At 38.4% G+C, this 129296-nt stretch overlaps 2 protein-coding genes across 9 annotated transcripts; both read right to left on the reverse strand.

Annotated features, from left to right (window-relative positions):
• Positions 1-1503: 1503 nt before the first annotated feature.
• Positions 1504-100343, reverse strand: LOC135584214 (inositol hexakisphosphate and diphosphoinositol-pentakisphosphate kinase VIP2-like). 8 transcript variants are annotated; one of them, XM_065148672.1, is made up of 32 exons: positions 100326-100343; positions 100071-100224; positions 99720-99892; positions 98741-98800; positions 96721-96767; positions 95874-95957; positions 91457-91520; positions 87011-87164; positions 64840-64910; positions 62814-62918; positions 57688-57780; positions 54775-54849; positions 46821-46906; positions 46495-46701; positions 46312-46411; positions 46154-46224; positions 36163-36244; positions 27272-27430; positions 26951-26993; positions 17803-17885; positions 17540-17602; positions 17385-17459; positions 15872-15997; positions 13017-13255; positions 12818-12862; positions 12554-12620; positions 8487-8558; positions 5613-5869; positions 5476-5533; positions 3256-3423; positions 2066-2140; positions 1504-1943 (listed from the first exon to the last, which is right to left on the reverse strand). In XM_065148672.1, exons 3-32 carry the CDS (start codon positions 99765-99767, stop codon positions 1677-1679), a joined length of 3144 nt encoding a protein of 1047 aa, XP_065004744.1. In that variant the 5' UTR covers positions 99768-99892; positions 100071-100224; positions 100326-100343; the 3' UTR covers positions 1504-1676. The 8 variants fall into 8 exon arrangements, with proteins under 8 accessions (XP_065004744.1, XP_065004745.1, XP_065004743.1 ...); XM_065148673.1 differs by lacking the exons at positions 100071-100224; positions 100326-100343 and adding exons at positions 99213-99449; positions 99577-99633 and having other exon boundaries at positions 99720-99860; XM_065148671.1 differs by lacking the exon at positions 100326-100343 and having other exon boundaries at positions 100071-100287.
• A 1389-nt stretch (positions 100344-101732) lies between these two features.
• On the reverse strand, positions 101733-112784 carry LOC135637090 (uncharacterized). The gene is made up of 4 exons (XM_065149475.1): positions 111884-112784; positions 111604-111815; positions 102280-102351; positions 101733-102185 (listed from the first exon to the last, which is right to left on the reverse strand). Exons 1-4 carry the CDS (start codon positions 112557-112559, stop codon positions 101892-101894), a joined length of 1254 nt encoding a protein of 417 aa, XP_065005547.1. The 5' UTR covers positions 112560-112784; the 3' UTR covers positions 101733-101891.
• Between the last annotated feature and the right edge of the window lie 16512 nt (positions 112785-129296).

Genomic DNA, 129296 nt, shown 5'->3' on the forward strand with positions numbered 1-129296 from the left:
GTGGAAGAACATAAAAACAAAATCACCAATTTCCCAAAAGATATGTTCGTCGTCGTGCGACGATTAGTACACAAAAATCGTGAAACTTAAAACTACATATATGAAAGATTATGTTATATAGGGATATCATATATCTATGAATCATTGTAGATCTCTAGGAGAGGGTGAAGGAGGTCAAGCGTCCTCCTCTCTAGCGGTGATCCATATAGTAGGGTTGCGACGATGCTCCTCAAAACTCTAAGCCTGTTATATGAGGAGGAGAAAGGGAGGAGAATAGGAGAGGCAACCCAAAAAAGATCTAGCCTATGAACCATTGGTTTTCTCCTACTTATAGAGGTCCCTTGGTAACTTAACTATAATGAATCTTACTATATTGGGTATTGGATCTCCATCCAACTATCCAAGCCTCTTAGATTAGTGGATCTCTATCTAATAATCTTTTATTAGCTCTTATTAGATCTCATCTATATGATCCAATAATTCAGGCATTTATTGGTTACCCAACAAGATATGGGCTACAGCGGATATCTCATATCCAAACTTCTACTTGTCGCAATGCCTACCATATGTGTGTGATCCTCTAAGCCCAATATCGAGCTAGCTATGAGTCATAGATGTCAGAATTTCTTCTGGCTTAATGAATTATTATTTTCATAATAATTCACTTAACTCATCGACTGCGGACGTACTAAGCCACTACGCTGTAGTCTCATACGATACAGAAGAATCCAATCCTCGTAGGGTTGACTACCACTCATGATGACCGACTGTACTAGATTTGGAACCTCCATACCTATAGTCTGGTATCAACGAGTAAAGAACTCATACAAGACATCCTTGGTGTCTCAAGTCTAAGTAATGATATTCATATACGATTGTAATGACATAAATATCATATATTTTATCCTATAATATCCAAATAATAAAAATATAATTAATTTTATTTTATTTTTTATGTTTATGTCATTGCCCATTAGGTAGATTGTTGCTGCTAACGTTGTTTTGATCGTGACCGCATTACCCGAGGACATGGTGAAGCTTGGATTTATCTTGACGGTCATAGTGACTGACTCGACACTCTGCACACTATGGTTCAGTCACTATGGCAGTGTGCACCCTCGACTTGACATAGGTTACCCCTCCCACTCCAATTTTGGCATCCTGGATTTGTTGCACCTCACTCGTAGCACTCTTAACAGGAATAACTATCCTCTCTTGGTGCCACAGAAATCTTTATGTGGACTATTTCTATCGTGTCCGGGCAGTTGGTATCACTTGTTGGAGCCACATATCATAGTTTTGCAGTATCTCGTGGGGTATCAAACTTTCTGTTTGATGTACCATCTGTATGAACAATAGGTGTTGGAAAAAAGAGAAAAAAAAAAGATAAGTGGAGTAATAAATTCATTGCTACAAGCAAGAAAAGTAAAACAATAGGATTGACCTAAGCATAATGAAGTACAGAGTAATAATTGCGCCTAAGAAAAAGAACCGTACAAACAGTTGGGACAAACAGTACACATCTACAATTAAGAAAAATAATCGTATAAACAGTACACATCCACACAGCTGGGTACAAACAGTTCACATCTACTACCGAGAGACAAAAAAATACGCTGATGAAAACTTAAAAGAAGTAATAATGCTATGTTGATGACCTACAATATATGGAAGGATTATTGTTTTACATTATTGTTGGTGCCCTTATGGAAAGGCCACAGATTAACCAAGCGTTCAAAGACTCCTGCACTCTTGGAGAAATAACCTGGAAAGGCCTGGGGAGTCGCGGGGGGTGGGAAGTCCTCTGCGGGCATTGCAAATGCGTGGATCATTTTCTCAAACTGGTCGAGTGTCAGGTAGGACCCTGCTTCCTGCAGCCTCTCAGGTCCCATTATGGGGAGAGTGTGCTCTTGATGAAGCAACGCGGCATCCCCATCACGACTCTGCATTATAGAAGAGGGGAACTTCAATGAGTTAGCAATTTTTTCATACATGAGAAGCTCAACTACATCCTTGAATAATTAGTATTGCTTCCTGGATACACCAAAGGAGATTAGCAGATTACCTCTAGAGGACTTAGATCTGCACCTCGACTGAATGTCATCTCCATCCGAAACCGTTTTGGATCTTCTAATGCCACCTGAGATTGAATGATCATAATTAATGCAAAAATATCACATTGATAATCGTACACACGCTCTGAGATTCAATGAAGCATGTCATGGGCATTAAGGATGAATGAATATACACACACTTCTGTAAAGTTATTCTGCCATCCCGACTGACATATTGAAAAGTGATGACTGGAGTCCCCCTGGGTGAATATAGATCCTTCTATAAATACCTGAGAATTGTATAAGTTTCATATATTTTTACAGGGAGGTTAACCAGTTGGCTGACTGGCAATTCTTGGCCATCACAGGCATGGCTTGGCTCAAACACTGCATTAGTTAAAATTTTGGACTTTCGCCCTCATATATTCTTTGTATGCGGCATTTTGCTAGAAAACCTTTTTCAGAAAATCATCCTAAGAACAAATACATAATCCTAATAGTAACAGATTCTAATCAATATTAGACTTTCTAACAGCTCTGTGTGATAAAGAGTTTAAACAAATGCTGATATTTCATGGGATATCCATTATCTTGTTCCAATTGCTATGGATGCCAGACACGGAAGTAGAACCAAGAGACATGTTGCCATGTCTGTTATCTGCCAGGAGTTCCAAGAAAAGTCTTAATACACTCAAAATACCTACTGTTGAACTCAACACAAGGAGTAACAGACATCAGAATGAAAGTTCCTACTGCATAAATATTGAGCTTTTAGTTTTGCCTATATAAAAGTTTATTATTTAGAAAATTCCAGAAAGTAAAATGTAGCATGTGCTAAAGTCATTACTTTGGTAGCATCTATTGATTCCTGTCAATAAAATTAAATCAAATAGGATTTCATCCTATACCTTTACTAATGTTTCCAAGGTCTACAGGTGATTTATTCGAAGAATAAAACAAGAAAAGGATTCAAGTACTTGTTTTGTACTCCACCAAATAACAAAGGTCATCATTTTTGCTAATCTTTAATTTTTAAGCCTTATCAACAGATTCTGAAGGACCTATGACATCTCAAACTAGAAGAACCCAACATGAGAAAAAAAGGACACAAGAAATCCCAATGCGATGGAAAGGCTATCCTATTCCATTAAATCAAGTAGGTACACAAAAGCATATCAATTTTGACAAAGAACTTATATACCTCAGTATTCTCAAACATTCTCAGGACTATGTAACTCATGTAGTCAAGTTCCTTAGTTTTGAATACACGCTCTAGCGCGCTAGTGCAAACAAGGCTATCCTCTCCTTGAAGGGTCTCATCCAGATTGCAGTAGCGAAGTACATTCATTAGAGAATGTATATGAGATTCCTGTCATAAAATTAATGTAATAATTAGATGACATATATGACATCAAAGGTGACAATGGATGACCATGAATAAAAACAGAGCACACACCAGGAATACCTGAACTAAGTTGTCTAATGTCTACCACTTCACTGATATTGAGATTTCTTAAACATTATAAATATCAAAAAGCAAAATGGTAATCTCATGGCAACATTGCAGTACCGACTTGTTTTTGATATTACAATACTGATACAGAACTCGAATATAAGCAAGTCCTTGTATGGTACAACTAGGTCAAGAAGCTAAAAGGTGCAATGACTGGTATATGACATCAGTAGTACAGTACAATTAAATCTGACAAGGTTAGGTTAAAACTTGAGATAGAAAAGGGGGAAAAAAAGATCACAGTTGCCAAGGTGCTAACCCATGACAACAGGCACATATACAAGGGCCTGCCAACATGATATTGCAAAACTAGGTCACAACTATTTGGAGTCAGTTACATGAAGTTTTTTATGCCTTTTTAATCCAGATTTATTTCCAAAAGTTCAATCCAATTTCAGTCCATTCTAGACCTTATTGGTGGATTTGCCAGAAATTAGCCAGAAACATCCAATGGACAGGAATGAGATTTTGATGAATTGGAAAACAAAAAAAATATTAAAAAATGGTGAAGTGTTTGACTTCCCATATTCATTTCTTTTACCTTAGTGTGTTCCATATATCATCAACTAAAAAAAAAAAAATCTGTACATGGTAGATCATCATCTTTACTGCAGAATGATAAAAAGATTTCAACTCAGTATTCTAATCCATTATTTAACATAAAGAATAAACAAAAACCTTTGTAACTCATTTTATTAAGATAATGAGAATGCACAAAAAAAAAGAGAAGTAAAAAATAGTAAACAAAGTAAAACTTTAGTTTGCTTCTTGGGAATAGAGCCCATTAAAAAGAAATAAGATCAAGAAAAAAAAATTCATTTGCTTCTTGTGATTGTTGATCCACCTGGAGAACTACCACTAGGTAGTCCTAGGAAGCTCCTCAGCATCAGGATTGATATCAATGATTTAACATTGGTTAGAAAGTTGGAGAGCCAAGGCCTAATAAAAAGCCAAAGTTGACTCCTCCTAAACTGTTATCCAAAGGCAGTACACAAAGGTAACTCCTTTCCCCAACCAATGTGGGAATAAATGTGATCCAATCAGTATAATAATACAAAGGTGACATACCAATTACCAACTTGTATTGCCCAATACCATATAATATAATGCAAAATAACATTACCTAGACCTAACTGCCTATGTCCTTTGATGAGTTTAGAAAATGTCTATCATCATGGTAGCACTAACCCTCTACTCCTAGCACTGTAGTAGAACCCTAGATCCAATACAAGGGCATACCTAGTGCACAAGGTTCTTGCCAAGTCTAAGGAGGATCAATATATGCAGCCTTACCTTTAAATATTTAAAGAAACTATTTCCATGATTGCCATCGTCTCCCAAGTGGCAAGGAAGCAACCTTATCATTGTACCAAAGCCCACCCTCAGAACCCTAGATCCAAGCTAACCAAAATTTCTTTGTCCAAAGTGAAGTAATACCCTAGTTCTTATGATATTAAAATATTTATACACTGAGAAGAGTGAACTTGAGTCTCTAGAGCCAAAAAAGAGAAAAAGAGGAAAAAGAGGTGCAGCTAGCGCATGAGAAAGGTCAATGCACACAACTTTACCATTGTAAGTTGTGACTTAAACCGTTGCCATTATGAGGTGCATGAGGTTTTTGTGACTCAATCCTCTAGTCATCCAGGTTGCAAAGGAGCAGTCTTACAATAGTAGCTCACCCTTTATTAGCACCACAGAACGAGAAGAATTAATCAGTCTGAAGCTAGCAGTCAATAGAGACCTCACCTTGGTGAAACCTGTGTTGGCAATGACTCTTAACTACCATAAACTAAATTAGATATTGAACAAATTAAAATGGATGATGCACAAGCTAATATTAACTTGACACAGTCCAAGAAAATATTAGCATATATAACTGAAGTAAATTGGAAAAAGGCATGTACCCACCGATGTGAAATAAAGTCTTGTACGAACATGTCGTTCAGGTGTTTTCACATTGGCATACCTGAAATGGAATGGAAAATTGAGAATGCTAAAATAATTCAAAAGATACTATGATACTGAAAAGAGTTTAGGATAGAAACTTTGGATCTAAGCGATATTTGGTCTCTCTATCATCATCATCATCTTGGTCTAGTGACTTTTCACTTGTTGTGCTTGATCTTCTTGGATCTTCATTCTTGTTCAGAGACCTAACTTGGTATTCTGTCTCGTCCTTCCTTGTCTTGGCAAACGTTGATGTTGGTGGCTCCTGACTGCCTTTTAGTTCCGCAACACTAATTGCTTCTTCTCGAGTATTACGCAGATCAATTAAGATTTTACCCAACAAACGACGAGCAATCTGAACTAAGAAAATATTAGGTAATCACACATATAAGAATTTGTAGCATTTGAAGGAAATGGCACAGCAAACCAGATTTTTCAAACTAGCAGAATTCATCTATAACATGCATATGCTGGTCAGGATTTTGCTAAACAGTGATTGCTTCCTCTGCGATGTATCTTTTTAAAAGTTTTGATTTTTGTATTTATTTTGTTCTCGAATCACCAGGCCAGATAGCTCGCTGTCACCTCAAAATAAAAAGAAAAATCATGCTGATCCATGTAAGTTGACCAGCAACAATTAGACCCAAAGCAATACCACCATGAATTGTGCCGGTGAATTATCAATGCCACTCTTGCAAATCCACTTTGGTAAGGATAAGCACTTATTTTCCCTTTCTTTCCCTCAATAAAAGTGTGCCTTGGCATGTGGCCAGGAATATTGTTCACATAGATTTCCTAGCAGATTATACATTGCTTCAACAAAGTTTCTCTTTCTATCAAAACTCGATATCTTTCTAGTCTTCATTTTAATGTTTGCTACAAGTTATTACCGATTTGCATGTACAGGAATATAATGTCCTTTCTTTTTCTTACCATCTAATTGTTGATTGTTTCCAACATGTGAAGCTACTTTCATCAGCAGGCTTTTTTTGGTGAATAGAGAAATAGAAAAAGAGCAAAAAAGGACTTTCAAAAAGTAACTAGCAGACTTAGCAGAATTGCTTTGACACAAGGAGTAACTCCTAGGAATGAAGGTATTGCACCTTTGTATGCGCACGTGGACAATGGATTGGTACCATCAAAAGAATAAATGTGGGCTCATACTATTCACACATAATGTGAGAAAAGGACTCATTCATGAGCCACGGGAAGTTCGTCGCTCCACTTCTGACTTCATATGGTTCAATTGACTGGGAACAACGGTAACTTCTTTCCTTCAGCTCTATCTCCCCATCTGTGAAACCTTCATCTATGATCTTAAGTACAACTCCTTTCTCTCATTTTATAGATACCAAGTACAAAAAATTGAAAACTACAAAATTAGAGAAAGATTACAGTTATATTAAAGCAAATCAATCAGCTACTCTTTCCTTCTCCAAAAAAGATTAGCTTTCACATTCAGTTTGAAGAAGAATGTTCCTTTCTAATGATACATTGGATAGAATTTAAACCTCTCAAAATCAACTCTATATCTAAGATTTAATAGTATTCCAACAGCTTAAGCTAGATTACTGTTGTCGTTAATCACGTTTATAATTTATACTGGTAGGAAAATAGTTATAATTGATACTTAGGTTAAAGTACAGATAGGATTGGTAGGAAAATAGGTATAATTGATACTTAGGAATTTGTGGCATTATCATTCATATCAATTTCTAATCAGCTTCTAATGTAGGGTTGGTAGATAGAAGCCGAGGGAGGTACACAACTTTGGCCCATTTAGGATGAATCTCGTAGAATGATAATCCAACTATTTTTTTAACCAGATGAAATTTTGCACATCTAGAAAGAAATCTGACTTGCTTGACCTTGTGTGTAATGATTCCAAATCATTTATTATTATAATGATCAAGTGATATTTCCATCAAGAAGAAACTTTCTTACAGATGAAATCTTTAATCAATTTCAAGGTTTATCTCCTTCCTTTTTTAGAATCTTCAATCAAATATATGATTATCTCCTTCCTTTTATGTGACTTTATTGTTCTTTTCCACAATCTTGATAACCAATATAGGAATTGTAGTAGATTTTGCCATATGACAACTTATGAAATTTACAAAAAAACACCCTAACCTAATTACAATGATCCAAAAGAAAAATAGATAAAGAATGGTTCCACATCATATGTACTAGTCCACTAAAATTCTAATAGGCATAGTTATAAAAACCAAATGGACCGATATGTATCCTTTCATATTTATCAGTTCAACTAAGAACCAATACTGGCACACAGTTTGGTACCATTCAATATTAGTTTTATCATCTTTTTAGTGATACTTGTGGTATAGTCTGCAGACTCTGCACGATATACTAGTAAATTACTGATCCAACAAATTGTCAGAATTGTATCAGACCAATATTAAAACCAGTTTCTGGACACTGATCATCCAAACCATGAATATGAAACAAATTTCTGTTATGATATACCTACTTTATTATTTTGTTATTTCATTCTTTACAAAATTATAGTCATTGAGAAAAAACTAAAGGATCAGTAGTTCCATGGCTATGAAGATTAAGCACAAAATAGTTCCTTGCAGAAACATTACTCGTACGAGTAAATTGTCCATTATAGTTTAAAATAGCCAAGAGCACACTGTGCTCTAGTATGTGAAGCACTTTCTATATCATGATTAATTGACATCTCATGGACTTCATTAGTGATGTTTTTCCAATATGATATTCTTTGCATTACCTCTATTGGTATTCAAAGAATATCATATTGGAAAACATCCAAAAAGGTTCAGTTTATCATAGGATAAACTAATCTAAAAAAGAAGCTTCAAAATCATCCTTTCACAGTTCTGGTATTTCTTTCAAATAGAGTTGTTGAATACCAATAGAATTATGTAAAACTTAAGAAGCAACATTAACACAATAATGTCTTTACTGAAGAACTGAGAGGAATATACCTTTGAGCCAATTTTCAATTTTTGACTTGGATTTATCCCATACTCATTAGGGATAACACCATCTGCAAGCAACTGTAAAGAAAATATTTAAACCACAACTTTGTACATTGTAGGATATAGCAAGGCATAGAGCAAGAATGGTCATCAAAGCAACTAATAAATGTTGCATTCTTTTTTAAAATGAATATCAAATGCATTTAAACATTATATAAACAAGCTTTATGGATATTTCATGTACACCATAGCGTCGCTTATGCCAAAATGGCATGACATGCAAACCATTCTGTTCTGAAGGTAGACGTGGATGATGCTAGCAACACTTATGTCGAAAATGCATCATCAGATTTGAGAGTCAACTAGCAACTCTTTTTGTTTGTCTATATGATTTACCGATATCATAAACAATAACATACCTCTTGATCCACATCTTTTGAGGCTCAACTCAATTCTCAGAATTGAACTTGTAGAATGGTTCTACAGTAGCAGGGGAGGGTTGAAAGAGAGTGAGTGAGAGTCACAGTGGGAGAGAGGAGGCAACCAAGAGGCACTTAAATAAGCCCAAATAGGCAGCCAACGTCAATTGGAAGCTTGTAACAGTCAAATTTTGACCGCTAGCAACCAGTACCACCCAGTACGCTTTATATTGGGTTGATTTCAGCCAAAATGACCAAGACCATGAACCAGGAAGCAGTAGGACAAGTAAATACTGGTCTTACTGCACCAATTCAGTTGAAATTACATTCCTTTGTTCTAGCCTTTACCATGTCACCCCATCCTAGGTTCAAAGTTATATTAATCAGAAGCTAATCTAATCAATATAGTCGAGCACTCTCAAAACCAAGATGACCCATTGTTAACAGCCATATCAATTGTTACTTTGCTACCTATATTAAACAGTATCATCTAAACCTCTTTTACTTGATTCCTTGACCTTCCCTTAATCGATCTTTTATATTTTAAGCTTCATTTTTCTCCACTTTGATCTTGGTAAGGGACACCATTACATCTCATTCTTGGCTTTCAATGCATCAAGCTCCTGCCTTGCTTCCACTCATTAATGCCTGTTCTTAATTGCTTCCTTGGTGATGTTATATTGCCATTTTAGCAAGATGCAATGTCATAGTCGATGCTAGTGCTAACATGGACCGGAGGTTGCTAAATGGACAGCTTAGGTGATTCACCCACTTACTCTTACATTGACTGATATATCATCAATATGCATAAGACAAATAACCCAGAAAGCAGGGCATCTTTTCGTCTTGATTTTTTTTATAGATATTCTAATAGTTCTCATTCGTTTTGCATTTGATGAGCTTGGACCAGATGTTGCTAAATGGACAACTCAGGTGATTCACCCACTTCCTCTTATTTTGACTGAAATTACATCAGTATGCATAAGATAAAATAACCCAGGAAGCAGCACATCTTTTTGTCCCAACTTTTATTATGGCCATTCTAATAGTTCTCCCTTGTTATTCATGACAGTTCATAACCATTTCATATATGTTCCCTCCCCTCCCGTAATGAAGCCTTCGTGGCCAATGATTCTAGTGTCAATCTGACCCATGAGCAACAAGTGGACCATACCATACAGCTTGGTATTAGTGCTTGTTTTTAAACAAAATAACGAGCTATTCAGTGCAGTCTAGGAAATGTTCTTAGCCTTCTATTATAACCCATCTAATTGAGTTTATTGATTCAGTCCAAACTTCCCTGATTTAAAGAACCAAACCGGGGAAGAATCCTTGAGGGCAAACCATTCACTCCTTTTCATCTAAGAAATGATGAAAAACTAAGTACTCTTTCCTTTTTAAGGCTTGACATATTTGCATTTCATGATTCTAAACTTAATCCTTCAACTTCGTATTTTGTTTTCCTTGAAAACTTTTGCCAAAATAAGGTGAAACTTATTATGAAACCTAATATTAACAGTGGAAATGACAAACTAAACTATTTGGTTTGTCTTGACATGATAGTTGGTCTCAAATGGAATGATTTGTTCAATTTTAATTAAAGGGAGCATGAGGGTTCATTTCATCCAATTGAGTTGTCATGGAAAGTGAAGCAGACAAGGGGTTAATGTTAATTTTGAGCTTTATAGCACTCCACATTCAATTGCACTTGCTGCCAAAGGAGGCGGGACAAGAAAAGCATATATAATTTAAGAGGAGAGAAAAGTGGAATGCATGTAAGCTTTTCCCTCTCTGCTGGCACAAAATCAGGTTTTGTTTGTTTGCGAGTGCTTTTGACATTTCATGCTGTTCTAAGACTTTGCATGAAACATAACATAGTATCTGCTGTCACAATGACCGGTCATTGGATGGTACCAGGATGTTGACAATTGTATTAAGCCTAATTGGCACTCAGCTATTGCTTATTGACCAATATGTTGAATAATGTGGACCATTTCAATTTATTTCTCATTTTTAAAAAATATTTTGGGGGTCTTTTGCAAATGTCACAAGTTGTCATGTGGTAACATATTTTATAATCCTACATTAGTTATCCAAATTGCCCAAAGAGAAGAAAAATGAAAACCAAATGAGGAAAGGAAAGGAGGAAAACCTTAGTCCTGATTGGAGATTCCAAGGAAAAATGGAGATAAACCTCATGTATATACATGTATTTCATCATAGATCCTCCCCTAAAAGGAAATTCTTTTCTTATTATAGTAGTTTTCATTTTTCTGACATTTGGTATATGATGAACATGTATATAGGGAGCGCAACTGGGTGGCCAACTAGTTGGTTAATCATGCTAGGATTCTCAAATCCTCTTACTGTTTCTTGCTTATCTGGTCGAACATCCAGGTGTCCTTTTGTATTAGACTTCTTTAGTTTAAATTGAATTTTACTTTCAGCAATAAAGAAAGTTAAAGAAAGTTTTTTTCTTTACTTCTTTAACTTGGGGCTCTATAACAAGGGATTGCAACCTGGAGGATCATAGAATGATTAAATGAATGAACAAGCTCCCATAATCACGGTTTGAATTGCATGATGCCACAATTTAATCTGCTATGATTCCATTGTTCACATACAACACACAAAGGTGTGAAGCCTTCATTCCTATGAATTTAATCTTGAGTCAAAATGAGTGAAATAGTTATCTTTTTTTAATATTATTCTATCTAAATTTTTAGTTCTCTATTTCACAATCAAATACTATAAAATGACAATTTTTTAGCCACCCATCCTTCCGTTCTACATCATATCTAATATCAAGGCATTTGTCCTATATCAATGTTCATTTGCAGCATATATAAAACTTCATTAATTCCTAAACCTAATCTCCCATTTCATTCATTTGGTTATCAATCGCTATTAGGCTCATACTTCCTGCCTGCCTCAAAAGGCTCACATCTATGGATGTCTCAATCAGAGGTGGCAGGGTCCCTACATGCCTCAAAGGCTTACACTCACAGAAGGTGGCATTTTTAGGAATCATGTCCATCAGAATTCCTCCTTCCTACATTATTGGACCTCAATGATAGGTTGCAACATCCTTAGGATGCTGAGCACCCTCTCTCCATACATTGAGCTTGGCGACGTGAGATTCCCAGCCACCTCATGCACCAATTTCTTTGATAAAGCCATTATTTCCTTGTCCTCTCCCTTCATTGCACAATCCTCTGTAATTGGTTGCATCACCAGCTACTGGACAACAACCACCTACTGTTTCACTCCCACTTGGATTAGATTAGAACTCCAAATTTCAACTGGATAATATATGGATTGGTATTTTAATCCGAACAATCTGATTTGACAGTTCAATTGGCAGTCGGATTATTCAGATCAAGGGCAGACCAGTGCTGATCTGATCCGGGTCAGATTCATTTATAGCCTAACATGTGTATTGCCAAAACAAAAGAAAATTGTAATAAGTTTATGACAAACGCTATGTGGAACATTAGCTTTTCTTTTAGGTATATCCCCATGAACACATCTAATTTGACATTAACTCCACCATGGCTCATGTAGAATATGAATGTATACGTATGCACAATGGCATTATGTGCAACATAAATTTATTTAATCAAAGTATTTGATGCAGAAGAACATATATGTCACCTGAGCGACTTTGAAGAGCTCAGCCAAACCTTCAAGATTAAGATGTGCATTATGAAGGAGATCATATCTGTCATGGTATAGAACTCACACATCAATAATGCCAAGAAAAAAGTGAACCTCAAATTCAATTTTCCTAATAAATGTTGATTATAAGATGTATAATTATAAGCACTACCTAAGGACATAACCAAGAAGCTTATTAGGACATCATCCCTGTGACTGAAAGATTCCTCACTTATAATTTGAATGAATTTGAAGACTTACTTGCAAGAGTCATAGACATCCGGAATTTGTGTGACATCATACCGGCTGCAAAATAAATAGAAATATATTTAGTTCCTTCTAAGTTTAGTCAATCTCAGAATTTATATTCATGATTTTGCCAAAGTAAGAAAAATACATAGCAAATTACATTTCTGCTTGATCATGTACAGGTTGCTACTCATTTTAAAAATCTACGTACTTTTTTCTTTCATTATATAAGTCTCTCTCAAGCTTCTTCCAACGTGCAAACATCAAGAGGAAGCTTTCACTACCACAAGGAAATCCAGCAGCTATTCGAGTTACATCAATTGTTGTTTTACCAAGGGCCTTTGCTTGGTCATAGTGAGGGAGCACAGTGTATGAACTTGTCACAAGCTTCTCATCTTCATCCTCAGCTAGTAGCTTCACTTGTGTGGTTATCTTCTTTGTCAAGTTAACCTATTAAGAAACTCATATAAATCTTTATAAATTTTCCTATTCAGGAAGCACATTCTGTAACAACATAAAAAATATTAAACAATGAAAAACAGATTAGTTCATACCATTTTACCATAACAGTTAAACATGACTCATATTAAAACAATCTAAAGTTTTCCTAACCTAAAAGCTTGCAGAATCAAAAATTAGTATTATAAATTCCAAGGCTCCACAGGAAAAGACAAATAAATATTTCCATACTACTGACACCAGCAAGGGCATGAGTAACACAATGATGTGCGGACATACTGTCCACTGCCACTCCAAATGTGTTGGTACTCTTGCCAGCACAGGAAAACAATCACTGCAGGCCTGCAAGTCCAGCTTGTACAATCCCTTGTTGAATTTAGGTTAGAGGGAAGCCAATTAGAATAATGATTGTTATCTTATATGCAATCTCCTAAATCATGCAACCTCACCTGCAGAGTGCCTCTACAAAAGAGTATCCTACTTTTCATCAACTTGTTCCTCAAAAATAACATCTTCTTCCTTTCTTTCCACCAGCACTTTTATTCCATCTTATTTTTCAATTTTGATAATCCTGCTTACAGAGGTTTTTCTATCACCTCTAATTCAGTTTTTTAAGAAAAAGAGGACAGAAAGTGGACTTTCCATCTTGCCCATAATTGGGAAAATGCAATATCCACTTGAGGAGCATCCAACTTAGACTGAATAAACATGTCTATTCAATGGGTTTAACAGAGTCATACATTGTTTCCCACGTACAATTGTAAGTCATTACAATTGTAGATTAATAAATAAACAAAACAAGTGGAACAAAAATTTTGCTCTTAGAGCAAAATACATCATTACTGTTCATCACTGTTCATCACTGTTCATCACTGTTCATATATGAGAATTCCTTGTCTGAAAAGTGCTATCTTGCCAAAGATATCTTGCTCTTAGAGCATTGTGCTAGTGGCTGTACAATTTGTATGAATGAAGCCAAAGTCCAAAACATTATGGAACAGAAATTTCTGACAAAGGTTATGGAGTTACGGGAAATTGGCACATAATAGTGGGTTACAGTAAGCCATCCTGCTGATGGAAAAGGCTGGCCTTCGAAGTGGTCTGGGAAGTACCAGGCAACAGGATTGAGGAAATCATGTTACGTCATCTGGTTATACACTTTATCACTCAAAGTTCAGGTTGATGCTTCAGACTATGCTCTTGGAAAGGTCTTGATGCAGGAGGATACAATAGTTGCTTATGAAAAGCAGATGGCAATACAAACGGATTCTATTCTCTGCATGATGATATGACTATAGTCATGCATTGCTCGCGAACATGGTAACACTATCTCTTTGGATCATGATTTGTGGTATGGAACAAACATCAGATTACTTGCAAACACAAAAGAAATCTCTAAATTAGGCTCATTAAAAAGATATTCTCATCGAGTTTGTTATGGTGTAGAAGTATGCCTTAAAGTGAAGAGGGGCACCATGGTTAACAAAGAGAAGTCAGCAACATGCATAAAGTTACATGCATGTTAATTTAAGTTCACGAAATCAGCAAGTGCACAATGCCACATACATGAAAACCATGCAAGGCTGCATCACATGAACAGAGAAAGGAAAGGTCAAGAACCTAGAGGGTCACATTAGACTGACAGGTTTTCTAAACATCAGATTGAAAGAAGTGAAACTTGGGTTTGTTCATACGAGAAGATCCATTTGTTATTCCATTTTAACTGTCCGAGTCCATGTGGTTAGCTGAACAGACCAATAGTTTACAGTATTATCACTGATGAACCAACCAACTTTCTAACCAAGTAATTTATGCAGACTAGAAGTCCTAATGGCCCATAATGCTTATGTTCACATATTAGAAATTGGTTGCTCAAATATGTAAATGCAAAAGCCCACTGACACCATCGAGGTCATCTGCAAGTGATACAGATGCAGCGAGCTTAATTTGTTCACAATGCCACAGCCACTGTCTTTAATGTCTATTCCTAATTGACTGGGGTTGCATGGAATGCACCATATGTCACTTTTTGGTCCACATGCTTGAATAAAGAATGTAACCTAGCAACCTACTTGCCTAGTTAACTATGTGAAGCGGGTTAAAATATAGTCCAAAATGGAAAGCTCAAGTTGTTCATATTAACCACTCATCTCCATATGTAGGAAAACAAACTGAATCCCTGCTATTCATGCAAGTAACGTAGGATTCTAAGTATTATGAGGCGATCTAGTAAACACCATTATGCTCAAAACTGTCCCTAGGACAGGATTCACCCCGATGGACTGAAATTTCCAATTCCAATTTCAATTTCCAATAAATCCTGCCCAACAAGCAAGAATGCTCCAACGCAAAACAGGTTCCCACCGAGGAGTGCCATTTCACATACCAGATCCATATTGGTCTTTGTCGGTACAGACCCATTGGTACCAGTGTATCAACACAACAGGCGACAAGACGAGGAGAAACTAAGGCATCTTTTATGGGCATGCCCATAAAAAGAATGATAAAAAATGTAGGCACAACCAAAATTGGAGATTCCATAGAGAAAAGCCTACAATATAGTTGAGAAAAAAATTAAAAGCACAATATTGAGTCAAAACAAGGTACCAAAGGCCGAAGAAGTTGAGAAGCCTTATCAGGCAGACCAGCACCATCAAACATCCATGGAAATTCTGAACCACCATTTTTGTCTATAGCTTTCCCTTCAGAAGTTATAATTTCATGTAACCGGGCCTGCACGGTTCAAAGGGAAGAAAAAAGGAAAAACAAGCCTCAAAAGCTTATGATAACTTTCTTATGAAACATAGTGATCTATATTGCATGGTTGAAATTTAAAAGATATGCAGAAGAGTTAATTTTTGGTCATATATGGTTGTATACTATATCAAATTTTAGAACAGAACAATGGTATGCCTGTCCAGCAATTTATAATCTTGAACTAGTTTCAGTGGAGTAAGGAAACAAATTTATAATCTAGAACCAATTTATAAATGCCTCCAACCAGGATTATGCCTGTTCAGCATCCATGAATGATTAGGAAACGTGGAAAACATAGACCCTCTGGGATTGATCATGGATCATTCCTGATGTGTGGTGGGGCTTATCAATTGACCAATTGTATTGCTTGTGGGCTCAATGAAAGGGGTCGATCAAGGATTTTCAACCTTTCTATTGCCAAGAAATTGTGAGGATTTGAAGAGGAGAGTTGATTCCGAGACTTGCATTGTCATGTGTTCAATTCCTCACAGGAAGCATAGAAGAAAGTTTTAGCTTATAAAGGAACCACAACACTGAAAATAATCCATGATTTGATCATTTCCAGCAATAAACAGGGTCATTTCATCAACAATCATATCATATTAATATACATACGTAACACATAACTTATACCTACTAGGGTATGCTTACTGTTTTTTTCTTTTATTTTCTATATTACCAAATGACCAGCTGAACTGTAGACTCTCCTTTTGACAGCTCACTTAGACCAAAACTAGAAATATTGTATTGTAATCTATTCTTTAATCCAACTTCTAAAATAAGTGCTAACACTAATTTATGCGGTGGTGGAATAATAAATTAGTTTAATTCAAAGACACCAGGGAATGAAAGCCATTCTTGGGCAATTAAGATATCACACATCAGTTAACCTATATGGCTAGGTGTTGTAGCTTATAAGTTTTCATCTTCATGGACTTGTTCTTTTATATCCTTTTAATGATCTTCATGTTAAATAACGTTAGAAGCATTCTTTGACAAGTGCATGTAATAAGGTTGAACTTTTGTGGCAATCACCGCTAGAATGTTTTCTCTTGAATGTTTATAGCCAGATGCAACACATTAGCTCTGTTGGTACAACCCATACATATCATGTGAATAGTTATAAATTCAATCATGGTAACTAAAAGTACTTTAGAGAAGAATAATGAACATTGCTAATGTTAAATCTCAAGGAATGGCCAAAATAATCAGGCTAATACTATTAAGCACAGATTTCCTAGTTTCGTGGTACTATAATAACTAAAAGCCAATACCGATAAGTTCTCTTCTTTATCATTAACTTATCATAAAAGTGTAATATAATCTGACAAAAATAAACATTGTTAGACATAACAAAACCAACCTTAGCTTCGTCCATCTCAACACTAGCATCTTCTAGTCCATCCAACATGGAAGAGTCTTTACTAACAAGCGAAACCTAAGAACAAAAGACATTCTTAATGTAAAATAGGACAAATATATAATGGCAGACAATAAACAGAAATGCTGGATACTAACCAAAATTGGTGTTAGCTGCCCCTCCAGATCAAGAAGGCCTTTTGCAAATGCAGCTGCTGACATCTGCAACAAATTTGGTGTAAATTCTAATCATAATGTGGTATATATATGATTAGTAGAAAGCCACTAATCACTTTCTTAAGAATGCAACAATCATAAAGAAATATCAAGTACAAGGAAAGTATAAAACTATATAGAAGAGTTACACAAATATTGACAAAGTTAAGAAGAATAGCAAAGGCATTCAGACACATAAAAAGTACCTGAACACGGCCCTCATCTGAACTGTATATCTTTAGATCATGCCGGTAAGTGCTATGCAGGCGAAGTAAGCCAGTGCCTTCACCTAAATGTTACAGGCAAACAGAGATTGAGGTGTCAGTCATCGATGATTTTAGCACATAACTCAACAAAACTATGTCACATATTAATTTAAGAATATTGACTATGAAGAACTTTTACCGAAGGAAATCTATCCGATAGGAATTGCACACAATAATTTATTTCTGTTCAAGATAACATTCAGAGAAATTGTACACTTCTTCAGAATCATACTGTGACTCCACAGTATACAATATCAACTGATCTGATATGATACACATTATACACAACCCATATCAGTACAGTCCAAGGCCGACTTGGTTTTGTTTGCTTTTAGCATTAATACAAGAAATGAATAGGAAATGATGCAAAGTCTTCAATTTTGGTTGTTCCTCAAGGATTTATCAATCTCTAAAAAAGAAAACAAAAAGGAAGGAGGAAGGAGGAATGAGAGATGAGGTAGATAGTTGCCATAAGTGACAACAATAGGCACAGGAAGAGAAGAGGAGAAAGCAGAGAAGGAAAGACAATACACCTGTGAAATTATTATTCTATAATAGAGATTTGAAAGGCTCACTGTACTGTGGTGTGTCGCTCGGTACAGATGGTATGTATTGGTCCGATAGGGGACTGATATAGGTGGTACATCGATACACCGCTCATGTACTATGTGTAAACATGCTCGATATGGCTCGGTACAGTTTGATAAGTACCATATCAACAATTGGTTGGTACATTGGTATAGACCAGTAAGGCGAACCATGATTTTTTTTAAATCCCAACCTTGAATATCTGATTTAAAAGAGCCCCACTAATTCTGACCATATCACTGAAGCTGGTATTGTGAGCCTTGGTGGAACCTGAATAATATAACATGATTTTCACAAAAGTAGGTTATATTCACATGCTAACCTGAAAAACTGCATCTTGAATTTTTGAACTTAAGATGCTTGAATAGTATAACCAAAGGCAGTATACAGTCATGGACTAGAAATAAATCAGATGTCTTCTACCCTATAAGCACCATCTTAAAGCTCTATGTTCTTGGATTTAATCCAGTACATAAAAGCTCTCTCATGCAGGATTTTAAATTTAATGACCAAGGTGCATACCAATGATTGTTAAAATGCTTTGGCCAAATGGTATACTTTAACATGGCATCCGTAATGGCTAGAATAGGTTCTTCCCGAGACAACAAAATTTTGTCTCATGCTTATGGCATGAATTACTATGCTTACACAATCCCAATATCATACACCTTTAGCAAGGACTGAAACTGAAGCCCATGCTTTCATGATTACTTGCTTTCTTTCCACAAGGAAATAAGAAGCACGCCAGGGTGTGAAGCTATATGAAAGCAAACAATGAGAAAGTCTCTCTTGTTTACAGGAATAAGATAGATCCAACCTTTGTCATTAAGTTAATCATGGTCCTATAAAAGTCTGCTGCCACATGAAAAAATCATGACTCATAGACAGTACTAATTGCAAAGAAGATTTAAGTCCCAGATCTAAGGGACTAGTTGTTTAAGTAGAAGATATAAATCCCAAATCTGATCTGATCCTAATCTAAATCTCTTTCATTTAGACCTCATTTAGGGCTTGATTTACAAAGATCAATCCTTGATTCTTGTATATCTAAGCTAGATCCATTTGGACCTAGGCAATAACTTCGTTCAACGAACCATTCATCGCTTTTGCATGCTTGTACCGAGACATGACAGCATGTTTTGCCTTAGTTTTTTGTGTTTTGCTTGTAAAAATGTATGTTCGAACAGGTTGCAGCGCTGCAATGCGACCGCTAGCTGCGCCAGGCCGAACTACCCAAAACAGCTCCGTTTTTGCGTGTCATGGCTTGTTTTCTGCAAGCCGCAGCTGCAAGCAAAACGTCAGCCATCTCAGCACCCTGGAACCCCCTGGGTGGCACAAGGCTGTATGGGGCTTCGGTATATTGTTGGACGTTGAAAAATCTCCACAAGTTCGCATGTTAACTTGACGAGAACTTGCCTTTGCGCCCGACACCCGGTGAGTAGTTGTTTGTGGACTTGCAACTGTTCGTTCTACCTTCTAAAGACCTTGTTTTCCTCCTTCCTCTCTTTTCTCCTGTGCACACAATGTGCTTGCTGAATTGCTTGTAAAGCTTCCCCTTTTGCGAGACGTCGAGACTTGTCCGTCGCTCGTTCTTCGAACTAATCAACTTTCTCTTTTACATGTCCTTCGGGACCTGAGTGAGGTTACAAATTGGCTGACCCTTTGCGGATGTATATCGCAAGGGTGCGTCCCGACTTAGGCAATATCAGCTAAGTCCGAAGAGTTTGCGCAAGGGTGCTTCGCGACTTAGGCAACTCAAGCTAAGTTCGCGTCTTGGCCGCAAGGGTGTCTCACGACTTAGGCAATTCTAGCTAAGTCTGTGACACTTTGTCATTAAGTTAATCATGGTCCTATAAAAGTCTGCTGCCACATGAAAAAATCATGACTCATAGATAGTACTAGCTGTAAAGAAGATTTAAGTCCCAGATCTAAGGGACTAGTTGTTTAAGTAGAAGATATAAATCCCAAATCTGATCTGATCCTAATCTAAATCTCTTTCATTTAGACCTCATTTAGGGCTTGATTTACAAAGATCAAACCTTGATTCTTGTATATCTAAGCTAGATCCATTTGGACCTAGGCAACAACTTCGTTCAACGAACCGTTCATCGCTTTTGCATGCTTGTACCGAGACATGACAGCATGTTTTGCCTTAGTTTTTTGTGTTTTGCTTGTAAAAATGTATGTTCAAACAGGTTGCAACGCTGCAATGCGACCGCTAGCTGCGCCAGGCCGATCTACCCAAAACAGCTCCGTTTTTGCATGTTATGGCTTGTTTTCTGCAAGCCGCAGCTGCAAGCAAAACGTCAGCCATCTCAGCACCCTGGAACCCCCTGGATGGCACAAGGCTGTATGGGGCTTCGGTATATTGTTGGACGTTGAAAAATCTCCACAAGTTCGCACGTTAACTTGACGAGAACTTGCCTTTGCGCCCGACACCCGATGAGTAGTTGTTTGTGGACTTGCAACTGTTCGTTCTACCTTCTAAAGTCCTTGTTTTCCTCCTTCCTCTCTTTTCTCTTGTGCACACAATGTGCTTGCTGAATTGCTTGTAAAGCTTCCCCTTTTGCGAGACGTCGAGACTTGTCCGTCGCTCGTTCTTCGAACTAATCAACTTTCTCTTTTACATGTCCTTCGGGACCTGAGTGAGGTTACAAATTGGCTGACCCTTTGCGGATGCATATCGCAAGGGTGCGTCCCGACTTAGGCAATATCAGCTAAGTCCGAAGAGTTTGCGCAAGGGTGCTTCGCGACTTAGGCAACTCAAGCTAAGTTCGCGTCTTGGCCGCAAGGGTGTCTCACGACTTAGGCAATTCTAGCTAAGTCCGTGACACTTTGTCATTAAGTTAATCATGGTCCTATAAAAGTCTGCTGTCACATGAAAAAATCATGACTCATAGATAGTACTAACTGTAAAGAAGATTTAAGTCCCAGATCTAAGGGACTAGTTGTTTAAGTAGAAGATATAAATCCCAAATCTGATCTGATCCTAATCTAAATCTCTTTCATTTAGACCTCATTTAGGGCTTGATTTACAAAGATCAAACCTTGATTCTTGTATATCTAAGTTAGATCCATTTGGACCTAGGCGACAACTTCGTTCAACGAACCATTCATCGCTTTTGCATGCTTGTACCGAGACATGACAGCATGTTTTGCCTTAGTTTTTATGTGTTTTGCTTGTAAAAATGCATGTTCGAACAGGTTGCAGCGCTGTAGTGCGACCGCTCGCTGCGCCGGGCCGAACTACCCAAAACAACTTCGTTTTTGCGTGCCACGACTTGTTTTCTACAAGCCGCAACTGCAAGCAAAACGTCAGCCATCTTAGCACCCTGGAACCCCTCGGGTGGCATAGGGCTGGATGGGGCTTCGGTATATTGTCGGGCGTTGAAAAATCTCGACAAGTTCGCACGTTAAGTTGACAGGAACTTGCCTTTGCACCCGACACCCGGTGAGCAGTTGTTTATGGACTTGCAACTGTTCGTTCGACCTTCTAAAGTCTTTGTTTTGCTCCTTCCTCTCTTTTCTCCTGTGCACACAAGGTGCTTGCTGAATTGCTTGTAAAGCTTCCCCTTTTGCGAGACGTCAGGACTTGTCCGTCACTCGTTCTTCGAACTAATCAACTTTCTCTTTTATAAGTCCTTAGGGACCTGAGTGAGGTTACAAATTGGCTGACCCTTTGCAGACGCATATCGCAAGGGTGCGTCACTACTTACGCAATCACAGCTAAGTCCAAAGAGTTGGCGCAAGGGTGCTTCGCGACTTAGGCAACTCAAGCTAAGTTCGCGTCTTGGCCGCAAGAGTGCCTCACAACTTAGGCAATTCTAGCCAAGTCCGTGACACTTTGTCATTAAGTTAATTATGGTCCTATAAAAGTCTACTGCCACATGAAAAAATCATGACTCATAGATAGTAATAATTGCAAAGAAGATTTAAGTCCCAGATCTAAGGGACTAGTTGTTTAAGTAGAAGATATAAATCCCAAATCTGATCTGATCCTAATCTAAATCTCTTTCATTTAGACCTCATTTAGGGCTTGATTTACAAAGATCAAACCTTCATTCTTGTATATCTAAGCTAGATCCATTTGGACCTAGGCAACCATTGCGATCACGTTATTGCATCAGTGTCACACTCTTAACCAATATCAGATGCCACGAGAGTAGTTTTATACATGGGTCCTGTAGGCATTTTTTATCTATCAACAGATACATTATATGGAGGATCCCAATCGACTGTAGATTCACATCAATCATTTTGGTGATAGGAGAAGGTGTATGCATTAATTTTACATCTAATAATAATAGAACTTCTTTCTATGTACATGTATTTTCTTGTGATTCTTATCTGAATATATATTTCAATTTGTATTTGTCAAGAAAAATCGAGAAAGAATCCTAGCTTAGAGTTTGTACAGGTCCCGTTTTCGAATTTTAATTTCTTACATCAAAATACCAAACTAGGATTTGAGAACTTTCTGCTCAGTCTTGTCAAGGCATAGAAAGATTGATTTTATTAGAGATTTAACTGCACCTTTATAACATAAACAAGGGACAAGAGAACAGACAACATAACATGGATTAGCTGATACAAGAATTCATGGCAAGAGTCAAACAGTTAAGGAAACATATATTAGTAAATAATATGATAGCAGATTTATATGTGGACAAAGTAATTCCACTAAATCTGTCGGCAGAAAGCAAAGATTAATTACACAAGTATATGGGAATTCCCATATCATTCAAAAGAAAGAAAGCTTTTGCACAATAAAATGATCAAAGCATATACCACATTCCAAATGAAGTTAGAACTATGAGAAGTATTACCATCAAAATCAATGGGCCATTGTTGAATGCTCTACAAATAACACTAAAATGACCAAGAAATATGGGAAAATATGAGTCATTCATCAGTTGTAGGTTAATGTTTATAAAGAAAAGCTCTTTTATAAATATATGTCATATAAACCAACCATGTTCGTAATGCACAATCAACAATGATTGTATAGCATGGGAAAATAGATGTATTCATCCAGGGAAGGAAAGGAAAATGGAACCAATAGAAGCAAAAAAATAATGCTTATGCCTTGAAGATGTGCATTACATGTGAATAAGAGCTTCATGCACAAGGAAAAATGAGAATCCAAGGAATAGTAATTTGATGTGATGACTACAGATAATTAGCAAAATTTAACACTGGCAGAAAGGAATGTGATTTCTTCCAAGACGGTATAATACGGGTGATACGTATCGGTCCATCCAATGATCAATAGAAACTGATCCATTGCACTTATATGGGAGGACACCATATCAGAGGCCATTGCACTTAATAGCAAAAGACAGTAGAGTATTAATAGTATAAAATGAACAAATAAGGAAAAAGGGGATATGACATTCAAGAGAGATAGATGAATGATATAATATGCTAATTGATATACATAGAGAAAGTTAAGAAATCAAAATAATCCCATGCTGATTACCATTATATTAAATAATTAAAATAATCATATGATCGAAGGTTCATCATACCTTGGCATACTGCCCGGTAATGTTAGTATGTGTCGGTCCGATAGGAGACTGATATAGGCGATGCATATCGATTTGTCAGTATGCCCACCGTACCCATGTGTCAGTATATCGATATGGTTCGGTATGTACTATACCGATGGCCGATTGGTACACCGGTATGGACCAATAAGGCGAACCATAATATGATCTACATATGGGTCTCTTTTTCTTTTTTACATACGATCTCATATTTTAAATATCCAGTAATTCTATTCCTAGCAATGGTAACATAACATGACTCCTTGAAGCTATTAACTAATTATATAAGTAATTTTCAAGTTCCTCATGGGGATATCAAAACTAAGAAGATGAAACAAAAATCAAAAGCACTGAAGAATGGTTAAGAAAAGGGAAAAAGGAAGGGTAGGGGGCCAAAGTTAACAAGGTGGGCCCAAGAATGTCAGTGTGAAAGTAGGGCTCACCATATAACAAACAGCAGATGACAAGATATTAGGTCTACAGCTCATCATACAAGGGATAAAAAGCCTTGAAGTCAAATTATGGATGCTGGACCCTTCATGAACCAGGCCAGAGAAGGTTTAAATCACAAAAAAGCCACTCGACATAAAAGGGTATAACCACATTCTTTTGACCTATCCAAGGCTTCTAGTAGGAGAATACCTACACAATAGGTTGCAAGGACTCATACCAAGATGTGCTAAGGGTGCCATGCCAAGTTAGTTGAGGAACTAAAACAGGGTCTTTTGCCATGCCAAGGGTATGCCAATATGCCCTTGGAAATAAGGGCACCATGCCAATATGCTCCATCAGCACAGGATATGAATAACCCTACCACTATATCCAAGTACTCAAATGATTTCAGCACAAGAACAATGATACATATTGGGACAACTTTCTCGGTGCGTGATGTATTTTGAGATCAGAGAGGTGTCAATGATGACTAAATGATTAACCATATTCCATAATCCTTATGCTTCAATGAATAGTACCAGCAACATGCTAATGCATAAATTGATATCATTTCTATGGATATCATTGAGACCAAGGTTCGTTGTACTGCAACATATAGCTCGGTACAAGTGGTATATACCGGTCCAATAGGGGATTGTTACAGGTGGTATATCGATATGCCCTCATGTAGCATATAGTACGGCTTGGTGCAGCTCAGTACGTACCGTACCGATAATTGGTCGGTACACTGGTACGGACCAATAAGACGAGCCATGATTGAGAGTTTGAGACACTTATATTTAAAGTGGTTCTATGGTTTGCTTGGACCTGATGGTCTATTAGGTCAACAGCACGAGCCATGACGTGTCTTCCAACACTGTGCTTACTTAATACTTTAAAGAAGTTCCACTACATGTGACGGTGTACTGTCATAGACTATTCGCACAGGCCACAACTTGTGAAATATTGTCCATGCCGTTGTCTACCTTAATGGTTCGTTCATGCCTTAGGAGCATGTATAGGACTTATATGTATAGTGTGGGTTTTTAGACTATTTAAGGCTTGGAGGGTTCACGAGCGATCATAACATGAAGGCAAAACTATCCAAAGGAAAGGAGCCTCTAGCCCATAAATTGTAGGGTTTTTTACTCATGCAGAGAAGAGACACAAAAAGGCCAATCACATCAACATCCTGGAACCTCCCAAGTCGTACAGAGCTAGATGGGTTTTCATATTAGTTCCCAATCACACGAGCACTTGAGCGCAAGGACTTTAAACCAAGGATTGAAATTTTATACCATACCAGAGTTTCGAGCCTGCTCGGTATGGTACAATATTGTGTACTGAGCGGTACGCCAAGGCATACCGAACGGTACACCTAATTTAGGCATAAAATCCTTCGAAAATACCTGAAAATAAAAAAAAGGTTAGAATAGGGTTTTTAAGTTACAAATAAATATAGTAACAGTATAAGTTTAACAAAACCAATGTAAATTAGGTAAGAATAGTATCACATATCTTTTTCAGACTTTGAGGAATAGCCTTGTACAAGGTTCGTATTTCAGTCCATTACGGATTACTCTTATGTAAATATTGAAATATTTACAGAAAAATCATTTGAATTGTCAATTCACAAATCGTTGCTTTATAGAGTTTAAAAGAGTGTAAATATGATAAAAAAATGAGTTTGAGGTAGTTTAAGAGAGTGTGATAGTGAAATGGAGTGAAATAGGTTAGAAGATGAGTTTAAAAACCTAAGAGAAAAGGCTCCAATAATCATTTTGACTGCTAGAGCACTATTACAGATCGGTAATGATCAAAATCAACCTTTACCGAGCTGTGTTGAGCGGTAACGATCGAAATCGACTGTTATTGAGCTGTCGGGCGGTAATGGTCAAAATTTCGACTGTTATCATCAAATATACCCCCGTATCATTCGATACAAGGCGATATTGAGCGTTCCGCGTACCGATATGCTGTCGAATTGGTATGTACCGCTCGTACTGGGCGGTATTATTCGAAATTAAAAACCCTGCTTTATGCATCACTGACTAACCTTGCATCCTTTGTTACGTAACATTTTCAAACGAGCAAAGTGTCTCAATTTCAGTTATTAAATAAAACATTTTGTTGAGTTATACTTGTGTGATCCCAAGCTAATGCTTTGGTAGAGCAACAATGCATATATTCAATTGTTCACTGACCTCTTTTGCTCTTGCATGTCCCTAAGGAACCAGAGGCTTCAAGAAAACACTTTGCAAACAAATATCACAAGAGTGGTGCCCGACTTTGGCAAAATCAACCAAATCTGTTACAACACATTATGCCGAAAGATGCTCGACCCATATTGATCTAGTCGAGGATCGACTTGGGTCTAGTACCCGAAACATCAAACCATTTTAAACCAACAAAAATGTCCATTCAGCATCACAAACCTTTGATTAAAAGTATTTGACATTCTTTCAGTTCAAACAAGGAATAAAATGTCAGTAATCACAATAAATTTTCAGTTAGAATATAACCTGGATATATATTGTTCCGGAAGTACCTTCCTAGCTCTTCTGCCTGGGAAAAGAAAATAGTAATAATCAGCATGAAAGTGATAACTGTATTAAGCAATATTGAATATTACTGAAATGGAAAGAATGTTTTGTTAGCTTTCAAGTGTTCTTGCAAAGACAATTAAAAGCACTAAGATCGCAGCAACACCACTCATCAACCTTTACGTACTGCAGCCAGTAAGACTGCAGATCATTCATTTGAACAATTCCAAACAGGCTAACTGATGAGGTGACTTAAAAAACAATAGGAAATTTCGGGGAAAAGAATGTGACACAAGTAACCTGCTTTCTTCCAGCATGTGTAAGAACACCACCATACTTGAGAACCATGAGAGCTTCAACAGGATGTTCATCTTCACCAACACCATCAGATTTTGAAAGTTTAACCCATTTTGATGGCTTTAGTTGAACTTTCCGGTAAATACCTGAAAAATGGCCACCCTGACACCATAACAGTAATATCAAAGTATGAAACATATTTTTCAGATGATAGGAAAGAGAAATGAAGCTCATAATTACACTGTCAATAAAAGTGCATCAATCTTTTTTAAATGTAACCAGTAAATATTATCTCATAGGAAAATGATCAAGCACACAAGAGGCAAGCAGCAGCAGCAGAAGCAACAACAACATTAACAACAAAGCTATAAAGTTCCAATTATTTGGGGTTGACTACATGCATCTTTTATTGCCATTGAGATATGTAAAGAGTCATATCTTTGGTTAAGAGTATTTACGTCTTTATTTATAATTTTTATTAAAGTCTTTTTAGCTCTCCCTCTATCTTTCGCCATGATCTCCAATCAGATGCTGATCAAACCAAACCAAGACAAACCCCAATCTCGAGCTCAAAGACTAGATTCAAGTCAGCTCAATCCTAGTACTAGTAGAACTAGATTCAAGGCAGCCCCTACCCAACTAGGCCAGCCTCCAACAAAAGACTCCTGCGGCTACAAGGAATTGAGGAGAAGTCCTACTCAGTTAAGACTTAAGGTGCCCTCTAATCTTATAAAGCTAAGGGGTTGCAACCCCTTCGAAGCATCCCAAGTCGTATCCCCTTTTGAGTGCCCAACCAACCCTAGGCTGTGAAGAGAGGACAAAAGAGAGGGACTTTGCAAGTTCAACAGCTTTTCTTCCTGCTTGCAGCCACCTTACTGCAAAGATCTTTTTCCAACTTGCTACCAAGCTCAATAGCTTCCAAAGAGTCCTTTGGCAGTAGCAAGAAGAAGAACGAAAAGACAACCAAAAAGCCACTCCAGATGGCCCTAGTTCCAGCTTGCATTGAGAGCTAATGGAAGGGGAGTTCAGAAAAGGGATATGCCCTCTAGCTACAACCCCTTCTTTCTCGATTTCCAACAGCCAAAGTCCTTCATCCAAACTTCGTCTAGCTACTATGAGAAGTCTCAAAACCCTACTGCCTATCCAAACCTCAGGAGGAGGTTCTAGTAGCAAGAAAAGGAGACCGAAAATGGCAGTGATCCTTAATATGTCGAGAGCACCCAGGTGTTGTCTAAAGACAACCTGCATTCTTACGCACCTATCAGTCTCTATTCATGTTTTTGTTGCTTTAGCCTTTGCAATTGGCACATTAACTTGTTTTCTTTTAGTTTTACACTTATTTTCTAATGATATTTCTCTCCTCCATTAGAACTTCCATCCAAGAGGTGGTATCGGATCGATGGATTGTCGAACCTGAACCTTATAAAGATCACCTTAGACCCTCATACCACTAATAGTAATTATTTCACATCTTCTAACTACTGCATCTTCTAACCCTATATTCATACCATCTAAAACGATTCTCCCTTAGTTTATCCTCTAATAATGTGATACCTAATTATTCATAAATGAAAATATTTCTTTAGCTATCTCAATAGCTCCACATATGCAACTCAACATTCTCATCTCAACAACACAAACATTTTTTATATATTGTTACCTACTTGCCAAACACTATTAATGCCACTCGTCATTTTAATTATCCTATTTTTACTTTATAAATAATATTTCCATTAGTCTCTCTATATTGTTGAGTAATTAATCTAAAATACTTAAAACTTTTACTTAAATTACTAAAATTACTTTTACTTAATGAAACTTTTAACCCATCCAACTTTACTATATCAACGTGTTTATTACTCTTATTTCTAAAATTACTATATCAGCATGTTTCTAAAGATTGCCTTACAACTTTAGAATTAATTCCATTTAAACTTTTATCAACTAATACAATACCATCAACAAATACCATACTATCTTGTAAATGACTACTAAGTTTGTCCATTATCAATATGAAATGATAGAGACTTAATGTGGGTGCCTGGTGTAGTCTTATAAATTTATAATAATAAAGAACTCATTAAATAAACTTTCTATATTTCTAACACAAGTGACTACATTATCATACATATTCTTTATAACATCAATATCATAAATCTTTAGGAACTCTCTATCTTGGAACTTCTCTAAATCTGGTTTAATTCAGTGGAATGTTTATTGATGGTCTAATCGAACATTAGGTTTAATTGTATCCAGTTTAATTCTATCAAATGTGCAAGCTTAAGCCAAATAACATTGGGTTTAATCCTAGTTCGATTGAAACAAATCAGCTTGAGCCTAATTCCACCTTGCTCACCCCAAGGCCCCATGCAAGACTTGCTTCTTACCTGGAAAACTAAAACTTAATTTAAACAAATGAGAACATCTTCATGCCTGCTATGCATGGCACAAATGACGATATGGCACATGCAAAGGTGGCCTCCAACAACTGACGAGCAGCTTACGTGCATAAGGCAAACCTCTGGCGATGTCACCTCTTGCCTTCTCCCTGGAAGCTCCTCTCTCCCTTATGCTGCCTTCTCCCTAGGTGCTATCCTTGCCTTGTCCTCCTCTATTACACCCCTCGTTGACTCTACTAACAACCCTCTCTATCCTCCAACTCCTCGAACCCCGATAGCCCCCCTCTCCATCGTCCTCCGTCATTGATAGCCCCCCTCACCCTCCTCCCTAATAACTATACCCTTTTCTTCTCTATGCTTCTTCCCCTCCCCCTCCCTCCTTGATTATTGCCTACTACCTAATCTGTATGGGGTTCAAGTTCAACAATCCATCAATCCAATACCACCTCACAGATGGAAGTTTTAACGGAGGAGAGTGATATCACTAAGGAGCAAACACAAAACCGAAAGAAAATCTCTATCTCTCATAAAATTAAAGTGTTAACTATAAGGCTAAGCAATGGAATAAAGCATAATAAAAGACTTGAACGAAAGCATTAAAATGGAGGTTGTCTTTGGATAGCACTTGGGCGCTCTTAATAAAAAGGTCTTACTATCAGTTTTGGTCTCTACCTTTCTTGTTGTTGGAACCTCCTCCTAAGGTTTAGACAATGAGCAACGGGGCTTCTCATAGCAATTGGAAGAAGCATTGATGAAGGACTTCCAGTGTTGGAACTCAGGAAGTGGTTGAAGATTTAGGCATCACCTTATAGAATTCCTCCTCTCTCTTTGGCTCTCTCATCTCTCTTGGCAAAAGCTGGAAGGCTAGGGTTAATTCTTGGCTACTCTTCAAGGAGCTCTCCTCCTTTTGTAGCTAAGGTAGAGTAGGAGTCCTAATTCTTTTAGAACTTGGAAAGTCATAATACATTTAGGACTTGGAGATTCCTAATGCAATTAGGACTTGGAGCTTGACTTAATCTGGCTGGACCTAACCTCTTTGGATTTGATGGACCTCAAGTTAAGTCCAGCCACATTGGACTTGAATCGAAGTTTGAGTCAAAGTAAGGTAGGGCTAAATTGGACTTCGACCGGAACTCGATTTAAGCCGACTTTGAGTGAGGCTTAAACTGACTTAAATATGATCTTTAAGCTCAAACTCTGGCTTGATCTTAGTTTAGTTTCATCAGGATCAAATTAAAGTCCAATTGGAACTCTAGTTGGGCCGAATTGGAGTTTAACTATAACTCTTCTAGATCGTCCTTGATCATGACTTCCCCTAATTAGATGATTCAACTACCGGTGAATCTTTCTTGGAGGCTTCCTCTTTCTCCATTTTAGGTTGGAGGTTTTGCTTTGGTCTGTCGATGTCGTTGGCGTCATCATACCCGATTGTATCGACTACATGCGTCGTTTTGATGGGGTTCTCCTTGTTGTTGATCGCCGTCAACTCGAGGGCTTTCTTTCTCTTCTCAGGGCTTCAAGGTTGCTAATGCCCCTTTTGATTTCTCTTTTCTCATGTTAAAGATAGACCTTGTTCTTTGCATGCCGAATTTATAGCCACAAGCTTTCGATAAGCACTCACTATCCTTTTTTCTTGGTTGATGGAAGTCAAGTCTTTTGTCAAACCAATCGATTCTTGAGTGATGAGGAACTTTCTTTCATCCTTTAGAGTTGAGACTTTTGGACTCAACAAACATACATGACATCTCGATCCCATAAGTAGGGGCTCCCTAGGATGACTTGGCATATGTCAAGTGGAACCACCTCATACGTCACCTCGTCGATGAATTCCGTTGAGATGACAAAGTGTATCTTGCATTGTTATCGATCATCTCCACATCATCATGAAACTATCCAAGAGGATATGAGAATGGATGTAGCATCATCACTAGGCCAAGCTTTTTGACCAAGCTGACAGAGATGAGGTTCTCTTGGCACTCGATGTCAAAAATCACTCTGACTTCTTGCTTCACTTAAATCTTTATAGTGAAGAGCTTTTCTTGAACCTTTAAATCGAGGGTCGGACTCAAGTCTATAACCTTTGATGTAGCCATCAACGATAAACATGTATCCGAGTGTGAGACCGATGAAAGTTCAATGGAGTAGTCGCTCGTGGTCATGGCTACGATTTGCCAATATTAATTATTCTTCGACCACTTCTTTGAGAAGAGTTTTGGGTGAATCTTGCAACACTTTTCGTTTGAGTGACCTATAATTTTACAATGTTCACAAAAATTATCCCTTTGTTACAAGGAAGAAGTTTTACCATCCTCGAAATTCTCTTAAATCTTCAGGTTGCTCCCTTTAACCTTTCTACTAGTTTCTCATTGTGGGTGCGATTCTCTCTCGATTGACATCACCATGTTGCTCACGATCGAAATATCATTATCGTCAAGTAATCATCGAGAGAGATTCTGAGTGCCATCACTTGTCACTGGAACACAGTGTACTCTTACACAGTTTGGTTCCTTGCCATAAATAGTATAATTTTCTCTTTCTTCAAGATACCCCATAAGTCGTTCTTGGTGCAGGGGTGCAAGTGAGGGTCGCTCACCTCCTAGGGAGGGGGTTGCTATGATAAAGAAAGGAGAAGGGCCAAAAAAAAGAAAATGATCGAGTAGCGGTGGGAGAGGGCAATAAGAGCGAGAAGGGGGAGAAATTACACCATTGAAGAGAGGGAAAGAGAGAGAGAGAGAGAGAGAGTGGGGTGAGCGGAAGATAAAGTATTGAAGTCACCAAGCGCTCGCCTAGGCGAGGCAAGGCTTGAGCGTTAGGTAATTGGCCTAGGCAAGTGCCTTTAACCGAGCACAACCTAGGTGCTCAACAGACAAGGCGCATACCTGACACAAATGAGGTTGGATCAAACTTGGGTCAAGTTCAATATTTGATTCTAGTTTGATTAAACCAGATGAAATAAATAAGGGGCGTGCTTTAAGCATATGATTAAAGCAATCAGTAAATATGGTCCTAAATTGAAGCCTCTAAGTCACCATGAGTTAAGAGTTCTAAATTTGAGAAATGAGTTTGATTACACAAACAAATTAATGAAGGGCCATAAGGATGCACGGGCAAAATATGATTTGTTCCATTATGTTTGATGCATGGACTGATAGAAGACAAATAAGTATAATTAATTTTTTGATCAATTGTTCATTAGAAACTATGTTTGTTAAGTCAATTGATAAATCTCCTATATAAAATATGGAGAAAAAATATTTAAATTACCTGACATGTTTATTGGCGAACTTCGAAAGCAAAATGTGATTCAAGTGATAACAGACAATGGAAGAAACTAATGATTTTTCCTTTGAATGTTTTAATTATGTTAATTTTATAATTTCAAACAATTATCAATTTTATTTTTCTCTATTTTAGGTAAATTACTATAAGAAAAAAGGCTATACTTGTATTCGACTCGATATACACATTGTATTGATATAATATTAAAGGATATTGGAAAGATTATAGACATGAAGACCTTAGAAAAGGCGATCTTTAATGTTGAATTTATATATAATCATATTGGGGCTTTGAGCATGATGAGAGAATTTACAAGCAACAAGGATTTGGTGAGATACAATACCATTGATTTGCTACTCATTCCTATCATTGCAAAGAGCTCACATGCAAAAACATAACCATAGAAATATGTTTACCATATATAAATGAGTGACATGTAAATGAGCAAAAAAGGTAAAAGGCAAGAGGGCAAGTGATATTATCCCGATGTCATAATTTTGGAAACATATAATCTACGCATTAAAAGTAAAAGGCTCTGTTGTTCGAGTTCTTTAGTTCATAGATAACGAGAAAAAACCAACAATGAAATATATTTATAAGACTATTGATAGAGCCAAAAAAATAATTCAAAAATCTTTTGATGGAAATAAAAAAAGTATCAACATATTTTTGCAATCATCGATAAAAGATGAGAATATCAACTTCACCATCCACTATATGCAACAGAACATTATTAGCAGCAAGGTCTGCAATTTCGTACCGTACCGAAGTTTCGACGTTCGCTCGGTACGATACGAAACTGTATATATATATATATATATATATATAATTTTATTTTATTATTATTTTTTGTTCCGCTCGGTAACGGGCGATCCATATACCGGTATGCCGTCGGACCAGTTTGTATCGTCCGTACCGAGCGATATCATTCGGTATTGCCTACCTTGATTAGTAGCACTATTTATAACGGGACACTATTTAAATCCATAATTCTTTTATAAGAACTCTTCCATTAAGTTTGATATAGAGTTTGCTTCCAAGCATTGTAGTTCAAAACAAGATCACAAATGAATTATCTTTATATCAGAATATTGATGATCTTTTTGAAATACCTATAGCAATTCGATCGAGGACTAAGTCTCAGGTATATGAACTTCATACAATTCATATCAAGTAAATTTTTAAAATATATTAGTTAATGGGGCTTATTTGGAAATTCTTCATTGAACTTACAATAATTAAATATAAAAATTTTGAGTTTGACTTTAGTGTCACAGGTTCTAAGCAAAATTAGAGTGACCTCAAGAATGTAAGTATATAAGAATATTTTAGTTTCAACTAATTTTATTTTTTTTAAATATTGATACAACTAAATTGATCTTTAATTTATATGTCATGACAGATTAATAAAATTTGGAAATGCAATTTGGTCTTAAAGGATCTACGAGTTTTGGTGTTACCAAAATGATTGCTATATTTCTCTATATTTTAGGAAATGTAATAAGTAATAGGTTAGCACAAGAGCAATTTCAACATTCTGGGGAGACCATAAGCAGGTAATTTGGAAATGCAATTTGTTTTTTGATTACATTGGTGCAATAGACGGTACTCACATTCTTGCTACAGAACCTGTGCATGATCAAATTTGGGTTAGTTTGGAGGGCACTGCTCATGATACTCACATTGTATATGAAGCTTTTGGAAGACATGATTTGTGTTTTCCTCATCCTCCTCCAGGTTCGTTACTAATAGTTTGGCACAATAATGTTAAATGTATTTTATATATTGATTAAATTTATATTATTCTTGTAGGTAAATATTATTTGCTAGATGGCTGGATATCCTAATCCAACAGGTTATCTGGGCCTTAGACCTACAAGTTATAAAGAAGTGTTCAATCATGCTCATTCCTCACTATGTTCAGAAATTGAGTAAGCATTCAGTGTACTGAAAAGGAAATGAAAAATATTGAAGAATATGTCAAGCTATCTATAAGACAAGGAAGTGCAAATTGTGGTTCGAACTTGCGACAATGACTTTACACAACTACAGAAGATGATGCCATTAATCATAGTTCACCTTACCAATCCTGTATCGGTGTACTGATTAGTTGTCGGTATATTTCATACCAAGTCATACAGAGCGTACCGACACATGATACATGGAGACATACCTATGTACCACCCACACTAGTCCCCTATCAAACCGGCCCATACTACCCACACCGAGCAGTATACCATGGCATGACAAACCTTACCATTAATAATACTCATTTTGCTAAAGCAAATTTAGAACCTAATTATGGTATTGTAAATTGATGATTGTAATGACATAAATGAGGGTGGTACGAACTCTAATAGCAATGTATCTTATGACATAGCTAATTTTCATGATCAAATAGCCGCCAGCTTAACAAGCAATTTCTCTTAATGTAGCAACATGATTTAATGAGAAACCAATATGATTTGACTATTATATAATGAAATTTTATTTCTTTATTTCCAAATATTATTTTAATTCATTTATTAAGAATTAAATTATTTATTTATTATATATCTGGACCATATAAATTTTTTTATAAGATTTTATTTTAATGCACATTTGAATGCTATTTTCATCATTTGTTTACCAAATACTCAAAACATTCTACAACTGCACATCCACTCAAATCTCTTTCTCCAAATGCATATTTGAGATGCAAATGTACTCCCAAATGCAGCCAAAAAGATTCTTAAGTAAGACTTTATGACTTGTTTTAATAAAACAGAGTTGCCCACTTGAAAATTAACCCAGAAGAGTTCTTTTACTCTGGGCTGAAAAAGCTTGTGGTCATTTAAGCCATTTGCAACTGAAAAATAAATGTCAAACATTGTTTGTCTCACAATAACCTCCCACAAAGAAATTTTGCTACCACAAGAATCAAGATTGATATACATCATATCAAGTAAAGCAGATATTGTTCACGTTTAATGTGAATATCCTTAAGACAATGTTCCACCTATATACTACATTAGAAGGGGATACACTTTACTTAATTCAATGCAAGTCAACTGGCATATACCTTTTACCAAATGAGATAATTTTCACTTTCATGGTAGGCAGAATAGTCTAAATTTCATTACATATTGGCATATTGCATATAAAACACTGATGTTTTTCTACATTAGCAAGGACATGATGCAAAGCAATATATGCTACAACAAATAAGAATAATACCTCCTCAAGTACTGCTTTCACTTGACGAAGTTTTTCAGAATGTTCAGTGTCTTCAGTTTCACTATCACTTTCACGGCCAGACCTAGTGCATAAAGAACTTATTATTTACATATAAACCATAACAAAGAGATCACTGACTCCAAAAGCTTTTGAGAAGCAATAAAGATACTTAGCACATTGAAAATTTGTAACAACTTTTAACTTTAATTGACTTCTAGTAAGATAGAAAGTCTTACTTAACTAGATAATTCAAGATATATTCCAACTAATTAGTGGAAGCACATAGCGAATCAGTATGTATGACAATACTGATTAAATAAACAAGTTTAATGTAAGACCATCACAGTTGACCAGAATGCATCTCAATCTTAAGCCCAAAGACTAAAAGCAAATTTCCAATCATGACTGGTGATGAAGCAAATTTCCAAAATTTTGTTAAGTATCCAAAGCTCATCAGCCTTCTCTGAGTTTGCCCTATCACTAGTGAACCTTGTACATGTACAGTAGGCATCCAAGAAATGCATCGAGGTACCCTTCCTCTTGCAGTATATGTGGATCTTAATGATACTCATATTGATTTGTCATGTCTATGTAAGAAATATCAGACCGAGCGGTACACCCTGGTATACCGAATAATTTTATACTTTTTCATACTGTAGCAGTGCTACAGTATAATACTGTAGCACTGTAGCGGTACCGGACGATCAGCATACCGGTAATCTGGCGGATCGGTACGTATCGCCCGGTACGGGCGATACGCTTCAGTATGGCAGACCTTGGGTAGAATGGCATACCTGAACCTGAACTCTTATTTAGGTGTTTCTTCATGTTGCTTCAAAAGAAATTGATGAGAATATTCCCACAAGAGATAATGATCAACAGAAGCCAAGCAAACCCTTAAAATATTAAAAAAATGAGCCAATGGGTTCCTTCGATGGAATGAACCATTTTCTTTTAGCCAACTTCATCCAAGCCGAATCAAATGAAAGATTTAACACAAAGTAACCAATGGACCCAGACTTTTTAAATCACCATCCACACCCATATCCCTACTGTGGGCATCACTAGCTAGCCAATCAATTCAAGATGCAGGCAAAAGATGTCAGGTGCACATAAACTACTTCACCTCTACCTAGGATTGACAACTAACAATATAAAAAAGTTTGTTGTCTCGCACCAACCATGCACATCGGTCCCAAAGATACATAACCATCAATATCAGTGTACCAACACACATTACATTGGTACATCTCAAAGACTCAAAGTGGAAGGAACAATTGTCGGTGGAGGAAGAGGAGAAGGAAGAAGGAAGACTAAGAAGTGGAGTTGATGGAGAAAGAGGAGGAACAAGGAAGAAGAGGAGTTGGTAGAGAAAGAGGAAGGAAGAAAGGAGGTGGTGGAGGAAGGGAAGGGAAGGGAAGAGGAAACGGTGGAGGAAGAGGAGTAATAGGAGGAGGCCTATCCAAAATCAAGGATGCGCAACGAGCGCCAGATGTGCACCGACATTAGCAAACGAAGCTCGTGGGATGTGCAACAAAGAGGGTTTGCATTTCGTGAAATAGTTTTTTTTCCTTTTTTAACGGGTCGAATCAGATAACTAGAAATGAGGGTGGTCCATGTACCACTTCATGCTCGAACCGGTACATACCATCCATTTTGTATCAGTCTAGGCGAAACAACAATCTATGATGAATGATTAGTTAAGGGAGAGCAAAAGAGTTATGATCCTAACCATCAATTAAAATCATAGTCCAATAGCGATATCGATCCTTAAATGGATAATGTGGTACCAATACGCACTCATAGTATAAGGCGGTACAGATAGGACCAATCTATAACTGTCACTGATGGGACCAATCTTCATTGGTCAGTCCCATTCAAAAATTAATAAAAAACCCTAAAATTTAACTAAATACCTAAAAAAACCTAAATTTTGGCTAAGGATAGACAATAATTAATTGAAACATGTTTTTTCATGTACTACAAAGCAAGGTATGCAATACCGTACCGTATCGGTGTTTCAAGGTTGACTTGGTACGATACGGTACCAACGAACCGAGCGGTACACCAGGGTTTACGGAGTGATTTTAAATATTTCTTCCCTTTACTATAGCACTGTAGCACTGCTACAATGTATACTATAGCACGGTCCGTCCGGTAGCGGGCGATCCGTGTACCGGTATACCATTGGACCGGTACGTACCGCCCGTACCGGGCGGTACCATTCAAAATTGTATACCATGCTACAAAGTACACACCTTAATGAATTGTGTCCTAAGCATACCACGCTAGGTATGTATTAGAAACACATGACCAAAATAATTGTAAATGAATACATACACAAGGCATGCATTATGTAATTCCATACCGTATAATTGGCCTACTACCACCAAAATGATTGTCATGTCCCAATAAGACGAGAAGTTATGTCCTTAATGTGATTGAGATACAGATCAAGCTTAAATTTAAAATAGCCTGAAAATGCTCTCATGAAATCTGATACCAATATATACTGCAGAACGAATGAAATAATGTAGTAACAGTTGTGCTCTCATCATCATTAATCACTTATGTGATAGTAGGATGCTGGAGCAAGTATGATTGTACAAGTATGGCTGCTCAGACTGTGGTGCAGTAGCACTACAATTGTTATCACTATACTAATGTCGTGAGCGATATGAATATAAGAATTTGAGAAAACCTATCATCATGATAATACTACGGTATTACCCATGAGATCAGTGCTAGTCGAAAGGTTATGACCACAAGGAACTCTCGTCTGATTCAAATATTCTGTAGGAGCTCTTTCAACTCCCCATCCCTTTGTGCTTGTCTTTCTGGTCCTAAACCAATTGGGTGGATCTGTTCCTAGTTTTGTGCTTTACTTTTTCGAGTCTGCAAAGTGGGACATTAAGACCCTAATGCCTGACCACCATCATCAGTAGACAAACTACAATCCACCTCACTGTCATCTCTGCAGACTTGACAAAGTGCAAGATTTGATGAAGATATCTCATTGTCTTAACTCTTAACCAACTTGTTGCACATCAATGGCATTCAATGGTTTGTTGACTAAAATGAGTGACCTTTCCTCTTACCTTGGTAATCAGGCAACTAAACTGATGAGCTATGCCACGGCCTATGGATGCAACATGACGGCCCCGACTTGTCCTAGCATCAAGTGATGATAAAATCCCAAAAAAACAATCACTTCAGATTGTACATATGATTTGGGTGATAAAACAATACACTGTATTTGTGAATTATGCTCAGGATCCATGTCATCGACACAAAACGATAGTTTTCTTGTTTAATGTGTCATAAGTCTCTTGAAATAAATTTTCCTAAACTAACAACCCTCAATGAATAACTCTGCATATCTTATTAAGAATAATAACATAATCAATTCATAACTTACCTCATCGGTTGAGTTTGAGGCATTTGGTGCCAAATCTTATAATGATATTATGAAGAACCAGTAAGAGGTCATGATCAGTGGCAAGGATGTGCCACAGCTAGTACATGAGATTTCAATAGTAAATCTAATTCAGTGTAATCCAACTGTAGAAAGTTTATAAACAATAACTTTAAAGTATATTCTTGCTTGTCATAAAAATATGTCTGGAGATTTGAGTATCCCACCACCAAGAAATGCTACAAAGTAGGGCCCAAATCTCTCGACATCAGGGAGTGCCTTCCTATTCCCCTACCTAAAGTCTTTTCTACCAAGGTTCAGCGTACCATGATGTACCGCTCTGTAACGGACAAACTTCTAAACAAGATGTTGGATGTAATGCTTATGTCTGTCCGTTGTCTTTTGGCATGTTCATGCCATGTACAGCAGGTAGAGGGGCGGCCGAAGGCTAAATAGTCCCATGTTAGTTGGGTCGGTGGCCTCTTTAGGCTTGTAAATAAAGGTTGTGTCATGTGGACACGTGCGAGAGCTTTTCGGTCTGTAATGGACCATTTTACCCTTTGTTGTGCAACTATTCAGAGCTTGTAAAGTCTGTTTGTAATTTGCATTGTCTATGAAGTGTTTTTCGGACATGTATGCTTGTGGATCCCGATTGAGGCGTTCTCTTTAACCCGTTCTCTCTTTTGTTGGTCCTAAGGGACAATGGGAGGCTTCGGGGAGGCTGACCTTTGCGGACGGACACGTGAGGGTGCCGCACGCCTTAGGCAAAACCAGCTAAGGTCGTGACATTATGGTATCAGAGCGGGACAAGCACTCATAGAAACACTTGACATGCAAACGTGGGGGACTTAGGGGGGCTGCGTTGAGGGCAGTCAGCACGCACGACCGTTTGAGGGAAAACGGGCATGGAGATGTAGGGAAAAGAGTCGCTTAGAGGAGCGAGCATCTAACATTGGCATTCAGAGGAATGGCCAACCCTTTGCGAAAAAGACACCACGAGAACAGGCAAGCTTGGAAGAATGCGGAGCGCACAAAGGTTGGGATGGCTGAGTTTGAGCTACGGCTCAACGTTGACAACTATACTTGATGGTGCTCTTGGCAAGCGAGGCGCTTGGCAAGAATGAGACCATCCAAGGTGGAATGAGTTGCTCAGCGACCGAAAGAGTTGTGCAAAGCTCACAGAGGTGAGGGGAATTGCTAACTCGAAGAATTCGGCACTCATGCATGGGCTTGTATGCGGACGATGGAATGTTCGTGGCCATCCCAAGGCGACTGAGACTCGGCGTCATGAAGCATTGAAACTTTCTCTTCGGCATGTGAAGGATACGTCCGTAGGAGGCTGAAGTGTGCAATGAGTTCAGCATGTTGCTAGGCCTTGAGGGGTGCAGCGGGGGCTGTATGGACGTGGAGTCGCAATCTAGCAAGTGCGTTTGCAGGAGGCAGAACAATGCACAGTTTGTTCAGCAGATCGGAGTAGTCCAAGGGGATGGTGGTCTCCGAAATGAAGAGAGATGTTGCTCCAACGGGGTAGTTATCCAGGAGGGATAAGTCCCGGCTCTCCAGAGGGAGAATCATGTGAGATGGACCTCACATGTGTACCTCAACAAACAACAACTCCACGAAGCTCGGTGGACTGAGCAGGCGGCGAGGAGTTGTCGCATGATCTCATTGAGAGAATGCATTGGTAGATGCATTGCGAGATCAAGTGGGGGAGCGACCTAAAGCAACTTATGAAGGTACACTTGGAGTCGATGTGGAGATCGGACTCAAGGGAGGGCTGACCCGTGGAATGGTGGGCGCGAGGGCCACCATCGACTCAATGCAAAAACGAGGAGCGGAACAACTTGGGTGTAACTTGGCGAAGTACCCAAGCCGCATGAAGGGAGCCAGCATAGAAGTTGGAACATGGAGCAAAGGCACAGTGCTTTCCTTAGACAGAGGTCAAGGACATGAACTCTTGCAGAGGCAAGAGTAGGATCATGTTGTTCCATGGGTCCTTCTTTCTGACGGAGCGGACTCATCTTGCATGGTGCCAAAGACGAAGGGAGCTTCGCGGCACATGCACCTTAACTCGGAGAAGCATTTGATGGAGGAACTAAGGCGACTCAATTTGCGGAGGCGAAGTTGGGTTCAGAAGGGCCTTAGCACGGGGCAAGAGGACGCAGAGGCGGGTACTCTTGAAGAATATGCCACAGTGTTGCCATTTGAGTTGCTATGAAGGAAGCAGTGCGCAGCGGAGATTGTGCTGGTAGGGGCAGAGGCCCAGGATCCTGTCAATGGTGCACAGATTACAGTGAAGTCGGTGGACTTCGAGAGCTACTAGGCGACGGACTGTCCTAGAGCGGTACTTCATCTAGGTGTGACCCAGGAGTGGGTGGATGAAGGTCGATTGCCAGAGGAGCGAACAAAATCGAAGGTGGAAGGGACCCTGCGATGTATTGGCAGAGGCCACACATGGAGGGTTCACAATTCGAGTTTATTCCACAAGGATCAGAATGCAATGGAGATGTCACCAGGAGGCGACATGGTGCAGCGGATCGTGGTGGAACAGTTCGTGGCAATGCGATACACACAATCTGTCCCGTGAGGGATGAGATCATATGGAGGTATGATCGGGAGCTACTGGGAGCTCTGCTTTGGTGAATAACACGACGACAGGAAGGGCTATGGATTCAAGGAGTGAAGGCCATGGTACCGCAGAGGCGGGTCTTCCGGGCGTGCACCGAATTTTGCATCGGATGAAAACCTTGGTCATCAGCATATGGGGGCTGGGTTCCACCAAGGGAAAAGTTCGAATGCAAGTACCAGTGAGTTCCATGGGAGGGACTTGATCATGCAGAGGTATGATCGAAGCAACTGGAGAGTTGGACTGCTCCAAAGCTCATATTCGCTTAAGGGAGCCCGACAAGTCAGAGGACAAGGTCGAGTAAGCGAACGTTGCTACTAGGGAAGCTAAGGAGAATAGAATCGGTGCAAACTCTACAACGTGATGGCAGAGGCCATGCATGGGAATTGCAGTCTGTCTTTCCATCGACCAAACGGACTGCTTGGAGAACACAGATGTGTTGAAGCATGGGGGTCGAAAGGGGCGAGGAAGCGACGATGAGTCCAGAGGGACTTAGCTACCCAAAATCAAGCATCAGTTAGAATGGAGGTGGACTCAGAGGAGTGCCACGGAGACATCTCTACTGATTGTGAAGAAAAGGGATACAGATGCGAGGCGACGGATAGTAGGGCCATGGGCATGGCAGCGCCATGGTACCGCAGAGGCGGGACTTCCGTGCAAGTCATTGATCCCTTGCTCTAATGGAGGGAGAGCGCTTCGTCGTGAAAGGGGCCGAGGAGGTGGAGCATGCAGAGGCAATCTCCAAGTACCGAGACAAGGCTGAAGGGCAGAGGCCAAGAAACTTCGTAAGACCGGTGTCAACAAGTTTCTCATCAAGATAGTCGTAAGTGAAGGACTTCGGGTCATGCAAGAGTGCACGACCAAGGAACGAAGCAGGCAGTACGCGGTGCTGTACCTTTGCTACTCAGTGGAGTAGGCGGCAGGGTTGATGGAGAAGACGGTACAATCCCAGAGGCGACCTCATCTATCAGAGAATTACTCCAAGTTGGGGTGAAAACTTCTTGCATTCCAGAAGTTCGATGGCATTGAGAAGGTGAATCACAGTAGCTAACTCAACGCAAGGAGTGCAAACACTTCAAGTGCTTCAGAAGTGTGAGCAAAGAGCAGGCGAAGGCCAGTAACCAGCTCGATGCATGAAGTACAACCTCGAGGAGGCGGGCGAAGTCAAGTAACTTTTGCCTTCTAAACTCTTAAGAGAATGGGCGAAACTGAGTACCCCAATTCTCTTATCTATCCAGCAGAGGAGCGCTGCACAAGTTCAAAGACCCTTCGAAGATAATGGAAGACAATAGTTGTCAAATCCTCACCAACGGTGATCAGTGCTACTGAGAGTAGATTGTCCGCCTCATTTCCCAACGAAATGCCAATCGAAAGCGAAAGTGATGCGAACCTACTTGGATGTGACAACTAACTGAAAGAAGAGTCAATGAGCAGATTTTGTGGAGGAAGGACCCAAAACTTCAGAAGTTTACGAGGCGATGCTCGTTAAAGCTCCAACAAGCATCCACCCAGTTCAAGCAGCATGTGGAAATTTTGAGAGACTGGCGCAGTAAGGATGGTCTTTTCCTTCATTTGGTGGATCCGCAGGAATCAACGAGGATCAATACAACTCAGCCAACCCCACACCAGAGTCAGAGTCATTGGCGAGTTGAAGCAGCATGGCGGATCAAAGGTTCGACTACTCAGAAACAGCAGCGGAGAGCAGCTGGGAGCCAGGAGGCGCATTGCAGCTAGAGCAGAATATTGAAGACTCAGCAAAGGCGAAGAGTTGCAGTGTTCACAAAGGCTTCGACGAGGACGTCGAAGGGATAAGTGGGGGAGAATGTAACGGACAAACTTCTAAACAAGATGCTTATGTCTGTCCGTTGTCTTTTGGCATGTTCATGCCTTGTACAGCAGGTAGAGGGGCGGCCGAAGGCTAAATAGTCCCATGTTAGTTGGGTTGGTGGCCTCTTTAGGCTTGTAAATAAAGGTTGTGTCATGTGGACACGTGCGAGAGCTTTTCGGTCTGTAATGGACCATTTCACCCTTTGTTGTGCAACTATTCAGAGCTTGTAAAGTCTGTTTGTAATTTGCATTGTCTATGAAGTGTTTTTCGGACATGTATGCTTGTGGATCCCGATTGAGGCGTTCTCTTTAACCCGTTCTCTCTTTTGTTGGTCCTAAGGGACAATGGGAGACTTCGGGGAGGCTGACCTTTGCGGACGGACACGCGAGGGTGCCGCACGCCTTAGGCAAAACTAGCTAAGGTCGTGACAGCTCGATACGAGCAATACATACCAATCCGACAAGGGACCAGTATGGGCAGTACATCGGTACACCCCCATGTACCATGTGTCAGTATGCTCAATACAGCTTGGTACACACCATACCATACCAACAGCTTGTCATGAAGGGTCGTCGCGCACCCGCAACAACTTCGTTCAACGAACTGTTCGTCGCTTTTTTATGCTTGTACCAAAACATAGCAACATGTTTTTTCTTAGTTTTGTGTGTTTTTTCTTGTAAAAATGCATGTTCAAACAGGTTGCAGCGCTGCAGTGCGATTGCTCGTCGTGCCAGGCCGAACTGCCCAAAACAGCTCTGTTTTTGCGTGTCACGACTTGTTTTCTACAAGCCATAGCTGCTCGTGAAACATCAACCATCTCAGCACCCTGGAACCCCCCGGGTGGCACAGGCTGGATGGGACTTTGGTACATTGCCGGGCATTGAAAAACTCTTCACAAGTTCGCACGTTAACTTGACAGGAACTTGCTTTCGCACTCGGCACCCAGTGAGCAGTTGTTTGTGGACTTACTATTCGTTCTACCTTCTAAAGTCTTTGTATTCCTCCTATGCACACAAGGTGCTTGCTGAATTGCTTGTAAAGCTTCCCTCTTTACGAGACGTTGGGACGTGTCTGTCGCCCGTTTTCAATCTAATCAACTTTCTGTTTTACAGGTCCTTTGGGACCTATACGAGGTTGCAACTAGGTTGACACTTTGCGGACGCATATGTCGCAAGGGCGCCTCATGACTTAGACAATCCCAGCTAAGTCCGAGAAGTTGGCGCAAGGGTGCTTCGCGACTTAGGCAACTCAAGCTAAGTTCGCGTCTTGGCCGCAATGGTGCCTCACGATTTAGGCAAATCCAGCTAAGTCTGTGACATGCTGGTCAATACACCAGTACGGACCGATAGAGCAAACCATGTTTTCTACAAACCAATCCAATGAAAAAGAACGTGCAATCGCTTCACTACAAAAATGATTAAACCATTGCAACAAAAAATCCACATGATAATATGTGTCTCCACAATTTTCTCCTCTAATGAAATAGCATAACATTAATAAATACAAACACCACCTTGAGACCAGTCTTTCTCTAGTTTACCGGAGCAATTTCAAGGATATTAAGTTCATGGCAAATCAAGTGACACCTAGCTAAAGGAGCTCCCCTATGAATCTTTACGTCAATGATGATTATAAACGAAATGAATTATACTCTATGCCTTTGCTATAGGCCTCTTCACGAGTGCAATATACCCAATATCTATTAAGCCAATACAATAAGCCAGACATAATGTGCTAAAATATATCCTTCGCTATTCATTAACTATACACTAGCCCACTTAAAGTTAGCACTACCATCAGTAATTATTTGTACAGTAAACTACTCTCCAGTCTTACATAAATGTACCACACATCATGAATTAGATCTATGCATCAACTTACTAGTGGAAGAATATCCTTTTGCTGCAAAGTACTAGCAAGTTCATGATACTCAACCAGTAAAATCTAATCAGTTGTTAAACATGAAAGTCGCCTTTCCCAGGGTTAATGGTTTCAGTGACATAATTTGCATTCCAAGAACAATTTTCAGCACAGGATATCTTTTGCACCAGGTGCAGAAATGCTGATTATTAGCATTGAAAATTGTAGAGATCAACATAAGCAATTGATTTTGATTCTATACCTTGTGGGTGGAACAAGGAGTCGTGTAGCATCCAACAGATCTTGCAGTTGTACAGCACTTTTGAGCTTTGTCTGCAATAAGATTATTGACAAATAAGTACTATATAAAGGTAGATGTTCCAATAAATGTGAAAATTGTAACTCAATGTCAAAGAACACCTCAGCTCTTGCCCTTCCACCATTGTACTTCAACATTAAATTTAGTAGCTTCTCTTCTGTCACCTTTAATTTTACCTTCTGCTTTGGAGTCCGATCACCACTAGGATGAAATTGTGATAATAAAAATTAGAAAATGAGGCCATAAAAGAACATACATCCTAAAGCAGTAAAACCTGTCCTTACTGACGGATAACAGCTATAACACAACGAAGCTCCTCTGACTGCCCAAATGTTCCAATAAGTCCACTTCCTTGGTGTGTTAGTCCCTCAGAAGATTGGGTCAATTCGTTAACTTTCCATGGAAGGTTAGGAGGAATTGTAGTTGAAAGATGGGGAGCTTTGGCATCAAGAAACATTTTCCTTAAAACGCATGCAGCATCATCATAATACCTAAACAGTAAAGGTGATTCTTAAAATATACATACTAGATTTGTGAAACTATAAAAAGTATAACCATCCATATTTAAAATTCAACCAACGGAGTATAGACCACAAAGACACAGGATTACTTGTAAGAGTTCTTCACAAAACTCCATCCATTTACATCACATACATAAGACCTTCCTTCGCACCTTAAGAGATCAAAGCCACAAACCTGTCAGAACACCACAGATACAAAAAGTGAGCATGAAGCAAAGAAACCACTTAGTCAGGACTCTATACAAATAAAATGCATGACACCAAAATTATGCAATAAGCTAGGTTCCAATTGTTATTTCTTTTTACTAATCCACCAGAAAGGAAAGAAGAGGATTTTTAAGGGAGATGCATGGATCACATGGGCCTATTACTTCTGCATTTAGATAACTCTCTTATAAAGGATTCTTATCCCAAAAAGAGTTGCCACACCAAGATGGCTGCGCAAACTTTTCTTCTCTTATTGTAGTAGAGAGCATGAATTTCTTTATTTTTTTGTTCTCTCCTCTTTTCTCTCTAGCTCACAAGTAGGCCTTATGAACTATTGGTAGCTCTGGACTACTGCTGCTGGGGTTTGTGGATGGTCGACAATAGCCATGGGATGATGGTGGAATGGAAAAGGAAAATATTTTGGTAGAACTTTTCCAGTTTCTTTAGCCATATCAATAGCACTAATGCTAAAATATTGTAAATCTCATGCAACTGCACCTTCAGTTCTGAACTTCCAATTGCAATGTTTGTGGGTACAATGTTAGAGAGGATCTCAACCTCGTTTCTGTTAGAAAAAGGAGTAGGATTGTTAACACTCTCCAGTTAAAGTTGCAACTTTCAATACAAACAATTGAATTCACATTGAAATACAATCTCTGTGATAGACTCCTCTTGTAGAAACTAGTGACCATCTTAGAAATCACACCTAGATTTACAAAATTGAAAAGGAACAAAAGAGTAAATGAGAGAGTTATTAAAAGAAGCAATTAAATATTGAAAATATACATGATTAAAAGAAATCAATCTCACTCTTACAATCTCATTAAACATATTTAATCTCCTTAATTGATGATTAGTGGAGGTTGATTTGGATAAAGTGGGATTCAAACTCGAAATCCATTGGAATTTGCCTTCAATTGAAGGTATTTAACTTCTCTATATGTTTTTTATCAGTTCATTCAATTAGTGTAAAGAATATTGGTCCGTCATGATTTTAGGGACTAATGATTAATAAAGACTTAATTAGAGGTATTTAAGAAAGATTAGCATAGATCAATCATGCATTCACTTCCTGCATGATTTACAAGCTTATCCTCCCATGTTTAATGGGCAATTAGAGGCTCATTAATATGTAGATCAAGCATGATTAAGACCTAATGAGTGATAATTAAGGAATTTAAGCATATTACACCATGTTTCCTATTTAAATTTAATTAATTAAGGAATATATAGCCTAGAATTTATATCCACTTTATGGCTTAGATATATTTTATTCTTTTTTAAATTTAATTGATATACCAAGAAATTAGGAAAAAAATCCTGAAATAGGATTTTAATTTTAGCAGATTTCTCATCCGAATTTTTTATTTACCACAAGTTTCGATGTACCAATACACGATATTGACTAGTACGTACCGATTCGGCCAAGGACCGATATGACTACATGATAAGAGATGACAAACATTGAGAATTACACAGTTGGCTAAAAGTTACAATAGGAACATAAAGTTCAATGTTTAGGTAGAAATAGACAATAAAGGAAGTTGCTGTGTATATTCAAAAAATAGAAAAATTAATCATACCTAGTTCATCAAAATGGTGAAATTTAATTCTTTAGGTTCTATAATTAAAAGAAGTCCCAAAATTTATTAAAAACAAATTTCATGTTTCATTAAAAATAAAAATTAAAAATTAAAAATTCTTTAATTCAGGAGAAACTGAAACCAAGTAAATAGAGGTTTCAGATTCTGAAAACTAATTAGAATAAAAATAGGGGAAATTGATCAAGGCAGACACTTATTCCTTCTTTATTTTCTATGTTGGATCTACAGCAGCAATCTCTCTCTCTCTCTCTCTCTCTCACACACACATACAAGCTCAAAGGAGCTTGACCGAAAGCATCCATCATGCCTTGGGTGGAAGTTTATTATACATATCTACCACTAGTTCAATTTACTAATAAATCCTAAATACTCATTATACTCTTTATCTTTATTTTGATAATGATTTTAGTGATCTTACCCTTTGTCCCCTCATCAGTTTGGTCCAACTACTTGCACGATGCATTTTGGTTCTAGAAATTTTCCCATGCATCTACAAGAACATCTTCGTTCACTATGAACAGCTAATGCCCTATAGAATCAGAACTTCATTCTATCAATTAATCCCCAAGCTAGTTTCTAATCTGCAAGAGCAATGTTTGCTTAGATCGCTAAGAAATGTTTGCTTCAATCGCTGAGAATTATAACTCCTAATGCCCTCCGCTTAATCACCAAGAAAAGAAATGTCTGACTAATTATTTATCCTATTGTATAGACTCTTCTATTCTCAAGTCTAACACTAGTTTCACCATCGATCCGACAAGAGATTGACACACGGATCGCCCTATACCAGATGGTCCATGGTATGACCTCGTATCACCCGAAATGGGGTCTATACCGGACTAAACAACCAAAATCCGACTTGTACCAGTTGATAACGGTCGAATTTCAACCGATACCGATCAATGGCTAGGATTGATCTAGCCCAAACGATCCATGTGACCGTTTGAATCATTTTAAAGGGTCTTTGAACCCTTTCGACCCCCTCATTCACTCTCTTTTCACTCTCTCTACCTCTTATACTCTCTTAATCTCTTTCTAATTAACATTTTTCTCTCATTTTCTCATTTGCACTCTCTTAAACTCGACAAAACTGTGATTTGTGGATTGGATCAAGCTTAGGAGGCTAATTTGGAAGATTAACACTAAGTTAGAGGAAGAACTCTTTAATCAAATGTATGAATTCTTTTTTTCGATTTTTATTGATTTATGAGATGATTAAACCTATTCTATGTTCTCAATGTCTAGCATATTGTTTGAGACCTTTATGATGATAGAGTAGGGTTGATTAGATGGTAGAATATGAGAAATTGGCCTTTGATGCTGTGATTAGTTTGCTTAATGCTGATTTAATCGAAATTAGACATATATTGGGTGAAATCTTTGCATTTCATTCATATTATGATGATTTGCATGTTTGAGATAGAAGAATAGATTTAATTAGGTTTTAATTAATTTTTTTAATATAGTAATTAGTGATTTTAATGATGATATAATCAAAATTTGACTCATAATGAGCTAATTCAATGTCTTTAATGCCTATCATGGTGTCTGACATGTGTATAATGGTCATAGAAGACTAATTAGGGAGTAATTAACTATGTTAATATTGTGACTAGTTTATTTAATGATGAATTAATCAAAATTTAACTCATATTAGGGCAATTCAATATCTTTAATGCCTATTAAAATGTTTGACATATTTATTGTGATGAAAGAGGAACAATTAGGAAGTAATTAACTATGTTAATGTTGTGATTAATGTATTTAATTATGATTTCATTGTAATTTGACTTATATTAGATCAAATTTATGTATTTAATGCCTCTTAGGGTGTTTTACATATTTATAGTAGTAAAATAAAACTAATAGGGATTAATTAAGTTTTTAATATTGTAATTAGTGTCTTTTAAGATGAATTCACCATTATTTACTCTTAAATTGGGTCAATTCTATGTATTTAACAATTATTATGGTGTTTGACATATTTATAGTGGTAAAAGAAGGCTAATTAGAAAGTAATTAATTATAAATTTATTGTAATTTGACCTATATTGGGTCAATTCTATGTATTTAATGTTTATTAGGTTAATTGACATGTTTAAAGTGATAAAATATGATTCATTACATCTAATCATAGCTCGGTATTTAAAATTCGGGTTAATCGTAGCTTATTTATTTGATTCAATCTTGGCAAGGACATGACACCAAAGAAATAAGCACATGATGATGCTTGAGATCATGCCCGAAAGATAAACGGAAACTGTTATCATTAGCAGTACATTCATTGTGATTAGTGACTACATCGGTCGAGTTAGAGGCAGTGATTTAAAAAGCGCTAGGCGCCAAAAGGCGCCAAGGTCCAAAAATGCCTGAGGCGCTAGGCGCTCGCCCAGGCGCTCGCCCGAGCGAAGCGAGGCGCTAAAATATAAAAATATAAAATATAATTAATAAATATAATTATTTAAAATTTTAAATAAAAATATAAAAATATATATAATATAATTAATAAATATAATAACATTAACAGTATAAACCTGCTGACGGAGAAACGAGGAAGCAGCGGCGAGCGGCGGCAGCGGTAGCAGCAGCAGCGGCGAGCGGCGGCGACGGCAGCGGGAAAGGGAAAGGGAGCGGAAGGCGCGAGCAGCGGGAAGGCTCGCGGGAGGGCTCGCAGGAGACGCGAGCAGCGAGAGGGCTCGCGGGAGGCGCGAGCAGCTGGAGGCGTGAGCAGCGGGATGGCTCGAGGGAGGCGCGAGCAGCAGGAAGGCTCGCGGGAGGGCTCGCAGGAGACGCGAGCGGCGATAGGGCTCGCAGGAGGCGCGAGCAGCGAGAGGGCTCGCGGGAGGCGCGAGCAGCGAGAGGGCTCGCGGGAGGCGCGAGCAGCGACAGCGGGAGCAGTGGCAGCGAGCGACGAGATCGCGATCGGGATCGAGAGCGGCAGCGGCAACAGGTTAGTGTTGGGTTAGGGTTAGGGTTAGGGTTGGGGTTATATCGGTTTAGTTGGTTCGATTGAACCAACTAACAACCGAACCAGGACCGAACCAGACCTGAAATTCTGGTTCGATCGCCTTGGTTTACCCAGGCGCTCGCCGAAGCGCCCAGCGCCTGGGCTCGGGCGAGCGCCCAGCGCCTGGGCTCGGGCGAGCGCCCAGCGCCTGGGCTCGGGCGAGCGCCCAGGCGGCGCCTGTTTGAAGCGCGCCGCCTGGGACATTAGCGAGGCGCTCGGGCCTCGCCTCGCCTCGCTCAAGCGCCTAGGCGAGCGCCCGAGCGCCTTTTGAAATCACTGGTTAGAGGAATAACTCGGTTGAAGATACATTTGGCTGATGGGCTTCCCGATAATGCAAAATGCAAAAAGATTCCGACAGAGGTCCGTCAATTATTTCAAAATAAACTACAACAAGCAAGAGGAAAGATACAATTAAAAAGAAGACCAAGGAACATGAAGAATACTACAAGACTACATAGAAATCGATTTATGATGAATATGAGGGTTGCATCGCTAATATCGACTTGGATCTTAGAGGAGGTATTCATGCATCAATGGAGCATCAATACATGTACAAGAAGGCAATAAGGCATTGACGACCTAACTCATAATAGGAGCATGGTGGTGGAAATGGGTCTGCGCCACAAGGATTCCAAAGATCGGCAAGCATAAGGTAGCCAACTGCCCCTCCTCGTTAGTTGAGCCAGATTAATAGCATGAAATAAGGTGGAATCCATGATTTTATACAAGGACTTGACAAGAGGTCAACACTAGATATTGCTAATATTGATCCACAAGCCTATCCTCCACTAATAGCGAAGCAAACACAAATAAACGATGCTTATACAAAAGAAAAGAAGAGGGATATTTGCAAGGCAATAGCTAAGTGGTTCAACTTCCACAGGATTCCAACAAACACATCCCAAGGTTCATATTATCATAGCATTGTGTCTTCGATCCAAAAGGCTAACATGGGGATCTAACCTCCAACACTAAAGGATACCCACAACGTTTATTTAAATGAGGAAGTAGTTGAACTGAAGGATTGGATCAATCCTTTCAGTAGGCAGTAGGACGAGTATAGGGTAACACTTATGTATGATAGTTGGACAAGGACAACAATAATGAGTATTATCAATTTTCTTGTGTATTGCAACAAACAAGTGGTTTTTCTTATATCGGTTAATGTTTATGATGTATTATGTCGAGCTAGAGAATGAGTCAGAGGAGGTGAAGAGTCATCCCATCAACCTCCAATATTACACCAAAGATTCACAGCCAATGTTAAAATGGGGTCGAAGCAATAATGAATCAAAAGGATCCTTTATTTGATGAGGCAAGAGATCCCCCTCGAAGATCATGTTTTATCATCGAGGCAATAAAAGAAGAGGAAACACACCCCCAACAAGAGGAAGATCCCCCTCGATCAAAACGCGATGGATGGAGCCGAGCAACATCAAATCAGATTACTTAAGAAACCAGCGTCACCTAACCATCATAATCGTCCACCTAGCGTACAAAGGCAAAAGAAAAAGGGAAGACAATAGCATCAATGATACCATTGAAAGAATCAAGTCAAACGACGAGACTTCTCAATCGTATTCAGCAACTCGCGCGGTCCGTAAACATGACGACGACAAGGACAATAGTGCCTCGATTGACGATATCAACGACGACAAGAAGTCAATGGTCCTGTATACACAGTTTAATAGTGGTGCATAGGCTGAGAAGCAATATTCTATATATGCCACCCAAGATTCAGATCATGGATCTCAACAAGGTACTAGTCAACTTGATACACAAAAGGAGAAGAAGGCAATGGATGATTTTGAAAAGATGCGACAAAACGTACACGACATAGACACAGAGCGAAGCTCATCACATTCCCAATCATCGTATTATGGAGAATCTTATATCCAATAGCAGTATAGTGATAATTTGTTATTCTTCTCCAGACAATAGTACGATGACCAATCTTATAATACGAAGCTACAAATCAGTAACGAAAGTAATAGATACCACAATCGTACTTACTTCAAGAGCCACCTCAGACATGTGTCGTGAATGATGATTAGACTATGACCATCACCACATTGATGCACCAAGGACATACGATGTATCAGTATACTATATCTAGGATCAATTTCAGGATTGGGTATATCAAACATATTATATTCATATACAGATACATGATCGTGGACCCTGATCCATCGACCATGGGGTCCCGTCGTTATTTTTTATGGTAAAACCAAGTGTATCTATCGATCAATCAATTTATTACTTCATTCATTTGAATCTTAAAGCTTAACTCAAAATTTAACAATTCAAACCAATGGAAGAACAATCCGAAACATGGCATAAAGTTGCTCCTCAAAGTTCAAAAAAGATAAATGCAACTATTATTTCCTTATTTAGAATGTTTTTACTGAAATTATACTAATTTTATATTTATTTACAACCTAAAACCCTTGTATAAGTTTTTCTAATTTTCAAAAAAATTGAAGCAATTTTTGGCATTAATCTAGGCTGTCGACATGCACCACCATGCCAACACTTAGTACACCAATGCACGGTGGCACGTACCATGCCGCTAGTCGATCAAGACACTAGTTCGGATTGGTAAGGCAAACCTTGATTAAAACCATGAAAAAAATCAATATAATATTAATGAGCAAATATTAACATAATATAACTTTAAAATTTTAAATTATAAGCTAAACAGTATATTAAAAACCGAAGGAAAATTGAGAGATAAACTATTTCTACAAAATTAATAGTTTAAAATTTTGATCAATATCTTAATGTTGTAGATTTTTTATTATTATAAAAATTTTATTTTATTATTTTACTTCATTATTTATGCATTAGGATAATTTCAGTTTGTTATATTGTTGAAACTTGAACATCAAATGCCTCTTATGCAGTCCGATCAATCAATTTGATCTTAAATTTCTTTAATGCTCATCGTGATTTTCCACGCCAATTTATATGTGAAATTACTTGAATAATACAAATAATAAAACATTACAACATTCTAGTTCCATTATATATTTTACATTTAAAAATATTAAACACGATGTCCACCATATTGTAAGCTTACTAAATTATTTAGCATAAAAAATCAATGTAAAAACTTGATAGGTCCCGTCAACATATCTTAGTAAATATTAGTTAAAATCAAAATAAGCAATTTTTCTATAGAAAATGAAATCGTAAAGACATGGGCTCAAATTTTAGAGTTATTACCAATTGGCGAAAAGCAAGACAAACATCCCTTGACATTTGCTTCTCTCCTGGAGTTAATAGAACCGGATACCTAACCTGTATAACAAATGACAAATAGTTTAGTAAATAGATGGTATGACAATATAATTAAAAACATATAAAAAGTGATTATCTTAGTGGTATCATGCAAGGTATGCAATACCATACCGTACCGTACCGGTGTTTCGAGGTTGGCTCGGTATGGTATGGTACCGGTGTACCGAGAGGTACACCCTGATGTACCAAACTATTTTATAATTTTTATACTGTAGCAGTGCTACAGTGTAATACTGTAGCACTGTAACGGTACCAAGCGGTCCGCGTACCGGTATGCCATCAGACTGGTACGTACTACCCATACCGGACGGTACCATTCGGTATTGCATACCTTGGTATCATGTATAATGGTGCCAAAATGAGAACAACCTTTATGGTCAAGACTAGGAACTCAACCTACGGATATTTGGCTAACTAGGCTAGCATCCCCAAGCACCAAACATTTCAAGTGTCAAATCCGATTACCCTTGAATATAAGTGAAAACCCCGTGAGAGGATGCTTTCTAGATTTAATCTTGCACTAGTACTCAAAGGTTATTATGGGCCTTAGTGACTTGACCAGAAGTTCCACATCTACATATTGATACAAATTAACTCTTTTCTTAGTGCAATAAATCTTAGTCATTTAATTTAAGTACAATTAACATATGTGCCATACAAGGTTAAAAAAGCACATTGTCTCTATTACTTGGTGAAGGTTAGTTCAAAGCATATTTCAGAACATAGTGACATAAGTCATGTTCTCCTTTAAATAAATATAATGATTGTCTCAAATGCCGGTCAAATCAATACATCTATTTTGTAGACAACAAAATAAGATCTAGCCCCAACTTTCTTAATAAAATGCCTAAAACTAACCTAAATTAAAGAAATAATTATGTTTTCAGACAACAAAATATAAGAACTAAACTTCTTGCTACTAACTACATGTGAATAATTTGGATATTAAGCTTTTGATTTACCTTGTCTTCGAGAAAAACCAAATTGAGTTATGGAGAATGAAGCTTTAACTGGTTGACATTAACTTAAATTTGAGAGAGCTAGAGTTTAAAGAGTTTGGGAGAGAAGTTGGGGAAAAATATAATGTGATTGAGAGAGGAAGTGAAGAGAGGTGAAAGAAGGAAAGGCAAGGGGTTTTAGAAGGCCTACAAGTCTTTGTTTTATTGTGTGCAATGAGTAGATCAGCTCCCAGTTTTAAACTTACCGTTCGATCCACTAAGGTTACCACCCTCTAATCCGTGTTCGAGAACAGACCAGAAGATATTGCTCAATCTCCATCCCATTGGCCGTTTGGATGAAAATATATTGATGGGCATGTACCGCTCTAACAAGTTTTTGAAACGTCACCCTAAACAAGTTACTCTCTCCATTGTAAAGATATGGAACATCAATTGGCATCAAGAAAGTAACATTTGTGGGAACAACCTCCTCACTATGCTGACCGCACAATGGAATGGCACCCCCAACCATCCAACATGACATAATCATTGGCAATCCATGAAAAACCCCCTCCAACAATGGTCAAGCAGAAAGTCTATCAAATTCAAGGGCATGGAATCACCATTCTCTCTCGATTGTATGACTCCCTTAAGGTTTGAATCAAAGCCTAATTTGGTTCCAAAGTCCAAACTATAAGCCCTGTTGTATGGGTTAGTTTTGTACTGGTCTGACGTTAGAATATCTAAATAATTCAAGGGTAAGGAAAGATATTTAGCCGTTACACCTAATTCACAACAATTTCAGGTCACAAAATGAACACAAAAAACAATTCTTTGGCTATGTAACAACACATGAATCCATGGTTACAACTTCCAACATGTGTGAAGGACCAACTATGAACACCGGATACAGATGGCACATGTCAATACAAAATGGGCTTCTTAAAACAATAGCAATGACCACATATCTTACAGAAAAGTTGACCACAAGGACCAATTGAGATAACACTCTCCAACCAAAAAGGATGCTAAAAGTTTCTAAAAGGGACCTCGATACCAAGATTGCCAAGGTCCTTGCTAGCTATAGAGATAAAACTAGCAAAAACAATGAGTGCATAGAAAACCTTTATAGCCTCAATTATTACATTAAAGCATGTCTATTTAATCCTACATTTTTGCAGCTAAATGGCAAGGGCCCGCAAACAAAGTATTTATCAGCCTAAACATTAATGAAATTTCTGTAACATTCTAAGGATAACACCATGGACTGCCACAAATTGGATATGCATCGTATCGTACAAAGGAGTGCAAGGGATAATCAGGACAAAGAAGTGCAAGGGATAAAGAGGACAATTTAAAAATAACAGGAGATGAAACACAGGAGAAGCATAGATAAAAAAAGGCAAGGATTTTTGGAGATCCAAAGCTTTTTGGCTAATGACAAGAGACATGGGATTGGAAAGTATCAGGTGATATAAAGTGGTATGTTTTAATAGAGTAGTGCCGGATAGTGGAGACAAAAGGAAGGTGCATGATAATGAAGTAAATGAAAGGGATAGAAAGCACAACATAAAAGGTCATTGATTATTTTTTTGATTTAAAGTTGGAGACAACTTCCTAATATAGCACTACTTCTACATTTGGAAATAAATGATGAATTAATATATATTAGACAAAAGTGGTGATGGCAGCATTCTGATTGACAAAATGAACTAGTAATTCTTAATTATGTCAGACTGAACCAGCAACATCCCTACTTTCAAGCATCAAAACATGTAAAATACAGATTTGTGAAAGAGAAAGTGCATCAACATAATGCAATATGACTACAATGAAAATCAGATACAAAATTGGATAAGCTATTGATTGATTAAACAACAGAAAAGCTAAAAGATGTTACTTCTTTTCCATCAGGATTCCTCATGACAACACCATCAACAACAGGAGATTTTCGCGCCTCAGCATGTGCATATTCTGCACCAACAGTATATACCTACAGGAATACCAATCTGAGTTGTGATGCCTCTCCCAAATGAAACAATCAAGAAGACAAGAAATACATCCCACAACACATAAGATACAATTAGAGGATAGATTTAGCATTCTTCCCGATGTAAAGTGTAGGAAGGTAAAAGTTCAGGCAAGCGAACATGATATTTGACAAATTTCACACTAAAGTGCCTCAAACAGGGAACTAAGCCAAAGAGTTCTTGAGTGACAATCGCTTGGAAGTTCTCGCACGACAAGCATGGATAGATAGCAGCAGAACGCCTGCTGCCGGTTCTCCCTTTCTTCCCTCCTTTCACCAATATGATAGCACCTCTGTTAGGGACTGCGGAAGGGGTTGATCTTGTTGTAGTTGCTGCTGCATCTTTAGTTGTCAAGGATGAAGACAAAGCTGTTGGATCTGCGATGGTTCTCTGTCGCAAAATTATGTCGCAGGCTTTAAGGACTCCTTGCTTGCCGATTCGGTTGCTGCTAAAGAAGGGTTGCCGAGGCTTTCTTCCTCTTCTCTTCTTCTACCATTGCTCTCGCCTAGGAAGCTGTCCTAGGCTGGCTGGAAGGCTAGAGAGAAGTAAGAAGGGTGTTGCTACTGTCCTACGGCTGTGGAAGTTCTGTCTGCAAGTTTTTCTCCCTCTTCTCGTCTCTTTCTCTTCTCTCTTCTAAGCTTAGGATCAATTAAGCACTTAAGAGGTGGAACAACCAGGGTGCTTAAAGGGGGCTGCAACCATTTAGATTTATAGGATTAAGGGCAACCAAAATTCCTAATATGATTGAGACTTCTCAATTCCTTGCAGTTGCAGGAGTCTTCCTTTTGGTGCTACCCTAGCTAGCTATGGGCTACCCTAATCCTAGTGCTACTAGGATTGGGATTGAATTAGCTTGGGGATGATTTAGATGGACATGATCACCATCCTCTTTGCTTGGCTGGCGAATTTCAAATCTTTCATCGAACTAATTGGATCTCAGGTGACGAGAAACTGCATTCCATCCTTTTGGAGTTGATACTTTTGGGCTCAGCGAAAGCACACAACATCTTGATCAAATAAGTAGGGGCTCTCAAGGATTATTTGGCATATGTTAAGCAGAACCACATCGCATGTCACCTCATCGATGAGTTCCTTTGTATTGGCGAAGCGTATCTTATGTTGTGAGTCAATCTTTATCTCCACATCATCATGAAGCCATCCAAGAGGATATAGGCACAAATGCAATGTCGCCTCTCGGCCGAGCTTCTTGAGCAAGCTACCCGAGATATGGTTCTTTTGGCACTTGATGACGAAAATCTGTCAACGACTTCTTGCTTCACTTGAATCGTTATAGTGATAAGCTCCTAGCAAACCTTTTGACCGAGAGTCAAATTCGAGTATATAATCTTCAGTTTGGCGACCAATAATAGACTCGGATCCACGCAAGGAACCGATGAAAGTTCGATGGAGTCATCGTCCACGATCATGGTCGCAGTTCACCGACCTTGATCGTTCTTCAACCGCTTCTTTAGGAAGAATTTGAGATGAACCTTCCAAAATTTCTCTAGTGTGACCTACAATTTTACAATAATTACAGAAAAAAATTTATTCAATAAATCATTTTGTTTTGAAATAAGATGAGGTTTTACCACTCCCATTGTTTTTCTTGGCATTTGGGTGCCTTCCTTTTGGCCTTCTTTGCATTCTTCTCAATGTGTGTTTGATTCTTATTCTCAATCATCATTGCAATCAAACTTACTATCGTGATGTCATGAGTTCTGAAGAGGCTTAGTTTTGTATCGATCTAGGCATAGAGGTCAGTAGTGTATTTCAGGGTTCACCATTTCGGGTACCACACCCGTCTCGAAAATTTGTTGGTACGGTACGTACCAATTTGTACCAATGTATACACACAATATACAGGACGTGCCAACGAGAACTCGAGTGAGCCAGATCTCGATAACGAGTCAAATCGGTGCATACCACCCCATACCGTACAGACTTGGGCGGTTCAATAAACCTTGGTGTATTTCATCACCGTCGAGTGATCGTTGAGGGAGATTCAGAGTGCCAACGCTTGTTGTCAGAACTCGATGGTGTATTATTGTATGGATTGATCCCCTTCCTTAACAAAAGTAATGTCACTTCATCTTTCTTTAAGATACCTCATAGGGCAGAATTCCTCTCAGGTGAGCCTTTTGAATCGTGTTCATGACACGACTTCAACATCGTTGATTTGAAGATATGCTTTCCACCATACGAGTGTGTATTCAATCAACATGAGTCACAAAAACATCACCCTATCGTCATTGTTGTAACCATATATATCAAAGTAAGTTTCAAGTTGATCTATCCATGAGTCTAATATCTCAGTATTGATCGAGCCGTAGTAGGAGGGTATATTGATGCGAGCCTCGACTCGAAACAATCGAATTCTTACTGCGATGTTATGCTCGAAAGCATCTTCTTCGTGGCTGCACATCTTGGATGGAGACGACTATCTCTCCTATCTTGTGATGTTCTTTACTCAATCGTCCTTCATAGTTGGGTTGGCTTTGGCTTGCATCCAACCGATCACAATATCCATCTGCTAGGCTAATACTATTACTAGGCCATAAGGCCGAGCAAAGTTGTTGGGTTGTTGGTTGTCATCCCGTTGATGAATCTTCCTCCAAGTGAGCATGGCATGATCTCCAACTCGTGTAATTCTTCGCCCAACTCTTTATATCCTTGTCCCGTGGTCACCATCCATAAGATCTTTTCTCTAATACCACATTATCCGTATGGGGTTCGGGTGCGATGATTTGTCGATCCGATACCACCTCTCAGATGGATGTTTTGGTGAAGGAGTTATGTTTTTGCAATAAAAACATAACATAGAAAGGGGAAATTAATCTACTCTTGTCGTAAGTTTAAAGTGCCTAAAATAGGGAACTATACAGCAAAGTGTTCTCAAGCAACAATCACTTGGAAGTTCTCGTGTGATAAGCATGGACAAATAGTGGCAGAACGCTTGCTGCTGGTTCTCTCTTTTATCCCTACTTTCACCAATCAGACAACACCACCTCTGTTAGGAACTGAGGAAGGGGTTGATTCTATTGTAGTTGTCGTATCTATGGTTGTCGAGGGTGAAGACGAAGCTACTAGTTCTGTGACAATTCTCTTTTGTAAAATTCTACTGCAGGCTATAAGAAGAGGACTCCTTGCTTGATCTCGGCTATTGCTGAAGAAGGGCACTCAAGGCTTTCTTCCTCCTCTCTTCTTCTACTACTACCTCTTGGCTAGAAAGTTGTCTCAGGCCAGCCAGAAGGCTAGATAGAAGTAAGAAGGGAGCTGTTACTGTCCTACGAGTGCAGAAATTCTGTCCGCAAGTTCTTCTCTTTCTGTTCTCTCCTCTTTTCTTAACTTAGGGCCAATTGGGCATTCAAGAAGGAGCACAACTTGGGTGCCATAAGGGGACTACAACTCAATTTATAGGATTAAAGGCATCCAAAATCCTAACATAATTAGGACTTCTCAGTTCCTTACAATCAAGCCGTAGGAGTCTTCCGTTGGAGGTTGCATTAATCCTAATCCTACTAGGATTGAGATTGAACTGCCTTGAGGATGCCTTAGATGGGGCTCTCTCACTTTTATAACTGAGGTAGGGCAAGAGTCCGAGTTTCAAGACTTTCCTTACAGGGCTAGCATAGAGCCTTCTCCTACTCCAAGTAGGAGCATGCTTCCCTTGGTGGCTACTGCTATTTGGGTGAGAACTACCCTAATCCGAACCTATTAGGACCTGGATTAAGGTAAGTGGGCTGCTGTGAAGAGTTTTCCTTGGTCAAATAGAGATCTTAGGCTTCAAAAGACCCTTGGATAAGGATTAGCCAAGCTGGTTGAGGAGTGTTAAGAATGTCCCTAGTCAACTTATTCCATGAGAGATCAAATTTTGTTATATTCAAGGGATCATCTATGATATAAGTGATTAAGGTTAGTTATATCAAATGAAGAATGCAATCGGAAAGAGCTTACAATATTAGAAATTTTCTTAGCTTAGCTGACCAGAATTACACATCAAAAGCTCTTGGCCTATCTTTTGTCTCAAAAAGTAAGAAAGCACTCAATCAAAAGATAAGAAAGGACTCAATCAAAAGATGAAAAATCTCAAAACAACTAGTATGGTACTTGCATTAAGACGTACAAGTCATCTCTCACAACAACTAGTATGGTACTTACACTCAGATGAACAAGTGATCACAAGAAGGCCATTACTTCTTATTGTTGACAAATTCCAATGAAGTCATAGAAATAGAGAAGATTCATCGAGTTCCAAAGGTCATTTCAAGATTAAATCAAAGTACGACAATTTCAGGTCAAATAATGGGACAAAAAATGTTATTGTACCTAGTAATAAATATTTCTTTTAGGACAACTAGTAATTGTGACTGAGTTCTCCAAAAGTTTCTATTGATTGAAAACCTAGTATTCGTCAGAGTTCAACGAACATTCAATTACATTTTAAATCCATCTTAACTAAATCAAGAAATAATTATCACTAGCATCATGAAATAACCCATGTTGTTTTATTGTCTATAAGGTTATGACATAAATACAAAACTGTAGGATATTACAAAAGGAAATAGCTCTCTTACTATGCCAATTTTCACAAAAACAGTCAAATGTAAATATTTGACAGCAGGATCTTCTGGCAAGATAAAGTTTTACAAGGATATTGTGATATGCTCGAGTGATGATTAATAAATCTCAATGTGGATAATGAATGTGATATTTAATTAAACTTGTGGCTCAGACAAAGCAAACACAACTAGATATCTACGTTTAGGTTAATATCATCTTCAATAAAACCTGAAGCCATTGTATATATATTCCTGTGTACTTCCATCTAGATCAATATAAGGATATGCACGCCTAAATCCAGTTACATGTTTCTTAAAAATATGAAAAACTCTTTGTTTCAAAAGTATGCCTGGCAACAAGTACCAAGGAATATTTACCAAGATGACAACAATACTAGCAAGACAATAACATTAAAAATAATAATAATCAGCAAAACCTTCACGTCTGTTCCACCAGTAGGCATAAACTCCTCATAGATGTAAGAGCCCTCACGCCTCACCCTCCTTACCTCTGGATGAAATTCGCTTGACCGATTTCCAACCTATAGATCAGCATAGTAAGTTTCTTGGTGCTGCAATTCCAAAGCTTGACTACAAATGACAGCAATGCCCCATGCAGTTTTTCTGCTTTTATTAGTTAAAGCACTTAAATAGAATTTTAGAGACAAGCCAAGAGACATATAGAATTCATTTATATTTATTTGCATAAAGCATATCATAGTTTGTCAATATAGATTCGGCAAAAGTTTTAACCTCAATAATTATAGGTTGAGTCACAACAGTGAAATCAAATACCAGTTCAATAACTGTTCCCATAACCAACAGGATAGGTATGTACCTATAAACTAGGTAGTATATTGACCTGTATCATCTAGAATATTTGAAAATAATAATAGGAAATAAGAAATGAAATGTATCACATAAATTGTCAATAATCCCTTCTTCCCCATCTTTTCTTTAATTTCCTGTTTCCCCATATCATTCACATCTAGGAATGGTACATGAACTGCAATCATCGAAAGAATTAGCATGCATATTACATTTAAAGAAAAACCAAGATAGGGAAAAAAAGATCATCACACAGTTCCTGTTAAATAGAACAAACCCAGATTAACAGTTGCTGTTAAAATGAACTGCAATCCTCGAAAAAATTATCATGTTTATTACATTTAAAGAAAAACCAAGATAAGGAAAAAAGATCATAACATGGTTCCAGTTAGAAAGAACAAACCCAGCACATACAGTATACATGCATCAGTAATTTATAATTTATTTCATGTTATCACTTTTGGCCCTGCAATATTTTAAATACAAGTTCAATAACTGTTCCCGTAACCAATTGGATAGGCATATACCAATAAACTAGGCAGTATATTTACCTGTATCGCCTAGAATTTTTGAAAATAATAATAAGAAAAAAGAAATGAAATGTATCACATAAATTGTCAATAATCCTGTTGCGCCCATCTTTTCTTTTATTTCCTGTTTCCTCATATCATTCACATCTAGGAATGGTACATGAACTGCAACTGTCAAAAGATTTAGCATGTATATTACATTTTTTAAAAAAAACCAAGATAGGGAAAAAAAGATCATCACACACTTCCATCAATCACAAAGTAACACCTTAAGGAATAACAACCATGGTCTTAGACTACAGAGAAAAATATTGGCCCGAATCTTAAGCTCCTTACAACTTACATCCACATAGAAATAACGAATTCAAATTGTGAATCAGGGGTAGGAGTGTTGATCCTCAAGAACTAAGCTTTAAATTCATTGTAGAATTTACATAATTACCTATCAGGACTATGTTAAGTATTTTCACATCTTCATAAACAGAGATGCCTAATAAGTCAGTGGACTAAATATCCTCATCTAGATGACAAGTCCCATGATAGATCCATTAGTCACTTGAAGCTGACAGTTAGAAATCCCAACATTCAGAAATGGAAAATTAACATAACTGAGCAACAAATGATCTGCCGTATTCCAAAATGCCATTTTTCCTCTAAAACTGTATATATCAAAATGGGGTAAATTTATGCATTATTTTGCATATTATACTATACATATGAGAGACCAAGAGAATACATCGTTTCCTCAAACATTTGAAATATTTTTTTTGTAAATTGAGACTTAATTTAATCATATTAATGGCAGATAACTTTAACTAATATAAAGAATTCTTTGTTATAGTTAGAAATAGTTATGAAATAATATCAGAAGCTAGCAGCCAAGAGTATTACTGTTCTTTTAATACTCAAAGCCTCTTACCGAATATATCTAACAACCACAGAAGGGCATCACTTGCATCTGACCATAAAAGATCAGATATGATTACCATAAAAAACCATGTGATTTACATCAAAGTACAAAAATCAATCCACAAATAGCATATAATTCATATGGATAGCAGAAAGAAAATAAAAAGCTAGTCAATGATTTAATTACAAAGCAAACCTTCCGAAATAACTCTTTCATTCCACCACCAGCAGAGCTAGGATAGTATATCATTATACTGTGATCATCCCCTTTTGAATGAGCAATATTATAAATCAGTAATGTTTGCGCAGTAGTCCAACAAAAAGAAAACTTAAGAAAAAAACATAAATGAGAATATGTATATACAATTTTGCCAAAAGTGTAAGAAATCAGACAAACTAAGTCGAGATTTGATCAACATGTGAAAAAACAAACTCCTTCTCACATGTGAAATCCCTACCTACGACAGGCCAACTTTTCTAATTTCCTCATGGCTCGGGTAACCGTGACAGGTCAAAAATCACAATTAACCAATAAAATAATCAGAATAGTTCATAAAACAAGACAGTGGGATTGGCCACTAATGATCTAATTTAATTATATTTAACCAATATCAATTAAGTATGAAACTGAAACCACTCATCTTCGAAGGATCACCGGGACAAGCATGATCCTTGACCAATCCTAGTTGTACCTCCAATTATCGACTATCAATTGAATACCAGCTGTTTCAAAATAAATTATGCCAATAAACCCCTCTCGAACACGATCAATCCTACTATCGAGCTTTTAGAAACATGTATGGTACCTGGTAAGAAGTAAGAACCAATATTTATTGACTACTATAAAGCCATATGATCTAAAAATTCCATGATATCCTCGTATTAGATGGTATTAGATGGTCAGTACAATGATATCCTCATACGAGTGTACAATGGCATGGTATGGTGACTATGGACGATACTGCAATTTGAAAGCATGCCTTCTAAGCCTGGGTAAATTCCATCTATTTCCTCATGGGTGGAACATCTAATTTCCACAATTATCATCTCACTTATTCTAGTTCTAGTTAGGGTTTAGGATTTAGGGTTTAGGGTTTTGAGGTGGAGAAAGTTGACAAATTTTGTGTCCACATGACACATACATTATGCACACATACATTAAGCCTTGTAATCTCCCCATTTTGTTCCATACAAATTAAAGCATTGGTAAGGGGCAAGCCTTGGCAATGGTAAAGTTGCTCAAGATTCAAGCCACAAAATCACTCATAGGAGGCTGCCAACATTGACCCTCCTAGACCCATCATTGAAAGAGTCGTGTAATGGCTCCTCTCTTTTTAGGTAACTTAGGTTGTATGAAACAATACTAGAGCAAATTTAAGAACTTGGTACAGAGCCTGTACCACCCTATATCGAAAAAACACAAAGCCTTTACTACTTGGTACAGGTCTAGCACCGAGTGAACTGTCCAGTTTCCAGTGCAAAGCCTCTACTACCCACTACAGTTCTGGTATCAAGCAGACTATGGTTTGCACCAGTTCGTGTATTGAATATTGATAACCTATCGGACCGATAAACACTACCCATACAGAACCATCCTAGCACTATTGGAAACCATGGTCAGTATACATATGTTAAACCCTACCGAAGACATATAGAACAATATAATGTGGCAAGACTTACATTCAAAACATGACTACTTGCACCCAAAAGTAGAAATCTATGAAGAAGCACGGACACGTCAATTTGGTGGGTGTATTCATGACAAACAAGTGTCGAACATAGATATGTCACTGACACAATCGGACACGTGGCTGACCTGTGTCTATTTTTATTTATTTTTTTTATTTTTGGAAATGACGTATCAATGTCAGAATACCTCTCTCAAGCCCCTGCCCACTGCTCCAGCACCCTTCCTCGGGTGACACTCGTGTGCGGCACTAAGTTCGCGTGACCCTCACATTTGGGGATTTCTTATCAAACCTGGAGGATCATTGATGTTAAATCATGGTTCTCTAGCAGAATGCAAGGTGTGATGCAGCACAAGTAGAGTGCGGCGATAACAAGGGGGTTCCAACCTAGGCTTCCAACGATAATTGGAGCATATTCAACACAACACCACAACCTGCACCTCGAGCCCACCTACATCTAGTTAAAGGCTGAAGCCACTATAGCATGACCTCGACGACCACAACCCGCCTCGAAAATCCCCGACCTCACCCACATCGTACAATGTGTGCCCTCGGTAACCCGCAACCTCACTAGCACCCATTGCCCGATCATGTGAGGCCCTTGGTGACTCGCAACATGCATCACGACCCATCGCCTATCACTATGCGCCCACAATGTCCCTCTCGCCCTCAAGGACTCATCGGGACGTCACCTATCACCAGCGACCTCGTTCGTGCAAACCCTTGATGTCCCGTTGTCCTATCCCCTATCACCCACGACCTCGCTCATACAAACCCACGAGCTCGATCGCAGTAATAAGCCTTTTAGCTTTTGTTTCTTTTTAAATTTTTTTTAGAAATTTATTACCACATTTTTGTGTTTTGATGTCCCTAAATTATAATTTCACAAGCTCAAAGAGAACATATAACTATATTCATGGTAGGTTTTGTTACTGCATCTTATTATGATTAACTTGTATTGTTAAATATATGAGTAATAAGTTAGAGTATAACAAGAGTAAAGTAAGCTATATGAACATATGTAAGGAATTTATTAAAAGAATATCAAGTGTACTCTGTGGAACTAAACTACTCGCACCATAAGCTATAATTTGGTGCAAAGCTTAGAGTTATTATGTGGAAATATTTTTTTTTGTTAACCATTGTTTGGTAAAGTAATTGCAAAGACTTGTATGAATGATAATTTTATATACTGCAAAAATTATTTGTATTTAATAAATAATTTTATATACTACAGAAATCAAACAGTGCAGAATCTTTTTCTTTTCATATGAATCCTTGTTGCTTTCTAATAAATTTAATTGTAATATATCTGTACTATCTAAGTACATTTATTAGAATCAAACAGTGCAGGTTAGATATTATTTATTATTGTTTTTTAGCCATAATATACGTTACATTATTATTATATCATAATTATAGCAATATGGTTTTCATTTTATTTTTGCTTTTACAGAAACACATATAAGACTATATTGACATGAAATTTCCACCAGTGTTACGATTATAATTAGAAATTTTAATATAAAACCATTATTTGAAGTACTCCATCTTATGTGCCCTCTATAAAATGTTGAATTATAATTTAGGCACAATCATGGTTTTCAAATTTCAATTATCATAATTACATGGATTCTCTATTTTATTGCATTTCCTTGGTTTCTTTCTTGCACATTAGAGATAACAATCTAATTCTACAATTTTATTACATTTCCTTCTCCATTTTATTAATAATCACTTTTATGTTTATTTTTTATGTTACTTGATGAATATTGTTCTTTTCATGGTTTTTGATGGAAAAGAGAGTCATCCACCAAAACCTTCGGAATGAGTTCATCGAGTACTATCAGTATAACTTTGATAGAATTTATGTTCTTACTATATCTAATGATAAGGAACATTACAAACCGTTATAGAGACATGTCACTAAAATGGACAAATTAAGCGGAGGTGGTGAGAATATTATATGGCAATGTAATTTTTGTCATTAAGTCAAGAAAAGTGTTTATACAAGAGATAGAGCACATCTATTAAAGATGACCGATCAACAAATTATAGTATGCAAAAATTAACAATGAAGGATATCTATGATATGCAAAAATTTAAAGACAAAACAACAAAGAGCTCTGTAAAAAGTATTACCCCCTTCTACTATTTTTGTCAGTAGGTATTCTAATGAAAATAAAGTGATAGTAACAAAGTGAAATGTATTGAATAGCACGTGATCAATTACATTATGAAATAGCTAGAATATTTTATTCTGCTGGTTTTAATTTCACCTAGAAAGAAATCTGTATTATATTAGTGTTTTTATTTTTACTGTGAACAATCCTTTATCTTGATCTGGTTATTTACCAGCTGGTAATAATTTATTAGGAACAACTCTCCTTCGAAAAGTAAGAAAAAATATTGAGAGGTTCTTACGGTTGATTAATGGCACATAGAATGAAAAAGGAGTTTGTATTGTAAGTGATGAATTGAGTGATTCATAAAAGAGGCCCTTAATTAACTTTATGATTATGACTGATGGTAGAGCCATGCAGTCAATTGCAAGATAAATATTTTAATTCAAATTTAATGAATGAACTTTATAAATGAGGTTGCAGAAGTGACTTTCTGTAGTGACCAGAAGTTATTTCAAATTTGATGAAAGAAGTTATCAAATTTACGAAAGAATTTATGGTTTGGGTCATTAAAGTTACTTTCTGTAGCTGAGAAAAAGTTTGCCTCAACAATTATTATGCTTAAAAGGTTTTTAACTTATCAACAATGGACTTCAACCTAAGGTTCTAAATACCATACCGTATTAGTGTACCGAGCTTTGCTCGGTATGGTATGGTACAGTATACCGAGCGGTATAACTAAAATACGCATAAAACCTTCCAAAAATAACTGAAAAATATTTTAAAAAAGTTAAGATAGGCTTTTTAAGTTAAAAATAAATATATATTTAGTATAGTTTTAGCAAAACTAATGTAAATTAGGTAAGAATAGTGCCACAAATCCATTTCGGGCTTTGAGGAGTAGCCTTGTGCAAGGTTCGCAATTTCGATCCATTCCGGATCGTCCTTCCGTTAATATTGAATTATCTACAAAAAATTATTTGAATTGATAGATTATTTTATATACAATTTAAACTTTAAGATTCAAATAAATTAAGTAATCACATGTAGATATAGCTGATTCTACCACCAAAACGAACGACGAGCATTTACGAGTGGTAGATCGAGATCGAGATCCCCGATCCTATGTATCTGTATATCAATATAATATGTTTATCGAATCCAATCCTAAAATTGATCCCACGACATAGTGTATTGATACACCGTGTATCATTAATGCATCAATGTAGTGATGGTCCTAGGTTGATCATCATTAATCACGTGTCCGAGGCGGCTCTTGAGGCATGTATTAGTGAATGTCAGAACTTTTAATTTCGCTACTGATTTGTTATCATGTATCATACTATTGCTCGGAGAAGTATAACCAACTATCACCGTACTATTGTTGGTCATAGGATTCTCCATCATACTATGGCTATGAATACAATGAGCTTCATTCTGTGTCTACGTCGTGTAGGCTCTGTCGCATCTATTCAAAATCATCCACTGGCTTTCCCTTCCCCTTCCATGAATAAACTTGACTAGTACCTCGTCGAGTTCCACAATTTGATTTAATCCATAATTCATAGCTTTGTTGAGTTTAGGAGAGTGAAAATATGAGAAAAAGAGAGAGAATATGAGAAAAAATGAGTTTCAAAGAGTTTAAAACAGTGCAAGTGAAATGGATTGAAATGGGCGAGAGGAAAGGGTTTAAAAACCCTTGAGGAGGCCTTCAACGATCAAATTGACCATTAGAACACTGTTACCATTCGATAACGATCGAAATCGACCGGTATTGGCTGGTACAGATCAGTAACAATCGAAATTTCAAACGTTACCACTTGATACAGCCACGTATCACCCGATATGGGGCCAAATACTTACTATCGCCCGATAACGGGTGGTTCGCATGCTGATCTATTGGCAGACCAGTACGTACCGGGCGATACGGTACGATATTCAAAATATTGTTTCAAACAATGGTTATTAGCGACAAATGGTCATGTTAGATAAATAATAATATTGTTAAAACCAAGGTTCGCCGAACCGTACCGTACCGGCGTTTCGACGCTGGCTCGGTACGGTACGGTACGGCGTACCGAGCGGTATACCAAGGTGTACCGCTCGGTACACCTGATTTCACCGATTTATCCCTCCGAAAATACCTGAAAATTAAAAAAAAAGTTAGGATAGAGTTTTCAAGTTACAAATAAATATAGTAATAGTATAAGTTTAGCAAAATCAATGTAAATTTGGTAAAAATAGCATCACATATCTTTTTCGGGCTTTGAGGTAGTCTTGTTCGAGGTTCGTATTTCAGCTCGTTATAGATTGAAATATCTATAGAAAAATTAGTTGAATTGTTAGACTATTTTGTTACAATATAAACTCTAAAATTCAAATGAATTAAATAATCATATATCTAGATATACCTGATTGTTAATTCTACCACCAAAACGAACGACGGGCCTCCACGGGTGGTGGATCGGGGTCCTCGATCCGATACATATCAATATGATACTTTTGTTGGACCCAATCATGAAATTGATCCCATGACATAGTGTATTGATACACCGTATGTCATTGATGCATCAATGTGGTACTGATCGTAGATTGATCGTCATAAATCATATTTGTCCGAGGCAGCTCTTGAGGCATATATTGGTGTTGTTCTGTATCATGTTGTTGCTCAGAGAAGGATGACCAACTATCACCATACTGTTGTTGCCCATATGATTCTTCATAATACGATGGCTGTGAATACGATGAGTCTCTTTCTGTGTCTATATCATGTATGCTCTGTCGCATTTGTTCATATTCATCCACTGCCTTCCCCTTCCCCTTCTCCTTTCCCTTCCGCGCATAAACTTAACCAGTACCTTGTCGAGTTCCATGATCTGAATCTTGAGTGGCATGTGTAAAATATTGCTCCTCAATCCATTCACCACCCTCAAGTTGTGCAGACGAGACCAACGACTGCCCGGTATCACCGCCATCATCTGTTGAGGCACTGCTGTCCGTGTTGCTGTCATGTCTCTGGACCGAACGAGAAAGAGAATGTGATTGTGAAGGTGTCTCGTCGCCCGACTCGATTCTTTCCAACGATGCAACTGATGCTATTGCCTTCCCCTTTGCCTTTGCACGTTGGGTGGACGAGTGTGACCGTTGGGTATCGGTAGTTCCTCGAGCAGTTTGACTCATACCTCTTGATTAGAAAGTTCTTCCTCTTAATCTTCCCAAATTTACCTCGATTGAATTCACAAATCGTTGTTTTATAGAGTTTATGAGAGAAAAGAAATGTTTGAGAGAGAGTTTAAGAGTGTATAATGAAATAGGGGAGAGAAGATTAGTTTAAATAGGAGGAGAAATGGCTCCAACGGTCAATTTGACCGTTGGAGCACTGTAGCACTGCTACAGTGTGGTAACGGTCGATTTCGACCGTTACCGAGTGGTATCGAGCGGTAACGGTCGAAATTTCGACCGTTACCGCCCGATACAGGCTTTTTTTGGTGTACCGCCCGGTAGAGGGCGGTCCGCGTACCGGTCGCCTCTCGGACCGGTACGTACCACCCGTACCGGGCGGTACACATCGGTACGGCGAACCTTGGGTAAAACTAAGGTTCGTAATTACGTATCGTACCGACATGTTAAGCTTTGCTAGGTACGGTACGATATGAGTGTACCGAGCGATATGCCAGGGTGTACCGCTCAGTATATATATATAATATAAAAATAAAAAAATTAATATATAAAAATATAAAAATAATATAAAAAATAAAAAGAAAAAGGAGGCATACGCTGCCTCAACGACGTTATCTCCTTTTCTTCTCCTCATCTATGACGTTCAATGAAGACATCAAAGGCCGCACGTGTCTCCAACCTTCAACGAAGAACGCGGCGAAGAAGCCGAGCAGCCGCCTCTTCGTTACCCTGGATCGGGATCGTTGAGGGAGGGCGATGCTAGATCGAGAAGCGTCGAGGTTCTCCAGATTCTCCCTCTTCCTCTCCCTCGACGCTTCTTCTTCTCTTACCGCAGCCAGGTCGTTGCTAGGCTGATACCGCTCGGTAGTGGGCAGCAACGATCGAAGTCAACCGTTACAGACCTGTTTCGGGCGGTAACGATCGAAATATCAACTATTACCGCCCAATACAGCTCTGTATCGTCCGATACGAGGCTAGATCACCAGTACTGCTCGGTAGCGGGTGGTCCATGAACCAATTTGCTAGCGAACCGATACGTACCGCTTGGTACGGGCGATATCATTCGAAATTAAAATCCTTGGGTAAAACAAGATTTGTGAACAAAAAATTGTTTGATGATATTTGGTTGAATAATATTAATTATATTATTGATTTAATTGAATCTACTTATGATATGCTTAGATTATATGACAAGGATAAACCATGTATTCATGTAGTATATGACATGCGGGACAATATGATTAAGAAAATAAAAGAAAAAATATATATCAACATTAAGGAAAGAAATCATATCTTTTATAATGTAATTTAGAAATTCTTATTGATCATTCAACAAAAAATAATACTCCACTTCATTGATTGGTGCATTCTTTAAATCCCAAGTAGCTACCTAAGAAGAAACAAAATCTTGATATATTTTTCAAATTATTATATTTTATAGTTTATTCAAATTATTATAACAATTTAACAAGAAGCAATAAAAAAATTAAGATTTAAAAATAAAATAAGTTAATAATAGGTTAACAATTAATCAAAAGTAATAAAAAACTCTAGATTAAAAATAAGAATAAAATAATAAAATAGGTAGTATACCTTGCAACGCAGCACAACTAAGGAAGAAGCAACAACAAGTGAGGAAGAAGCTTTGTCGGGTGCTAGTGAAGTCACCGAAGGCCTGAAGGCGTGCAATGGCCGCCAAGTCACTCGTAGGTGGGTCGCTCAAGGTGGAAGGACCAACAACATCGAGCAAATGGCAGAGAAGCACATGGGGCACTTGGGGTGAAGACAACTCGCGACGATAAAGAGGCGCTCAGGGTGAAGGGCTCGAGAGCACGCATCAATGGTCGGGTCACTCGTAGGCGAGTCATCGAGGAAGAAGGGTTGAAACCTTCAATTCACTCAATAGTCGAAGTATAGGTGGTCGACGAGTGGTGGTGGTCTAGTGAGGCGCTCGACGTAGGGGCAGAGCCTACCTCTTCCACAAGTGGGGTGGGGGAAAAGGTTTCATTAGTGAGAAAGAAAGGAAGCCATGCAAGTGAGGAAGAAGGGTTCCACGATGCCTTCGCACGTGAGCACCCAATCCAACACGCAAACGCCATATCCAACGATTTAAAAAATAAAAAATAAAAAAGGACACATGTTTGATCGAGTCGGTGATGAATCTGTGTCCGACACGAGCACAGCACCAAAACCATTGCGTCCATGCTTCCTAGGTATTTATCAATTTTGGTTTCTAATGATATTTATTATATAATTAAGTATATTTATGAAATTATTTATTCAAAAATTTCTATTTCAAATATTATAATGAAGAATGACTTTAAGAGGCTCCCAATCAAGTCCCCCTCATAAAGATTCAAAGGTCTAAAGACGGACTGAAAATGCCTAAGAAGATATTATACAACTACTAGGGAGAGAACATATGTCAATGAAGAATATGATAATTTCGCTAGTAGAGTTGGATAATTTGTTGATTATGATTCTTTACATGATTATGGTTATATTGCCACGAACCTACAAAAGAGAAAACGGATTAGAGAAAGCGCCTCACTCGGGATCCACAAGCAAACCTTTCAGGAAACGCTTCATAGACAATGCAAATTACAAACAAACTTTACAAGCTCTGAACGATTGCACAACAAAGGGTCAAAATGGTCCACTACAGATCGAATATCTCTTACAAGTGTCCACATGACACAACATTTATTTATAAGACTAAGAAGGCCACCAACCCAACTAAAATGGGGCTGTTAAGCCTTCGACCATTCCTCTACATGTTGTGCAAAGCATGAACAAAAAGAAAGACACTGACATACATAAGTATTACATCAAACATCCTGTTTAGAACTTTGTACGTGACATTCTCCCCCACTTATTCCTTCGACGTCCTCATCGAAGCCTTTGCCGACACTGCAACTCCTCGCCTTTGCTGAGTCTTCAATCTTCTACTCCAACTGCAATGCGCCTCTTGGCTCGCAACTGCTCTCTGCTGCTGTTTTTGAGTAGTCGAACCTTTGATCCACCATGCTGCTTCAACTCGCCAACGAATCTAACTCTAATGTGGCATTGGCTGAGTTGTGTTGATCCCTATTGGTTCCTGCGGATGCTCCAGATGAAGGAAAAGACCATCCTTACTATGCGCTAGTCTTCTCCATCAACCCGGCCGCCTACTCCCTATTTGGTCGCCTTTGAGATTGTACCGTCTTCTCCATCAACGCGGCCGCCTACTCCACTAAGTAGCAAAGGTATAGCACCGCGTACTGCCTGCTTCATTCCTTGGCCGTGCACTCTTGCATGACCCGAAGTCCTTCACTTTCGGCTATCTTAATGAGAAACTCGTTGACACCAGTTTTACGAAGTTCCTTGGCCTCTGCCCTTCAGCCTTATCTCGATACTTGGAGTTTGCCTCTATATGCTCCACCTCCTCGGCCCCTTTCACGAACAAGCGCTCTCCCTCCATGAGAGCAAGGGATCAATGACTTTCACGGAAGTCCCGCCTCTACGGTACCATGGCGCTGTCATGCCCAAGGCCCTATTATCCGTCGCCTCGCATCTGCATCCCTTTTCTTCACGATCAGTAGATATGTCTCTGTGGCACTCCTCAAAGTCCACCTCCATTCTAACTGATGCTTGATTTTGGGTAGCTAAGTTCCTCTAGACTCGTCGTCGCTTCCTCGCCCCTTTCGACCCCCTGCTTCAACACCTCTGTGTTCTCCAAGTAGCTCCCTTTGGTCGATGGAAAGACAGATTGTAACTCCCATGCATGGCCTCTGCCTTCACGTTGTTGGGTTTGCACCGATTATGTTCTCCTTAGTTTCCTTGGTAGCAACGTTCGCTTACTCGACCTTGTCCTCTGACTTGTTGGGCTCCCTTAAGCGAATATAGGCTCTGGAGTAGTCCAACTCTCCAGCTGCGTCGATCATACCTCTGCATGATCAAGTCTCTCCCATGGGACTCACTGGTACTTGCATTCGAACTTTTCCCTCGATGATACATAGCCCCATATGCTAATGACCAAAGCTTTTATCCGATGCAACATTCGATGCACGCACGGAAGACCCGCCTCCGCGGTACCATAGCCTTCACTCCTTGAATCCATAGCCCTTCTTGCTGTCGTGTTGTTCACCGAAGTGGAGCTCCTAGTAGCTCCCGATCATACCTTCGTATGATATAGTCCCTCACGGGGCAATGTCGTGTGTATCGCATTGCCACGAACTGTTCCACTACGATCCGCTACACCATGTCGCCTCCTGGTGACATCTCCATTGCATTCTGATCCTTGAGGGATGAACTCGATTTGTGATCCCTTCATGTGTGGCCTCTGCCAACACATCATAGGGCTTTTTTCACCTTCAATTGTATTCGCTCCTTTAGCAATCAACCTTCGTCCCCTCGCTCTCGGGACACACTTGGACAAAGCACCGCTCCAGGACAGCCCGTCGCCTAGTAGCTCTCGAAGTCCATCGACTTCGTTGAAATTAATGCACCATTGTCTGAATCTTGTGCCTCGACCCTACCAACACAATCTCCGTTGCGCACCGCTTCCTTCATGGCAACTTGAATGGCAACATTGTGGCATATTCTTCAAGAGTACCCGCCTCCGTGTCCTCTTGCCCCGTGCCAAGGCCTTCTGAACCCAACTTAGCCTCCGCAAGTTGAGTCTCCTTGGTTCTTCCATTAAATGCTTCTCTAAGATAAGGTGCATATGCCTAGAAGCTCCCTTCGTCTTTGGCATCATGCAAGATGAGTTCGTTCCATTAGAATGAATGATCCATGGAACGACATATTCCCACTCTTGCCTCTGCAAGAATTCATGTCCTTGACCTCTGTCCAAGGAAAGCTCTATGCCTCTGCTCCATGTTCCATCTTCTATGCTGGCTCCCTTCATACGACTTGGGTACTTCGCCAAGTTATACCAAAGTTACTCCGCTCCTCATTTTGCATTGAGTTGATGGTGGCCTTCGCGCCCACCATTTCATGGGTCAACCCTCCATTGAGTCCGATCTCTATATCGATTCCAAGTGTGCCTTCATTTGCGTTGCTTTCGGTCGCTCCCCCACTTGATCTCGTTATGCATCCACCAATGCATTCTCTCAAGCGAGATCATGCGACGACTCCTCACTGCTCACTCGGTCCATTGAGCTTCGTGGAGTTGTTGTTTTTGAGGTACTCCTCAACATGTACGATCTGTTGCACATGATTCTCCCTCTAGAGAGCCGGGACTTATCCCTCCTAGATATCTATCCCGTTAGAGCAACATCTCTCTTTGTTTCCTTCTCTCTGAAAGTTTCGGAGACCACCATCCACTTGGACTACTCTGATTTGCTGAACAAACTATGCATTGTTCTATCTCCTGCAAACGCACTTGATAGATTGCGACTCCACGTCAATACAGTCCCCGTTGCACCACTCAAGGCCTAGCAACATGCTAAACTCTCTGCACACTTCAGCCTCCTACGGACGTATCCTTCTCATATCGAAGAGAAAGTTTCAATGCTCCATGGCACCGAGTTTTGGTCGCATTGGGATGGCCACGAGCATTCCATCGTCCGCATACAAGCCCTTGCATGAGTACCGAATTCTTCAAGTTAGCAATTCCCCTCACCTCTGTGAGCTTCGCACAACTCTTTCGATCGCTAAGCAACTCATTCTACCTTGCATAGTTATATCCTTTACCAAGCGCCTCGCTTGCCTTGAGCACCATCAAGTATAGTTATCAACATCGAGTCGTAGCTCAAACTCAGGCATCCCAACATTTGTGCGCTACGCATTCTTTCAAGCTTACTTGTTCTCGTGGTGCCTCTTGAGCGAAGGGTTGGCAATCCCTCTAAATGTCAATCTCAGATGCCCGTTCCTCCGAGCGACTCCTTTTCCCTACATCTCTATGCTCGTTTTCCTTTAAACGGTCGCGCGTGTGCTGACTGCCCTCAACGCAGCCCCGCTAGGTCCCCCACATTTGCATACCAAGTGTTTCTATGAGTGCTTGTCCCCCTCTGATATCATCCGTCACGGACTTAACTGGTTTTGCCTAAGTCGTGCGGCACCTATGCGTGTTCGTCCGCAAATGTCAGCCTCCCCGAAACCTCCCATGGTCCCTTAGGACCTATAAAAGAGAAAACGAGTTAGAGAAAACGTCTCACTCGGGATCCACAAGCAAACCTTTCAGGAAATGCTTCATAAACAATGCAAATTACCAACAGACTTTACAAGCTCTGAACGGTTGCACAACAAAGGGTCAAAATGGTCCACTACAGACCGAATATCTCTCACAAGTGTTCACATGACACAACATTTATTTACAAGCATAAGAAAGCCACCAAACCCAACTAAAATGGGGCTGTTAAGCCTTCGACCGTTCCTCTACATGCTGTGCAAAGCATGAACAAACAGAAAGACACGAACATACATAAGTATTACAACAAACATCCTGTTTCGAACTTTGTCCGTGATAATATAGATCCTAAAAGTTATAGGTCGCATACTGTTCATCTGCTCTTATGCTTCAAGCATTAGCTTTGAAGTTACTTATGTAGTCTTCCACTACATCACATTGCGAAAAACACTTGAGTACATATTCTTTCATGCACTCTCTTAAAAGGAACAAAATGACACCTCAACATGCAAAAGTTTTGGTATTCATTCATCGTAATCTCTATCTTCTCTTCTCTCCAAAATACTAAGGAGAGACTAAGATGTAGGATATTATTAGAGACATTTGATTCATTTGAAGACGTTGGAGACCTTGAAATTACAAATTTATCTTTAGATGAACCAAGTTGGAAAAAATCATTTTTACTGATGATGTCAATGAATCACCGGATCAAGGTGATAATGATGATGAGAATAAGCCTAGTGGTTATTAAATATTATTTAATATGCTCAAACATTAGTTTGAATACTAGCATTTAGATAATTTTAATTATTTAGACTTATATGACGATATTTATTTGTCCATATTATTGAGTCCATAAAATTTACGTATAAATACTATAAAACTCATGTTAATTGAATTTTACATATATTAAAAAATACATGTGTCCACGCTATGTCTGTGTCCTAATTTTTTTTAAAATGGCATGTTGTCGCATCGTATCTGTGACCTATTTCTATACTTCTTATGTAGGAATAAGAGCACTATATAACACATTGGCATGAGAAAGTATTAATAAATTCCAAGCTTCATGAAATTATGATGGTCAACATGAGATAAAATTGGCAACCATATAGTGACAACCTTGGCGCTGGTCATATGTACTAGTGCATTTCTAGCATGAAATACATCAACATGTGTTATCAGCACATGTTGGTGTAGATTAAAACCATAAATGCTAAAGAGGTAACCATAATGCCTTCTAATGGCTGAGTTGTATTGATCCTCGTTGATTCCTACGGATCCACCAAATGAAGGAAAAGACCATCCTTACTGCGCCAGTCTCTCAAAATTTCCACATGCTGCTTGAACTTGGTGGATGCTTGTTGGAGCTTTAACGAGCATCGCCTCGCAAACTTCTGAAGTTTTGGGTCCTTCCTCCACAAAATCTGCTCATTGACTCTTCTTTCGGTTAGTTGTCACATCCAAGTAGGTTCGCATCACTTCCGCTTTCGATTGGCATTTCGTTGGGAAATGAAGCGGACAATCTACTCTCAGTAGCACTGATCACCGTCGGTGAGGATTTGACAACTATTGTCTTCCATTATCTTCGAAGGGTCTTTGAACTTGTGCAGGGCTCCTCTGCTGGATAGATAAGAGAATTGGGGTACTCGGTTTCGCCCATTCTCTTAAGAGTTGAGAAGGCAAAGGTTACTTGACTTCGCCCGCCTCCTCGAGGTTGTACTTCATGCATCGAGCTGGTTACTGGCCTTCGCCTGCTCTTTGCTCACACTTCTGAAGCACTTGAAGTGTTTGCACTCCTTGCGTTGAGTTAGCTACTGTGATTCACCTTCTCAATGCCATTGAACTTCTGGAATGCGGGAAGTTTTCACCCCAACTTGGAGTAATTCTCTGATAGATGAGGTCCCCTCTGCGATTGTACCGTCTTCTCCATCAACCCTGCCGCCTACTCCATTGAGTAGCAAAGGTATAGCACCGCGTACTGCCTGCTTCGTTCCTTGGTCGTGCACTCTTGCATGACCCGAAGTCCTTCACTTACGGCTATCTTGATGAGAAACTTGTTGACACCGGTCTTACGAAGTTTCTTGGCCTCTGCCCTTCAGCCTTGTCTCGGTACTTGGAGATTGCCTCTGCATGCTCCACCTCCTCGACCCCTTTCACGACCAAGCGCTCTCCCTCCGTGAGAGCAAGGGATCAATGACTTTCACGGAAGTCCCGCCTCTGCGGTACCATGGCGCTGCTATGCCTATGACCCTACTATCCATCTGCTCGCATCTGTATCCCTTTTCTTCACGATTAGTAGATATGTCTCCGTGGCACTCCTCTGAGTCCACCTCCATTCTGACTGATGCTTGATTTTGGGTAGCTAAGTCCCTCTGGACTCGTCGTTGCTTCCTCACCCCTTTCGACCTCCTGCTTCAACACCTCTGTGTTCTCCAAGCAGTCTGTTTGGTCGATGGAAAGACAGACTGCAACTCTCATGCATGGCCTCTGCCATCACATTGTAGGGTTTGCACCGATTCTGTTCTCCTTAGCTTCCTTGGTAGCAACGTTCGCTTACTCGACCTTGTCCCCTGACTTGTCGGGCTCCCTTAAGCGAATATGAGATCTGGAGCAGTCCAACTCTCCAGTTGCTTCGATCATACCTCTGCATGATCAAGTTCCTCCCATGGAAATCACTGGTACTTGCATTCGAACTTTTCCCTTGGTGGAACCCAGCCCCCATATGCTGATGACTAAGGCTTTCATCCGAAGCAAAATTCGATGCACGCATAGAAGACCCGCCTCTGCAGTACCATGGCCTTCACTCCTTGAATCCATAGCCCTTCTTGCCGTCATGTTGTTCACCGAAGTGGAGCTCCCAGAAGCTCCCGATCATACCTCCATATGATCTCATCCCTTACGGGACTCAGTCGTGTGTATCGCATTGCCACGAACTGTTCCACCACGATTCGCTGCACCATGTCGCCTCCTGGTGGCATCTCCATTGCATTCTGATCCTTGTGGAATAAACTCGAATTGTGAACCCTCCATGTGTGGCCTCTGCCAATACATTGCAGGGTCTCCTCCACCTTCGATTTTGTTCGCTCCTTTGGCAATCGACCTTCATCCACCCACTCTTGGGTCACTCCTAGATGAAGCACCGCTCTAGGACAGTCCGTCGCCTAGTAACTCCCGAAGTCCACCAACTTCACTATAATTTGTGCACCATTGTTTGGATCCTGGGCCTCTGCCCCTACCAGCACAATCTTCGCTGCGCACCGCTTCCTTCATAGCAACTCGAATGGCAACACTGTGGCATATTCTTCAAGAGTATCCGCCTCTGCGTCCTCTTGCCCCGTGCTAAGGCCTTCTGAACCCAACTTCGCCTCCGCAAATTGAGTCGCCTTAGTTCCTCCATCAAATGCTTCTCCGAGATAAGGTGCATGTGCCCCGAAGCTCCCTTCGTCTTTGGCACCATGCAAGATGAGTCCGCTCCGTCAGAATGGACCCATGGAACAACATGATCCTACTCTTGCCTCTGCAAGGGTTCATGTCCTTGACCTCTGTCTAAGAAAATCACTGTGCCTCTGCTCCATGTTCCAACTTCTATGCTGGCTCCCTTCATGCGGCTTGGGTACTTCGCCAAGTTACACCCAAGTTGCTCCGCTCCTCGTTTTTGCATTGAGTCGATGGTGGCTCTCGCACCCACCATTTCACGGGTCAGCCCTCCCTTGAGTCCGATCTCCACATCGACTCCAAGTGTACCTTCATAAGTTGCTTTAGGTCGCTCCCCCACTTGATCTCACAATGCATCCACCAATGCATTCTCTCAAGCGAGATCATGCGACAACTCCTCGCCGCTTGCTCAGTCCATCGAGCTTCGTGGAGTTGTTGTTTTTTGAGGTACTCCTCAACATGTGAGGTCCATGTCACATGATTCTCCCTCTGGAGAGCCGAGACTTATCCCTCCTGGATAACTGTCCCGTTGGAGCAACATCTCTCTTCATTTTGGAGACCACCATCCCCTTGGACTACTCCGAACTGCTGAACAAACTGTGCACTGTTCTGCCTCCTGCAAATGCACTTGATAGATTGCGACTTCATGTTAATACAGCCCCCGCTGCACCCCTCAAGGCCTAGCAACATGCTGAACTCGTTGCACACTTCCGCCTCCGACGGACGTATCCTTCACATGCCGAAGAGAAAGTTTCAATGCTCCATGGCGCCGAGTTTCGGTCGTCTTGGGATGGCCACGAACATTCCATCGTCCGCGTACAAGCCCATGCATGAGTACCAAATTCTTCGAGTTAGCAATTCCCCTCCCCTCTGTGAGCTTTGCATAACTCTTTTGGTCGTTGAGCAACTCATTCCACCTTGCATGGTCTCATTCTTGCCAAGCGCCTCGTTTGCCTAGAGCACCATCAAGTATAGTTGTCAACGTTGAGCCGTAGCTCAAACTCAGCCATCCCAACCTTTGTGCGCTCCAAATTCTTCCAAGCTTGCCTGTTCTCGTGGTGCCTCTTGCACGAAGGGTTGGCCATTCCTCTGAATGTCAATCTCAGATGCCCGCTCCTCTGAGTGACTCTTTTCCCTACATCTCCATGCCCGTTTTCCCTCAAACGGTCGCGCGTGTGTTGACTGCCCTCAACGCAGCCCCGCTAGGTCCCCCACGTTTGCATGTCAAGTGTTTCTATGAGTGCTTGTCCCGGCTCTGATACCATATGACACGGACTTAGCTGGTTTTGCCTAAGTCATGCGGCACCCTCGCGCGTCCGTCCGCAAAGGTCAGCCTCCCCGAAGCCTCCCATTGTCCCTTAGGACCAACAAAAGAGAGAACGGGTTAAAGAGAACGCCTCAATCGGGATCCACAAGCAAACATGTCCGAAAAATACTTCATAGACAATGCAAATTACAAACAGACTTTACAAGCTCTGAACAGTGGCACAACAAAGGGTAAAATGGTCCATTACAGACCGAAAAGCTCTCGTACGTGTCCACATGACACAACCTTTATTTACAAGCCTAAAGAGGCCACCAACCCAACTAAAATGGGACTTATAAGCCTTCGACTGCCCCTCTACACGCTGTACAAGGCATGAACATGCCAACAAACACGGACAGATATAAGCATTACATCAAACATCCTGTTTCAAAGTTTGTCCGTGACAGTACGTTGAAATTCGATTCCGATGTAAAAGTCGTTTCGTGCAGATGATGACTTTGAAAGCTTACGGAAACGTATTTGAAGTAAAGTAAGGAACGTAGTTTGCAGTTAAGATAGAAATCAGAATATAAGCGCAAACTGAAATATGATGTTCGTACGATAAAACCGATTTCCGTCTTAACACCGATTCGGAAAATACTTAACTATGAAACACGTTCGTAAATGAACAGAAGACAGTAAGCTATTGAGGAGGTTTGCAGTAAAGATAAGATGCTCAAAGTATATGCAAACCGAGATTTAGAATGGTTCGATCAATCTTGACCTACATCCACTTTTGGCTTCCTCCACCAACGAGGTCACCGACATCCACTAGAAGCCTTCCTTCAATAGGCGAAGGCCAACCACCCTTTTACAATTTCACTCCTTTTGACGGGCTTAGGAGACAACCCCTACAAACTTTTCTCTCCTCTCTTGAAAGATCAAAACTTGGAAAAAGAGGGAGGAGATCTTCTAGCCTTTATAACACTTTTGAGCTCTAAAAATCACAGAGTAAGATTGGATTTTCGATGCTCTTTCATGCAGGAAAAGGTGGGGTATATATAGGCCCCAAACTAGTTTGAATTTGAAGCTCAAAAATGTCTTTTCCCGGATTTCCGGGGTCCTGGCGGTACCACCTCCTGACTGGGGCGGTACAACCGCGTGGCAGCTCGGAGACTGAGCTTTTGGGCGGTGCCACCGCCTGACAAGGGCGGTTGTACCGCCCAATCTCGCTCGGAGACTGAGCCCTGGCGATGCCACCGCCTGACTGGGGCGGTTGCACCACCCAGCTTTCCTGGGAGACCCTCTCCCGGGCAGTGCCACCGCCGACCCTGGCGGTGCCAGCGCCTAACAGGAATTCTAGTCCGAATGGGTTGATCCATTCGACCCAATTTGGGTCTGTCAAGGGCCTAATTGCCCCAAGATTAAGTTAATGGGATCACCTCCCATTTCTAACTTAATAATCGTGCTAACTACGATTTTTCTTAAGACATTTACTACAACTTGCTCCGATGCGTCAATCGCTTCTTCCGGCGAGCTTCCGGCAAACTTCCGTCGATCATCCGATAAACCCTCGGTGATGCTCCTGCGGACTTCCGGCAAACTCCTGGACTTGCGACGATCCACTTGGCGAGTTCCGACGAGCTTCTTTTGGCAAGCTCCTGGACTTCTCGGATTTGTTCCCGCAAAACCTCCGACGACCGTCCGGACTTCCGTCGAACTCTCGAACTCCCAACGTGATCATAGTCTTGACTCCGATGCAACTCCTGTTGCATGTCTTACTTCCATCGTAGTTAATCCTGCACATGTAAAACAAAACTTCGATCGAGACAATTAATCCTAAGCAATTAACCAAGTTGTCCGGCATGTCATTGGTCCCTTAACGCTTCGTCCGATTCTTCGGCGCATCGTCCTCTCCTGCGGCCTATTGCCCAATCGGCCAGTTGACTCCGCAACTCCGATATCCTTGGCACAATACTCGCTCTTCTTGGCCCGATACCCGAGTCCACGACCCGAAACCTTCTTTCGATACGTCGACCGATCCACCAGCCCGACGTCCAATCTTTTGACATGTTCCTCCGTCACAACATGATTTTTCCTACTTTTAATTGTCTCATCCTGATCGAAGCATCCTGCGTCACTCAAAACGCAGATTAAATCATATACATATATCAAGTGGTTTCATCATCAAAATACGAGATTCAACACTAAGATGTACCAAAAGCAAAGGTCTTGAAGGGAACATAAAAACAAACATGGGATGCGACCAACACAACTAGAACTGGAGGATACTATTTGAAAGGATTGTCATTTGTAAAATAATAAGAGAGATGCTTCCTTGCTACAACAACGAAATATTGAGTTGCAATATGATGACATGCACTTGCGTTGACCAATATGAGCCAAAACTTAGTCAAGCTGACACATACATCATAGCCTAGCACAGTGTATGCTCATACCCTTTCGGCATAACACATTTGGAAAGTGCCAACACATGTCAATTAACACAACTGCATTAGTTGTGTTTTTCAATAGCAAAATTGTTTGGCAATAAAAACTACCCATGTTTCACATACAAGTTTTAACTATTAGAAACATGTAGAAAGTATAGATTTTACTTGATGAAATATGAGAGGAAGTTGTGGTGTGACCAAAAAATAATTAGGAATAGTTTGTATCATAATTAGAGGTACAATGGAAGCCAAGCATTGGTATAATGTGAAGGTTGATCCATTGTGAACTGAGTATCCATAATAAGTCATAGAAACCTATTCTCAACCTGCAGGAAAATGGCTGTGCACATTAGCCATCCCAAGACTCATTTTGACGGGGAGACTTGTTCGCTAAGCCACCCATTTTTAAGGTTCAAGCTGAGTACACTAAAGATTGCTCCTAATGATTCACAAATCATAAATAAGACGTCAAGTGTAGTGTCGAAAGATGAACCAATTCAATGTAATAAAAAATGTAGGAGTAAAAACAAGTAATTCAAGTTCGCTCGATTAGGTTTATACCAACTGAAAAATTAGGAAGGGTGAGCCAATTCAATGTAATGAAAAGGCTAAAATAAAATCAAGAAATTTAATTTTGCACTCAGTTCGTGTTGATCGGTATCTACCAATCCCCAAACTGAGATGTGGTCTGCCCCTATTCCAAGATATCGGTCCCTTTCATTTTTAATGTGAGGTCTTGGGTTTCTTTCTTTTAAAAGAACTGAACCAAACTAGAAAAGGACCCAACAAGCCCCTTTTAGGGCTCTCAAGGAGTTGCAAGCCCTAAACATCGAGTTCTCACTGTCCCTCTCCATGCTATCGTGTGGTCATCACCCACTACCCGCCACCTGCAACCCACCTCCTACTGCTCGCCTCCTACCATCCACCGTTGCCTCATCTACGATATTTTGTTTCTCCTTTTCTGCTTCCTTCGTCTCCCTTCTTCCTTCCTCCTCCCTTCTTCCCCTTCCTACTTCCTCCTCCCGGCCCTAGCAAAACAGTACCATTGACTAGTAAGGGAACCAATATGAAATTGCAAACCTTGAGAAAAATATTGACTTGGACAGATGCAAGCACCAGTGATTACAATAGGCGCAAGGGCGCTCACCTAACCCGAGTGCCTCGCTTCATTTCCAGGCGACACGCTTCAAAGAGGCACCGCCTGAGTGCTCGCCCGAGCCCAGGCGCTGGGCGCTTCAGGCGAGCGCCTAGGTTAAACCAAGCGACCGAACCAGATTTTTAGGTCTGGTTGGTCTCCGGTGCTTTAGTTGGTTCAATCGAACCAACTAAATCACCGATATCAGGCTTCCTCTCGCGATTTTCCCGACTTCCCCAACCCTAACACTCACGATTTTGCCGCCGAGATTTCTTCTCCATTGTCGCTACTCACCGCTACTGTCGCTACTCGCCGCTGCCACAATCGCTGCTCACCGCTACCACAATCGCTGCTCGTCGCTATTGTCGTCGCTCGCCGCTACTATCGCCGCTCGTAGCTCCCCCTCCCACTCCCGCTGTCGATCGCCGCTCCAACTATCGCTGTCGCCTGCTACCGCTATCATTGCCTCAACAGCCTCGGTCTTCTCACACTCTTCTCACTATATTGTTAACAGTATATTAATAGTATACTGCAAACTGTATACTAATAATAGTAATTTTATTTATTAGATTAATAATATATTATTTTGATTTTAATACTTTTAATTTTTATTTATTTAAAATTATTGTTAGATTTCCGAATAAATAGCAAGTATACAGAGCAACTTAATAAATTTAAAATAAAATTTTATTGTTTTGATTTTTGAGACTTTTTATTAATGTGACATTGTGATTTTATACCCGATTTTCTTAATCTAATAGCCTATTTTTTATTTAAATAATTATATTTATTAATTATATTATATATTTTTATATTTTAGCGCCTCGCTTCACTCGAGCGAGTGTTTGGGCGAGCGCCTAGCGCTTCATTAGTCAAAGCAATCAGTTCTACAGCATTACCAACTTTCATAAGCTAAAAAAACAACATGCTCACCATCAATAGGTTTTGTGAAATTACCAAATTTTAATAAGCTAAATATGCAACATGCTTACCATCAATAGGTTTCTCAACAAAAGGCTTCCAAAAGCGCTTCCCATGAACCTCGACAAAATCTTCTTGCTCGACGAAATAATCTAGCTCTTGATATGGATATTCTCTATTCACCAGAGCATAACTTGGAATTGGGACTCCAAACATTTCAAGACGCTTAAACAATAAATTATGTATAAGAAAAGGCTTCAGGATTATAAAAAACAGCTAATCTTCTTAATAATGAAGTTTAACTATTGATATCCTAGAGCATCCATATGAATAAGCACTAAAAAATATAACCACTAACTTATGGAACCATTAAATCGCATCGATCCAAAAATAGCAATGTTTTCATGACCAGCAACACCAAGAATAGATCAAAGTATATTATAGTTAAACCATATTCAGAACTAAAGAATTTTGTAGAGTAATCACACCATCCAATAATTTTATATAGTAATCATCCATATGACAGATAATAATGGATAAACAAAACTTAATAAAGATATCATGTGGATGTATAAGGGAATACGAAAAACAATATCAGAAATATAATGTAGAATAATACAACAAAAATAATCCCAAAAAAAATATTAATTCAAAGAAATTCAAGAAATAAATTTATATATATAACATTTTATAAAGCACATCTAATCATATCATCAAAATATCAATTACATAATACAAATTATTAGTTTAAATATTACAAGTCAAAAGTTACATTAGTTATACACTTAAAAGTGAAAATACATAAATTTTAAATCTTAAAATAAATATATTGGAGTCAAAAAAAGTTCAAGATACGTATGCCTAACATCGTAAACCATTGTTTCAAATCATAAGTATTATATATTGAAATTAACAAGAAAAATAGATAATTGACAAAATCTTTAAAAAAAATTATAATAGGTTTAGCGAAAAAATTAGTAACACGGTCCTAATTAAAATGGTGAACGAACATATATTTTCTAAAACTCATTCTTCTTGGAAATGGATCCTCATGAATTTGCACAAAAAAATAATTGGTAATACAAAAGTCAACAATGACAAATAATAACAACCATACATAATTTAATAGAAATAAATAAATAGTAGTATAATGTAAACTCAAGAATATAAGGTCAAAATCTTGTGCAGCAATAACAAAAAGAAAATAATGATGAAGTAAACAAATATAAAAATCAAAAAATTCATATATGCGATATATAATAATGAAAAATCAAAACCTAATAATAAAGATATTATGTATATATTAAAATAATAAAATATGTAAAATAATATAGCAAACATAACAATAACAAGTGTTGTAAAAAATCACAATAAACAATAACAACAAAGAAACATAACAAACATAAAAAATGAATATATAATAGCATAATGTAAAATCATGAATATGAGATCAAGTTTTTTGTCCGGTAATTATAATAAAAGAAAATAGTAACCAAGGAGAAGTAAAAAAATAGAAAATCAAAATATTAATAAATGACATAAATAATAATGTGCAAGTATAACTTAATAAAAATCTCAATGGAAAATAAATAACATAAAAATAAATAAATAAATAGCATAATGTACAACCCTGAATATAAGGTCATTTTTGAACAATAATTATAAGAGAACAATAGTAATGAAGAAGTAAAAATGATTAGAAAATTAAAAAATCCATATATGTGATAAATAATAATGTACAAATAAAACTTATTAACGATATAAATATATAGATAATAAAATATCTAAAAGAATATAGCATATATAAAGGATAAAGATACAAGAAGACAATCAAAGAAATATTATTTTAATAATAAAAAAAAAATACTGGTCTAATCATATCAGCAAAATAATGAGTACAACAAACAATTAATAATAACTAATAACAACAGCGAAATGAATTTATTAGAATAATATGACAAAAATAATCCAAAATCTTATAATTCTAATAAAATCAAGAAATAACATTTTATAAAGCACATCTAAGCATATCATCAAAATCAGCACTAAAAAATACAAATGGTTACCTTCAAATATTACAAGTCAAAAGTTAAAAATACTAGTTATATATTTCATATAAAAAACAAATTATAAATTTCAAAACAAGCATCTTTTGACTAGAAAAGAGAAAATTATTATTCTAATAAAAGCAAGAAATAGCTTTATAAATATATATACATATATATATGATATTATATAAAGCACATCTAATCATATCATCATAACAGCAATTAGTTAGCTTTAATATAACAAGTCAAAAGTTAAAAATATTATTTATACATTTAAAAGTGAAATATTATATTTTAAAACTTAAAACAGACATTTTTTAGTTTGAAGAGATAAAATTCAAGTAAAGTGTGTCTATCATCCTAAACCATTATTTCAAATCATTAATCTTATATATTAAAATTTGGAGATAAATCAGATAAACCATAAGTCTTTAAAATTATAATATAACCAATGTTAAAATTAGAAACATACGATCTTAATTAATATGGTGAGGGAACCTAGATTTTCTAAAACTCATCTTTTTTTTTAATTGGATCCTACCGTGCACATAGAACAAAATAATGAGTATCACGAAAAAAATGACAATAATCAATACAATAAAAAAATTTACATAAAAAATAAAAATAACAATATATCATGAAAGTGAGGTCAAAAATCATGTACAGCAATCACACCATCAAGGAAAAGAAAATAGTAATGAAGGATAAGTAAAAAAAGAAAATAGAAAATCAAAAGGTTCATATATGTAATAGATAATAATTTGTAAACAGAACTTAATAAAGATGTCATGTGAGCAATATAATAAAATGTGCAAAATAATACAGTAGATATAGAGAAGAATTATTCATCAAAAAATAATCCAAAAAAAGCTAATTCTAATGAAATTAAAAAATAAAATACCAATATACATAAAAAACACAGTTTATAAATTATAGCTAGCATCATTAAAATAGCAATTGAAAAATATAAACAGATAGTTTCAAATAATACAAGTCAAACATTAAAATATAAGGTATAGATTTAAAAGTGAAAAATTATTTGAGTATGTCGAGCATCCCAAACAATTATTTCAATCATAAATCTTTTGTATTGAAATGAAGAAGAAAAATTAGATAATTGGTAAATTTTTTATGACAGATCCAATGGAAAAATTAGTAATATGATACCTTGATTAGTATGGTAAGGGACCCTGTTTTTCTAAAAGTCTTGTCTGTTATTTGTTTCCCTTTCTTAACTTTTCTTTCCATAATGGTTTCTTAAAGTATGATCTGGTCCTATTTTTTCCACATGATTAATCCTTATCAAATCATAATGTTTTGGACCTTGATTAAACGAGAAGAGGAAAGGTAGAAGACATGGCTAAAAGCAGGAACTCTTTATGCCTCCATTTCTCACCCCTACAGTTTCTACTTCCTTTTTCACTATTTTTTCTACTTTGTTTTGTGCTAGAAAAAAATATAAAACCAAATAGTACATGGCAACTACCAATATGCGTTACAATCAGCATATTGACAAGTCCAACACAAATAATGCATTATTAAGAAATTATATCCTCAATATATCCTTACATATTTTAATTTCAAGCTGAAAAAAAAAAAACTCTACCTTTTTCTACCATAACAGCATAACCAACCAACTTATCTCATAAAGATTTAACCTACTGAACCAATACACTACCGGTATACCAACCTACAACACCCACTATCATTAAATAAAATAATAAAAAATAAAAATAAACAATATTGACCAACATACTTAAGTAAACACCAGTCCATATCGATCGATGCAGTTGAGATTTAAAACCATGCATCAAACCTCCCCAAACATTTCTTCCATTTCATCAAGTTCAACAACATACTTGTGTAGTTTTCTCTTCACAAATAATGACCAACAATGATTAGTTCCAAAATTAAGCAACACCAACAAGAAAGATAGGTCACCAAAACCATAAAAAGAATAGGAAAAAATCAATGACAACAATGTCCAAGATCCAAATTTTAATAGTTTTTCCCATTCAAACAATACCACTATACCAACTCTAGATAACAATTAAAATGACTTCTAATCTGGTATAGTTAATTATAAACAACCGACAATATGTCAAATCAATTCATGTTCTCATATTATGAGTCATAAAATACATTCCATTAACTGTTCGAAATTTGATTCACTATAACATTTGAAAACTTCCATTGAAAATTCCAGAAAAAGATAGTAAAATCACCAGAAAATGAGAATGTAATAACTAATAAGGAAACTGTTTCTGAGAATGCACCACAATCATTCTAAAGCAAACAGCAGTTAACTATTTACTTAGTCTAATTGATAATTAGCACAAATATGAAGCAGTTGTCACACAGAGCACATATAGCAAATCAGCACTATCTACTTAGTCTGATTGATATAGCATCAAATTAGAGAGTTTTGCAAAAGCAAATTTGAAACAGGAACCAGTTTGAACGTCCAACCTCATAAACCTTCCTCCTGTCATGAAGAAGATGCTGCGGCTCCAACTCATTGACTAAAAATGGCCTAAAAACAACAAAGATTACTATGAGTCAGGATCTTGAACATCTACTTAGGTCGATATCTAATGAGTGAAAATAAGACTTAAAAAAGAAACTTCTTGAATAAATATTGACTATCTTTACTGATCACTTTTAGAGAGAAGTGACATTTAACAATCACGATACAAACTTGCTATGCATCCCCTACTCACCACACCCACTCTTTTGTTTAGAGTGAGAATGGACACCCCCATCAAACATTTATGTATCTGTTTCCTCTACTAGTGAAACTTCAACTAGCAGTATGATTTTTCTCTTCCCAATATGTTGAATTTAATGAGTCCTATAGGCTGGAAATTTCCTTTGCTTTTTTTCCTCCCAATTTATCAAGAGATGTCAAACATTAAGCAACAGCATACACTTTTTTCTCTTCCCAATATGTTGGATTTAATCAACCAAGACATGCCTTAAATCAAAAATAAGTCCTATGGGCTGGAAATTTTTTTTGTTTTTTCTTCGCAATGTATCAACAGATGGCATACATTAGAAAAAAGATAAAAAGTGATGTGATAATTCTATTACTACCTAATGAAAGAGGCCTAAACATGCCTTAAATAAAAATTAAGTCCTATGAGCTGGAAATTTCTTTTATTTTTTCTTCGCAATGTATCAACAGATGTCCAGCATTAAGCAACAGCATACAATAACATAAAGATAAAAAGTGATGTGATAATTCTATTACTACCGAATGAAAGAGGCCTAAGTAGATAATAATACCCATATAGATTAGACAAAGACTCAGATCGCATAGGCAAACTTGTAGAATTGCATGAGATGGTCGGTGGTCCCAGTGGTAGTCGAATAAAATATGCAGTAAGTGGTTAGAGACAACTGGTCACATAATATACTCTCTAATTCTAGTACTTCAAAAATAAAAGCTCTCAAATTTTACTTGATCATAACTTGGTATTTAGCAATATATGGGTTGCATATAACGATCATTTAAGTTTCACATACTAAAAGAATCAGCTGTTATCTGTGGACCAAACATCAAAAGAAATTACAAAAATAAAGATGAAATTCAACGAACACGTTGCACATATCATCGGCTTAGATGCTAAAATTTGACAATCATCTTACTTCTGGTCCTTGAATATCCACGTTTTTCCTCTTATGTAACAAAGTTTATATCTGGTTTAATTTCCCCACCACAGTTTAATTCATTTAAGCAAGCAATATAGATTTTTCTGGTCATCATGTTTAACTCCAAATATTTCCTGAAGTATACCTATATACAATAATATGTTATTGGACCAATCTTTTCACCTGCAACATCCAAGATAGTGTGCGAATCCTCATCCATTTACCATTACAATCAAATGTGATTCGATGGATTGCTTCAAGACAATATAATATCCCAAGCTAATATTCTTTTTTAGGCTTCAAGGTGATGTAGATGCAGTGCAACGGTGCAACCAGACGTGACATGTAAGATTGTCCATCCATGAAGTCTTCTAAAGCGAAGGATTCCGATATTTTATGGATAGATTACTAAGGTAATCCATTAAGCATGTATCTTCCATGTGCCACCAATCATAGCCACTCTGGAATGACTCAAATCACTGCCAGAAATGCCACTTTTTTTAACTGCCAATCTTCTTTTAAACTAATAATATAACGATGTACAACGCCACATTTTAAGTTCTAGTAAAATTCCATACCATGCCTCAACACAAGTTAGGATTCACATTTTGCTTTCTTCCAAACAAATATAGATTTTAGACTTCATACTCTTAGGAAGAACAAAATAAGAATCCACTATTGAAGAAGGAGGTTTTTTGTTTGATTTATCTTTGGAATTAATTTTAATATTTTAGATTCTTTGTAAATTTAATAAGTTGCCACATGATAGCCTTATGAACTCTATTCCACCTACCAAGACCATCTAAGAAAACGAGAAAGAAGCTAAGCTAATGCAGAAGATAATTAAAAATATGTTTGAATGAAGATATTGTCAAGAAAAGAAACTAATTCAAATAAGGGTTTCTAATCTCGCCTGGGTCGGCATGCTTCGGATGGTATTTATCAATCAGTCACCGAGATGCAGATCACTTAAATTCGAGCAGTCCGGTCTGGTTTATTAACTTAGGTTTTCTTTCTTGTTCTTTTTAAATGTTGCAACACTAAGGCTCATGAGTTACAACCCATCACAATTGTCTCCTCTCCACTGCCCACACATCAACCAGTTGCCGCCCTCATCTTCAATACACAACTTTCTCTCCCTCTGCTTCCTCTTTCCTCCCCTCTTCTTCCTCCCACCTCTCCCTCCCTCCACAAATTAGTATGTCGTATATACGAAAGTATTGTATGCAAGGTATACAGTTTTGACTGATACCACCCGGTACGGGCGGTACATACCGGTCCGACAGCGTACGCTTAAAAGCGCCCTGTATCGGACGATACGGGGTTATATCGGGTGGTAACGATCGAAATTTCGACCATTACCGCCCGACACATCTCGATAACGCTCGAATCGACTGTTACTGCTCGGTAATAGTGATCCAACGGTCAAATTGACTATTGGAGCCCTTTCCCATTGGTTTTTAAACTCTTCTTTTCCCCTATTTCACTTCATTTCATTCTCATACTCTCTTAAACTATCTCAAACTCTTTTTTTCTCACATTTGTGCTCTCTTAAACTCTACAAAACAACGATTTATGTATTGAATTAAGGCTAATTTGGGAAGGCAATGGATCAATTTAAGCATATGCGATATAGCCAACATGATGTAGACACAGAAAGAAGCTCATCGAATTCACAGTCGTCGTATTATGGAGAATCATACGGACAACAAGAGTACGGTGATAATTGGTCATCCTTCTCTGAGCAACAGTATGATACAGAGCAGCCGATCAGTAATGAAAGTAGAAGCTCTGACATTCACTAATACATGTCTCAAGAGCTGCCTCGGACAAATGTGATTTATAATGAATGGCATACGATGTATCAATACACTATGTCGTAGGATCAATTTCATGATTTGGTCTAACAAACATATCATATTGATATGCAGATGTATAGGATCAAGGATCCTGATCCACCACCAGTGAAGGCCGATGGTTCGTTTTGGTGGTAGAATCAACAATAAGGTATATCTATATATGTGATTATTTAATTCATTTGAATTTTAGAGTTTACATTGTAATAAAATAGTCTAACAATTCAAATGATTTTTCTATAAATATTTTAATATTTACAGAAGGACAATTCATAACGGACTGAAATACGAACCTTGCACAAGACTATTCCTCAAAGCCCAAAAAAGATATGTGATACTATTCTTACCTAATTTACATTGATTTTGCTAAACTTATACAATTACTATATTTATTTCTAACTTAAAAATCCTATCCTAACCTTTTTATTTTTAGGTATTTTCGAAGGATTTTACACCTAAATTAGGTGTACAGCTCGGTACGCCCTGGCGTGCTGCTCGATACACGGTATCGTACTATACCGAGCCAAGCTTGAAACATCGGTACGGTACGGTATTTCAATCCTTGATTGTATGCTAATATATGTCGAATCAAACCAGACACTCGTCCAACCATGGAATGGCATGGGTTAGGCTACCAAAATTGAATTCCTTGATCGAAACCAATTATCATTGCCAGACCGGTATAGGTCTGGTGCCCAAAATTGGTTCCTTGACCCAAATCATTTATCTTATCAATAGCAAAATGCTCTAAATTACATAAAGTAATCTCAATAATGAGAAAAATCATCTCCACCTAGATGTAAAGATTATCCAAAAATGATGGATGATGAATCCTAAATAAGCATCTACAACATAAAATCATAATTATCTATGATAAAAAAAACCCTAATTATGTAGTAAAGCAAGAAGGAAGACAGCACTAAAAAACCAGCAAAGATCAATACAAGTATATATGACTGCTAAGATGAATCATTAGTTTAGGTTGTTGTATATATGGTATGATAAATTAGATATCCTGTGACAGTTAGCAGCTTAGTTGTTTAAAATTCCATCGTCTTATGTTCTCAAGCTTTAGTGATTCTTATTAGATCCTATTCCAAATACATTGTTAAATTCTAGCTTTTGACAAACAACAAACTAACAAGATTCTTTTACTTCAACAAAATCTGTAGAAAATACAGTTTATGAACAAGAACTATTGTCAGAAAATGATGATGTTCAATAATAGCAGGTAAAATAGAAAATGATTACAGAAAAGATGAGCACATATTAAAGTCGCACCAACAGGATTCTGATGCATTGGAAGATCATACACGTTAGCTTTTCTGCTTTACATCAGCTAAATAGCATCCATGAATATAAAAGAGAAAGAATCTCACTTCCGCAAAACCGCATACATCTCAGCTTTTTGAAGTGGATAACCAGATGAATAAAAGGCAATCAAGCAATCACAAATTGGCCAGCTGAAATGTTAACAAATGTGATAACTCATGGTTAGTCAAGAAAGATATGTTTAAGGGCAACCAAAAAGAAAGTATCAGTAAAAAATAACTAGATACCAGTGCATTCAAAAGGCTGGCACAAAATAGGCATCATCATAGGTGTAATTTGACATTAGGAAAATACATATAAGCTTTAGAAAAACAAAATGTGCAAAACATCCTAAAACAGATCTATCTATTATGGCTTGAAAATAAAACCAAATAAGGGAACTTCCCAAAGAAGAAGTTCTAACCATTTCTAAAAGTGTCTGCACAAAGAATGCCAGTCCTTGCTGCAGTGGAATAAGAACTGATTTGCAACCTACTTAGTTCACCTGACAGCCCTTAACGCATGAATGGCACATGACAGCACAAGGCACCTCTATACCAGCCAGTGACCAGCACCGCCTACGGGAGACTAAGGGAACTTTAACCCATGGCTACACAAAATGTGCAACAGATAACATTGTTTTCTTTTTTGGTTCCCTTGGCATTGTTAAACAGGATTTTAATACAACTATGATCTGTCATTTTTACACTTTGTTCCTGTTCCAACCAACAAACACATGTAGACAAGTTTGACAATGTCAAATATATGCAACAAGATGAATAGATCTAGGTAGTAGTTTGTACAAATTTCTCAGCATATTAAGGAACCAATTAAATTCCTTGTAACACGTCAATAAATATAAAAGACCCCAAATAACAGCATTAACAATTCAATATTCCGAAAACCGTGACATGCCTCTCTACCGGATCTTCAAGAATAACCTTGTCCCCAAAGATTATAATCTGCATCCAAAGCAAAAGGAACTCATTATATATAATACTAAGAATACTAAAACATTAGGTTTTTTTACGTAGATAATTTTGTTTTGCTGGTTGGAACAGGAACAAAGAAAATGAACTAAGGAGGATTTCATAAATATACAGAACCAGAAAATTTGTGAATATTACTGAAGTTTGTGAAGAAAATGAAAACATACCAGTTGCTGATGCAGATTATGACAATTGAAAGAAATTACCTGTTGGTAAGGGCTAACATAGGAATCAAGCGGTCAGGAAAATGTAATTTAGGCCTCACACAAGTTGAATTGTTAAGCAATATAGTTGTTAATGTTTTAACTTATGATTATTAACATTTTACTACAGCATAGGATGAGGAAAAGGTTAAATCGTCCTACAAAGTTAGGGTCAGATTGAGTCAAGTTTGTTCTGAAAAAAAAATAAATGATAATATGAGAGATGGGAATTGATAATTCAGCATTCAGAATTCACATTCTCAACGTAAATGTGCATAGTAGGTCGCAAACATTTATGTGGTAAAACAATAGGGTAGGTTGACAGAGAAGCATGTGAGAAGAAACACAAGGGTATAACTCGTGGAGGAAACAGAAGAATATTGGTTGATATAATTGAAGTTTGCTCAAGAATCATATGAGGAGACCACAAGAAACAAAATGCAAAAAATATGTAAGAGACAAAAGAAGTAATGCACATAGTTCATATAATATGCTTGGGATATGAGAATGAATTAAACTATTAAATCAGTTGCAAAGTTTAAGGCCTCTAAAGGAATATAAGTATAAAAAAACCAGTTTATGCAAAAGATGAGCAAGCTGTGAAAGAAATGATACAAGGAAACAACAATATCACCAAAATGATTGTTGTTGCAACACATCAAATTTGATTCATGCTTTAGTTAGTCCTAGAAAAGTTGTGATCCAAAACAACTTTAGGTTTTATTGAAAATATAAAATATAAACAACAAGCATATACTAGATTGAGAGCTCCCATGCGCATGAATTTGGCATGGCCATAATGGACTGCAACATATGGGAGGGAATATCAATATCACATCCCTCTCCACATATTATGAACATTACCCAAAAAAGCTACTTATACTACCAAATCAGTTTCAATAAATGAAATGAAAAGGAAAGATAATGTACTACTGCAAAACCCAAACTCACCAATCAGAACTTTGTGAACATTAGAATTGGTATGCTTCTTCAAATATTCAACATCAAGTTACAATCAATAGTTTCCACAGCATACTAGTTCTTTACATCAATATAACTAATAATCATGTCATCTTTACCAATTATTCCAATATGCTACTGAAAAATAATGACTATTTGGTAAGAATTTAGAGCATATACAATGTTTAGTCCAATGTGCCAACCAACAAATTACCAATGTGGATGGATGCACAAATTTAAAATGCAGGGAACCTTTTAAAGGAAAAGGAACTCGGTAAAAGCAACATGCATCATCCTCTAATCTGTTATTAACCAATCATCCTGCATGTTACATACAAGCTTGCAGATAATGAAACGACATTTTCAGCACATTAATCATAGATAATGTAACTCCAATATTCCAGCCAACAAATAACTAACATCAGTGGATGCACCAATTTTAAAAGTAAAGAACCTTTTAAAGTAGAAGTGATGTGTAAAGCCCATATGCAACATTCTCTAATCTAGAAATGAACACTCATCCTGGAGATGACACACAAGCAAGCAGATGAACTGACATCTCTTAGCACATGGCAGCCCCTTACATGAACATAGAAATGTTATCTTGCAAGGCAGCTCAAAAGCAGTTGATCACAACGAACTTAATACAGATGGAAACAGAGGATGGAGGATGAAATTTAAATTTGCTAACATCTTTAATCAACAACCTCTGCTTGTTTTAACGAGGACACATTAGCCTAGTATAACTGTACCAAACTGCAAATCAAGAACTAAAAACCACACCTCAAATTCTCCAAATGCCTGCAGCCTCTCCAGGATTTGGCCCATAGGAGCAGAGGACACCTATGAACCAGCAACCAACATATTGAGAACTACAACCAAGATTTTCATTTTAAAAAAAGGACCTCAATCATAATCGCCTCAAGAACAAGATAGCACCAAACAGCAATGATGTATCAGATGGTTTTTTTGTCAAAATTTCAAGCAAGTAAAGAACCACAAAAGATGTCACTTCAAAAAAACCAAGTAGAAAGAAAAAGAAGCAGTATGTCATCGCACATCATTGAAAGAAGCCATGCTACAAGGAAATATTAGATAACAAGGCCACATGAATAAAAAGATCGAAATAGAGAGAATTCTTAACCAAGAAAACACGAAAAGCAAACGTGCGTCGTATCACCATCTCGTCAAAAGAAGCCACGGCAAAAACGATAGGATAAAAAGGCGAGACGAACAAAAAAAGAGAGGAATTCACTTTCTTTTCCCTAGCGCAGACGCCAATCTTGATCTTGTCCGCCATCATCACTCTTGCTCCTGTTGGCTCTTCGCGGTTCTTGTTCACTGCCTTGCAACCTTCTCCTTCTTGGACGTGATATCTTGTACAATATCCCAAGGAATGTCCTGCTACCCCTTTGTTTCCCCCAAAAATAATCGAGACCAATGCTTTAACTCCGTGACCTGCTCTTTGCTTGGATTTGAATCCGAGGGCTGACTATTCCCCCACAGTCGCCATCCCCGCCATCAAACAAACACGGAACGGACAAGCCAAAAGATAAAAAGAGATAACCAAGCGGAATAAAAGAAAATATCACTTCGAAAGAATCACAACTAAACAGTACCTTTCGAGCAGAATAAAAGAACACACAAAAAAAGCTCGGCTAGCAACATCACGTTCTCTACGGAAGAGAATACCACAATGATTGGATAAAATACGCGAAAATAACAAAAACGAGGGAGAAAAGAAATCTTGGCGGCATTTCACCTTCTTTTCCATGACGCAGACGCCAATCTTGATCTTGCCCGCCATCATGTTCGCTCTCCCGGTTCTTGTTCGCTATCTTTCGATTTCTGCTTCTTGGACGTGATATCTCGTATGTATCTCAAAGAACGAACGATTTTTACCGCTTTATTTCCCACAAATGAATCAGACGTTCACTGCAATTTGCATTAGAGTCGCCATCAACCCCATAAACGATCACAAGATCAGCGCACAAAAGTATTACTTTAAGAAAACACCACTAAACCTCCTCATCGAAAGAAAGCATGACACTAAAGATAGGATAAAAAGGCGAAATAAACAAGAGGCAGGAAACAAATCTTGATGGCATTGGACCTTGACGCGGACGCCAATCTTGATCTTGCCCACCACCTCTCACTTTCCTCCTCTTCGAACGTGATATCCCGCACCGGTGGTCCAACTTGGAACTCCGGGTTCGCTCACGGCGATTCGCCTCCGAGAGGAGACGGCTCGGAAATAGTCGCCCTTACTATCATGAAACCGAAGAGGGCAGCAAAAGAAAGCGATTGGTGTGAATCGAGGAGAATAAAAGGAAAACAACGCATAAAGAATTAGACATAATAAGCACACCGAGGGGTCCTCTTTTCAAGAAGGAAGGAGGCAGCGGTAACCAATTTTGACCGGAAATTATAGTTTATTTTTTCCGGGGTTTGTTTTAATTTCTTCTGGCGACTCGTCGAAGACGCGTAGCAGACCGATGGAGAGACGATTTGACATCGACCGCGCCGTATTCTCTGCGCCCGTCTTTTTCACCTTGGTTATGATTGGTCAAATCGTGCGGGCCCAACAGGCTTCTTGAGAGAGATGGGAAGTGCCAGAAGTAGGTTCCTTGGGACATACGGATAAGGAGGAAGTGTGAATCGTGGAACGGGAGGCGTTGAGCGGCCAGTAGGATTCACAAGGATTCTTTAGAAGATGGTGGATTCCCTGTATCCTATAGCGCAGGGTACACGATACGCCCTCACCCCAAACACAAGTCCCGTGGGTCCCACTAGCGATTGAAGAACGTCCTGGTTGGAGTGATCATTGTGCGTGTGTGCAGGTTGGAGAAGAGTAAAAGGAAAACTGATGTGCACCTTGATCACGTGAAACGCATCATTGTGTCGCAAAGAGAGCTACAATAAAGGACTCCACGTGGAAAGAAATAAAAGCGACTCTTTAAATGATTTAAAAATCTTTTTTATCCGAGTGATTCCAAAAATGTGATTAAAGGTATTTGAATCTAATTTATATCCAAAAAGCTGTAGTCAATATTATTGTTTATGTTTTTCTTACATAAGTAAAACTATATTAAGTCATAAAAAGTTCATACAAACAAAGAGGAGAATAAATACCTTTCCAACAAATTGCTGAAGGGATATATATATAACCTTTTCTCTTATTAGAGCTCACGTGGAATACGGTCAGCCGCTCCCATGTGAATTATGAGCAAGCAGAAAACTCTTCATGTGCGACATGAGCATGTGGTATGTTTCAGGTTTATATGTTTATACTTACTATAGGAATATCTCCCAAATATATATATAAATTATATAATAAAGCAAGCACTTGTCGGATAAAAATTTAAATAATTGTAAATAGTAAATTAGAACACATTGGTATTCTCATTAGATTCAAGCAGTTGTTTTCATCTAATCGTTTTTGTTGAACCTAAACATTTATTTCTATATCATCACCTTATGCTATTTCCTCATATTTCAACACTCTAATCCAATGTGGCATTCGTGGCATGTAATCAATGGAGTTACATGTATCTCTTTACTTCTTAATGATCAACTGGAAGAATTAATTAACTTGATCTTTTGACTACAAACCTCAAATTTAAGACTTGATCTCAACCTCAACTTCTACCTCCAAATTTCTTTTTGGGACAATAACTCAAACTAGCCACAGATTTATTTCCTCAACCACTTTTCCAAGCACACAAGACAAGATATAATGATTTGTTTCAAGACTATAGATGCATGTTATCATCGATAGCTCCAAGCAAAATACGTTAGATTTTAAAAACACAGATATAATAGAGTAGTTTAAAGTAAAGAACGTGTCATGATGCTAGTTATCAAATATAACAGTGCCCTTCGAGCAAAATAGTTACTACTTCAAAAGACTCGCCAAAAAAGATGGGTCTATAATTTAGGCATTTGTGTTATAATAGTTTTTAGGATAAAAGCCAGAGTCATAGTACTGACCCTGACCCTGTCCATTCTGGTAATCACCTCTGCCGCCACTACCGTTTGAATAACCCCTCCGGCCACCGCTGCCTCTGTCACCGATGTCGCCTCTCTGATTGCGGTAGGATCGGGAAATATATTGTTGTTCCGTTTGCTCTGTGTCCCTCTGGTTTTGGTCCTCCACATCTGCTTCTTGTTTTTGCTGCTCCTGTTGATCAAAGGCGGCGTCCAGGGAGCTTACCATGTCTGGTTCATCCTGCAAGGACATATATATATATATATATATATAACTAACAATGGAGCATAATCTTATTAAAGGCAAGAGGGCATCTAATTTATTTAGTGTTTACCATCTTCAGAGGTTCATCAATAACAAGACGATCAGGATGAACTTCCTCCATTTGGTTTTGCTGCTCATCCACCTGCAATGAAAATAAATCTCAGACTTATGCTTGTTATACAAACACCAAATATGAATTCAAATATGGATGATTTCTCCAAGAGATAACTCTGGTCGAAGGGTTTGACCATCTAAAATAAGAAAATATGACAAACAAAAGTATCCCATTTACTAATACAGAGAACAATAAATGGGATGCTTGCAACAATAAAAACAAAAAAATTAGATGAAATTTCACACATTTTAACATATGGCTTATATTATTAGCAAAACATTTACAAAGAATCCAAAATCATCATGGATATAGTACCAGTTGACATGTATCAACCCATCAGCTATAAGGTATTATTGATATATCATAAGCGTTTATAACCAAAACTCCCACAGGGCACAGAAGGCATTTACCAATACTAAATTCGGAAAGGGTTAACCAATGTTTACAATCTTACCTTTATGAACAGGGAAACTATTTCTATGACCAGAGCTCAGTTTGCACATTGTTCATGAAGAAGCAAGCTTGCTGTGGCACCTATGCTCACTCTTGGCATTTGGATGCAATTTTTATCGAAAAATAAACATTTTCATAGTAATTTACCATGGTTATTCAGTAGGACTTGGTATTTACAAAAAAAAAATAGGTTTGATATTTACACCATCTCACTTGCTATCGACCACTTTGAAAGGGAATATAATGTCTTTGGCATACAAAATTCAAAAACAAGATTATACTTCTAGTGAAACTCTAGCACAATGCAAAACAAGAACAGCATTAAGCATAAGATGAATTTTGTAAAGAAACTAGTCACAAAAAAAGCACAAAGTCAATGACCAAGTAGGTAAAACAACAATCTTATTCAGTAAAACTTCAACTGAAAATATTCCTTTTCTCAAAAACAACTATAAAAATTATCAACCAACAAACTTGAACATGCAAAGTATAAAAGTCAAAACACAATCATAAAACATCATCATTTTATGTTACTTAACATGATTTGCCTAATAATAACAGTCCACTGAATTCATAACAATTTCCATGTAAGTGATTATCATGAAAGTGGAGGTAATTTCACTCAGCACTGCATCTAAAATTTTCGAGTTTGCAAAAGGGATATTGACAAATGCTAATTTTCCAAATTAGCAAACTAGAGAATGAATTGGCTAATCTTAGCAAAAGAAGAAAACTGTCATATGCTGCTTGAGAACTTTGATCCTTGTCAGAAATCAACCAACTGCATCATCAACTTTAGATTCTTATTTGTAAAAGAAAACAAAAAATCTCTAGCCTTTGATCTACATTTTATGACGCAAAATAACTCAAAATCCAAGTAACCATGAGCAAGCTTATCACTAGCCTTGTGCACTACAAGAAGCCTTTGATCTACACTACATGACCAAAGACATCTAAATATTGCAATTATAAGGAAAAACTTCACCATTAGCCCTGGGTGCATACCAGCAAAGAGTGCTCCACAAATCGTCAGACACAACTACAACAAGCATGTCCATCTTCCATTTTTACAGCAAGCAGGGTTTTTCTTTAACATTTTTAAAATCTCCTTGAAATTAGCACCACATCTGAATAGATTACATCATATTCATAGCCTAAGGCTTCAAAATCCTAGGGCCCATCTATATCTAAAAGATCTTAAACATTAACTACTACAAGTAATTGAAGCATCACTACTCTTGTTTTCATCCTTCTATTTTTAGTAACATACAGGATTTCATAATACGCCAATTGAAGTTTTTAAGGGTGTTAGAGAAGTCACAAGCTAGAAAATCACAAGAGTAGATTAAGGATGGTCAAAATCCAAGCCTTTAGTCCTGCTTTTCTATTATTTCTATCTTTTAGGGGCATTGCCAACCTAAATTCCCTAATCCTTTTACTGAACCAATGCTCCATTGTCATTTTCTATCCCCTTTGAATTTCAAATTAAAGGAAATTTACAGTTCCTAAGATTTTCTTTTATGTAAAGGATGAAACTTAAGCTATAACTTAGTAAAGCAATGGGATACTTTCCATGTGATTAATGCACTGCTATAAAACCCAAGTGTTGAAACAGCATAAGATAAATATTACACATACTGATGGTATATACACAATTTGCATGAAAAAAGATTGTAAAACAGTAAATTAAGGTAAAACAGATCCTATGTTTTAGGATTGTAAGACAGTAAAAAAGATCGTCAAAATCTATTCTGCTTAGGATTGCTATGTTTCTTCTTTTAACCAGATTAAAGTAATTATGTAAAATGGTGTCACTGTGCAAGTCAGTTAGAAGAAAGTGATTTAGGTTAGTCTAATCCCATGACTAACCAATTTTAACATAGCAAATATAGCCCAACTAGATTAGGCCAACCAAGCAGCCCCAATCATCGATCCTGGAGCAACCCAACTAGATACTTTTGCAAACCTGACCGAGTTAAACTCAACTAGACCAAGTTGTTTGGTTAGGCAAAAATTGGACCAAGGCCATTACAGTCAGGCAGACAGTATTTCAAGCAAGAGACAGTGCACACCATACAGGTGCCATACTAAGCCCACAGAAGACTGTGCTTTTAGCTCTGTGTTCCTTCCCCAACCTACCATCCTCAAATCCGGAAACAAGCATAGGGCAAATGGCCAATTACAAAGCAAGTTGAGATAATTCAATTCACCTTCTCTAAACCTTGACCTATCAAAAGCCTATCAACAAAGAAAATGCAACCACAACTAGCTTACAGATACTAAGTTTTAGGGATAAAGAGGGTATCTAATTAGACAGGATAGCTAATATTCCATGAGGATGGTAGCTGATAAATTTCAGAAATAATAAATTGGATAAGAATATCAAAGAGCTCTTATTATAATTGAATAAAGAATAAAGAATTTGAAGAAATATGACTAGGCCATCATGGTCTTAGTTTCAATTGCAAAATGCATCGACAAAGATATAACTGATATTGAAAGATCTGGAAGTTTAATTAGTACATTTTGCAAATAAAGAGAAGTTGACTAGGTTCCAAATGGAAGCCTCAGAATCTTATCATTTAAATATCAGGTACTACAGGAGAGCGCAGAGAACAGAGACGAGAGAAAATTGACACTGAATAATTCATGGTGTCAACTCCAGTGCTAGGATAAATCAGGTGCTAGGATGTCTTAATTTTCTCAAAGCCCTAGGATTACCAGATCAATGACCTCACCTGGCCTGACCACGTTAACTTTCTTTTATTGGTTTATGCTTCCAGTACCATGGGTGTCTTCCATATTTAATATATTACAGCATTTTAGATATACCCTTAAGGAATTAGTCATCCACTAGAAGCAAGCACATGTAGTAGACAAATGCATGAAAACTTATGAATTAAAAAGAGAGTTTTGTACTTATGAATATGTTTTGAATCTAATAATTAAGAGATATCAGCAAGTTAAAAAAGAGGATACAGATGGCAGAGGACTATCTGATGTTTGCAGGTTTAATTACCAGGAATCAATTTGTTTAATCAAACAATAATAGCATAATCATCTTAGCTCATTCTTGTTGGATTTGTCTACCCACCCATCTTTTCTAATATAATCCGGCATAGATAACTTGCTAAAATAGGGCTATGCTCACTCACACAAGCTCTAGGATAAAAAAGATTTAAGGACCCTACTAAGACTACTGAACTTCACTCTTAAAGTGTTGCTTGAGCTATCACTTAGTCAACTGACTCAACTTACTTTTTTTTTACACAAACTTGTCGCCATGGTTCTTGAATGTCGAGAAAAATGTAATATTAACACTGACACGTGGACAACACAAAATGGAAGAATAATTTGCATAGATGCTCCAGCTTTAAAATTAACCTATGTTTGACTAAAAACATAGAACTGATAATTTGAAATGAGCCTTCGGTTGTGAGTATTTCTTCTGAAGAAGGAATCAGCTATAATATGCTTGGGCAAACATTTGCTCTATATTTCCTCTAAACCAAGAACAAAAGATTCTTGTCTAATCACCAATTCACCATAGAAGTAAGATATTTCACTTTTCATTCTCTTTGTTAGAAGTACGATGATGTCCTCTCTTTCTTCCAGCAGGAGCCACTATATCTAGCCGTTAGACCCATATAAAAAAACATGACTGATACAAGCTGAAAAATCTATCTTATGGAAATTTCTAAATAGACATCGATGTAGAACCTACTTTGACATATTTTTCTCTGTCCTAAAGTTCCGTAGCAACCAAGTTTAAGTCCAGGATCTAATTGTTTGTCCAATACAGGTTTCCATAGTCTACTGGTATACCAGATTGTCACGGACTTAACTGGTTTTGCCTAAGTCGTGCGGCACCCTTGCATGTCCGTCCGCAAAGGTCAACCTCCCCGAAGCCTCCCATGGTCCCTTAGAACCCATAAAAGAGAGAACGGGATAGAGAAAACGCCTCACTCGGGATCCACAAGCAAGCATCTACGAAAACACTTCATAGACAATGCAAATTACAAACAGACTTAACAAGCTCTGAACAGTTGCACAACAAAGGGTAAAATGGTCCATTACAGACCGAAAATCTCTCACACATGTCCTCATGACACAACCTTTATTTACAAGCCTAAAACGACCACCAACCTAACTAAAATGGGACTATTAAGCCTTCAGTCGTCCCTCTACATGCTGTACAAAGCATGAACATACCAAAAGACACGGACATATATAAGCATTACATCAAACATCCTGTTTAGAAGTTTGTCTGGGACATTCTCCCCCACTTATTCCTTCGACGTCCTCGTCGAAGCCTTTGTCGACACTGCAACTCCTCGCCTTTGCTGAGTCTTCAATCTTCTGCTCCAGCTGCAATGCGCCTCTTGGCTCCCAACTGCTCTCCGCTGCTGTTTTTGAGTAGTCGAACATTTAATCCGCCATGTTGCTTTAACTCGCCAATGACTCTGACTCTAGTGTGGGGTTGGCTGAGTTGTGTTGATCCCTGTTAGTTCCTGCGGATCCTCCAGATAAAAGAAAAGACCATCCTTACTACGCCAGTCTCTCAAATGCCTCATGCTGCTTGAACTAGGTGGATGCTTGTTGGAGCTTTAACGAGCATCGTCTCGTAAACTTCTCAAGTTTTGGGTCCTTTCTCCACAAAATTTGCTCATTGACTCTTCTTTCACTTAGTTGTCACATCCAAGTAGGTTCACTTCACTTCCGCTTTCGATTGCCATTTCGTTGGGAAATGAAGCGGACAATCTACTCTCAGTAGCACTGATCACCGTTGGTGAGAATTTGACAACTATTGTCTTCCATTATCTTCGAATGGTCTTTGAACTTGTGCAGTGCTCCTCTGCTGGATAGATAAGAGAATTGGGGTACTCAGTTTGGCCCATTCTCTTAAGGGTTGAGAAGGCAAAGGTTACTTGACTTCGCCCACCTCCTCGAGGTTGTACTCCATGCATCAAGCTGGTTACTAGCCTTCGCCTGCTCTTTGCTCACACTTCTGAAGCACTTGAAGTGTTTGCACTCCTTGCATTTAGTTACTGTGATTCACCATCTGAATGCCATCGAACTTCTAGAATGCAGGAAGTTTTCAACCCAACTTGGAGTAATTCTCTAATAGATGTGATCGCCTCTGGGATTATACCGTCTTCTCCATCAAGCCTGCCGCCTACTCCCCTGAGTAGCGAAGGTACAGCACCGCGTACTACCTGCTTCGTTCCTTGGTCGTGCACTCTTGCACGACCCGAAGTCCTTCACTTTCGGCTATCTTGATGAGAAACTCATTGACACCGATCTTACGAAGTTCCTTGGCCTCTACCCTTCAGCCTTGTCTCGGTACTTGGAGTTTGCCTCTGCATGCTCCACCTCCTCGGCCCCTTTCACGACCAAGCGCTCTCCCTCCATGAGAGCAAGGGATCAATGACTTTCACGGAAGTCCCGCCTCTGCGGTACCATGGCGCTACCATGCCCATGGCACTACTATCCGACGCCTCGCATCTGCATCCCTTTTCTTCACAATCAGTAGATATGCCTCTGTGGCACTCCTCCGAGTCCACCTCCATTCTAACTGATGCTTGATTTTGGGTAGCTAAGTCCCTCTGGACTCGTCGTCGCTTCCTCGCCCTTTTCGACCCCCTGCTTCAACATCTCTGTGTTCTCCAAGCAGCTCCATTTGATCGATGAAAAGACAGACTGCAACTCTCATGCATTGCCTCTGCCATCACGTTGTAGGGTTTGCACCGATTCTGTTCTCCTTAGCTTACTCGACCTTATCCTCTAACTTGTCGGGCACCCTTAAGCGAATATGGGCTCTGGAGCAATCCAACTCTCCAGCTGCTTCGATCATACCTCTACATGATCAAGTCCCTCCCATGGGACTCACTGGTACTTGCATTCGAACTTTTCCCTTGGTGGAACCCAGCCCCCATATGCTGATGACCAAGGTTTTCATCCGATGCAAAATTCGATGCACGCACGGAAGACCCGCCTCTAAAGCGGTACCATGGCCTTTACTCCTTGAATCCATAGCCCTTCTTGCCGTCGTGTTGTTCACCGAAGTGGAGCTTCCAGTAGCTCCCGATCAATACCTTCATATGATCTAGTCCCTCACGGGACTAGGTTGTGTGTATCGTATTGCCACGAACTGTTCCACCACGATCCGCTGCACCATGTCGTCTCCTGGTGACATCTCTATTGCATTCTGATCCATGTAGGATGAACTCGAATTGTGAACCCTTCATGTGTGGCCTCTGCCAATACATCGCAGGGTCTCTTCCACCTTCGATTTTGTTCGCTCCTTTGGTAATCGACCTTCATCCACCCACTCTTGGGTCACACCTAGATGAAGCGCCGCTCTAGGACAGTTCGTCGCCTAGTAGCTCCCGAAGTCCCCCGATTTCGCTGCAATTAGTGCACCATTGTCTGGATCCTAGGCCTCTACCCCTACCAGCACAATCTTCGCTGCGCACCGCTTCCTTCATAGCAACTTGAATGGCAACACTGTGGCATATTCTTCAAGAGTACCCGCCTCTGTGTCCTCTTGCCCCGTGCTAAGGCATTCTAAACCCAACTTCGCCTCCGCAAATTGAGTCGCCTTAGTTCCTCCATCAAATACTCCTCCGAGATAAGGTGCATGTGCCCAGAAGCTCCCTTCATCTTTGGCACCATGCAAGATGAGTTCACTCCGTTAGAATGAATGACCCATGGAATAACATGATCCTGCTCTTGCCTCTGCAAGAGTTCATGTCCTTGACCTCTGTCCAAGGAAAGCACTATGCCTCCGCTCCATGTTCCATCTTCTATACTGGCTCCCTTCATGCGGCTTGGGTACTTCGCCAAGTTACACCCAAGTTGCTCCGCTCCTCGTTTTTACATTGAGTTGATGGTGGCCCTCGAGCCCACCATTCCACGGGTCAGCCCTCCCTTGAGTCCGATCTCCATATCGACTCCAAGTGTGCCTTCATTTGTATTGCTTTGGGTCGCTTCCCCTCCTGATCTCGCAATGCATCCACCAATGCATTCTCTCAAGCGAGATCATGCGACGACTCCTCGCCGCTTGCTCAGTCCATTGAGCTTCGTGGAGTTGTTGTTTGTTGAGGTACTCCTCAACTTGTGAGGTCCGTCCCACATGATTCTCCCTCTAGAGAGCCGAGACTTATCCTTCCTGGATAACTTTCCCGTTGAAGCAACATCTCTCTTCGTTTCGGAAACCACCATCCCCTTGGACTACTCCGATCTACTAAACAAACTGTGCATTGTTCTGCCTCCTACAAACACACTTGCTAGATTGCGACTCCACGTCAATACAGCCCCCGCTACACCACTCAAGGCTTAGCAACATGTTGAACTCGCTGCACACTTCAGCCTCCTACGGACGTATCCTTCACATGCCGAAGAGAAAGTTTCAATGCTCCATGGCGCCGAGTTTCGATCGCCTTGGGATGGCCGCGAACATTCCATCGTCCGCATACAAGCCCATGCATGAGTACCGAATTCTTTGAGTTAGCAATTCCCCTCATCTCTGTGAGCTTTGCACAACTCTTTCGGTCGCTGAGCAACCCATTCCTCCTTGGATGGTCTCTTCCTTTACCAAGCGCCTCATTTGCCTTGAGCACCATCAAGTATGGTTGTCAACGTTGAGCCGTAGCTCAAACTCAGTCATCCCAACCTTTGTGCGCTTCGCATTCTTCCAAGCTTGTATGTTCTCGTGGTGCCTCTTGCGCGAAGGGTTGGTCATTCCTCTGAATGCCAATCTCAGATGCCCGCTCCTCCGAGCGACTCCTTTTCCCTACATCTCCATGCCCGTTTTCCCCCCAAACGGTCGCGCGTGTGCTGACTGCCCTCAACGCAGCCCCGCTAAGTCCCCCACATTTACATACTAAGTGTTTTTATGAGTGTTTGTCCCGCTCTGATACCATCTGTCACGAACTTAGCTGGTTTTGCCTAAGTCGTGCGGCACCCTTGCGTGTCCGTCCGCAAAGGTCAGCCTCCCATGGTCCCTTAGGACCCACAAAAGAGAGAACGGGATAGAGAAAACGCCTCACTCGGGATCCACAAGCAAACATCTCCGAAAACACTTCATAGACAATGCAAATTACAAACAGACTTTACAAGCTCTGAACAGTTGCACAACAAAATGTAAAATTATCCATTACAGACCGAAAATCTCTCGCACGTGTCCTCATGACACAACCTTTATTTACAAGCCTAAAGCGGCCACCAACCTAACTAAAATGGGACTATTAAGCCCTCGGTCGTCCCTCTACATGCTGTACAAAGCATGAACATACCAAAAGACACGGACATACATAAGCATTACATCAAACATCCTGTTTAGAAGTTTGTCCGTGACAAGATGGTATACTGACCTATACCATCAGATACCACCCCAAAAATTAATGAAAAAGTAATACCACTAAATATCAGACCACATGATCCAGGTACTAATCCTTGGTCAGACTGGTAAATAGAGTTGGTATAATGATATTTGGTTTCAAAATTTAAGTAGAAACGAACCTGAGGATTTATTTCTTTTCTTTTCCTAATCACTAGCTTTATACAAACTCTGAAGTAACCATAATTTCAAACAAACCAAGTTGGCATGTTTGTGAATTTACAACAGATCATTTTTCTGTTGGGTTGGCATATGATAATGTCTACAATGAAGGTAAATCAGTAGCAACTTTATATCCAAACGACTGTCATATGAACCAGAAAATTAAAGAGCTAAAGATATGTATAAACGACAAGAGGATCACAGGAAACAATGCGAGTAGCTAAAGAAAAATTACTCCCATATCAGGCAGCAGAATGTTTGACCTTTTGTTGACAACTGACTGGAGCTGGAGTGGGGGCGCCTTCTGTTTGAACCACTGGTGATGGCGCCACCATAGATTCACTGATCGGAACTTGACAAGCAACACCATACTTTCCCACTGCCGCAGCCACATCCCCAGGAGCCTTCATCTCCGGTGTAGTGGTGAAATAATCCGAAGCCAAAATCTTGTTCAGCTTCTCCCTCAACTCAGCATCTGCAATATACACATAAAAGTCAAAACCACAAGCAGAGCGCAGCATCCGTTAAGAAATAAGCACTAACAAGTGATAGAGGTCCCCGTAAGGAGAGGCTGATCAGCACTTGACAACCAATGCTTCGCATGCTGGAGGCAGGCCTCAAGCGCGTTCTTGTGCGAGACCCCCGAATAGACCGGCCGGGAGGTGACAAGCGAGCCGAGCGCCGAGATCGCGTCGAGGTCCCTTTCCCCCAGCAGCTCAATGGCGTCGTCCGTCACGTAGTCGTAGGTCAAGCAGCAGCCACGCTCGTGGGTCCTCGTCAACATCGTGGCCGCGAACTCGCTCTGCGGCTTGACATCAAATAGGCACCCGAAATATAGCAACGTCAAGATGTCCCTAACAGCCAGATCGGGCTCCTCCTTGACGGCCGAGGCAGCAGCGGGGACATGGGTTTCTTCTTGGACGGCGGGGGGAGGAAAGGAAGGAGGAGGGGAGGCGGCGGTGAGGGCAAGCTCCTCCTGAAGGGCGACGGCGAGGGGCTGGCGGAGCTTCTCATACTCGTCGATGAGGACGGCGATGGCAGGCTTGGAGCGGAGTACCTCCTCCTGCTCCTTGTTGAGGGGCTTGCCCTGGGCGAGGCTCTCCTCCATCTGGAGGATGCGGTTGTATTTCTTCCGCAGGGCTCGGAGGCGCTTGCTCATCAGGCTCAGCACCGGCCCATCTCCCGCCGCCACCACCTCGGCACCCGACGACGCCATCATGCCCTCTCCCCTCTCTTTCTCTTCCTCTTTCTTCTACTTCTTCTTGTGTCCCGTTGAAGCCTTCCTCCTTCCACACACGCGACCTCTTCTTCCCTTCTCCGGCAGCCGATGGGAGTAGCGACGAAAGGGTTTGTTGAGGATTGGGGAAGGAAGAGAGCGGACGCAGCGAGCGAACGAGCGAGTGGGAAGGTCGGCTCAAGGATGCGTTGTCGCGTTTGTGTTTGTGGAATTGTCTCTCTCGGTTCATTTACATTTACATCCGTGATGTCGGATTGCCGGTTACTCAATGGCAAAATTAATTAAATATTTTCTGTGTTTAAAAAAAAAACTAATTCTATTAACTCAAGAAACGATTACAACCTATGCTAATGATATAAGTACATAAAAAATCTTTTAAAAAAAGAGTGACAGTCATCATGCCATACGAAAGATGATATATTGGTTCTGGCATAACTTACCAAATAATTTACATAATTATTATCCTCTCTATCTACATGGGAGATCCTAATCTAATTGAAATTAATCAAAACATAAATAATATCCTTAATAAGAGTGGCAGCTTGCCAAAGAGGAGAGATTTGCTTGTCTAGAATCTTGATAGTTGTTTTCATATCCATCTCCACCGTACTGTTAGAAGGCCTTTCATTCTGATCTGGCCGAGCCCATCTTTGGTTGCAAACAGCTCAATATGAGTTCTTAAGAGAAAACCCAAATCTCCATCATAAGGGTAATCTTGTTACCATTAAATATTTTATTATTCCAGACTTTTCATATCATCCAAAAGATATATGCAGTAAGAGTTCTCAATGTTCAGAAAAGCACGATCATCCCTTTCCTTGAGCCATTTTTCAATATTTCACTTATTTAAAAATTAAATTTTAATACATAACTTGTTTTCCAACAATTATCTAGCTTGCAGCATAAATGTGCATTTGGAAAAACAGATGTTAATGAGAATCTTCACTATTTCGACATAAGCAGCAAATCGAAGGGCCGATAAAACCAAACCTGATCAGCATAACAGGTGTAGGAATTCTCGCATGAAATAATTTTGCAATAGAAATATAAAACTCGATGTGAAACTTTCACTGTCCATGATAAATCTTATTTAATCGACAGATCATAAAAAACCGAGAGTAGAAATTGAGAAATGAGAAACTTATATGCAAAACCCGTGATCGATTTTCCTTTCGGGTCAAGTTTCCAAATCCAAACGGAGGATTATCAAATTCATCATAGAAACCAAAGAGATAATATCATTGCAAAATAAAGTATTCAATCCATCCAAATTCCAATACCCATTCCCATTGAAAATCAAGGAACTAACAAGAGCATCCAAATTTATCAAGTCAAAGTAAGCAAAAGTAGGTTCGAGGAGAATTAGGAATTCAAAAATCAAAAAAATTAACAACTCTAGCATCCCCAATTAGCTGGCAAAAACCCGTCTTAAGATGATCCTTAGCAGAAAGAGAGATGCCAAGCCCAAGAAACATCAGTGACCTGTGAAATATTTAAGGGTGGGTAGCGAGGTATTTGACCTAGACAAATAATGATCAACCTGATAGCAAATGAGATTTTTCCATGTATAAATAGATACTATATCAAACTAATTGTAGTGTGCTTTTGCTTTTACAATTCATTCTCTCATAGTATCAGAGCCTTTACCTTAAGAGCAACACTTATCTCATCGTTGCGTTCTTTGCTGCCAGGACTGCACTCTGCCACCACTCGCAATTTACCACCGCTCATGCAAAACCTGAGCAGTGATGCAACCACTCCCTATGAGAGTCCAAGTGCGAGTGCTGTGGATGATGCTCTCTTCTCATCATCGTCTGATCCGCACAAGAGTTTGCCCTTCTTCTTCATCGACGAAAAGTCGCTCTCTAGCATACATGCACCTTCTCTGGTGGCTTCAATCCATTGCACCTTCTCTCCAATAGTGCTGCAGCTTCTCTATCGCATTGCAAACAGCGTCGTAGTCCTACAGCCTCTCTACCGCACTGCAAACAGCGTCGCAGTGTTGTAGCTTCTCTACCACACTACAAACAACGCTACACTACTACAGCTCTCTCTAGCTCTGCAAACAGTACTGCAGCTCTCTCCAGCACTGCAAACAGCATCGCACCACTGCAGCTCTCTCCAGAGTAGTCTTCAGACCACATCATTGCTAGGCCCAGTACTAGCAGCGTGGTTTCCAAAACCTTCACTAACTCTACTGCTACTCGATGAGAAATCTGTGAAGTGAAACTTAGCCATACCCAGAACGCCTCATCTATTATACTTATGCGAGCATCGAAAATTGAGTAGAAATAATTGTGACAAATTCATCCTTATCCTACCAAGGGGGACGAGGCTTGCTTCAAAGGTGTTAGAGAACTCGCGGTCGAAGCAGGTAGTAAGGCGGATATGCCGGTAAACTCTTCCATCACTTCAGCGATCAACTCGTTTTTCCTCTTCCTGACTGCTTGACAAAGAGGTTGCACATTCAGCTAAACAAATATGCTCGCCCAAACGACTTCCAAGCGATCGCCGCCTCTACGGCAGCTTCAACAATAGCATCATAAAAAAGGTAGAGCAGCTCATCCAAAAACTCTTCGCCCTAGACATCAAATACACCATCATCAGCGTGAGAAGATAGGCAATAGCTACTTCCAGTGACACCCTAACCTTCCTCGTCAACCTCTTGGTGCAAGTTACAAACCACCTTGGTAAATCATTCATCTACTCACATACTTAATCTCTTATCAGTATCATGAAAACAAAATAAGAGAAAAATACTATTGTCAATTATCTACAAAATATAAAAATTATCATCGATAACTTAACCTTGATACGTCATTCCCTCAGTGATGAAGAAGTCATTGTCCATACTTTTAACGGTCTAGGGGATAAGTACAAGAAACTAATAAAAAATAATACGAGCAAGTGACTTACCGATGTCATTTGAAGAACTCTATGATAAGTTGATTGACTTTGAGATATATCTCAAGCGTGAGGATAAATTACTAGGACCATCCATCACAGCTCAAGTCGGTCAAAAATTCAAGAGGAGGAGTAACCAATATAACAAGACTATCAACAAAGGTTTGACCAAGATGCCTCTTGAACTTATGAGCTCCAAACAAATCATCCCCTCTCCACATCATCAACATTTCAATCATAACTATCAAGGTAGCTACTTTAATCATCATCAGTCCTGACGACTTGACCACACAAACCAACAAAGAGTTGTTTGCCAACTGTGTGATAAAATCGGCCACTCTATAAAGATTTATCGATCTCGACCCAAACTTTCTGCTCAATCATATTGGCCACGAGAAAATCTCATGATTATTCCGAATACTAGTCATTATAATTAGATTGTGGACTCTAGCGCATCTCACCACATCACCTCTGATCTACAAAACTTGTCCATTCACAACAACTATAGTGGAAATGACAACATCATCATCGGTGTAAAGGAATCCTTATTACTCATACTAGTTCCATAATACTTAATTCACTTTCCATAACTTTTACACTTATGATGTTCTATGTGCACCTCGTATTAAACGAAATATTTTCATTTCTCAATTCTCCAAATAAAATAATATCTCAATTGAATTCTTTCCTAACTCTTTTCTTGTCAAGGATTTGAGCATGGGGGCATCCTTGGACTAAGGTCAAAGTAAGGATAATGTTTATGAATAGCCATCGGTTCCACAAATATCCCAACCCACTGTCTACTCTTTAGTTGCAGCTTCAATTGATGTGTGGCATTGTCGTCTTAGTCATCTCTCATCTTTTGTCCAACATAAATTACTTTCTCATTATTCTCTTCCTACTTTTAAAAACAATAGTATTATAACTCATTGTAATACTTATCTCATTAATAAAAGTCATATACTCCCTTTTGGAATATCCTTCATTTCCTGTTCTAAACCATTTGAAATTATTTATAATGGTGTTTGGGGCCCTACCTCAATCTCTTCTTTTGACAAGTTCAAATTTTATATCATTTTCGTAGACTATTTCACCAAATACACATGGATATACTCTCTCCATCATAAATATGAAGTTTCAACAATCTTCACCAACTTTAAAAAGTTGGTCGAGAACTTCTTTCAATCTACAATTAAAATAGTTTACTCTGATGGCGGAGGTGAATATCAAGCCCTCACATCTTGCTTCTCAGCTTGTGATATACAACACATTTAAGTCACCCCCATATACTCAACTAGTTGGCTCTACTGAACGTAAACATCAACATATAGTTGAAACTGACCTCACACTTTAACATTAAGCCTCCATGCTAGTAACCTTTTGGTTTATAGCCTTTCAAACTATCGTCTACTTTATTAATTATATGCTCACTACAGTCCTCCAATACTAGTCACCATTTAAAAAACTATTTCATAAATCTCAATAACTTCAAAAATTTAAAGTATTTGATTGTTTATGTTATCCATCGCTACATCTCTATGCCTCACACAAGATAATACCAAGATCTAAGCTTTGCATTTTCATAGGATACTCTCTTGAACATAATGTTTTTCGATGCTACAAACCCAAAACTCAAAAAGTCTTTATATCACATCATGTTATTTTTGTGGAATCTACCTTTTTGTTTTAAAACCATGAGTCTCCTGCCATGCAAGCTACTCCAACAAATATACATCACTAGAGTATACCGTTGATCCCCTCAAACGAGCCTCTCACAACACCATCCAGTCATTTTCCTAAGGATTCACACTCTCTTATTCTCTTGGTTCAATAGCTCCTTACTCCCTCCACTACTTCTCCTCTCCCTTCTTCACAAGCTTCCCTTACTACTGAAGTAATGTCCTTGGAAACACATCCATCTTCTTTACCTTCCTCTAGACCTAGTGACACAGATGTACCTCAGCCTACCCTGACCCGTGTCAATGCCTCTCCACCACCCATACCAATAACACAACCTACAGCCCCTAGAAATCCAATGACAACATGCTTCAAAAGTGGTATCTATAAACAACGTCAAGTTCTCAACCTACGTACTATCACAAAATCCTCTCCTGAGACCAGTGAACCTATCACAATTATTTAAGTCAAAAAATCTCCACACTAGCATAAAGTCAAGTGTGAAGAATATGATGCCCTCATCCATAACTCTATATAGACCCTTATACTTATTCATCATATACAAAACATTATCGAGTGTAAATGAGTCTTTCGAATTAAGCAAAACCCAAACGGATCCATTACAAGATATAAAGCATGTCTAATAGACAAATGATTTCATCAACGACCTAGAGTTGACTTTATAGAGACTTTCAGTCCCGTTGTTAAACCCACAATAATTCAGCTTATCTAAGTTTAGCCATTTCAAAAGGCTAGCACTTATAATAATTGGACGTTAACAATGACTTTCTATATGGAACTTTAACTAAAGATGTCTTTATGCAGCAACCCCTTGGCTTCGTTCTTCATCAGTATCTGAGACATGTCTGCAAACTACAAAAAGTCATTTATGGACTTTGTCAAGCTCCAAGAGCTTGGTATACCGAACTTGGCTCGTTTCTGACATCAATTGGATTCATCAACTCCAAGTTTGATACCTCGTTATTCCTATGACAATAAAATGGAAACACAATATATCTTCTTGTGTATGTGGACGATATTATTGTCACAGGCAATGATCCCTTAGAGATTTAGTATTTCTAAAACAATTGGCTGATCGATTATCCGTCAAAGATCTAGGACCATTGAGTTACTTTTTGGGAGTGGAAGCAACATTTACATCTTCAGGTCTCCTCCTATCACAAAGAAAGTATATTCAAGACTTATTATCAAAAACAAATATACAGGATGCTAAAGAGGTTATAACTCTCCTCTCTACCAGCGAATCACTTAAATTATATGATGGAAGTCCTACTATGGACTCTACTCAATACCGATAAGTATTTGGCTCTCACCCGTCCAGATATCTCATTTGCAATAAATAAATTTTCCCAATACATGCACTAGCTTTCTACTACGCATTAGTTCGTAGTCAAACGAATTTTACGATATCTTGAAGGGACCCTCAATCATGGCTTCTTTCTCCACAAACACACCCATCTTCATCTTCATGCCTTTGTTGATGCTTATTGAGCAGGGAACTTTGATGATAGAACATTCACGTCCAGGTATATTTAATTATCCTAATAAATTATCCCAATATATGCACCAACCTTCTATAATGTATTAGTCTGCAGTCAAATGAATTTTATGGTATCTTAAAGGGACCCTCAATCATAGCCTCTTTTTTCACAAACACACCCCATTTCATCTACATGCATTTGTTGATGTTGATTGGACGGGAAACTTTGATGATAGAATATCCACGTTCGAGTATATTGTTTTCCTTGGAGCTAATCCAATCAGTTAGATTTCTAAGAAGCAAAAGACAATCACATAGTCTACAACTGAAGTTGAATATCATGCAATTGCTACCGCTGCTGTTGAACTCAATTAGATCACAAATCTCCTTAGGGAACTTAACGTCAACTCTACCCTTACTCCTACAATATATTATGATAGTGTTGGAGCTACCTACTTATATGTCAATCCAGTATCTCACTCACGTATGAAACACATTGCCATCGACTTTCACTTCGTGCGAGATCAAGTTGTCAAACATTAACTACATGTCTCTTACATACATATGGTTGATCAACTAGTATATTCACTCATGAAGTCTCTTGCTCGTAAACTATTTTCGTTGCATCGGTCCAAGAACAACATCCTTGATAGGAGCTCAATCTTGCAAAGGCATGATAACAGATGAGATTTTCCCAACTGCATAAGTAAATCTCTCGCTGCTCAGATAAGGAAAATTCTCTCTTTCTACATGTATAAATAGACACGATATTAAACTAATTACAGTATACTTTTATTTTTACACTTTATTCTATCACAATCCTCTTAATCTAAAAGATAAGTTTAAAAAAATAGATATCATGAGTCATAAACTTATCTCAACTGAGTACATGAACACCCCAAATTCATTTATGTAATATAGTTAAGAATAGAAATAGGAGTCCAAGAAACTGATAAGGATAAAAGGTGTGCCAACTATCAAGCTTCTGCTTGATTAATTTTTTGATTGGTCATCCTTTCATAAGTATCAAAAATCTCCATGATAATATCACTAGTATTTTTGTTAGCCTAGAAACATAATAGAATATCATCGATGGAAAACACTAAGATTTTATTTAAAATGAAAAGTATATTATTTTCTAAAACTTGATTTAATAGGTACTATAATGGTAACGAGAAAGGAGTTCTCCTTGACAGATATCTCTTTTTTATCCTTTAAATAGAGGGGAAGGCTCACTATTGATAACACAAGAAAACTGAGGAGAAGAGATGCATGTGTAGATCCACAAAATAAACTTATCTAAGAAATTGAAAGTTTTTAAAGTATTAATCAGAGTAGTTCCAGACAATCTATCATCAGCTTTCTCCATATCTATCTTAATGATAAGGAAGGGGTTCTTTTCTTTAGACTTATGCGTTGAATGATTAATATTTTGAGCAATCAGGATATTATTTCAAATGCTTCGATCGGAAAGGAAAGAATGATGGATTGCTCCTTGGAGATAAATTAGGAAGCAGTTGTTTCATTTTATTAGCAATCAACTTTGTCAAAATTTTATAATTGATGTTATAAAGAAAAGGTAAAAATCATTAATACCGAAAAGATTTAGACATTTAAGGATAAAAACTGAATGGGTAGATGACGAGAAGAGAGTCAAGAAGGTAGTTGAGTGGAAATGATCAAGGTCTAGCATAAGGATATCAACAATGGCAGCCCAACATCCTTTATAAAATATTTTCGTAAATTTATTTAACCCTCGACTTTTCCCATACCCTAAGTATTAAATGACCTCTCATACTTCTAACATAGAGAAAGGGGCAAGAAAAGAGGCACTTACTTGATTCGAGATACCAAGCAAAGACGACCATAAGTAAGTAGCAACACTTCTATCAACAGGGTCGTTCTAAAATGAAGAGTAAAAGTCTTCAAAGGCCTTAGAAATTTTATGCGACTGCTAGTAAATATTTTTTCTTAGACGATTACAAACACCTTAGTAATTATTTTATGTGTAATCTCTATAAATTACATAAGATATTACCTTTGAATTATAATTAACATTTATATCTTTAAAGTCTAATTAGAATATCAAAGATATTCTACTTTTAATTATATATTTCAAACAAATTAATTATTATTATCATAGTTAAAATGTTTAATATGAGTTTATTTTGATGTATGTTAATGGCGAGGGTTTCGTGTGAAGGAAGAACTACTTGACCATACAACTTTGTGGAGGAGATTGCACTTTTTTTTTTGTCTCGCTTTCAATTTTAAATATATTTATGAATTTACATATGAGCCATGTATTCATGTAATTATAATTAACAAATGGTTTGAAAATTAACTAAGCAGGCAGCACATTTGTGTCCTAATTTGATTACAAAGGTTCATCATATTTACAATTAGGATATTTCGATTAATTTTGGGAATTTGTAGTATCGGTGCATTTTGAATTCATTTGAAATCAACATAAGCTTTTTTTCTTTACGTCTAGATTATTTTAATATGTTTTTTAGTTTTGAACAAATATTAATTTCAATTTATATAATTTTTAAAATTTTAGATTATTAAAAAAACAAAACGACTAGAAACAAGTAATAATGGTAACCATGATGACTTGTACAACTTAAACTTATCGGTTAATATTAACAACATCAACATCTTTGAGCATTTAATACTACCAATTTATACTAAATAATCATGGTTTTCCCTAATTTAATACCAATAAACTAATGACGATCTAATCCAACTATATATATATATATATATATATATATATATATATATATATATATATATATATATATATATATATATATATATATATATATATATATATATATATATTATCGTCCTCTCTAGCATGCATCCATTGTCTCACCTTTCTTTATCTTTTATTTCTTCTTCTTTCTTTCTTTTATTTCTTCTTCCCCTTATCAGTGTTAATATTATTAGATTCTCATCAATATCGATCATTCATAGAATAATTATATTTTCTTTAAGAGCCTAGTTAAAAATATAATTTTTGAGAAGGACTAAATTACAAAATAACAATTTCTTTAACCAACAAAGGCTTCGTTTTTTCTGTTAGAGAATTCGTATTGGAGATCAAAAACTAATTTAGGTATGATTTCGAATTATTAAGCTTTCCTACTAATTAGATTATCAAATAGGATTATTAATTAATTAATTTTAGCTTTCTAAGTTAACAAGGATTTTAATGATATTAATTCTTAATTAGTATTAGTTTACTGTGAAAGATGAGGTTTATGATGAATTAAAAAGGGACGAAGTTAGTTTGTCTTTATGCAAGTTAATTACTTTAAGCTGTACTTTAAGTTCCTGATGGAAAAAAAAAAAAGAACAAAGCAAACTACGAAGGTGTTTTATGTTAAATCTCGGATTTTGATGATGAAACCAATTGAAAGTGTTTATGATTTGATTTACGTTTTGAGTGACGCATGATACATCGATTAGGGAGAGACAATTAAAGTATGAAGAATCATGTTAGAGGGGAATAGAACATGTTAAAAGATTGGATGTCAAGCCGAAGGATCAATCGACGTATCGGCAGAATGCTTCGGGCCATAGGTTCGGGCATTAGGCCAAGAAAAGCAAAAATTGCACCAAGAAAATCAGAGTTACGGAGGTCAATTGGTCGATTAGGCAATAGGCCGCAAGAGAGGACGATGCGCTAAAGAATCGGACGAAGCGTCGATGAACCAATGACATGCCGGATAACATGATTCAAGTTTTATAACAATTGTCTAAGATCAAAGTAGGTTTTAATTATGTAGGATTAACTACGATAGCGATCAAGGCATAAAGCAAATTGAAGTCCTGGAGTTAAGAATGAGATTTCGTTGGGAGTTTAAGAGTTCGTCGGAAGTCTGGACGTTCGTTAGAAGTTCTGTTGGAATTGATTGAGAAGTCCAGGAGCTTGCCAAAGAAGCTCATCGAAACTCGCTAAAAAGATCATCATGAAGTCTAAGAGCTTGCTGGGAATCCGTTGGAACATTGCCAAGAGATCGTCGGAAGTTCGTCGGAAGATCGTCGGAAGCTCACCGGAAGCAACCTAGACTAACAGGACCGAATTAGCTTATTATATGCCTTAAAATTCGTAGTTAGTATATAATTAGGAAGGAATTAGACCAACCCAATTAGAGGTCAGTTGAGCCCAAGCTTAGGTTGTGTTGGGCCAAGTGAAAGGCCCAAATAATGACCTAACAAGTGGCACATTCATGGCACAGTCTCCGAGACTATGTCAGGTGGTGGTACCGCTAGTCTGGGCGGTGGTACCACCCAGACACAGTCTTCTAGGTGGTGGTACTGCCTAGTGTTAGGCTACAGGCAGTGGTACTACCTAGTGCAGGTGGTGGTATCGCCCGTACCTCGAAATTTTAGAGATTTGAATTTTCAAGTTTTGAAGTCATTTGGGGTCTATAAATACCCCAACTATTCCTACATGGAATAGTATGAAAATTGAGCAAAACTCTATGATGCTAAAATTGTAAACCTTTTTAGAAAGTTGAGTTCCCTCCTCCTAAAGCTTAGAGAGAGTTCTAATGGAGGTGTGTGAGGGAAACCTTGTAAAAGAGGGGTGTAAAGGTTGTCTCCTAAACCTGTGAAAAGGAGAAGGTGTAAAAGGGTAGTTGATCTTCGTCTGATTGAAAGAAGATTGTTAGTGGATGCCAGTGGCCTCGACGAAAGAGGAATCGGTGGAATGGATATAGGTCACGATGACCAAACCACTATACAATGGTTTGCATTTCTGTTTTGCTATTTATCTTCCTTGCAAACTGCCTTACTTGCTTTACCTTCTCATTACACTCTTACAAACGCTTTGAAGTTTAGTATCTTTTTGAAATCAGTTTTTATTATACGAAGGATTTTAAAAATCATGATTTTATCGCTGCACTAATTCACCCCCCCCTCTTAGTGCTGCTCTTGATCCTAATAGTTGGTATCAGAGCCATGTCTTTTCTCATTTAGTTTAACACCTAAGAGAAATAACTCTTTTCGGCTTTCAAGAGGGACACTCTCTCATTTGTCCTCCCATATGGGACACTCTCTCATTTGTCCTCCCATATTCAATGGGACGGACTATACATATTGAAAAACTTGAGTGAGAGTTTTCTTGCTTTTCTTGAATTTAAATTTATGGAATGTTATTAAAAACGTATTTCAAAAGTCTTCTCTTCCGATGAATGATTGGAATGAGTTAGAGAATAAGACTTTTTCTTTAAATGCTCTATTTTACACCTTAGATAATAATGAATTTAATCGGGTTTCTACTTGTGAAATGACTTTTGATATTTGGTATACTTTCGAAATCATACACGAAGGCATGAATAGATTAGGGAGTCTAAAGTCAATTTTTAATGCATGATTTTGAACTTTTTTGAATGAAGCCAAGCGAAACTGTTGTTGACATGTACACTCATTTTACGGATATCGTCAATAGTTTAAAAGCTCTTGGCAAATGCTTTTCTAATTTTGAACTTGTTAACAAGATCTTAAGATCTCTTTCGAAAAATTGGGAATCCAAAGTAACAGCAATACAAGAGACAAAGGATTTAAATAAATTTCCACTTGAAGAACTTATCGGGTCCTTGATAACCTATGAAATGACTCATGATGCATTTGACGAACATGAGAACCACCTTCCAAAGAATATGAAGGATTTGACACTTAGAACAAATGAAGACTACTCGAGCGAAAGCTCAAGTGATGATGACTTTGAACTCTTATCATTAAAGCTTAAGAAATTCTTAAAACAAGAATTAAAAAATAAAAATAAATTTAAAAAGAAGAAGTTGCCAAAAGAAAGAAAATACTCAAAGTGGCTTAGGACGGATCAAGTTCATCCGAAGATGAAGAACAAACCAACAAAGGCAAGTTGGCATACTACGCCTTAATGGCTTTGGATGACGAGGTAACCAAAATCACCTTAATTTATTTCAAAATTACATGATGCTTTTCATAAGTTATTTTTAATTCAGTTATATATAATTTTTTCTTGAAAATTACATGTTTAATGTTGTAATGAAAATATTAAAAAATTAGGATCATGCTGTTAGGATCGAGAGCACTAAGAGGGGGGGGGGTGAATTAGTGCAGCGAAAATCTTACAACGATTAAAAACCAAAAGCTGCGTTCGTTCAAAAACTATTATGATGCAAAAGCAAATTCTCAGTTTGTATCTAAGTGCAGTTTGCGTCTAAGCGCAGATTGCGTCTAAGCGCAGTTTTGCGTCTAAGCGCAGTTTACGTCTAAACTCAGATTTACGTCTAAACGCAGTTTTACGTCTAAACGCAGATTTACGTCTAAACGCAGTTTTACGTCTAAACGCATATTTACATCTAAACTCAGATTTACGTCTTAAACTCAGATTTACGTCTAAACGCAGATTTACGTCTAAACGCAGTTTTACGTCTAGACGCAGATTTACGTCTAAACTTTGAAACTTGTTTGTATACTCGCAGAAGGCAGTATGCAGTTGAAATCAAGACGTAAACGTGAACTGAGATCTGATGATTGAGCGAGGAAAGCCGATTTACGTTTGAATGCAGTTTTACGTCTAAATGTTGAAACTCGTTCGTAAAATCGTAGAGGACAGTTTGCAGTTATCAATAGGATCAAAATGTAAGTGTAAACTGCAAAGAAGCTCGTTCGTAAAAGCACGGAAGACAGTTCTGCAGAATCAAACGTAAACGTAAACTGTAATGTATGAAAATACGAATTTACGTCTGAATGCAGATTCGGAAGAACAGCACTTAGAACTTGTTCGTGAAAGCGCAGAGAGCAGTAGTAATGAAGGAGGTTTGCAGTAATGATAGAGTGCTAAAAAATAAACGCAAACCAGAAATTTAGAGTGGTTCGGTCAGCCTTGACCTACTCCACTTTTGGCTTCCTCCACCGACGAGGTTGCCGACGTCAACTAGGGGCCTTCCTTCAATAGGCGAAGGCCAACTACCCTCTTACAGATTCACTCCTTTTGACGGGCTTAGGAGACAACCCTTTCAGATGTTTTCTCTCCTCTCTTTACAACTCAAACTTGAAGAACAGAAGGAGGAGGAAAACTAGCAGTTTTGAGCTCTAAGAACCACTGAAAAGATCAAGATTTCGGGTAAGTTCTTGCTTTTCAGTGCTGAATGGGTGGGGTATTTATAGGCCCCAACCCAATTCAAAATTCGAGCTCAAAACGATCAAATCGATCAAATCCCAGAATTCTGGGATCAGGCGGTTGCACCTCTTGACTGGAGAGGTGGCACCGCCTGGCAGAGCTCGAAGACTGAGCTCAGGCGATTGCTCCTCTCTGCCAGAGCTCGAAGACTGAGCTCGATGGTTGCATCACCTGGCAGAGCTCGAAGACTGAGCTCGGTGGTTGCATCACTTGGCAGAGCTCGAAATCTGAGCTCGGTGGTTGTATCACCTGGCAGAGCTCGAAACTGAGCTCAGGCTGATGCACCTCTCTGCCAGAGCTCGAAGACTGAGCTTGGTGGTTGCATCACCTGGCAGAGCTCGAGACTGAGCTCAGGCTGATGCACCTCTCTGCCAGAGCTCGAAGACTGAGCTCGGTGGTTGCATCGCCTGGCAGAGCTCGAAACTTGAGCTCTGGCGGTGCTACCTCTTGACAGAGGAGGTTGCACCGCCCAGTCTAGCTCGAAGACTGAGCTCTGGGCGGTTGCACCACTTGGCTGGGGCGGTTGCACCTCCCAGCCTCGCAGCCCTGGCGGTTGCACCTCCTGGCTGGGGCGGTTGCACCGCCCAACCTCACAGCCCTGGCGGTTGCACCTCCTGGCTGGGGCGGTTGCACCTCCTGGTGCAATCAGGGTCCGAATGGTTCGCTCCATTCGGCCCAATTTGAATCTTTTCAGGGGCCCAATTGCCCCAAGATTAAGCTAATGGGATCACCTCCCATTTTCATGCTTAATCATCATGCTAACTACGATTAACTCTAAGACAACTTCTGCAGCTTTGCTCCGATGCGTCAATCGCTTCTTCCGGCGAGTTTCCGGCCAACTTCCGTCGATCATTCGATAAACCCTCGGTGATCCTTCTGCGGATATCCGGCATACTCCTGGACTTTGCGACGATCCACTTGGCGAGTTCCGACGAGCTTCGCTTGGCAAGCTTCTGGACTTCTCGGATCTGTTCTCGCTGAACCTCCGACGACCGTCCGAACTTCCGTCGAACTCTCGAACTCCCAACGTGATCATAAACTTGACTCCGGCGCAACTCCTGCTGCTTGTCTAACTTTCATCGTAGTTAATCCTGCACAACAAAACAAAACTTCGATCGAGACAATTAATCCTAAGCAATTAACCAAGTTGTCCGACATGTCATTGGTCCCTCGACGCTTCGTCTGATTCTTCGGCGCATCGTCCTCTTCTACAGCCTATTGCCCAATCGGCCAGTCGACTTCCGCAACTCCGATATCCTTGGCACAATACCCGCTCTTCTTGGCCCGATGCCCGAGTCCACGGCCCGAAGCCTTCTGTCGATACGTCGACCGATCCACCGGCCCGACGTCCAATCTTCTGACATGTTCCTTCGGCACAACATGATTTTCCTGTTTTAATTGTCTCATCCTGATCGAAGCATCCTGCGTCACTCAAAACGCAGATTAAATCATAAACATATATCAAGTAGTTTCATCATCAAAATACGAGATTCAACAATCTCCCCCTTTTTGATGATGACAACCACTTGATGACGGAGTTAAACTTAACTCCCGGAGTTTAAACAAACTCCCCCTATCAATATGCCATATTGATAGAACCTTGAATTCAAACTGAATTCAAGTCATTGCAATATTCATCATGAATACTTGCAACACGTCAACATGAACTTATGCATAAACTTATGCATCACATGTCATGTCATCAACATACTTCTCCCCCTTTGTCATCAACAAAAAGGAGAAGTATCACAATCAAGTGTTTGTGTGTGATATTGGTTCAACTCTTTGCATGAAAATCATAATATCAAGTTTTATCATCATGCAATCTTGGAGCTAGAAGATTTAGCAAGTGTTATATAATGCTTAGAACATTCATGCTATCAAGTTTTAGATATTCAAGTTTTATAACATATAAGATAGCACTTTTGGTAATGTTCAAGATAGCAAGTTCTATATCATGCAAGCTAGCAAATTAGAGATGTTCAAGAAGGCAACTCTTGCTTCTTGAAAATTTTGCTCACTTTGCTAGATGCGCAAGTTAGCATTTTTGCCTCTTAAGATAGGCAAGATAGCACATTTGCTTCTTTTGAGATAGCAACTTTTTGCTTCTCTTTAGACCAACAAGCTAACAATTTTTATGATATACAAGTTTCACAATATATAAGCTAGCAAAAATTTCGAAAGCAAATGCAAGATAAATTTCTTGTGTAAGCTCATGATTCTTGCTTCCTATTGCAATGTGCAAATTGCAAGTTTTGCTTCTTGAGATATTCAAGATAGTGATGTTCAAGAAGACAATTTTTCTTCTTGAAATAAGCAAGTTAGCAATCTTTGCTTCTTAAAATAGGCAAGCTAGCAATCAAGTTTTTGCATCTTCTTGACTTGTGCAAACTAGCTATCTCCCCCTTTGTCATTGTCAACAAGGGAAAAACCCTTTACATCAATTTCTAAATCATGACAAAGGTAAGTAATCATTCTTATTTGTGCATCATTATAGTTTCAATGCACAAATTCATTAACATTACATTTCAAAAAATTTTATGCATGATACCGAAAAATCAATCATCATCATGAGCATATCAAACATGATATTCAATCATTCATGATATATCATTTTGGCAACATGATCATAGATATTCAAACGATGGTATCTAGAATTCATTACATCCTATTATGCATGATCATTAACTCCTCATTTGTATTTCATGCATTATTTCATTTCATCTCATAAGGAATATCAAGAAGAGTTATTGGATGATGAGATAAATATTTTATGAATACACAGAATATCATAAGTGTTTCATGTATTCATATTATCACATGAAGCATATTATCATTTTTAAGATTCATAACATGAATAACGTTATTACTATTTCATCAAAATCAGTTTCGAGATTCACATAATATCATGAAATCATTAATCTCGATAAAATGGGAAAAACATTTTCTTTTTAAGTGATTCTTTTAACACATCATAAAAAATAAAAATTCATTCATAATTCAAGTGATTTACAAGATATCATAAATGAATTTATCACTTGTATTTCACCAAAATCGAGAACTCTAGAGTTAGAAAATGATTGAAGCATTTAATCTGATTGAAGAATGATTCATATTTAAAGTGTAGCATTTGTCAAATCTGAAATCATCAAGTATAACTTTAATATTTTCATTGCAACATTGAGCAAGGTTTCATTGAACATAATTTTGAATGATTCTTATAAATGCCTAAAACTTCTTTAGTTTTAATTTATGATTGACTTTATAATAGCATGCTCAAATCTTTATTCTTATGTCAAAACCATACATTACATTTAATAAACAAAGACAATGAAAAATATCAAGCCTTCCAGACAAAAGCCATGTATCGTCATTGAAAAGCAATATGAAAATCATCAAAATATACATTCTTGCTTCTCAAGCACATAAATAAGATTAATCTCACTAGGTG

The sequence above is a fragment of the Musa acuminata genome, chromosome BXJ3-4, assembly GCF_036884655.1.
Source record: "Musa acuminata AAA Group cultivar baxijiao chromosome BXJ3-4, Cavendish_Baxijiao_AAA, whole genome shotgun sequence".
Classification (NCBI taxonomy): Eukaryota; Viridiplantae; Streptophyta; class Magnoliopsida; order Zingiberales; family Musaceae; genus Musa; species Musa acuminata.

Excerpts from the sequence above, each read along its gene's own strand:
- LOC135637090 (XM_065149475.1), bottom strand. The coding sequence starts at position 112,559 with ATGATGGCGTCGTCGGGTGCCGAGGTGGTGGCGGCGGGAGATGGGCCG. Across the intron at positions 102,352-111,603 it reads CAGTCAGTTGTCAACAAAAG|GTGGATGAGCAGCAAAACCA; the intron begins GTCAAACATTCT and ends TTTTCATTGCAG. Across the intron at positions 102,186-102,279 it reads TTGATGAACCTCTGAAGATG|GATGAACCAGACATGGTAAG; the intron begins GTAAACACTAAA and ends ATGTCCTTGCAG.
- LOC135584214 (XM_065148672.1), bottom strand. The coding sequence starts at position 99,767 with ATGATGGCGGGCAAGATCAAGATTGGCGTCTGCGTCATGGAAAAGAAG. Across the intron at positions 5,534-5,612 it reads AAATATCGCTTAGATCCAAA|GTATGCCAATGTGAAAACAC; the intron begins GTTTCTATCCTA and ends ATTCCATTTCAG. Across the intron at positions 3,424-5,475 it reads CAAGACTTTATTTCACATCG|GAATCTCATATACATTCTCT; the intron begins GTGGGTACATGC and ends ATTTTATGACAG.